This window comes from Pelodiscus sinensis, chromosome 1, assembly GCF_052426305.1.
Source record: "Pelodiscus sinensis isolate ZL-2025 chromosome 1, ASM5242630v1, whole genome shotgun sequence".
Classification (NCBI taxonomy): domain Eukaryota; kingdom Metazoa; phylum Chordata; order Testudines; family Trionychidae; genus Pelodiscus; species Pelodiscus sinensis.
This window is the reverse complement of record NC_143052.1, coordinates 327,124,644-327,253,424: the sequence shown is the minus strand read 5'-3', so window position 1 is coordinate 327,253,424 and position 128,781 is coordinate 327,124,644. Positions and strand designations below refer to the sequence as shown.

Here is a 128,781-nt window from a genome sequence, read left to right as displayed (position 1 = left end):
ATGAAGCGGGGGTATTTAAATCCTCGCTTCATTTGCAATTGCGATGTGTCTAATTTGCATCCCTTTTACAGAAAAAGGATGCAGTCTAGACACAGCCTGGAAGAAATTGCCCAGGGAGGTTGTGGAATCCCCATCTCTGGAGATATTTAAGAGTAGGTTAAATGAATGTCTATCAGGGATGGTCTAGACAGTATTTGGTCTTTCCATGAGGGTAGGGGCCTGGATTCGATGACCTCTTGCGGTCTCTTCCAGTCCTAGTATTCTACGATTCTATGATTCTTTTCATCCATAAACATTTTTACAGACAAAGGGAACGTGATGCAATTGACCTGGCCTTGGGATCCCCTCCTGGAGGCCCTATGGTCTGACCATACCCTAGAGACACAATAGAAAAGTCCTCCAGACAGACTGGAGTGGCTGTGGGAGAAGCAACCAATCAGAGCCAGGAAAGTCCTATAAAAGCAGCTGAAAGACCAGTATCAGTCAGTGTCTCTGGAGGCCACAAGGTATGCAGAACCAGGAGACAGGCTTCCTGAGAGAGTGGCAGCACTGCAGACAGCTCCTTGGCTATGTCTAGACTGCAGGCTTCTTTCGAAAGACGCTCTTTCGAAAGCATCTTTCGAAAGAGCCTCTTTTGAAAGAGCGCGTCTAGACTACAATACGCGGATCAAAAAATCGATCTGCTTTTTCGAAAAAGAGCATCCAGACTGCTGGACGCTTTTTCGAAATTGAAAGCCACCCGGAACTGCTTCTGCCAGGGCATGGGGGCAGCATTTCCTTCCGGGTGCTGCCTGCCTGCCCTTTGCAGAGACGCGTGGTGAGAGGGACACTCCTGAACACCCGTTGCTCTGCTCCTGCAGCTGCCTTTGCTGTCCCTCGAGGAAGTAAGCAAGGCATTGCAGTGCTGGTTTGGAGTGCTCAGCTTCCTGGGACACCCCAGCAGCTTTTTTCTTTTGAGGTTTTTCGCTTTGAGACCCTTTTTTTTGGCATGGAGCCAGAGCTGCCCCTGGGCAGGCGATGGCCCCACACCACCATACTGCAGCTGTTGCTGCATCTGCATGACACTGTCATGAGGCTACTTCCCGAGCTGGACCCAGACCAGAGGTACGAGGGGCTCCTCCGTCAAGCAGCCGCACTGCCCTTGCCTCCAAACTTTTTCGTGGACAGGCGTGTTTGGAGGTTTGACACCAGCTCTGACTGGTGGGACCGGCTCGTGATGGAGATCTGGGATGACCAAGACTGGCTACGCAACTTCCGGATGCGAAAGACCATTTTCCAGGAGCTGTGTACCTGGCTCACCCCTGCTCTGCAACGGCAAGACACCCACCTGCGGCCCGCCATCCCCCTGGAAAAGAGGATCGCCATTGCCCTCTGGAAGCTGGCAACCCCCGACAGCTACCGCTCCGTGGGACACCAATTTGGCGTGGGCAGGTCTACCGTAGGATCCATCCTGATGGAGGTAAGTCATTGTCTGGGGACAGTCACAGTTTGGGGTGGGGGGAAGGGAGACTGTCAGGAAGGGCCAAGTGGAGTGGGAGTGGGAGGGAGCTCCTCCACTCACCCTGAATTGTTGGGGGGGGGGTTCTGAGGAGGGGATTCCCAGGGTGTTTGAGAGGGAAGGTGGGCGGTGGGTTCTCCTCCTAAGAGATAAGGCACCCCTTCTAACATTTTGTTGTCTGTCTAGTTCTGCAGGTGGTGAGGGCCATCAATTCAGAGCTGCTCAACAGGCTCATCTGTCTACCAGATCTGGACAGCGTCATGGCCGGCTTTGCTGCCCTCGGCTTCCCGAATTGCGGAGGAGCGCTCGATGGGACACACATTGCAATCCGTGCACCGCCCCATCGAGCAGCCCAATTCATCAACAGAAAGGGCTACTTTTCTATGGTCCTCCAGGCCCTGGTCGACCATCGTGGCCAGTTTTCGGACATTTGTGTTGGGTGGTCAGGGCGGGCACACGATGCCCGGATCTTCAGGAACTCGTACCTCTACCGGAGGCTTCAGGCAGGAACATTTTTCCCGCATCGTGAGTTTGCGGTTGGGGATGTGCACATGCCGGTGTGCATAGTGGCTGATGCCGCCTATCCCCTGATGCCGTGGCTGATGAAGCCCTACACCGGCCACCTGGATGCGAGCAAGGAGCAGTTTAATGCTCACCTTAACCGGGTTCGCAACCAGGTGAAATGTGCGTTCAGACGTTTAAAAGGCAGATTCCGGTGCTTGCTCACACGCCTCGACATGGGGGAGAGCAACATCCCTGAGGTGGTGGCCGCGTGTTGCGTTCTCCATAACCTGGTGGAGAGGAAAGGGGATGCCTTCCTACCAGGGTGGGGTAGAGGTGCTGATGGCCAGGAGAGGCACTTTGCCCAGCCCCGGACAGCTGCCATCCGCCAGGCTCACCGGTCTGCTGTTGGCATCCAGGAGGCCCTCCGGGAGCAATTCTCCAGTGGAGGCCACTGACTCTACTGAGGGGCTTCTGCCTGGGGACTGGGCCCTGGCCCAATAGAAGCTTCCCTCCACAACCCATCTCCTGACCCTGTTTGGACACATCAGTAACACCAGGGTGTGTTGCAAAATAAAATGTTATGTTTAATTTTTGTACATATTCTCAAACAATAGTATAAATGTAGCAAACATAACAATTTTTTTTTTCATTTTTGTTGTTGAAAACACTATTTACAATAAAGAAACATTTTGTTGAACCCTTTGTTTGTGCTTTAACTGGGGTGATGGGGGTGCTTGAATCCTGGAGGGGGGAAGGGGACTGGAAACCTGGAGGGGGGAAGGGGACTGGAAACCTGGAGGGGGGAAGGGGATCAGGTTGCACGGTGCTTGCCAGATTTCCCTCTCCTGCCTGGGCCTCGTGTTTGGGGTGCTCCACGGCTACGGGATCGGGTGGTGCACCTGTCGGTTGGCTGGCTGGGGTGCTCTTGGGACGTGGAAGCCTGGGGGAGAGGAGGGCCAGGGGGAGAGAGGGGCTGGGGAACTGGGGGGGCTGGGGGAGAGGGAGGTCCAAGGAGGGAAAGGGATGCTGTTGTGGAAAGGGGGTTTGGTGGGGTGGGGTCATGGGGTGCTGGAGGAGCAGGACCAGGCACAGGAGCAGGCAAGCCGCAGACGTCCCTGAGCGTGGCACACAGGGACGTGCGCTGCAGGACCAGCTCGTCCATGAGCCGGTCACGCCAGCGATCCTCTGCCTCCGCCCTCTCTCTGAGGATGGAGTTCAGCTCCTGCACGGCCTCCACGTGCTGCCTGAGGATGTCCGCATAGACACGCCTGTGTCTGCGGCTCCCATGTCCCCGAGATGGAGATGGAGGTGGGGCTGGGGTGCTGCGGCCCTCTTCCACGGCTGGTCCGGCTGTGGAGGAAAAGAAGAACACACAATCAGTCCTAAAAACTGGGCTCTGTAGCACTTAAAATACTAACAGGATGGTTTATTAGGGGATGAGCTTTCCTGGGCCAGACCCACTTCCTCAGATCAGAGTAACACGGCTACATTTCTATCACAATCAGTCATGTGTGCAACAGCTGTCCAAAAGGGCATGCCCTCTCCCTTGAGACAGGGGAATCAGACATTCTGAAGGTTACACTGTGTGTGACCTGGGCATCAGCCTGAGCATGACAGGTTTCCCTTGTGCATCACCCACTGTGCACCCACCTACCTCCCCCCCCCCGGGTGTTACACAACCTCACTGCACTCACCTGCTGCTTCCTCTCCTGCGCCAGATGACACCTGGGAGGCCTCTGGGGTCTGGGTGACTGGCTCCAGGGTGAGGGTCGCCGTCTCCTCACTGTCCTCCTCCTCTGGGACCATGTCCCCATCTCCAGACTGCTCTGGGTCCTGCTCGGGAGCGTCCACCATGGGGTCTGCCAATCCAGACTGTACGAACCGCCGTGGTGTGCGTGCTTCTCCACTGCCACCCAGGATCTGGTTCAGCTCGGGGTAGTAGGGGCAGTAGTGGGGGGCTGCCCCAGAACGGGAGCTCTCCTCCCTGGCTTTGACGTACCCCTGGCGCAGCTCTTTTACTTTGGAGCGCACCTGGTCCTGGGTGCGGGGGTAGTGGCCCTTCTGGGCCAGGGCTTCAGCCATGTGGCCATAAATATCTGCGTTTCGCCGCCGGCTTTTGAGGGCCTGTAAGGCCTCCTCCTCTCCCCAGAGCTCCAGCAGGCTCTTGATCTTTGCGCCAGACCAGGATGGTGCCCGGCGTTTGGAGCCCTTGGCTGGGTCCCCAGAAGGCTCTCTGGAAGGGCCAGGAGGGTCTTGGGGCTGGGACATGCTGCAGCAAAGTAGCCATGTGCTCTGGCTCCTTCTCTGCAACAAGTGGCTGTGAGGGTGCCTGTCCCTTTAAGGAATGGCTGCAGCCAGGAACCACAGACATGCAACCCATGGCCCAGATTGTCCACCAGGGCTTCTTCCTGGAGGCCAATACTTTCGAAAAAAAGGGCTCCCCCCGTCCACACTCACTTACTTTCGACGGATCTCCCTCGAAAAAGGCGTTCTTCCTCGTAGAATTCGGTGTACCGCCGTCGAAAGAAAAGCCGCATTCTTTCGATTTACTTTCGAAAGAACGCGGCTTGAGTCTGGACGCAGGGGAAGTTCTTTCGAAAAAAGGCCACTTTTTTCGAAAAAACCCCTGAGTCTGGACACAGCTCTTGTGAAGAGCTATTGGCGAGTGCTGGACTGTGATGGGACTTTGAAATAAAGCCCTGAGGTAAGGGCAAAAATGCTGTATTTTGGTGGGGTAGCTCTGGGGACACCACTCTCTTTGAGTGGGGAACAAACTTGAAAGGACATAAGAGAGCTAACCAAGATAGGCGCCGATTAGATGTGTACCCTGGAAGGGGTTTTGATGAGCACACACAATGAGTGAGACTCGGCCAGAGACTGTGTCACCGAAGTCAGACAAGAGAGTGCAGGCACATGTGCTTAGCCAGAAGGGGTACTCAAGAGAGGTGAAAGCTGCTCTGTTACAGAGAGCAGTCCAGTATTGTCATTAATTCCTGTTCATGGCTTGTTCCTTCATTAAAACCAGTTGTGTCTCTGCATATGATGTCCTTTGTGGACCCCGGGTGAGGTGAAGGGACATGGCTTCGCACATAAGGGGTGTGGCACTTCCTCCCTCCGAGCTACCCAAAGTGTGTGGTGCTCCAGCAGCAATTTATAGGGTCTTGGGCTCTGGCTGCTGCTGCATTAGCAGCAGCCCTTATTGGAAAACTTGAGAGCCCCAAGCCCTCTCTATCCCTTCCCCCAAATCCCACTCCTGCTTCACCCCACTGGGTACTGAGACTAGGGCCAGGACACTCTGCTTCCCGGCCACCACCATAGTGAAGTAGAGCAACCCAGCTGGGAGATGGTGGAGCACAGTAGGCTGTTGGTTGTTCCAGGTCCCACCACTGTGGTGTGTGCTTGGGGGCATGACCCCCTCTGACTGCCCTGTGCTAGATTTTCCCAGATAATTACCTGGGCACCATGGGTCCCATCCATCTGATGGTTGAGGCATCCACTGTGGGGCCTGGACAGCTCGGAGAGGCCAATATAACCGTGTCTCTCATGGGCCAATACAAACTGCCTCCTGTGTTGCATCATTTAATGAAGCATCTCTTGTAAACAGGCAAGACTAGGAAGAGCTGACAATCAGGCTTACCATTTTTCCCAACTGGATGGACTGGACGCCATTTACAGCAATGGTGTCCCATCCCTCTGGTCAGGAAAGATGATAACCTTAAGCTGACTCAATGCAATGGTAGCCACGTCAGGTGACAGAACAGTAGCACAAAAGAGTGGCAGGGGAAACTCAAAACAATATTTTTTTAAAAAAAAGAGAAAATTGAAAGTTTCAGCAACAAGACAAAAAACAGGAGAAAATGACTCAAGTGGAGAATTAGGTGGGAGTGAGGGAGTGTCATGTCTTTCTTAGTATACCTGCGGGGCAGGAAACCCTATTCAGACCTAAAGGGCAGACACCAAGTCTAAGGGCCTTATGCCCAGAACCTCAGAGGTATTTAGGCTCTTAGGGTATGCCTACACTGCAGTGTTTTTCCAGAATAACTGCCGTTAGTCCAGAAAAAAATACTTGCGTCCATACTGCTATTGCATTCTTTTGACAAAAAGTTGAAAGAACGGAGGGGTTCTTTCACGAGGAAGACGTCTTTGTCTGAAAGAGCAGAAGAGGGAGTTCTTTTGAAAGAAGAGGCCTCCAGGAAATAGCACAGGTGCCCTGGTGGCCACTCCGTCCAAACTAATCAGCACTCTATAGTCCCTGTCTCCGGCCAGCTCTTAAAGCTGCAGGCACCTGGGACAACACTTGTGGCAGGGGGCTGGCCCAGAGAGCTGCACCTCACTGCGTGGCTGTGACTGCCACACTAATTGGGACCCATAGCCCAGCCACAAGCCTCCTGAGACCTCTCTGGCCCTCACAGGGAGCATGACCAGGGCTCCCAGGACTCAGCCAGAGGCCCGAAGAGGTTTGTGCCATCGTGGTCCGGGGCAGAGATCCTGGCCTTCCTGTAGGTGTGGGGTGACCAGGAGACCCTGCAGGATCTCGGCTCCCAGTGCACAACGCCGACATATACGGTCGAATGGCCAAGGCTCTGGCCACAAGAGGCCACCACTTCCAGAACCTCATACAAGTATGGAGCAAAGTGAAGGAGCTCTGCCAGGGCTATGCGAGGGCAAGGGAGCACAGCTCTCTCTCTGGGGCAGGACCCCACTCCTAGCCCTACTACGCTGAGCTCCACCACATCCTGGGGGGTGGTTCAGCCCCTTCCTCACCCTTGGTGGTGGACTTGGGGCTGGAGACGCTCATCTTTGCCAACCCAGGGCTCCCAGGCCAGAAGGAGGAAGAATCCGACGACGAGCTGGAGGAGGAGGAGGAGATGGCCAGCACAGTCACCCTCACCCTCAAGCCCGTACCCCAGGGCCTGGATGTCTTACACGCATTCTCTGAGGACGGGGAGGAATCATCAGGTGAGTGCTCTGTTTCTCACACACACAGGGCAGGGAAGGCGGGCGCAGAGAGGATGGGATGCAATCGTCGCTTGGTCATCTTGGCCTGGATATTGTGCTACACTCCGTGCACATGGAACTACATGCAGCGCCAGTCTGCAACATGCAGCCCCAGGAGGCAGCCCCAAAGCACCTCCAGGCAGGGCCAGCCCGAGCCCTTTGGCACCCTGGGCCCAGGCATGCGGCGCCACCCCCAGGCGCAGGGTGCATGCGTGGGCCTGCCCCCGAGGGCGCTCGGCGCATGCGCAAGCTGGTCAAGGCCACTGGCGCGCAGCCCGGGGCCGCCCCCAGGATGCACAGCACATGCGCTGCCCAGCCTGGTCCGGCCAGCGCTGCTGGCACGCACGCCGGGCCGTGCAGGGCCCCGCAGCCATTGGTGGAAGGGTGCCGTTGGCCAGCGCCGCGGGGCCGGCGCTGCGGGATCCGGGCACGTGGCTCCTGATGGCAGCTGTAAGGGACGCCATGCACCCCTTACAGCTGCCATCAGGCGCCCCTCATCGGCTGGCGCCTTGGGCAGCTGCCCGGCTCACCCATGCCTCCATCCGGCCCTGTCCCCAGGGTCCTGTTCACGGGCTCTGGGGAGGCCACACACACATCTGACCCCTGGGGGAGATGCCCTCCCACCACTAACCACTGCTGGAAGCAGGCTGGGGACAAGGGCACACACATGGCTGCACACAGACTTAGGAGTGCCGCACACGACACACGGGAATGCCTGCACACTTGAGGCACCATCCACTTCCACGGACAGCGCTGGCAGGTGTGCGTGCAGCCCCCATGGAAGAGCAGACTGCTCCAGGCCCCTCTCCTGCCCATGGCATCCCACTGTGGCCGACCACTTCCCTTGCCCTGCCTGTCTGTGGGATGAGGATGGGGGGGAGCAAGAAGCATGGTCCCCTGGGCACCTCAGGGCCTCTGTGAGGCAGGGCCGATGTCCAGGCCACACATAGCCTTGCTCCTGGAACATCCCTGCCCTCTAGCCTGAGGACTCTTGTTCTCAGCTCACAGAGGAGGGCACAGACTCAGGGACAGTGTCTGCATGGATGACTGACCGCCTCTTCCTCTTTATTCTCCACAGCCAGACTAGCATCACTAATGGGCGATCACCGCCAGCTGAGGCAGCCGCCTGACCCTGGGGGAGCTACAAGTGCAGGAGGGTCCAGGGGGACCTGATGAGACAGCACGTGGTCATCCTCCAAGGCATGCAACGGATCCTGGCCCAGAAGGACCAGGAGGACGCTCAGGGGCCGTGTCTACATTTGCGAGATTTTGCGCAAAAACTTGCCGCCTGTCTACACTGGCCGCGAGTTCTTGCGCAAGAACTATGATGCGCCCGCTCAGGAATAAGCCCTCTTGAAGAAGTGTTCTTGCGCAAGAGGCCAGTGTAGACAGGCAACATGAATTTCTTGTACAAGAAATCTCGATGGCTAAAATGGCCATCGGAGCTTTCTTGCGCAAGAGAGCGTCTACACCGGCACGGATGCTTTTGCGCAAAAGTACATCTCTTGCACAAAAGTACATGCCAGTGTAGACGCTCTCTTGCACAAATACTTTAATGCAGAAACTCTTGCGTTAAAAGTATTTGTGCAAAATCTTGCCAATGTAGATGTAGCCAGGGTGTGTCTAGACTACAGGGTTTTTTCCAAAAAAGTGGCCTTTTTTTGAAAAAACTTCCCCTGCATCTAAACTGCTGCCATGTTCTTTTGAAAGTAAATCGAAAGACCATGGCTGGTTTTTTAACTATGGAAAACCTCGTTTTACGAGGAATAACGCCTTTTTTCAAAAGTGCTCTTTCAAAAAAAGGAACTATGTATTGCAAACTGTGCTTTCTCGAAAGAGAGCATCCAGACTGTCTCGGTGCTCTCTTTTGAAAAAGTGGCTTGCTTTTTCAAAAGTACCGGTTGTAGTCTAGATGCTCTTTCGAAAGAGGCTTGCAGTCTAGATGGGACCCAAATATGGGCTCAGATGGTGCAGCAGAGCCAAAGCATGTGTGCTACCATATATGAAATGATGGCACACCCAGCTCCTGTCCCTGTCCCTGTCCCCGCTGCTCCCACTGCCCTCCCTGCTCCAGCTTCTCCTGTTGTCCCAGGCCCCACCCACCCCCCGAGGTTGCCGAGGTCCTGAGACCTGAGGTGGCACTTCCAGCTGCACCACGCACCACTCCCAGCCCTGAGTCCCCCTCCTCCTTGGCCCTATCCAGGGAAGAAAAGGAGGAGTTGCACTATATGTAAGAGAGCACTATGACTGCTCTGAACTCCAGTATAAAGAGGGAGAAAAACCTGTTGAGAGTCTATGGGTTAAGTTTAAAGGAGCAAACAACAGCAGTGATGTTGTGGTTGGTGTCTGCTACAAGCCACCGAATCAGGTGGATGAGGTAGATGAGGCTTTCTTCGGACACCTGAGAGAAGCTTCCAGATCTCAGGCCCTGGTTCTTGTGGGGGACTTTAATCACCCTGACATCTGTTGGGAAACCAATATGGCAGTACACAGGCAATTCAGGAAGTTTTTGGACAATATTGGGGATAACTTCTTGACACAAGTGCTGAAGGATCCAACCAGGGGCCATGCTCAGCTTGACCGTCTGCTCACAAACAGGGAGAAACTAATAGGGGAAGTAGAGGTGGGTGACAACCTTGGAGGCAGTGATAATGAGATGGTAGATTTCAGGATCCTGACCAAAGGAAGAAAAGAGAGTAGTAAAATACACACCTTGGACTTCAAAAAAGCAGATTTTGACTCCCTCAGAGACCTGATGGGCAAAATCCCCTGGGATGCTAACATGAAGGGGAAAGGAGTCCAGGACAGCTGGCAGTATTTTAAAGAAGCCTTATTGAAGGCACAGAAAGTAACCATCCCGACACGTAGCAAGAGAGGCAAACATGGTAGGAGACCGGATTGGCTTACAGGGGAAATCCTTGGTAAACTTAAGCACAAAAAGGAAGCTTACAAAAAGTGGAAACTTGGACAAATGACCAGGGAGAGCTATAAATGTATAGCTCAAGAATGCCGGGGGGTTATCAGGAAGGCGAAAGCGGAAATGGAATTGCGATTGGCTAAGGATGTGAAGGATAACAAGAAAGGTTTCTATAGGCATGTTAATAATAAGAAAGTGATCAGACAGGGTGTGCGGCCCCTATTGGATGAAGGAGGTAACCTAGTGACAGATGATGTGGGAAAAGCTGAAGTACTCAATGCTTTCTTTGCCTCTGTATTCACGGACAAGGTGGGCTCCCGGACTAATGCGCTAAATGACACAAGATGGGATGAAGATGGACAGCCCTTGGTGGGTAAAGAACAGGTTAGGAACTATTTAGAAAAGCTAAACGTACACAAATCCATGGGTCCAGACTTAATGCATCCGAGGGTACCGAAGGAGTTGCAAATGTCATTGAGGCGTCTTTGGCCATTATCTTTGAAAAGTCGTGGAGGTCGGGAGAAATCCCGGATGATTGGAAAAAGGCAAATGTAGTGCCCATCTTCAAAAAAGGGAAGAAGGACGATCCAGGGAACTATAGGCTGGTCAGTCTTACCTCGGTTCCTGGAAAAATCATGGAAGGGATCCTTAAGGAATCCATTTGGAGATACTTGGAAGAGAGGAAACTGATTAGGAATAGTCAGCATGGATTCACAAAGGGCAAGTCATGCCTGACCAATCTGATTAGCTTCTATGATGAGGTAACTGGCTCTGTGGACGTGGGAAAGTCAGTGGATGTGATATACTTGACTTTAGCAAGGCTTTTGATACCGTCTCCCACAATATTCTTGCCAGCAAGTTAAGGGAATGTGGATTGGATAAATGGACGGTAAGACGGATAGAAAGATGGCTAGAAGGCCGGGCCCAGCGGGTAGTGATCAATGGCTCAATGTCAGGATGGTGGTTGGTTTCTAGCGGAGTGCCCCAAGGTTTGGTTCTAGGACCGGTTTTGCTCAATATCTTTATTAATGACCTGGATGAGGGGATGGATTGCACCCTCAGCAAGTTTGCAGATGATACTAAACTAGGGGGAGAAGTAGATACGCTTGAGGGCAGAGAGAGGGTCCAGAGTGACTTAAACAAATTGGAGGATTGGGCCACAAGAAATCTGATGAGGTTCAACAAGACGGAAGAATCCAAAGCATAGTTACAAGCTGGGGACCAACCAGTTAAGTAGTAGTTCTGCAGAAAAGGACCTGGGGGTTACAGTGGATAAGAAGCTGGATATGAGTCAACAGTGTTCCCTTGTAGCCAAAAAGGCTAATGGCATATTAGGTTGCAATAAGAGGAGCATTGCCAGCAGATCCAGAGATGTCATTATTCCCCTTTATTCGGCTTTGGTGAGGCCACATGTGGAGTATTGTGTCCAATTCTGGGCCCCCCACTACAAAAAGGATGTGGACGCATTGGAGAGAGTCCAGCAGAGGGCAACCAAAATGATTAGGGGGCTGGAACATATGACTTATGAGGAGAGGATGAGGGAGTTGGGTCTGTTTAGTCTGCAGAAGATAGGAGTGAGGGGGGATTTGATAGCAGCCTTCAACTTCCTGAAGGGAGGTTCCAAAGAGGCTGGAGAGAGGCTGTTCTCAGTAGTGACAGATGGCAGAACAAGGAGCAATGGTCTCAAGCTGTGGTGGGAGAGGTCCAGGTTGGATATTAGGAAAAACTATTTCACTAGGAGGGCAGTGAAGCCTGGAAGGGTATGTCTACACTAGACGTTAATTCGAACTAACTTAGTTCGAATTAGTTAATTCGAACTAAGCTAATTCGAACTAACTGATCTAGACTAAAAAACTAGTTCGAATTAGCATTTTGCTAATTCGAACTAGCATGTCCACATTAAGTGGAGCCTGAACCGGGCTTAAGGATGGCCGGAAGCAGTGCTGGCAGGGCATCAGAGGAGGAATTAGAGTGTGGAGATGCTTTCTCAGGCTAGCCGAGGGCTGTGCTTAAAGGGTCCCTACCTCCACGCCGGACAGACAGTTCTCAGGAGTGCCCCGCTTGCAGAGCAGTCCTGGCTTGGATTGCGTGGACTACCCACACTGAGCACATCACAGCACTCGGCCATCAGACCAGCTGCACTTGCCGCAGGCTGCCATCTGGGGGGAGGGGGCAATTGGGGGGCTGCAGGAGAGCTTCCACCCCCAGAAGCCCGCAGAGCCAGCCCAGTCCTCCCCATCGGGGGCTCGTGCCCCATTCCTCCCTCACCTCCTTCCACTTACCCCTCCCTAGCCCCTCTTCTTGATGTACAAAATAAAGGACACGTGTCTTCCAAAATGGAATCTGTCTTTATTGAACAAAAGTGGGGGAGACCAGGAAAAGGAGGTGGGAGAGGGGAAGAGAGAGGGTGGGAGAGTGGAGGGCAACTACAATGATTAAGGGTTTGGAAAAGTCCCATATGAAGAGAGGCTAAAGAGACTGGAACTTTTCAGCTTAGAAAAGAGGAGAGGGAGGGGGGACAGGATAGAGGTCTCTAAAAGCAGGAGTGATGTGGAGAGGGTGCATACAGAAAAGTTCTTCATTAGTTCCCATACTAGAAGGACTAGAGGACACCAAAGGAAAGGAATGGGTAGCAGGCTTCAAACTAGTAACACAAAGTTGTTCTTCACAAAGCAGAGTCAACCTGTGGAACTCCTTGCTGCAGGAGGCTGTGAAGGCTAGAACTAGAATAGAGTTTAAAGAGAAGTGAGATAAAGTGATGGAGGTTGGGTCCATGGAGTGATATTAGCCAGGGGGTAGGAGTGGTGTCCCTGCCCCAAGTTTGTGGAAGGCTGGAGATGGATGGCAGGAGAAAAATGGCTTGGTCATTGTTTCGGTCCATCTCCTCCAGGGTCCCTAATGTTGGCCACTGTCGGCAGACAGGCTATTGGGCTAGATGGACCTTTGGTCTGACCTAGTACGGCCATTGTGGGCTCAGGGTCAGGGGTCTCAGTGGACCACCTTGATTTTCATGCACACCTGCTCCTGGGTGGCCAGGCTGGCAGCTCTCGTGCCCTAGACGGCCACTGTCCTGTGCCTGGTGCGGAGATCGTGGACGAGGTCCACGATGTCCGCACTAGCCTAGGCAGGTGCCCGCCTCTTGCGGTCCCGGGCAAGCTCCTTTGGAGCCGCCAGCCTGGTCCTGGGAAGAGGGGGAGGGCTGGGGGGCTCGATCCGTGCCAGGTGCAGGGTCTGCTAGCTGGGTGCTGGCAGGCTTGCACCTGGCACGGGCACCGTAGCCAGCCCGTACCCATTTAAAGAGTCCGGGGCCGGGAGGGGGGCAGACGAGTTTCCCTGGTGTTGGCCAGAGTGGCCACCAGGGAAAGCTGGGGAGGGCTAGCCTCCCACTAGTTCGAATTAAGGGGCTACACACCCCTTAATTCGAACTAGCTAGTTCGAGCTAGGCTTAATCCTCGTAAAATGAGGGTTTCCTAGTTCGAACTAAGCGCTCCGCTAGTTCGATTTAAATTCGAACTAACGGAGCGCTAGTGTAGCGCCTATGAAAGTTAGTTCAAACTAAAGTCCATTAGTTTGAACTAACTTTGTAGTGTAGACATACCCTTAGAGTTCTTTGAAGAGGTTAACAAACATGCGGACAAGGGGGATCCAGTAGATATAGTATACTTGGATTTTCAGAAAGCCTTTGACAAGGTCCCTCACCAAAGGCTCTTGGGTAAATTACATGGCCATGGGATAAGAGGGAAGGTCCTTTCTTGGATTGCGAACTAGTTAAAAGACAGGAAACAAAGGGTAGGTATAAATGGTAAATAAATGTTAGTTTGTGAGGTGCCACAAGATTCCTTGTTGTTTCTGCAGATACAGACTAACATAGTTACCCCTCTGAATCTTTATTTTGTAATTTATTTTTAATTACATTGGTGAAATTCCTAATGTGACTCTATAAAGACTAAGAAAATGCTTGCAACTATTAAAATATGCCAGTTACTTGCTGTTTGATGCACAAAGCTATTTTTAAAAAATTCCAGAATGTAATAGGTACTTTCCAGGCAGAAAAGAAAGAATCATCCCTGCTCCAAACAGCTAACAGTCTAAGCTTAGGTTATTGGACAAATAGACATTGAATTATAGATTCTTTACCATTCCTGCCAATCCTTTTTTGTATGACTATTCTTTCTGCTTCCAAATCAAATTTAATACAACAAAAATTGCTTTCCAGAAAAAAAAATCGTATATAACGCTGGTATGGGTCTGTCACCATGAAATAAAGAGATTAGATGTCTATGTAGATCAGGGTCTTGCCTTGATCTGGCCCCAAGACTCAGGGTTCCCATCTTCCTTTTTTTTTTTTTTTTTTTTTTTTTGCTTCTCTTTTGTGTGTAGTTCCCAGCTGGCTTTTCTGTGGGTCAATGGCCCCAACCCAACTGTAGATGATCAAGGAAGTACAAAATGAAATAGATAAAATATCAGATCTAGGTATAACGTAGGTAACATTTTCAGGAATGCACATCCTGTTGTGGTTTATTGCTTAATTTGATTATTGCAAAAAGATACTGCTGTATTTAGGCATTTTGTTTTATAGACAAAACTCACTTGCACTGCCATACCTCCATTAACAACAAATGACTGCAAATACGATAAGAAGATTGTGAATCCATAGGGTGAAAGACATTCTGCCCTATTGCTTAATTAGTGAGGGCTCAAGTGTTTCTCCAGTGTCATAGTAACAGGAGTGGTCTCAGAGAAGATTTTGGGGCCTTATTGCAATAGAATGTGCAGAAAGAGGATTTAGGGGAGGCTAGAGGATTTAGGGGAGAAGGTGGCCTCCTTACTAGCCCCCAAACTAGGCAAAGGACAAGCACACTGGCCCATATTCTCAAGATATTTAGGCACCTAATTCCCATTGAAATCCAAGGGGAGTTTGGCACTTAAATATCTTACACAAGCAGGGACAGTGCCTCCAAGCCTTCTTGAGGGAAGGTGACTACTAAACACCTTTCTAGAAGATGAGGCATGTAATGTAGTAAATAATGATGGTGAGAGACCAGCATTGCACAACATCTTGGCTGCATCTAGACTGGAAAGTTTTTCCACAAAACCATGTGCTTTTATGCAAAAACTTGCCAGCTGTCTACACTGGCCGCTTGATTTTGCGCAAAAGCACTGACGTCCTACAGTCCGAAATCAGTGCTTCTTGCACAAATGCTTTGATGTTCCCATTTGGGCAAAAGCCCTTTTCTGGAAATGTTTTTGCGCAAAAGGGCCAGTGTAGACAGCTAAAAACTGTTTTGAGCAATAAAGCCCCGATGGTAAAAATGGCGATCGGGGCTTTCTTGCACAAATCCGCATCTAGATTGGTATGGATGCTTTTCCTCAAAAAGTGCTTTTGTGGAAAAGCGTCCGTGCCAATCTAGACGCTCTTTTCCACAAATGCTTTTAACGGAAAAACTTTTCCGTTAAAAGCATTTGCGGAAAATCATGCCAGTCTAGACGTAGCCCTTCAGCAAAGGATTCAAATCAGTCTTGAGCTTAATTTAGTTAGAGCACAATGACACTCTCTGGTTCTGCTGGCAAAACAGACTATAAAGTTGACACCCTGTTACTTGTCACCTACAGAATCGAACAACAGTAGAACCTCAGAGTTACGAGCACAGTCTGGGAATGGAGATTATAACTGAAATATTCGTACTACTGAACAAAACAATATGGTTGTTCTTTCAAAAATGTACAACTGAGCACAGACAAGTATAACTTTGAAAATTTACTAGACAGAAGAAAAATGCTGCTTTTAATCATCTTAATGCACATGAACAAGCACAGAAACAATTTCCTTACCTTCTCATTTTCTTTAATTTCCCCCCTTTATTGTTTTAGTCCTAAACATTTTTCATGGTACTAGACTGTATTTTTTTGGGGGGGGGTGGTTTTTTGGGTGTTTTTTTTGTCCCTTCTGCTGCCTGATTGAACAGTTTCAGTTCCAAATGAGGTCTGGGGTTTGACTGGTAAGTTTGTAATTCTGGTGTTTGTAACTCTGAGGTTCTACTGTATTTCTAATTGTTAGATAGCTAGAAATGGGCATATCTGCTGAAAGAATGTGAGTTTGAGAAGACAGCTGTCCTTTCCCTCCCTGAGAATCCTTTGGTGTACAGTGAAAGTCAGTGTTAAGTTAATTTTTTTTCCCCAACATTACTATGAGGTGGTTTACACTAGAATATTAGACCAGTTTAACTACTTCAGACAGAGGTGTGAAGAATCCACACTTCTGAGTGGAGTGAGGTGACAGAACTAGCTACTGCCTCATGGGAGGGCGGATCACCTACTTTGGCACGGTAATCCCTTTGGTTGGCATAAGTAGTATCTACACTTACCTGCTACAACGGGTCTCCTGCAGTGGTGCCACTATAGTTTAAATGTAGACAAACTATTTAAAAGTGCCTCCACACTCATCTGTTCTGTCAATCTGTCCAGTCAAAGCAATATTCACTTCCTTACTTCCCAAAATACATTTTTACCATCTTTAACACCAGGTACCACTGCAAAACCAATACAGATATGGGAGAGTCTAATGTGGCTGCCCTGGTTCATCCACTTCTAATGGAGCAGTTAATTAAGTTTCCTGTGCATGTGCTTAGCTTTTCCTTCCCAGCTCCAATAAAGACAATGAGCTTCTGTGGGTGTAACTGAACACACATATTGAAAACAATGGTATTGAATAAGTGTAGCAGAGTTATCATCAGACCTGCAAAGTCTTTATTACTGGAGACAATGAGCAAACTAGAAAGAACATAACCTGAGTTCCTATTCCAGGATAGAATTTGTATGGATGGCAATTAGGAAATAATATATGTACTCATAATTGGCATAAAACCGACATGAAAAACTTTTATTATTAACAACAGCATCCCAGTAATGCCTAGAGACCCCAGATAAGATCAGAGACTCATTCAAATAGGAATTGTGCAAGTATGGAAACTACACCTCGCCTGAGGAACTTTCAATCTAAATAGATCAGCGGAAGTGAGGGAGAAAAGAAGCAATCTGATCCCTATTTTACAAATGAGGAACTGAGGCAGAGTCATTTAAGTAACTTAGTCTAGGTCACACAGGAACTTTGTAGCAAACCCAGGCATCAAACCCGGAAGGCCAGGAACAATGATTTAACCACATGCTCAGACTTCTTAGGTAGATTCACCATACTGAAAAAATTACCCCTCCCACGTCATTTATTTTAAACATAGATTTTGTTCAGTTCCATAAAATCTATGTGGGTTCTTGAAAGTCATGAGCTTCCAAAGGCTACTTCTACACTGTTCGTTTTTTGCAGAAAAGGAAATGCAAGTGAAGTGCTCATTAGCAAATCTTGCACTCTCATTTGCACATTCTCTTCCGATCCTTTTTGTGGAAGAGGTTTTTGAAAAAAAAACAAAAAACCCCACAGTGAATAGGAATAAGGGTTCTTGCGCAAAAGGTTTTTTTTTTTCCCAAAAAATGTCCCCATTTACACTGCATTTTTTCCATAAAAACCTCTTCCGCATATGCAAATGAGAGCGTAAGATTTGCTAATGCACACTTCATTTGCATTTCCATTTCTGCAAAAAACGAATAGTGTAGACGTAGCCAAAAGGAAGCTTAAAAACCTGTTAAAAAGGGAAGAATCCTACGCACTGGGGTTATAATAGTGGAGATGTTTGCAACAAAGGGAGACAGTTTACATAGAAGCTGAAGTTAACCTATGGAATTCACTCTTGCAAGAAATAAGTCTGATCACAGACTTCTCCCCACTTGCAGCAAGAAATGCAAACTCATTTATTTGACTGAGCTGCTTGTGACAGATGCAATAATCACAAACAACAAAAAACCCATAAGCCAACTAAACATTTTCTCCTAAAAAAAAGAAAGAAACATTTTGCATACCGTGATAAGGATTAGAAAAACAAACAGAGTAATGAATAAGTGGCACCCAGTGTGAAGTTAATGCATGGGAAATCTTGTGGGGGTTGCCTCTGCTGAAATAAACTTGGTTAAGAATAGTTAGAGAGCACAAAAGCAAAAGTGAGTAAAAAAATTAACAGAATAAGTTCTTCATTTCAGCCTATGGAGGAAGTTCTGAAAATGAAGTAGTGCAGCTTCATTTGGCACCTAGTGTGTATAAGACCTGCTCCAAAGCTTACTGAAGACAATGGAAGTTTTTCTGTTTACTTCAGTGAACTTTGGAGCAGGCCTATAAAATGGATGAGCCTCATTTCAGGAAAGATCATAAGCATTCAATGAGTCTACTCTACCATTACTTAATTGTACGGGGTCCTAACTTACCACTTACCAGGCCCAAATATGGAAGGAAGACCAAACTGAAGGACACAAAAATATTATTCATGTAGAACACTGAAAATGTTGTGAGATTACTGTAATCAGCTCTACATCTAATCTCCCTCTTATGACTCTGCATTTGTAATCTTCGTCATCTCCAGCAATAAAAGTGGAAGGACAGAAAATTTGCCATTTGATGGGTATAAAGGCGAGATTGGAAGGTGAATGACAATTTGGCTCCGTGTAAAACTTCCAGCAGGCTCAGAATGTAGGAGCAGACTCTGAATATAATCTTCATAAATGGTCAATTTTTCATAAATAAAAATGTGAACTGTAGCTTTTCCTGGTGAATTTAATAAATGCAGATATGAAAAATATATTTGTCAGACTGAATACTCAGACAGCATAGCAAAAAGGATTGAATGTCTTAGCTATCAAAAGTCTTGTAATAACAGATGTACAGTATAATAAAGTTCACAAGTGGGCTAACAGAAACGTTTCTCATGATTTCATGACTTTTTATGGTAATTCTTTCTTCTGAGCATCAGCCAATACACTTGAGTCACTCTTGAACTCTTCATTAAGGACAGGGTCAAGTGTTGCCTAAAATACATGTATTCAGAACTTGTCTCAGTTCTCTCATCCAACACAATGACCAGTGAATATTCAACAGTGAATCACTAGATTCTACTTCACTTTTTCACATAACTGAAGAAGATTAAAAACACTGAATGACAAAATATAGAATGTATTGTATCAGAAATTATACATAGTTCCTAGTTCAATGGGGAAATGCTGATAGGCACTTTTGCCTACAGCACTAAAATTCCCTGTTCAGTCAGTGGGACTATTCAACAAGCATTGTTTCTCATAGAATGATTACTTACCAGCATAAAGACCCTAGGTATGAAGCTTTAGATGGCAAGGTCATGAGCTTTTTTAATATAGTATTAAGATGCTTCATTGTGTGGAAAATAAATATTACAAAATAAATATCACAGAACAGCTTTTAGTCTAACATGCTATCGCTTTCAATAACTTTCATCTCCGAGGTTGAAATTTCCCAATTTGGGGCCAGACTTTCTACTGCCCTCAGTTTCCATTAAGTACAGCAGAGTGAGGGGTGCTAGTGAGCTGGTTGTGGCTCCCTGATTCTCTGGTTCAGCTTTGGCCCTTGCCCCTGTAAGAGAATCCTAGATGCTGCTCTAATTAGTGTGGGCTAGTCATGGGCTTCATTGACCTTGGAATTTTTCTGATTTGTATGAGGAACAAGATCATTTCCCTGAATGACATTTCCTCAGAATGACAGAGCACAAAGTGGCTTACATCTGTCTTTTAAGTATCACCCATTTTCAGCTGTGCCAAAGCACAGCTCAGCCACAGGCATCTTTGTATTAGCTTCAGTCAGAATACAATGGGGCCCTAGGGGCCCTCTTCTGCAGTTAAATACACGCTTAACTTTATGCATGTGAGTAGTTCCATGGTGAAATACAACAGATACCTCTTACGCAGTCACAGTGCCGGATACTGCTGGGAAGAGGGCTATTTCTCCTTGTGCTGCAGCTTAGCTCCATTGTCACTAAGCTGTGCACCCAAAATGCAACAGTACGCTGATATTCGGCTGAAGTACCCTATGAAAGAAATTCATCCATTGCTTGCTGTAGCATTCCATGGAGCGCAAATGAGGCCTGCTGCTCACTGAAATCCACCATAACTGAGTACGGCTCCTTACTCTTCCGTAGAAGCATCTGGGATTTTTTTCCACATAGGATAATTCTAGCTCCTTTATTTTATACTAAATAATCCTTTTTAAAGACTGATTCATCAGAGCTCATCAGATTTGAGGTCAAAAAACTTTAAGGGACTCCATAATCTTTCCACATATAGAAGTGGCCAGATTCAGAGCTTAGTTAAATCTGGACAAACCTTACTAGCATCACTAAATTTCCTCTGGATTTTCAGAATTTGTACTAGAATGCTTAAATAGAAACTTTCACACGGGCAGGTATTACAAAGCATGTAGTTTTAAGTGATTTCGCTCGCACGGCACTTACACTTATGTAGTCACGTCCTCTGCAGTCAATCAACACATGTAGACTAAATAGCAAGCCAGAAGTGTGTTGCAATGTGCATTAATGGCACCAAGGTAATGTTGGAAAGCTGAGATTGGTCAGCAAGCAAATGTGTTGCCTGAGGTTAAGAAAACTAACATCCCTCTGCCCCTGTGGTTTTTGCACCTGAATCATATGAAAGGGAGATAAAGAGAGTTGGCTGCCTGTTCTGTCAGTGTGACATCAGCTGTGCTGTCATCAAAAAGTTAATGTTTCTTCATTTACATTTTGGAATAAAGACACCTTAAAAGCATTACAGCAAATAACAAAACCACAGAGGAAGCCTAAAAATGACTCATGAAATCTGTTACCACACACACACCAGTCCAGGCCTATATAAGCTTTATAGCTGTGACCATCAGACACAGAAGACCTCAGATTTTCCTTTTTCAGCAGTGACCATCTGATAACACCATGAAATACATCCTTCTCTGCATTGCACCGTTCTTGCCTGGAATTCTTGGTCTCCCAGGTTCGCTTAAACCAGAGCCATGGAGCTCCAACAACCAGAAGCGTATAGAGGTATGTCATGAATGGGCTATCTGTCAGGCTGTTCAACTAACCCGCAAATATACTGCTTTTCCATTGTAAGTCTACATCTTAATAATTATATTTCTTTCCAGAGAGCAGGTGACATTGTATTTTATTTCAGTGGTATGTAGTTGTTACAAGTCAGTTGACAAAAAATAGAAGGTATAAAGTAAAATTTTGAAAGCCCCCTATGTGAAATTGCAAAAGTGAATTAGGACCAGGTATTAAAGATATAAAATTACCCAAAGATGAGAGAGAGAGCGAGAGAGAGAGAGAGATCATGGCTATTTTTAGTAAAAGTCAGGAAAAGCTTCCATCAATTTTTCTTTTTTGCCCATGTCCTCTCTGTGACTTTTACAAAAATGTCCATGACAAAATCTTATCCTTAATATTATTTATAAATGACAGGGTGGTATGATTCTCATGACCACTAAGGGTCTTTTATAATACCAGATGGGTAATATAAAGGGACATTACAATGAATGTAAATTTACACCCATTTTAAGATCCCTTTACACTACCAAAATGGTGTACAAAAGGCACTGGTGTAAATGAGAAGTAGGAGCCTAAGTTCTTAGGCCTGAAAAGGTCCAGGCATAAGCAATTACTCAAATCCAGAACGAACTAACCCTTGCACAACACTCTTTTGTGTATTTCATAAAAGACAGAATAGAGCACTGCAGCATTTTGATATGAAGTAAGATTAAGTACAGAGTTCTCAAAGGAGAAAGGTAGTGACAATTTTAACACAAATCCACATTGTTATTTTAGAATCATAGAATACTAGAACTGGAAGGGACCCCGAGAGGTCATTGAGTCCAGTCCCCTGCCCTCACGGCAGGGCCCAGTACCATCTAGACCATCCCTGAGAGATGTCTATCTAACCTGCTCTTAAATATCTCCAGAGATGGAGATTCCACAACCTCCCTAGGCAATTTATTCCAGGGTTTAACCACCCTGACAGTTAGGAAGTTTTCCTAATGTCTAACCTAAACTTTCCTTGCTGCAGTTTAAGCCCATTGTGTCTTCTCCTAGGCTACGTCTACCCTGGCCCCTTTTCCGAAAGGGGCATGGTAATTTCAGAGATCGTAATAGGGAAATCCGCGGGGGATTTAAATATCCCCCGCGGCATTTAAATCAAAATGTCTGCCGCTTTTTTCCGGCTTTTAGAAAAGCCGGAAAAGAGCGTCTACACTGGCCCCGATCCTCCGGAAAAAGCGCCCTTTTCCGGAGGATCTTATTCCTACTTCGAAGTAGGAATATTTAAATCCCCCGTGGATTTCCCTATTACGATCTCAAAAATTACCATGCCCCTACCGGAAAAGGGGCCAATGTAGACTAGCCCCTAGTGTTCATTTATATTGGAAAAGTGGTCTCATATCTGTCTGAACTGTTTCCCTTTTATGACAGAGTACTGTGATTTTCTAGGGATCTAGTAATTGAAGTATAGTCAAGGATCTGGATCTTATACTTGCCGACAAATTGATTCTTTAAGGTATAAGAGAACACAACTGGAGATGAACCCTGAATCTAAAGTTTCTTTTTATTTTCAGGATTATCTGCACAGGTTCTTTCCATCTATTAATAAAGTAGGTGGTTGGGACTTAGAAGAGAAAATTAAAGAGATGCAGAAATTTTTCCACCTGACTGTAACAGGAAAATTAAATTCACAAACAGAAGAAATGATGGCACGGCCAAGGTGTGGAGTCCCCGATGTATTAGATTACAGCACATTTCCAGGAACTCCAAGATGGAGGAAGAATGTATTGACTTACAGCTTGGTTATATGCCACTTTTGTGCATTTTGTTTTGTTTTAATGCTGGCATATTATTCCATGCCTTAAATGACAATAATTTCTTTTCTTTTGCTGCTGAAAGGATTCTGAATTATACACCTGATCTGCCTCGTTCTATGGTGGTGAAAGCGATCAAAAAGGCATTTCAGGTGTGGAGTGATGTGACTCCACTGAGATTTCAAAACGTTGCCAGGGGAGAAGCGGATATCCTAATTCGTTTTGCACATGGTGGTGAGGCTACTGCTATGTTTTTAAGAATCCATGAATTACATTTATTTAAAGTTGAAGCTATACTTTAAAAGCTTACATGTTTTCATACCCAAAGGCTGAAGAGAGAACAATTATTTTCATTCTGAGTTCATCCGATCTTTATCATGTCCTGCAGTTTTATATTTGTGTATCAGTTTAACTAATCAACCATCACAAAATCCCTTGGAAGTTCAAACTGTAAAATGAGGAAAATAGTGTCAACGTATATGTGATTGTAAAAGTACTCCTCTGCTAAGATCATTATTCCTATATATGAGCAAACAAGGAGTCTTCACACTTGTGAACGGTTTAAACACCTTGGTCATATGCCTCAAAACATTTTTTTTGCCTCATTAGAGACAAACACAAATACAACAGAGCTTCTTTCCACTGTAGTCCAACGCAAGGGGGACTATTTTGGATTACAGTTTTATTTTAGGCTTCTAAGAAGTCTGAAAGGGGGAGAATGTGTGTGTATACGCACACATGCACATACTTTAGTTCCTCTCTCACTACAACTACAGGGCACCCCTCTTTCACAAAAGCCTATGCAACTGAAGCACCGATTAGCATATTGTCATGCTTCATTTGCATAATTCATTAGTGGCCATTTTTGCGCAAGAGTCTTTGTGCAAAAAAGAGCCATCTACACAGCTCCTTTTTGCACAAAAACACCCTCTTGCGCAAGAGCTATTCTTTCTGAAAAAATTGAGAAGAATGGCTCTTGTGAAAGAGGGTGTTTTTGCCCAAAAAGGAGCTGTGTAGAGGGCTACTTTTTGTGCAAAAGCCTCTTGTGCAAAAATGTCCCCTGATTAATTATGCAAATGAAGCAGGGAAATATGCTAATCTGCACTTTGTTTGCATAGGCTTTTGTGCTAAAGAGATGCAGTGTAGACATACAAGTGTTAGTCCTCCTCTTAAGTGCTGTTTACACTAGATTTTTATTTTGATAAAGCTATGTCCCTCGGTCGGCCGTGTGAAAAATCCTGACCCTTGAGAGTCATCTCTACTAGCCAGTGTAGACTAGTGCTAGGTCAAGAGGAGACTTCTCCCATTGACCTAGCTACCCCTTCTTGGGGAGGTGATGTACCTCCACCAAGGAGAGAACTCCTATTACTGTGGGCGCTACTTATGCTGAAGTGCTACAGTGGTGCAGCTGTAGCATTCTGAGTGTAGCCAAACCCTTAAAGATTCATTCCCAAACATCCAATAGTACAATAATGTTGTAGGCAGAAGAGGAGAGTCAACCTTTTCCATCCAACCTCCACTCCAGCTGAAGATCCAGACACCTCAGCCACTCTTACGGGAGATTCTAACAGAAGACACATTAAATTAGTTTACCAAATGAGAGGCTCAGTTTTTCAAAGCAGTGGTTCCCTAAAATCATTCACTTGAAGTAGCACAGGTAGTGCAGGTAGCATAATCTATCCTTATTATTGCCCAATGCTGTCAATTCTAGGACCTTGCCTTCAGATGCTTATAACTTTGCAAAACTTAAGCCAGACATTTTCTCACTTGGTTTCAGCCTCAGGCTGAAATTTTGGAAAGTTTCAGAGAAGATGATTCAGCCATTACTGAGAAAATGCCCTCCATAAGACAGAAGTCCATGGGAAAAAATAGTTTGCAATCATGGAATTAAAAACCGTACCATAATGTGCACACACGTGGGAGCTGAGTTCATTGAACAGGCAATCTTAAGTGTGACATTTCCTACCTTTTGAATGTTTGACTTTGCAACCTTAACATTATTTTAGTCTCATTTTAATATATTATTATCTACAATGAATAAAAGCAAATTCTAAACTTCAAGATATGTAACTGTGTTTAAAATGAATCATTGTGTTAATTGATGACATATTAATTTCCTTTCCTATGCAGCACACGGCGACCAATCTCCCTTTGATGGAAGGGGAGGAGTACTGGCTCATGCCTTTGCACCAAGCCCAGGGATAGGAGGAGATGCTCATTTTGATGAAGCTGAGAAATGGTCACAAAATCATATAGGTAAAGTATTTCCTGTGCCCGTCGCAACAAATTCAGCTCCTTCTACACAAAGCCCTGGCATTTTCTTCCTATAACTGTTTGTCCCTCTCTCTTATATATAATGTAACATACTTACCTTTGCCTGCCAGAGCATATATATAAGGTCTGTATTCTGTGGAGCTCAAATCACTTTACAAAAGTGGGAGAGCAATATTATCCTGGTGTTTTTGTAAGTTAGACACAACTTTAAGTGATTGTCAAAAGTGATCTCCATTAACAAAAGGAGAGTCAGGAATAGATTGCAGGTTTCCTGACTTCCCATTCATGGCCTCTGAAAAATTCTTACTAAAACATGGGAGAGCAGATAAACTTAAATTAAACCTATAGGATTTCGTCACAATGAAAAGATGTGAATTCTTCTGCTTGTGATTCTCCGTTCCATTGTATGTTAACAATTCTTTTCCTCTTTTTATTATATGAAAAATTTAGGAACAAATTTGTTCCTTGTTGCTGCTCATGAATTTGGCCATTCTTTGGGACTGGGTCATTCAAATGTTCAAGGTGCTCTGACGTACCCTATTTATCGCTACTGGGATCCAAACACCTTCGTCCTTCCAGATGACGACAGACAAGGAATTCAGCGATTATATGGTAATTTCAGCGTCAGATGTTAATTTTGATATAAAAAAATACCAAAAAGGGACAGATTTTGTCATACTTTAAGTACCTTACTCAGACAGCCAAACTGATTTGAATGGTCTACTCTCTGAGCAAGGTACTACTCAGTGAGAGTACCTAAATTTAGATCAAGCCAACATGATATACTTTATCCCTTCCACCTATTCTTTCTGGAGTCTAAGAGCAAGCTGTCCATATCGCAAAACCACCTAATGGAGTTATAGACCGGGACTGACAAAGGGTCCCCTACACACCAGTGCTTTGCAGAAATCAATGATGGCATGCTGCTAACCTAACTGCCAGTGAGTAGTACCTTGCTCTACCAAAGAGGATATTGAAAGCAGTATGGCTGCTTGCTGAATGTGAGATTGTGCAATGTGGCTGTGTCTAGACTGGCCAGTTTTTCCGCAAAAACAGCTGCTTTTGCGGAAAAACTTGCTAGCTGTCTACACTGGCTGCTTGAATTTCTGCAAGAACACTGACGATCTCATGTAAGATTGTCATTGTTCTTGCGGAAATACTATGCTGCTCCAGTTTGGGCAAAAGCCCTCTTGCGCAAATCATTTGCGCAAGAGGGCCAGTGTAGACAGCACAGTACTGTTTTGCACAAAAAAGCCCTGATGGCTAAAATGGCGATCGGGGCTTTTTTGCGCAAAAGCGCGTCTAGATTGGCACAGATGCTTTTCCGCAAAAAGTGCTTTTGCGGAAAAGCGTCCACGCCAATCTAGATGCTCTTTTCTGAAAATGCTTTTAACAGAAAACTTTTCCATTAAAAGCATTTCCGGAAATCATGCCAGTCTAGACGTAGCCTGTAAGTATGGCAGAATCTGGCCCTCACATCACTGTTCTCGGAGTCAGGACCTACTCATTCTAAGTTACAGTGGCAAAACTATGCTCTAAAACTATGGCACTTGTGTGTGAACATTTGCTTCCATCAGACACTTCACAAAGGGACAGCAATCATGGTACATATTTCTCTGCATTTTGTCTCAAACAAATACCTTATTATTTCCGTATTTCTATTCCACAGGCAGAAAAAGAGAAAACTTCTAAAGAACCATGGTGTTTTTAAAGAGAATGAAGAAGTCAGCAAGTGTACTTTTCTTTCACACCAGAAATGTTTCATTTTATTTCTTTAAATGGCAAATGTTTGAAGATCAATTTCTGCTCCTATACATTTAGGCTACGTCTAGACAGCAGTTCTATTTTGGGATATCAAAAGTATCCACAAATAGCTATTTCGCATCTTTAAATGCACCCATTACTTCGGAATATATTCCGGTGTCCCTGTAGCCCTCGTTCCATGAAGGTTAAGGGACTTGCTGGAATAGCGCTTTATTCTGAAATTTCAAAATAATCTATTTCAAAATTAGATTGAAATAAGATATGCAATTTGCGTAGCTCAAATTGCGTAGCTTATTTTGACCTACGGGTGCAGTGGAGATGCACCTTTACTGAGATTTGAAAACCTCTTTAAATGTATTCAGTAGTTTCTATGAAAATAAAAATTCTCCCAGCACTATTCTGCCATCCTACATTCCTGTCTGTCAAACGCTGGTGGTTTGCATTTCACTGGGGGGCTCGGTGACTACTATATGGTCAATGCATGCAGGACAAAAATTGTCAGGTGGGTGCTTGAAGTGCATCTAACATCACGACTTAGGCTCTCTGTTCCCAGCCCATTCCCTTCTCCTCCTTACTGCATATACATACCCAGACTCTGAGTACCCTCCACAAGGCCCAGAGAAAGCATGTAAGGCAGTGAGTGGTTCACAAAGTGTGGTCTGCAACCATCTTGCAGGTAAGCTGCAGGCTCTGGGTTCACACACCCCTATACTGGGGAGCCTACACTGGTGCTCCAGCTCTGCAGCTCCCCTCTTGGGGGAGGATCCTCATGGGCCAGATCTAGCTCATGGGGACAGGAAGCAGCTCCATGCACTCCCACTCCTCCTCCTCTGAGCAGGGGGATTGGCAGTCCAAGAAACTGTTCACCTGAAAGCTTTCCCTGCTGCTTCCATTGGCCAGATTCATGGTGCCTGAGAGCGACAGGAGGTACAGAGCCAGGTAAGTGTCGTCCCCTCCGCCCCACCTTCATATCCAAACTTCACACTCCCATTCCCGTCAGGCACCATTACTTTTTACCCTGCAAGGTAAAGTAAGGGCTGGCAGAGCCTTGAGAAGATTGGATGGGTGGCTCACGGACTGGTGGTGTTATCGAGTTAACATCAAGTCAACTCAGGGATGGTCTAGACAGTATGTGGACTGAAAGTAGGAGAAGTAGCAATCAGCTTAATCTGCAGCAAGGGAGATTTAGGTTCAATATTAGGAGAAACTTTCTAAGTAACTATAAAAACAGTTAAGCTAGGGAGTAGGCTTCAAAGGGAGGTTCTGGAATCTCCATCACTGGAGGTTTTTAAGAACCAGTTAGACAAAAGTGTGTAGGAATACTTGGTCCTGCCTCAGCACAGGGAGCTGGACTAGGGGGTCTTTCTAGGTCACTTCCACCCTGCATTTCTATGATTCTCTGTAGAGCTTAACTGGTGATCATCACAGCAAAACTGACCCTCCAGCCTTCACCCAGCTCCCGTCCAACGTGAATTATTAACAAATGAGCTGGTCCCTGATATAGAGAAGTCATAAGACCAGTGAGCCTAGCAGCCCTGTCAGTGATATCTCAGGACAGCCATTCCCTCATAGAACAGTGGGGGAAGCTAGGGGATCCAATCGTTCCTCCCTGATAAAGGTCTGCAAAGCACAAACAGGGACTTAGCTTAAAAAAGCAGAGATGCCTTCCCTCAATCACTATTACAGGCACCTATCCTAAGTCTGTAAGTAAACACATGGGCGACGTCTACATTGGCCCCTTTTCTGGAAGGGGCATGTTAATTTCAGAGGTCGTAATAGGGAAATCCGTGGGGGATTTAAATAAAAATGTCCAACGCTTTTTTCCGGCTTTTAGAAAAGAGCGTCTACACTGGCCCCGATCCTCCGGAAAAAGCACCCTTTTTTGAATAAGTAGGAATAAGATCCTCCGGAAAAGGGCGCTTTTTCCGGAGGATCGGGGCCAGTGTAGACGCTCTTTTCCGGCTTTTCTAAAAGCCGGAAAAAAGCGGCGGACATTTTTATTTAAATGCCGCGGGGGATATTTAAATCCCCCGCGGATTTCCCTATTACGACCTCTGAAATTAACATGCCCCTTCCGGAAAAGGGGCCAATGTAGACGAGCCCATGCAGTTCTCAGATAGCCTTCTGACCCAGAAAGAGGCTAGACAAGAGGGAGGGTAACTCACCTGAACAGTCAATGCCACTTACAGCCCAGAATTCATCAGCAACACTGAATTCCCAGAAAGACAAAGTGAAGATGATAAAAAAAACCAGACCCCATATCACTAGCTATAGGGTTTAGATCTAGCTTGGTGTGTATCACAGAAGAGTGGTTAGAGACCCCCAAGAGGCACTGGACTGAGGGTCTTCTACCATCTTAGTGGAGAAAGGGCAAGGGAGAAACCCTGCATACTGGTTACTTACAGTGGATCTTCTGGAAACCTCAACTTCTCTGAGGGTATGTCTTCACAGCAAAGTTATTTTGAAAAAATAGCCATTATTTCAAAATAACTTCACTAGCATCTACACAGCCAAACTGCTATTTCGAAATTCATTTGAAATAGCGGAGCACTTATTCCAAATTTGGTAAACCTCATTCCATGAGGAATAAAGCCAAATTCAAAATAGCTATTTCATAATAAGTGCTGTGTAGACACATCGAAATAGGGGGCCTCCAGCCTTCCCAGGGTGCCCTGGTGGCCACTCCAGTCTCAACCAAGATCACTCCTCTCCTTCCTCCCTCCCCGGAGCCTTTAGGGGTTGACTCTGGCCACAGTGTCTGTGCCAGTTCCAAGCCTGCCAGGCCAGAGCCAGCAGTCACTACCCCTGACCCAGTGGCCCCAAAACATGAGCCAGCAAAGACTGGCAGCCAGCCCTCCACCACTCGCCAGGAGCAGTCTCCCAGCTCCCAGGAGCCTGACAGGGGCTGGAGAAGGCGGGCGCCTTCCTGGTCCAGGGTGGAGATCATGGACCTTATTCAGGTTTGGGGGGATTGCCCCCAATGTCCATGATCTCTGCACTAGAGAGAGGAATGCGGCCATCAATGGCAGGATAGCTGCCAGCCTGGCCCTAAAGGCCACATGTGAACCCAGGAGCAAGTTTGCATGAAAATCAAGTTGGTCTGGAGAGCACCCCAACCCTGAGCCTTGACCTTCTCCTCCCCTTTCTTCCTCCCCCCAAGTTTTCCCCCTTCCCTCTCCCCCCCTCTCTTCTCCCCTCTCCCGCCTCCTTTCCCCAGTCTCACCAGAGTTTCATTCTCCCCCCTCTCCCCCGGGGTTTTGTTAAATAAAGATAGTTTGTGTTCATGAAAATACGTGTATTTTATTTGACATCAGGAAGGGGGCAGAGGGAGAGGTAAGTGGAAGGACGTGAGGGAGGAATGAGGCACAAGCCCCCAGTGGGGCAGACCAGAGAGGCTCTGAGGGCTCCTCAGGATGGAAGCTCTCCCGCAGGGCCTCCTGGATACTGACAGCCCCCTGATGGACCTCTCAGATGGCAGCCTGCAGAAAGTTCAGACAGGTCCGCAGCAACGCGTCCACGAAAAGCACCAGAGTGCCCAGGGGCAGCTCTGGCTTCATGTCGCAGAGTGCTGTGATGTCCCGAGTGAAGGCAACCAGAGCACAGAGAGACAAAATGGTTTCCTGTCCCTCATGGAGGTAGGCAAGCAAGCAGGGAAACCTGAGAACTGGCTGTCCAGGGGGGTGCCTTTAAGCACAGGCCTCAGACAGCCTCAGGCAGCAGCCACACAAAGTAACTCCTGACCTGATGCCCTGCCGGACCTGGTTCTGTCCGGCCTTAAATGCGATTCACCGTCCACTCAGTGTGGACGCGCTATTTCGAAATAGCAAAACGCTATTTCAAAATGCATTTTGTGTGTAGACGCGCTATTTCGAAATAAGATAGTTTGAAATAATGCTGTAGTGTAGACATACTCTGAAAGAAGAAATCAGGCCCCTGAGTAATTGAAACAGATACTTCAAAGAGTTTAATTGGAAACATGTGCACAGTAAATACAAACACTATATTATTTACAGGGGAGGGTTATTTACAGGTGACTGTTTGTGAGACACAGCATGGCCAGCACCTGAGAAATAAACTTAAAGAGTCATCAGCATTTGTACAATGCCCCTTAATAAATATAATAACATGGGTTGGGATTAAGCTGCTGGATATGGAATGGAAAACAATCTCCAAAACAGGAAACACCACAAGATTAGGGGAACTCCTATTACCTAATATAGTGAATTATCAGAAAGTGTCAGTTCAACAGGGGGTCTCCATTGATCCCCTTCCCATATTCAGCCATCACAGGAAGAGTCTCTCCCCATTGAGAACCACAGACAATGATATCCCAGACCCCCTCAGCCTTTTACCCTCCTTTGCTAACTGTTGTCTGGTGACTCCTCATAGGCCCAGAACCCAGGAGGGCAAGAGTAAAGTGCTGAGAGAGACTAGAAACCTAACTATTCAGGAAACTTTTTCTATAAGGTGGAGGATCATAGCCTCTAAATTTGGAGGACGAATGATATGTGCACAGTAAATACAAACACTATATTATTTACAGGGGAGGGTTATTTACAGGTGACTGTTTGTGAGACACAGCATGGCCAGCACCTGAGAAATAAACTTAAAGAGTCATCAGCATTTGTACAATGCCCCTTAATAAATATAATAACATGGGTTGGGATTAAGCTGCTGGATATGGAATGGAAAACAATCTCCAAAACAGGAAACACCACAAGATATGGGGAACTCCTATTACCTAATATAGTGAATTATCAGAAAGTGTCAATTCAACAGGGGAAAACACTGATCCCCTTCCCATATTCAGCCATCACAGGAAGATTCTCTCCCCATTGAGAACCACAGACAATGATATCCCAGACCCCCTCAGCCTTTTACCCTCCTTTGCTAACTGTTGTCTGGTGACTCCTCATAGGCCCAGAACCCAGGAGGGCAAGAGTAAAGTGCTGAGAGAGACTAGAAACCTAACTATTCAGGAAACTTTTTCTATGAGGTGGAGGATCATAGCCTCTAAATTTGGAGGACGAATGATATCTGCTGAGTACCTTCTTTGAAGGGCAGAGTGTTCTGAACTCCCAATAACATCAGAGGGAGTTTGAGGACACTCAGCAACTTATGGGACTGGACAATACAAGCACAGTTAAAGGCCCTGGATATCTAAAGGAAATCACCAAAATCCACAGTTAGATGCTTAAATGCCAATTAAAGCCACCCTTAGTGAATTCCCCCGGCATGTGTAATCCCCTAAGTAGTATAAGGGCCCTACCATCAATCAAACGTTAGCCCTGCCCCCTGACCCCGGAAGTCCCGCCCCCTGACCGCCAGAATTCCCTTCTCCCCTGTCACCGGAAGGCCGGCCACTGGATGGTAGTACATCCGGGTCAAGAGGGACAGCTGACCGGGTGTCATGTGACCCCCGTTAGGCCCGTCCCCTGTCACCGGAATTCCCGCCCTTTGGGGTAATTCATCCGGGGTCAAGAGGGGCAGGTGACCGGAAGTAAGGAGTGTCATGTGACCCCTCTAAGGACTCGCCCCGCCTCCCTCAACCAATCAGGAAGGCTTTTTCCCCTGTAGGACCGCCCCGCGAACCGCTTTAACCAAGCGGGGGGGCAGTTCTGGGACCCGATGACCCGCCCAGCAGTGGGTCGTGTGACCCCTCTAAGAACTTGTCCCGCCTCCCTCTACCAATCAGGAGGGGGTTTTTCCCTGTAGGACCGCCCCGCGAACCCCTTTGACCAAACGGGGGGCAGTTTTGGGACCGGATGACCCGCCCAGCAGTGGGTTGTGTGACCCCTCTAAGAACTCGCCCCACCTCCCTCTACCAATCAGGAGGGGTTTTTTCCCTGTAGGACCGCCCCACGAATCGCTTTGACCAATCCGGGGAGTGCAGTTCCGGGACCCGTTGACCAGACCTGAGGCGGGTCGTGTGACCCCTCTAAGAGCTTCCCGTGACACCCTTTGCCAATCAGAGCATAGCACTTCCCCGTAAGTTCTAGCGCCACACAAAAGAGGCCATCTTGTTCCAAGAGCGCGTGTTTCAGAGAGCGTGCAAACGCTGAGCGGAAACATGGCTTCTTTCACCAACTTTGTTTTGGTGCCGAGAAGAAAGCGCTACATCAGCGACAGTTCCGAGGAGGAAGGAGAAGTTGAAGGGAGCCCTTTGGCCCAGCCGCTGATGGATACACCAATATCTGACGCCGAAACCCAACCGCTCACGATGCAGCCAGACAAGCTAGATGGCCTGGAGGAAGAAGGTGCCCATGGCTCTCAGGAGTTGGACAAGACGCTTGGAAAAGAAGCCAAATAGGTAAATGAAAGATCGAAGTTGGGGCATCATGGGGTTAGGAAACCGGGATTTTGTAAACTTTAAAAAAAAAATGACCAGAGCGTCTTACATTATTTCTTTCTGGCAATCTTTTGACAGCTTGACGATGCCTTTCTAGCTGACCGTCAGACCCGGGACAGCATTGCATCGGACGAGGAAGACGAACCGGGCCCACCTTGTTTTTGCTCAACACTGATACAAAGCATTGAAGAGAACGCCAAGGATGACGGCCATGAAGAATTCAGGAGGTGGCTGTGCATTGACCTCGTTGAGCCAGTGCCACATCATAAGCGTAAAAAAGTTATGCGCTCTATTGTACGCGTTGGTGTTTATACCATCCTTAGTCACTGTCTTAGGGAAAAGCTTTTTGAGGACTGTGAGGGTTGTGTCATAAATGCGCCAGCCCAGCGGTACCATGACTGTTTGACTTGGACTCCAGAGGGTATAAACTGCAAGCTCCGGGGCCTATGTGCTGAACTGTGTTTGGAAAGCTTATTAAATACTGTTATTGCCGTAGGTCCGTGGTCCCCAACACGGTGCCCGCGGGCGCCATGGCGCCCGCAGGGGCATTTGCATGCACCTGCCAGGTGCTTGGGGTTGACCTGGCCCTGGGTACATAGCGTGTGGCGCTTGCGCGGGGGGGGGGCGCGCTGGCCCCGGGCGCGCGGTGCTTGAGGGTGGGGGTGCCGGCCCCGGGCGCGCGGTGCTTGGTGGAGATGAGCATTATTATGGGGTTCTGGATGTGAAAAAGTTGTTCGGAGCGAAAAATTATTGTGAGTTTTGCTGCACAGTGTACAGTCATGACCACTCTTGCAGGTATTGTTGCCGCCTCTGCTTGAGCGGAACGTGCTCAGACAGCGTGGGCGTGCCGCTGTGGTGTCCTAGCTGTAGACTATTTTGTTGAGCCAAAGAGTGCTTAGTCAGACACATAGACTGCGCATCGAAAAAACAAGTTGAATGCCTGTCTAAAACTTTGTGTGATGTGTTTCAGTCTTACATGGACAAGCGGCACCGCTGTAAAGGGCGACGCTGTAAGCAGTGTAAGGGCTTGCTTGTTGGCAACATTGACAATCATTTCTGTTTTATGGACAGCCTTAGAAAGCCCGAAGCCTCAGAAAAGTATATTTTTTATGATTTCGAATGCACGCAGGAGACGGGGTTGCACACTCCCAATTACATTTTTGCTCTGGCCCTAAAGCCAGAAAAATCCTGGGAATTTAAGGGTAGCAAGTGTCTTTCTATGTTCGTTAAGACCTTTATTGGCAAAGAGTTCCGTGACTACACATTCATAGCGCACAATTCCAAAGGTTACGATGCGTACTTTGTCGTGAGACAGCTACTGAAGGAAATGATGTGCCTAGAGCTGATCACTCAGGGTAGTAAACTAATGTGTGTGAAAGTTAAGGCCCTGGACATTCGTTTTATAGACTCTTTAAACTTCTTGCCCATGAAGCTTAGCAAGCTACTGCAGGCGATGGGGTTTGAAGGGTGCAAAGGGTATTTTCCACATTTTTTTCACACCAAAATTACGTGGGGCCTATGCCTGGTGTGGGACACTATGGTGTAGACAGTATGATGCCCAGGGAAAAAGCAGAGTTTCTCGACTGGTATCGGGACCACAGCTATGAGACGTTTGACTTGCAGAAAGAGCTCGCGTATTACTGTCAACAGGATGTTAACATTTTGAGACAGGCTTGTATTCTATATAGAAAAGAGATTATGAACATGACAGAGATGGGGGATGTAGCAGAGAGAGGCCCTGGTAAATTCACTGAGATAAACCTGTATATCGATCCTTTCCAGTACATCACGCTGGCCTCCATCTGCATGGCGATGTACAGGTTTATGCTTTTGGAGCCTAACACGGTAGCTCTTCTCCCTCCAGACAATTACCACCGGCAGAAAAAGAGATATTCGACCCCATCTATTCAGTGGCTGCTGTATACCTCTTACAAAGAAAATATACAAATACGGCATGCTTTACAGGGTGGGGCACTACAGGTAGGCCCCTACTTTTTAGACGGTTATGCCAATGTTGACGGGGTACGCACGGCCTTTGAGTTTAACGGGTGTTTTTTCCATGGCTGTGTCACCTGTTATTGTGAAAAAGCACAAAACCCTATGACAGGGACAACTTTTGGGTTTCTTTATTACAAGACGCAGCTTAAGACTGACTATCTAAAACGACTTGGTTTTGTAGTGAGGACTCTCTGGGAGCACGAGTGGGAGGTGATGAAAGAAACAGACAGGGTGCTTGCAGGCTTTTTAAACCGAGCCCAGTTACCCCAGCCTCTCAGGCCTAGGGATGCTCTTTTCGGGGGGAGGACAAACGCTATCCGCCTATATTACAAGCCTAACCCCGGGGAAGAAATCCACTATTATGATTTTACCCTTTCGTAAACAAAACCAAAGAATACCCTATTGGACACCCCGATATAGTTTATGACAACTTTGGACCCCTTGCAAATTATTTTGGAATTGCAAAAGTTAAGGTGTACCCCCCGCGAGGCCTCTTTTTCCCATTGTTACCTGTCAGAGTGGGTGGCAAGCTTATGTTCCCGCTATGCCAAACATGTGCGGAAACCGAGCAGCGGGAGATGTGCACCCATACTGATGAGGAGAGAGCTATCCTGGGGACATGGTGCACGGTGGAATTGACTGTGGCCATAGCAAAGGGGTATACAGTGGCTAAAATCTGTGAAATCTGGCATTTCAGTGACAAATCTGACAAACTCTTGTCAGAGTATATCAAATTACACCTCCGTCAGGAACAAGAGGCTTCAGGGTATCCCGGCTGGTGCACAGACGAACAAAAACAAAATAAGTACGTTAACGATTTTTACCAAAAAGAAGGCGTGCGTTTACGCCAACACGAGATCAGGTCGAACCCAGCTAAACGCCAAATTGCTAAACTGTTTTTAAATTCTCTGTGGGGTAAATTCGGCCAAAGAACAAACCTACCCAACACCAGCATCGTAAGAGACCCTGATGAACTCTTTCGGTACCTGTTTTCCCCCAATTACGAGGTTTCATCCTGCGAGTTTATCGACAATGAAACAGCATGCGTGTCTTGGAAGCACGCAAAAGACCGGTACTCTGTCTCTGGCAATACCAATGTTTTCATAGCCTGTTTCACCACCGCTTATGCCCACTTAGAATTATACAGTCTCCTAGATGGGTTGCAAGAGCGGTGCCTATACCATGACACTGACTCAGTGATATTTGTGAAAAGGGAAGGTGACTGGAATCCCCCTCTGGGGGATTATTTAGGGGACCTCACGAGCGAGATCCCGTCAGATCAACACATCACTGAGTTTGTGTCGGCAGGCCCGAAAACCTACGGGTATAAGCTGTCGGGAGGAAAGGCCTGTATGAAAGTCAAAGGAATTACCCTAAACGTAGCAAACTGTGAAAAGATCAACTTTGACAGTTTGAAAGATCTAGTCCTGGACTATTGCACGGGTCTGCAAGAAAACACCTCAAAAAAGATAGAGGTGCAACAGCCCTCGATTGTAAGAAACAAAAATCAGTGGCAAATAGAGACAAAAACCCTTAAAAAACACAAAGGTGTTTATAACAAGAGGGTCCTAGGAGAAGGGTTTAAAACCCGGCCCTTCGGCTTTTGAAAAATGGATACGAGGTGGAAACACCCCTTTTCTGCAATTCTCGCAGGGCCTAGCAACTGTGGGAAAAGTTACTTTATAAAAAACGTATTGGATAATGCCAAACACACACTGTCTGTTATGCCTGAGAATATTTTGTGGTGTTACAGTTGTTGGCAACCTCTGTATAAAGAACTGCTCTGTAAATATCCCTTTACTAATTTTGTGGAGGGTCTGCCTAATGCTTTTGACGATGACCATTTGTTTCCTACTAATAAAGTGAATCTGATTATCGTGGATGATCTGATGAACTCTGCTTGTGAAAGCGATGAAATTGAGAAAGCCTTTACCAAGTACGTGCACCACAGGAAATTGAGCATTATGTATATCGTTCAGAACGTATTTTGTCAGGGGAAAAAGAGCCGTACGATTAACCTAAACACTAAGTACATGGTTCTGTTCAAAAACCCCAGGGATAAACTGCAAATCGCTACGCTTGCTCGGCAAATTTACCTCGGCAAGGCTCAATTCTTTCTAGAAGCTTTTGAGGATGCTACCAAAAGACCTTATGGCTACCTGGTGGTGGATTTAAATGCGTCCACGCCAGAAGCTTATAGACTAAGAACTGGTCTTTTCCCTCCAGACTGGCCGGTGGCTTCTACTTTGAAAAGAACAACCGCCGGGTATAAAAAGAGATGATTTATCGGCAGACCCTTTTTAACAGCTGGGGGTTGCCGACCGAAAACATGTCTAGCTGCGTGAAGAGAAACCTGGCTCTTTTAAAATTACTTAGCAAATCACCCCCGCAGCAAAGGAAGGCTATACTGTGTTCGGCCTCTGACGATTTAGTAGCGGCCATCTCAGAACTAGCACTCAATACCTTAAAAGGAAACGTGCCTTTGACGCAGAATCAAGTGAGCGTGCTGAAAAAGAAACGCACGCTTATAAAAACATTGTCTAATAAAAGGGTCTCGCTTAAAAGAAAGAAGCATCTGGTGAAGCAGTCTGGGGGGTTTATCGGCCCTTTGTTAAGTTTTGCTGTCCCTCTGATAACGGGGCTTTTGAATAACCGATAATGGAGTATGCAGAAAAAATGTACCTGGTGCCCAGTCATCAGCTGGAGCAATTAAGGGCTCCCCCTCCAGTGGAGGAAAATATCAGAACAACTGCAACTCGCTTACTGGATGCTGAAATGAAGTCTGTTCTTCAAAGGACTGACTTAGCCGAATACGAAAAGGCTAAACTCTACAGCGCTGTGCTTCAGAGATACCTAACGTACGTGAGGCAAAGTGATGCAGATAAAAGGAAAATAAGTCTGTTTCTACCAGAACAGAGTGACACCGCCAAACCTCCAGAAACAGAAAACACCTCAGACTCTGTGGTTCAGGAGCTGTTGGATAACGTGAATAAGCGTTATAAGAAAAACGCCTCAGTGTTGCTAAATAAGCTGGGCCAGGATAAAACTATCGCTTCCTGGAATGATAAAGGTGCATTTGTGTACAAAGGCTCGGTGGTGAATGGTTCTAACATGCTTGACTTAGTCACAGCCGTCACCCAGACGCGTTCTGTCCCTAGCAGACATGTACCTAAAGGATGGGATGTGTTTATCAATGCCATGGCAGAACTAAACGTTCCATCTTCCATCATGGGCAGTGCAGACAACAGAGTTCTTTTGGAACGCCTGAAGGCCTCAGCCACTGACGCTGGGATGGATCGAGAAACACCAACTCCTTTTTTGCCTTCTAAAAAACAAAAATTGGCTAAACTGTCTGACTGGCTCAGTGTGTGAAGTTTGTCATGTTCTAAAAATAATTTTTGAACTTGATCACATTTTGCTTTAAATAAAACACTTCTCTATATATAGAATATCTATTTAATATATATATATATTATGTCTAGGTATTTTTTCTGAATTGTTCATTGTTTTTAAGAAGAAAAATTAAGAAAAACAACCATCAGTTGCCTTTAAACCCCTCACCTGGGGTGCTTTACTGCGTGTCAATTTAATTTTCACATCCACCCCGTTCAACAAAAGTTTTTCTTGAAAAAACAGGTCGCTGTGTAGATGACCCAACAACTCCATTGTCCTGCTCTGGGACGTCAGCCTTGCACACCTCACAAATCCTAGATTCTCACCATCCAGCTGTTTTTTCGTGTTGTCCAGGAGTGTCTTTGTAAAACAGTCAGGCGGAAAATTGCTTACTAGGCGGTCTCCCAATGTAACGTCCAATTGACTGAAAATAGAGGCCACTGGGTAATTCACCAGGCCTACCGCGGCATCCCTGGGGAGTGCAGTCCCATCGCCTTTTACTATCTTGCAACAAAGGTAGAGTAGGATGTTGTTTAAATCCATATAATCTATGCCATTCCCTGCTATAAAAAAGTCGATGGGGGCAGTTTCTGTCACGGCTGACAGAGGCGGCACCTCGATGTAGATGCTTTTCTCAATGCTGGTCTGAGTAGGGGCTATCTGAAACAAGTCTAGTTCAGATTTGGTGCACTCTTCCGACCCGCAGTGAACGAAAGCCATGTTGACTAAAATATATCTCTTTTACCAGGTACAGAGCGTGTCCTCTTTCTCCCTGGCTTCCTCTTGGACTTTTGCTGATGGCCTGTCCTGCGTGTCAAGGCTCTTCTTTTAAAGGGTTTCGGGGGTCCTGTGCGTCGCGGATATGACGCATTTCTCTTTCTCTTCCTCCTTTTAATATACATCAGCCCTGACCCTTCCTGTTTAGCCGGATTCCCCACCTTCTCCAAGACAGCCTGGGAAATGTGGCCTACCACATCTCTGGCTATGTTTTGAGCGGCTGTTTTTATGTGGGGTTTAATAATCTCTAGCCCTCTTCGCAAAAGCGGTACAGCTTTTCGAAAAAGGCTACGGAATATACCGCCCACGCCGGCCCCGTACATCACAGGGGCTCCATGATATCCAGGAAGGGCATATCCAGCCTGGGCTTTGTAATAGTTGCTGTAGACTTTGGAGTCACCGTAATTTTTTACGATCGCCATAATAGTGTTTTGCTTTTTAGAAACCTCGCTCTTTCCGGGAACGCAGGTGCAGCTTCACAATCACCTTGCCAAAGCAAAATGAAACGCATCTGTTTTGATCCGTCTTTATTTCAATGGTGATGGTGTCGATGTGGTGTTGACTGATGGGTACGTAATGAGGCTTATCGTAGGTTATGGTAACAAACTCATTGTTATTTCCTCTGACAGGGACGCAGCGTAACAGGGGGACAGAAAAGTCCCCCACAAACTGGTGTTCTACAATATCCGTGTATAGATACAAGGAGTTGAAACCCCCTGTGATGTCTGCTGAGAAGGGACTCTTCTGGACACTGTGCCCGGGGGCCAAACCCAGAATGTTAGCTAGCTCCCCGAGGGTAGAAAACGTAGCAGTAGCATCGGTGGATTTAAGTCTACATTTTCTACTCACGGGGTCATAATTCATGATAACATCAGGCGGTCCAGAATGACGTGCCACAATGCTATTCATATGTTCCAATAATTCGGGTATAGTTGAGTAATAACCTCGCCGTAGGATATAACTCCATGGTTTATCTCCAAAGGTGATTTGGAAAGGGGTGTCCTCAGTAATGTTGTTCCAGCTGTGTGGATATTGTATTTCCGCTAACCCCACTTCCCAGGCCCCCGGGAGATCCAACGACTTTATTAGCTGTATTGTAAAGGCCGAGCTGGTGTTTTGGGGAAAAACCCCAGAGCTGGCGTTGCTGGGCAGAGTGATGTAGAAGCCCCCGTCCCCCATTTCTCTCCTTGCAGGTGGGATTGTTTTTATTCTCGCTTAAACGTTACAGAGTTGAGAAGCTTCTACCCAACTGTTAAATTTGTTGGGCCACCCCAGCCATTTCACCAATAGCTGCTTTTTTCTTCCTTTCCCTTTCTCTGCTAGAACTTTTTCAATCCTGTAAATCCTGTCTTGTTTGGGGTTCACCTTTTGTAATTCTTCAGGGTAAAACGACCCCGTCACTGTCTCACCCTCATAATCTTTTAATCGGTAGACAGGTCTCTCACCCCTGGTTAAGGCTTCATCCACTATGAATATCTCATCGGTAAATGTTTGTTCATAACCTTTTTTAAAGGCACCTTTGGTTTTAGAGAGTCTCACGTGGTCCCCTTTTCTAAAAGGAACAACAGCCTGTTTTATTTTAACATCATCTCCATAAACAGTTTTCCAGACCTTCAGAGAATTTGCGGGGTTCACATCAGCAGGTCTGGTCCGTATAGTTCTGTGAAAGCTCCAGCTGTAACTCTTTATAAACTCAGATAATATGTCAATGTAGCGAAAGGTATTGTGGGCTGTAAAATATCTCCACATCCTAGATTTTAAAGTTCTGTTAAATCGCTCCACAACCCCCGCTTTGACTTCATTGCTAGTAACAAAATGGTGGACACCATGCCGCTTTAACAATCCACTTAAAGGTTTGTTTAAAAATTCTTTTCCCCGATCCGTTTGTAATTTTTGAGGCACGCGACCTTCGCTGAAAATAGCTTTAAAGGCCTTGGCTACCTCCTTGCCCGTCTTGTCCTTTAGGCCTAAGGCCCAGGCATATTTTGATAAAATGTCTATCACTGTTAAAATATACTTAAAACCGCTGTTGCGTTTGGAGAACCGGTGCATATCCACCAAATCTGCTTGCCATTGTGCATCCACGTCTGAGACAATGGTCTTGTCTCTTTTAAAATGTATTCGAGCAGGCTTGTGCAAAGAGTAAGCGTCTTGGTCCGAAAGCCATGATGTTACCTGTCTTCTGTTCAAAGTTTTACTGTGCTTTTTGACTGCTTGAAACAGAGGGTTCACCCCACCAAAGCTGCCAACTTCCCTGGGGGTGTAATGTATTTTCTCTAACAGAGCAATCTGCGTAGACATGACTGTTATTTGTGTTAATAAAAGATGCTGTAAGTATGGAAGGAACACATTCACACCAACACATTTCATACAAGTTTTATTAAGCATCTGGATTAACACACCCTTTTACAGCCATCTGCAAATGGGCACCATGACACCCCCACCACTATCGCTATTAGGGAGTCCGAGTTAATTCATTCTTGCACGTTTGTTCTCGAGATCCATGTGTCAGATATGAGCAAAAAAAGCGGGCACAAGATAGATTTACTCCCACAGGATTACCGATGTGCAATTTCTCAAAGGTTTCTAGAAAGTCATCGTCGACCTGGCAAGAGATTGTCAAAAAAGAGAATAAGCTACAGCTGCTGGTTTTTAGATTCACAAAACACCCATGATGCCCCCCACCTCGATTTTTTCATTTACCTGTTTGACTTCTTTTCCGTTCACCTTGTCCGACTCCTGGGAGAGATGGGCAGCATCCTCCACAGGGACAGATAACGAGAGGCCGTCTAGCTCGTCAGGCTGCCGTGGGAGGAGTTGGGTTTCGGGATCAGATCCTGGTGTATCCAATAGCAGAGGGGGCAAAGGGCCCCTTTTTGCCTCTCCCTCGTCCTCGGAACTGTTGCTGATGTGGCACTTTCTTCTCATGTGGTGGAAGGCCCTCGTCACCAAAACAAACTCCAAACTTCTGGTGGGGGTGGTGAAAGAGTCCATGTTTCTGCTCAGCGTTTGCACGCTCTCTGAAACACGCGCTCTTGGAACAAGATGGCTTCTTTTGTGTGGCGCTAGAACTTATGGGGAAGTGCTATGCTCTGATTGACAGAGGGTGTCACGGGAAGCTCTTAGAGGGGTCACACGACCAGCTTCCGGTCTGGTCAACGGGTCCCAGAACTGCACCCCCCAAATGGTCAAAGCGATTTGTGGGGCGGTCCTACAGGGAAAAAAACCCTCCTGATTGGTAGAGGGAGGCAGGGTGAGTTCTTAGAGGGGTCACACAACCCACTACTGGGCGGGTCTTCCGGTCCCGGAACTGCCCCCTGATTGGTCAAAGCAGTTCACGAGGCAGTCCTACAGGGAAAAAACCCCTCCTGATTGGTGGAGGGAGGCGGGGCGAGTTCTTAGAGGGGTCACACGACCCACTTCTGGGCGGGTCATCCGGTCCCGGAACTGCCCCCCGATTGGTCAAAGCGGTTCGCGGGGCGGTCCTACGGGGAAAGCCCTTCCTGATTGGTAGAGGGAGGCGGGGCAAGTCCTTAGAGGGGTCACATGACACCCCTTACTTCCGGTCACCTGCCCCTCTTGACCCCGGATGTATTACCCCCAAGGGCGGGACTTCCGGTGACAGGGGACGGGCCTAACGGGGGTCACATGACATCCTTTTTTACTTCCGGTCACCTGTCCCTCTCGACCCGGATGTACTACCCTCCAGGGGCGGGACTGCCGGTGACAAGGGAGAAGGAACTTCCGGGGAGTCGGGGGGGGACTTCCAGGGTCAGGTGGCAGGGCTAATGTTTGATTGATGGTAGGGCCCTTATACTACTCTCCTACCCCATAGCAGAGCTGGCCGCATACCACCAAGGTCTAGCTTCCCACCGAAGTATATGAGGTGCAAGCTGGAAACAAGCTGGCACAGACAGAGCACATTGTCCTCCAGCAATCCCTCTCTTGTTCCCATTCAAGGTAGCAGGAGCTCTTTGATCTATTTGTCTGTGCTTCATTCCCCGAGCACTCATCCAGGTCAGATGTCTCTTAGGACCTGAGTTGCCACCAGCTGGACAATGGGACTTGGGTCATTCTGTAGGACCTGGAGAGCTGGAATTACAGAGAATATGACTCACTTTTCATATAGTCACCTATGCCTGCAGTAGCTGGAGATTTAGTACCAGTGAGTACCAAGCTACAGAAGCTCTCTGTACAAACAAAGCTTTAGGTTCCTCCATTGGGATCCTTCCAAGCTCCAAACTGAGATGGAGGAGGGGGGAGAGGGGAGACCCTGACCCTACCAGAAACTCATCCAATTGGAAGGTGCTCCATTGACTCAATAGCTTCTGCTTTTAAGTTATTTTACATCTCCTGACAGAAATAAATCTGATGGTGTGGAGTTTGGGGTAGCAAAAAGTGGCTTCCAGGGAGCCGATGGAGCCCAAAGAGTGGATCACACAGGTTGGGAAGAGGCATTGCCAGGATAGCCAGGAGATGCACTGACTTATATCACACTGGCTGCAGTTTCCTCCAGGTACGTCTACACCGCAAAGTTAATTCAAAATAACAGCTGTTATTTTGAATTAACTTTAATAGCATCTATACATGCAAACCGCTATTTCGATATTAATTCGAAATAGCAGAGCGCTTAATTCAAATTTGGTAAACCCCAGAGCTATTAAAGGGATAGACCCTGGCCCGTGCCAGATCCAAGCCTACCAGCCAAGAGCCAGCAGTGGCCACTGGGGCCCCTGAGCCAGTAGCCACAAAACGTGAGCCAGCAAGGCACTGGCAGCCAACCCTCCACTGCTCCTCAGGAGCAGTCTGCCAGCACCCAGGAGCCTGACAGGGGCTGGAGAAGGCGGGTGCCTTCCTGGTCCAGGGTGGAGATCATGGACCTTATTCAGGTTTGGGAGGGATGCCCCAGCATCCATGATCTCCGCACTAGACAGAGGAACACGGCCGTCAATGGCAGGATAGCTGCCAGCCTGGCCACCAAAGGCCACATGCGAACCCAGGAGCAGGTTTGCATGACATTCAAGTTGGTGCGGTGAGACCCCCAACCTTGGGCCCTGATCTTCCCTTCTCCTTTCTTCCCTTTGCTTCTCCCTTCCAACTTCCTCCTCCCAGGTTTCACCCTCCCCTCTCCCACCCACTCTATTCCTCTCTCCCACCTCCTTTTCCCAGTCTCCCCAGAGGTTCACCCTGTTGTTCAATAAACCCAGTTTCTATTTTTGAACATACATGTCTTTTATTTGACATCAGGAAGGGAGGCTAGGGAGGAGTAAGTAGATGGACGTGAGGGAGGAATGGGGCACGAGCCCCCGGTGGGGAGGACCGGGGTGGTTCTGAGGGCTCCTCGGGGTGGACACTCTCCTGCAGGGCCTCCTGGATCCTGACAGCCCCCCAATGGACTCCCCGGACGGTAGCCTGCAGCAAGTGCAGCTGGGCTGATGGCAACAACCCTACGAGACGCACCGGTGTGCCCAGGGGCAGCTCTGGCTCCATGTGGCCGAGTGCTGTGGTGTCCCGAGTGCAGGCACTCAGGGCACTCCAAGACAGGACTGCTTTGTTGTCCCTCATCGGGGTAGACAAGCGAGCGGGGAACCCGGGGTGGGGGTAGGGTCCCGTGAAGCACGGAGCTCAGTTAGCCTGAGGCAGCAGCCCCACACACTATGTCCTAACCTGATGCCCTGCCAGCACTGGTTCCGGCCAGCCTGAACTTCGGTTCAGGGTCCACTCAGTGTGGACGCGCTATTTCAAAATAACAAAATGCTATTTTGAAATAGGTTTTGTGTATAGATGCATAATTCGAATTAGCTTAATTCAAATTAACTATTTCGAATTAAGTTAACTTGAATTAACGCTGTAGTGTAGACGTACCTCTTTCAGAGCAGACTAAAGCTGAATCTGTCCTTTGATGTGTGGCTGATGCACTTCACACCTGTGGTATCAGTTACTGCTTGCTTGTCAGCTAAATTTCTTTATAACTCACTAATGAATAGGATTTCACCTGTATTTGTTACTTACAGGTCAACAGATGTTCCATGTCCAGCCATTTCATATTTTTGGTGTCCGTATGTTCCAGGATGATGCCTAAATAAGCAGTGTAAAATAAACATCAATAAAAAACCTTCTCTTGTTAAGTGCAAGGTGATAACATTGGCCCTTTGGCTTCTATTGTGGGTCTAAGGTGAGCTGTAGGCAAGAAAATACTAGAAAAGTTTAGCGTCCACACTGAAGAGAATAAGAGAAAAAAATTAAGAATGTTTACATAAAACCTCATTTGCTTTAAACAATCTATGTTCCTCTTGCCACTGCTGTCAGTTATTGGAGATATACTAGGATAGTGTATTAATCTAGTGGTGTGAACAAAGGGCTGGGGCCAGGAATAAGTGCGTACTAAGCAAGGATCTCACATGGATAAATTAATTAGGCCACAGTGCTTGCCTGGCTTGCATGGGTGTGCTAAGGAAAGGATGGCACAGGGCCAAAGGGGAGGAATCTAGTGCTTCCTGGGCAAGGCAATCAGGAACCTGCAACAGCAGGCACTGTGTGGCGGTGGCCTGCCTACCTCCCAGTGATGAAGCACCAGTAAGGAACAGTGAACAACACTGAGCTTAGGTCTATAGTTTGAGTCCACACTAACTCTGACTACTAAAAATAGAGTGCAGGTAAGATGACAGAAGCAGTCGGAGGAGCTAGCCACCTTGAGAACAGACTTTTGGGTTTGGATGGGATCATCCTTGGAATAGTTAACCCCTCCTGCTACTCCTGCCACAGCTACTCTATTTTTAGCACACTAGTTTGATCGGAGAATAAACATACCCTACGTGACAGTGTGCCAGCCTCTGCTACTAAATGACTGCGCCATCTCAAAGCATTCTATTGCAACTTACAAATTCCTCCTAACACCACACTGGAGAAGTAGGAGAACATTAACATCTCCATTTATGCATGAGAAGTCACAGCACGGAGAGATTAATAGTAGCTCAGTGCTGCACACAGGGACTTTTTCTGTCTACCTCAAAGGGAATACCAAAAGGGACACGGCACACTTTCTCTCACCAGCTAACTTGGCTGCAACTGCCCGGATCTCTTCCCAGCTGCTGCAGAAGTATGTGATGGTAGTTTTGTAAAAGTTCTCCAGTAGCTCAGCCTTCTCTTTGGCCTAGAGAAAATCAGGGACACATGAGCTCTCTCTGGCTAGAAATGCCCTTTGACTGCCAACACATGCCTTTACAAACCACAAGTAAACAGTCTGTGTTCCTCTTGCCACTGCTGTCAGTTATTGGACTCACTCAGACTTTTTTTTTAATTTAAACAAGTAAATAAAAGAAAGGACAGGAGGCTGTGTAGAAGTGGGGAAAGTGGGAATCTATGGCAGATTTACATTCCTCTCACCCTCAGTCCTGTATCCCACTCTAATAGGGTACGTCTACACTACAACGTTAATTCGAACTCACTTAGTTCGAATTACTTAATTCGAACTAAGCTAATTAAAACTAACGGATCTAGACTAAAAAACTAGTTCGAATTAGCGTTTTACTAATTCGAACTAGCATGTCAACATTAAGTGGACCCTGAACCGGGCTTAAGGATTGCCGGAAGCAGTGCCGGCAGGTCATCAGAGGAGGACTTAGAGCGTGGAGATGCTGTCTCAGGCTAGCCGAGGGCTGTGCTTAAAGGGTCCCAACCCCCACCCCGGACAGACAGTTCTCAGGGGTGCCCCGCTTGCAAAGCAGTCTTGGCTTGGAGTGCCCGGAGTACCCACACTGGGCACATCACAGCACTTGGCCATCAGACCGGCTGCACTTGCCGCAGCCTGCCATCTGGGGAGATGGGGCAATTGGGGGGCTGCAGGAGAGCTTCCACCACAAAAGCCCGCAGAGCCAGCCCAGTCCTCCCCATCGGGGGCGCGTACCCCATTCCTCCCTCAACTCCTTCCACTTACCCTTCCTAGCCCCTCTTCTTGATGTACAAAATAAAGGACAATTGTGTTCAAAAATGGAATCTGTCTTTATTGAACAAAACTGGGGGAGACTGGGAAAAGGGGGTGGGAGAGGGGAAGAGAGAGGGTGGCAGAGGGGAGGGCAACTAAAATGATCAGGGGTTGGGAACAGGTCTCATATGAAGAGAGGCTAAAGAGACTGGGACTTTTCAGCTTAGAAAAGAGGAGACGGAGGGGGGACACGATAGAGGTCTCTAAAACCAGGAGTTGGGTGGAGAGGGTGCATACAGAAAAGTTCTTCATTAGTTCCCATAAAGAAGGACTAGAGGACACCAAAGGAAAGGAATGGGTAGCAGGCTTCAAACTAGTAACAGAAAGTTGTTCTTCGCAAAGCACAGAGTCAACCTGTGGAACTCCTTGCTGCTGGAGGCTGTGAAGGCTACAACTAGAACAGAGTTTAAAGGGAAGTGAGATCAAGCCATGGAGGTTGGGTCCATGGAGTGGTATTAGCCAGGGGGTAGGAGTGGTGTCCCTGCCCAAAGTTTGTGGAAGGCTGAGGAGGGATGGCACGAGACAAATGGCTTGGTCACTGTCTTCGGTCCATCCCCTCCAGGGTCCCTAGGGTTGGCCGCTGTCGGCAGACAGGCTACTGGGATAGATGAACCTTTGTTCTGACCCAGGATGGCCATTGTAAGCTCAGTGCTCAGGGTCGGGGGTCTCAGTGGACCTCCTTGATTTTCATGCACACCTGCTCCTGGGTGGCCAGGCTGGCAGCTCTCCTGCCCTAGCCGGCCACCTTCCTGTGCCTAGTGCGGAGATCGTGGATGAGGTCCACGATATCCGCACTAGCCCAGGAGGGAGCCCGCCTTTTGCGGTCCCGGGCAAGCTCCCAGGACCTGCCAGCCTGGTCCCGGGAAGAGGGGGAGGGCTGGGGGGCATCGGGTGGGTGGCTCGATCCGCACCAGGTGCAGGGTCTGCTGGCTGGGTGCTGGCAGGCTTGCACCTGGCACGGGCACCGTAGCCAGCCCGTGCCCCTTTAAGGGGTCCGGGGCCGGGAGGGGGGCATAGAGTTTCCCTGGTGTTGGCCGGAGTGGCCACCAGGGAAAGCTGGGGAGGGCTAGCCTCCCACTAGTTCGCATTAAGGGGCTACACAGCCCTTAATTCGAACTAGTAAATTTGAACTAGGCTTAATCCTCGTGGAATGAGGATTACCTAGTTCGAACTAAGCGCTCCGTTAGTTCGAATTAAATTCAAACTAACGGAGCGCTAGTGTAGCACCTATGAAAGTTAGTTCGAACTAACGTCCGTTAGTTCAAACTAACTTTGTAGCATAGACATACCCATAGATACTTACATTGCCCATCACACATTCCCCCTGCTTCTACACCACAAGCCTATGTTGTCAATAATCTCATATAATTCTGTAGGTCACTCACAAGGTGTCTGCAGATATCCATCTGGAGCTCCTCAGGGTTCAGCTTGGTTCTCCAACTAAGATGCTCATTAAGTATAGTTTGGAGCCTCTTCAGTCCCAAAAATGGGGCACAGAGATGAAATGTAGCTCTGCACTCCTGAAAAAGAGGGTTGCACCATTGAATTGTTCCATAACACGTATTGTGCTCATTCAAATGGAACTCATGTCCTTGACTGCTCATCTACCCCAAGAATAAAAGGGATTCCCCTGAAGTAATAGACAGAAAATATGCCAGCATGACTTTAATAGGGGGAAAGGGATTCTACTTCTGGAGTATTGCATCCAATTCTGGGCACCCCATTACTTAAAAAATGTTGATACATTGGAGAAAGTCCAATGGAGGGCAACAAAGATGATTAGGAGGCTGGAACACATGATTTACAAGGAGAGGCTGAGGGATTTGGGATTATTTAGTCTTCAGAAGAGAAGAGTGAGGGGAGCTTTGATAGAAGGCTTTAACTACCTGAAGGGGGATTTCAAAGAGGATGGAGAGAGGCTGTTCTCAGTGGTACTAGATGACTGAATGAGGAGCAATGGTCTCAAGTTACAGTGGGGGAGGTCTAGGTTGGAGATTCGGAAAAACTATTTTCCTAGGAAGGTGGTGAAGCACTGGAATGGGTTACCTAGGGAGGCAAAGGAACCTCTAAATCTAGAGTTTTCAAATCCTAGCTTGACAAAGCCCTGGCTGGGATTGTTTAGTTGAGGCTGGTCCTGTTTTGGGCAGGAGGTTGGACTCAGTGACCTCCTGAGGTCTCCTCCAAACCTATGGTTCTATGATTTTATAATACTGAAAACTGGAGATAGCAGCAATGTTTTTTCAGAACAGATGTAGCTATGAAAGCTGCTTCACTAGGCATAGCTGTGGTCTTTCCTCTGTTGTGGGGAGGCAGGAACGTGGGGTGCAGAGATAGGCAGGAATGAACTCTTGGGATCAGACCCATGACCTATCCTGAACTCCAGTGAGACAACCCTGGCTGCTAAGGACCAGCCTGTCTGGGATTGACTCAAAAGGAGGGCAATGAACTGAGGGAAGAATTTAGGTCTCCACTGCGGGAAGGAATAGCAGAGCTCCCCTGGCATCAGGAGGAAGATTCTTTTTGCTTAGTAATTAAGTCACTGTCATTCTTACCATTGAAACCTCAGGGCTTGGATCTTGCAGGTGCAGCAGAAGCGTGACCCAGCTCTGTCTAACCTGCTTGGCAAAATAGTCCTTCCATTTTCTCTTTGCAGAGCCGGCCAGGATACCAAACAGGACAAAGGCCAATGCACGAAGAGTGTTGTCCTCCTATAGCCAAGAAAGCCACACAGGTTGGTAACGAAGAAATAACCACATCATGTATCTAGCACAGCTGTCTCTTCTACATTAGGGTAGAGTGATTCCAACTACAGAAGTTTAAAAGAACTGGAATTAATCAAGTTTGGGCCAAATGTGTTGATTCATCAAAATACTTTGAAGACAGTTCAATTTTGACAAAATTCTTCCAGAAGCCAAGTAGGGGTACTTGGTCAGCTTCTTGGTGACCCATCTAGCAGGCTAACTGGGATCTTGGGCTTCCTGGCCCTCACCTTCAGAACAGCCTGTCTGGCAGGCTGACAAGGAGCCAGGAAATGTGCACCCTGGCACCTCTAATTCCCAGTGTTTCCAGGTTCCCTGTCTCCAGCATAGTCTGCCAGTAGACTGCCCTCAGGCAAGGCTCCCAGTAGAGCTGGGTTGAGAATAGTATTACGGTTTCACAAAGAGTTTTGAAATTTGGGCTGGGGGGTGTGTCCCCCAAATAGGAACAAAACCAAAATTTGAAATCTCAAACTTCTCTGCAAAATGGAATAATTTCAACCATCTGACATAAAAATCGTATGGAGCAGGCCCAAAACAGTCTATTACACCCTGTATGCCCATTTTCCTTGTATGCAGCTACCTAATCTAGTATTCATACTTCCTTTGCCATTCTCATTGGAAATAAAGATGAACAGAAGGGTGAGACTGAAGGAGCAGGGATGGCATCCTCATTTTCTTAATTCTCTGCTCCTCCATAAAACACATCTCTTCCCTAAGGCCTAAAATCACTTCATTCTGACATGAACAATGCCCAGTGAGGACACATCATGCATTGTAAATGGAGCCTCATCAATGTCAGCTGAACTGGGGTTGAAGGCTTCTGTTCACGTACATTATCGAAGTACTTCCGGATCTGTGTGGTGAGGTCTCTGAAGGAAGAACCTATGTCCTTCCCTTTCAGCTCGTTCAGAACGTTGGCCAGTGCCTTCAGGCTTTCGGCAGTGACTTCAGAACTGAAAGTGTCTTCTAAAGTCCTGATCAGTGCCTCCAGAAGAAACTTCTTGTACTTTTTCACCTGTTCAGACGTATGACATTAAAAAACACTTTCCACTAACCACATTTCTAATATGTTTTTTTAGCAATTATGAAGCAGTGGGAATTTCATCTGCCCCCCTAGTGACCTATAGCTATATTTTACATCAGGTACTAGCTACAATAAGCCAAACTCTGTGCCATATTACACCTATGTAATCCTATTAGATTTCTAATTACTTAGATTTGAAGGCCAAAAGGGACCATTGTGATCATTCAGTCTGACCTCCTTCACAACACAGAACCTCCCCAAAATAATGTCTGTTTGACTAGAGCACCTCTTTTAGAAAAACAGCCCATCTTGTTTTTAAAGTTGCTACTGATAGAGACCCCACCACAACCCTTGGTAAATGGTTCCAATGATTAAAATTACCATTAAAATGTATGCCTTACTAGCAGTCTGAATTAGTTTAGCTTCATTCCCCCTCCCTCCCCCATTGAATCTAAAGGCACATTTTCTAGCCCTTTGAAAATTCTTGTGACTCTTCTCCAATTTATCAACATCCTTCTTGAATTGCAGGCATGATCCTGACATAGTATTCTAGCAGTTCTCACACCAGTGCCATAAGCAGAGGTAAAATAACTTCTTTATTCTTATTCAGAATCCCTCTGTCTATGCCTCCGAGGATCACCTCAGCTCTTTTGGTCACAGCTTTGTACTGGGTGCTTACGTTCAGCTGATTATCTATCATGATTTGAGTTTTTTAGTGTCTCTGTTTCCTGGAATAGAATCTCTCATCGTGGAAATAAAGCCTACACTCTTCATTCCTAGGAGTATACATTTACATATGATCATATTAAGTACATATTGTTTCCTTATGCCCAGCTTACCAAGAGAACAAACCTGCTGTGTATTGACTGCAAAGAGGTTACAGGGGTATGAGAGAGCAGACATTGGCCTAGTGCATTGTGCATGGCCTCTGTAAATCCTGAGCAATTGTTTCCTTTAGTTTCTCTAGTTATGCTGCATTGTATTCAGTATTCTATCTTACCTTCTCAGGTGCCCCATAGACTAAATTGCCTAGGCCTCTTACAGCCATTTGACGGACAATGCTGTTATTGTCCCGTGACCTTTCTTCTAAGCTATGTAAGATAGACTTAAGGATCTTCTTCTCCCTGAGTATGGGATCAGTCATTAGCTGAAATAAAATCAACATGTCCATTAGCTCTAATATGTTCATTAAGATAGCGAATATAATTTGAGGAGACACGTAATACACTGTAATTTATTATTCTATATGAATGAGTACTGTGTTAAAAACATGGATTTTTCCTTTTAGGCACTATAATGGGTGATTGCTCATCCCTTGAAAGCCTCTCAGTGACTGCATTTGATACCACAATCCTTTTCTCGCCCAGGTGCATCCTGCCAGTCGATCTTAGTGAGTCTTCCATGGCTCAGCCCTCTGGCCAAGTCCCAAAGTCCAAACAAATGCCTTTTAGGTCCTGTTGCCCTCACTAGGGTCTTCAGCCCCAACTCTGGACCCTTTATAGTCTGTTCTTTGTTCAACCTCTCCATAAGCCTTGTCCCCTTCATCGGGTTTATGCCACTGGGGAACCTGAGCCTGCCCACTACTCTTGGTTCCAACCTAGAAATAGCAGCGAGTCATTGCTTCATTTCAGTTTATTGCTACTTTTTCCTTGGGTTCTTCCTATGGGGCCACTTTCAGTTTCTCCCTCTAATTATATGTTTAAGGCTCGTAAGGACTCTCTCTCTGCAAATTCAGCTTCAGAAAATGCTGCCTGAAATAAACCCCTGTGAATTGGTTTGGCCAGAGAATAGCATCTTTTCTTGGCCCTCCACTTCCTGAAAGGAACTGACCTAATAAAGCCCTGTAGCTCCATATATCTGAGCCAGCTGGGCTCTGATTGGCAGCTTTCATGAGGCCTCTCTAGGCAGACCTTGAAAACCCACGTTTGTGACTCCTTTCCTAGGTGGGGTGTAGAAAGATTTTGGGGCACAAACAGATTCCTAGAACCACCAGATGAGCCTCTAAAATAGCGACTTAGCGTAAATGTGAAATATGACACAGACGTTATAGCAAGGCTGTGGAGAGGGAGGATGCTCCAGTAGTTAGCAGCCTAGGACTTAGGAGGTTCCAGTTCAATTTCCTGCACCCTCAAAGACTTCCTAGATGATGTTGGGCAAGTCACTTGGGCCTTCTGTGCATCAGTTTCCTGTTTGCAAAATGGGACTAATAGTGTTTCCCTGCCTCACAGGGGTATTGTAGGGATACATACTTTTAAAGAGTTTTGAGGCACTCAGATACTACATTATCATTTTGAAGTACTCAGATAATACAAGTTTCTAAAAGGATGTTTTAAGGAAGATGGAGAAAAATTGTTCTCCTTGGCCTCTAAGGATAGGATAAGAAGCAATGAGCTTAAATTACATCAAGGGAAGTTTAGGTTGGACAGCAGGAAAAACGTCCTGCCTGTCAGGGTGGTTAAACCCTGCAATAAATTGCCTCAGGAGATTGTGGAATCTGCATCACTAGAAATATTTAAGAGCAGGTTAGACAAACACCTGTCAGGGATGATCTAGACTGTGCTTGGTCCTGCCGTGATGGCTGGGGATTGGACTCGAAGACCTCTCAAGATCCCTTCCAGTTCGAATGTTCTATGAATCTATTATTCTAGATTAATGAGAATCTAAGATAGATGTTAATGTATTTGTATGTTGCTTATTTTATAGTATTAGGACACTAGATTCATTTAGAAGATTTGCTGAGCTAGACCAAAATCAGGAGCTGTTGGTCAGTATTAGCCCTAGGAATTGTCAGAAAAGGTCTAGTAATGCAAATTCTATGGCTACATCTACATTGGCATGATTTTGCGCAAAAGCAGCTGCCAGTCTACACTGGCGGGGAGTTCTTGCACAAGAACACTGACATTCTAATGTCTAAAATCAGTGCTTCTTGCGCAAAAACTATGATGCTCCCGCTCAGGAAAAAGCCCTCCTGTGCAACTGTTCTTGCGCAAGAGGCCAGTGTAGACAGGCCACATTAATTTCTTGTGCAAGAAAGCCCAATGGCTAAAATGGCCATCGGAGCTTTCTTGCGCAAGAGAGCGTCTACACTGGCACGGATGATTTTGCAGAAAAGCGCCTCTTAGCACAACAGCACATGCCAGTCTAGACGCTCTCTTGCGCAAATATTCTAACGCAAAAACTCTTGCGTTAAAAGTATGGGTATGTCTACACTACAAAGTTAATTCGAACTAACAGCCATTAGTTCGAATTAACTTTAATAGCGGCTATACATACAAACTGCTAGTTCGAATTTAAATCAAACTAGCGGAGCGCTTAATTCGAACTAGGTAAACCTCATTCTACGAGGAGTAACGCCTCGTTCGAATTAAGTAGTTCAAATTAAGGGCTGTGTAGCCACTTAATTCGAACTAGTTGGAGGCTAACCCTAATCAGGTTGCCCTGATGGCCACTCTGGGCCAAACCAGGGAAACTTTTCTGCCCCTCTCCCAGCCCCAGAGCCCTTAAAGGGGCATGGTCTGGCTACAGTGCCTGTGCCAGTGGCAAGCCTGCCAGCACCCAGCCAGTAGACCCTGCACCTGGCATGGCATGAGCCAGCCACCCGCTGCCACCCAGCCCTCCGCCTCTCCCCAAGACCAGGCTGGCGGCTCCTAGGAGCCTGCCCAGGGCCACAAGAGGCAGGCGCCCGCCTGGTCTAGTGCAGAGATCGTGGACATTATCGAGGTTTGGGGGGAGGCCTCCAGCGTCCACGACCTCCACACTAGGCACAGGAATGCAGCCGTCTAGGGCAGGATAGCTGCCAGCCTGGCCACCAAAGGCCACATCCAAACCCAGGAGCAGGTTTGCATGAAAATCAAGTTGTTCCAGTGAGACCCCCGACCCTGAGCCCTGCGCTTAGTACATAAGAACATAAGAATGGCCGTACTGGGTCAGACCAAAGGTCCATCTAGTCCAGTAGCCTGTCTGCCAACAGCGGCCAACACCAGGTACCCCAGAGGGGATGGACCGAAGACAATGACCAAGCAATTTGTCTCGTGCCATCCATCTTCAGCCTTCCACAAACAGAGGCCAGGGACACCATTCCTACCCCCTGGCTAATAGCACTCCACGGACCCAACCTCCATGAATTTATCTAACTTCTCTTTAAACTCTGTTATAGTTCTAGGCTTCAAAGCCTCCTGTGGCAAGGAGTTCCACAGGTTGACTATAAGAAGAACTTTGTGTGAAGAAGAACTTTCTTTTATTAGTTTTAAACCTGATGTCCATTCATTTCATTTGGTGACCTCTAGTCCTTATATTATGGGAACTAATGAAGAACTTTTCTTTATGCACCCTCTCCACACCACTCATGATTTTATAGACCTCTATCATATCCCCCCTCAGTCTCCTCTTTTCTAAGCTGAAAAGTCCCAGTCTCTTTAGCCTCTCTTCATATGGGACCTGTTCCAAACCCCTAATCATTGTACTTGCCCTTTTCTGAACCCTTTCTAAGGCCATATCTTTTTTGAGGTGAGAAGACCACATCTGTAGACAGTTCTGAAGATATGGCGTACCATAGTTTTATACTTCCCCTCCTCCTTCTTCCCCTGGCTTCCCCCTTCCAGCTCCCTCTTCCCAGGTTTCTACCTCCCCTCTCCCACCCTCTTTCTTCCCCTCTCCCACCTCCTTTTCCCAGTCCCCCAGAGGTTAATCCCCCCCGCCCCCAGTTTTGTTAAATAAAGAGAGTTTCTTTTTTTGAACACGTGTCCTTTATTTTTTACATCAGGAAGAGGGGGCTTGGGAAGGGTAAGTGGAAGGAGGTGAGGGAGGAATGGGGCACGAGCCCCCGATGGGGAGGACTGGGGTGGCTCTGCGGGCTCCTCGGGGTGGAAGCTTTCCTGTAGGGCCTCCTGGATCCTGATAGCCCCCTGATTGACCTCCCCCGGATGGCAGCCTGCGGCAAGTGCAGCCGGGCTGATGGTCGAGTGCTGAAATGTGCCGAGTGTGGGCATTCAGGGCACTCCAAGACAGGACTGCTTTGATGTCCCCATCGAGTTAGACATGCAAGCGGGGAATCCTGAGAACTGTCTGTCCGGGATGGGGGTCAGGTCTTTTTAAGCACAGCCCTCGGCTAGCCTGAGGAAGCAGCTCCACACCTTAAGTCCTAACCTGATGCCCTGACGGCACTGGTTCTGGCCAGCCTTAACTTCGGTTCAGGGTCCACTCAATGTGGACATGCTATTTCGAATTAGCAAAATGCTAATTTGAATTAGTTTTTAGGTCTAAATGCACTCATTCGAATTAGCTTATTTCAAATTAACTAATTTGAATTAAGTTAATTCGAATTAGTGCTGTAGTGTAGACATACCCTATTTGCGCAAAATCTTGCCAATGTAGACGTAGCCTATCTATATCTTGCTCACTCTCTCTTAACCAGCAACTAGAATAGGCAGCTAGGCTAGGCTAGTTTAGGCCCCAAAAATAACAAAGAGAAAATGATTAAGAAAGGTGTAATGAAGTTCCTTATGAGATTTCCTTATAAAGGACACATTCTACTATCTAAAATGAATTCCTGTGAACTGAACTGTACAATTCCCCAGAGAAAGGTAAACAACAGATAACAGCCTAATGGTGGAACTGCTCATACCTGAGCAAAGAAAGCTGTGCTGGTGACTCGCTGGTTTTCTGATGGGGAATTTACCCAGGGAAGGAGGCTCTGTATGATCTCCACTGTTATTAGTCCAGATCTTTGCAGAACCCTGGAAGACAAAAGGAACCACTTATGGGGCAGACTGTGCACTTCAAAAGCTTAGCTGCTATGACCATACAACTCTAAAACCTACGCATGGAAGCTCTGTGTTTCTCACCCAGGGCACCCCGCACAAAGCTATACCTGAAAGTTCCCTGTCAGTCACTCTATTTGTTGCCGATCCCTGAGGATGAAGTGCTGTCTCCTAGATCTCTTACCTCACCAGCAAACACACCCCCTCGTGGTGAGTCTGCGGATTTTCAAGAAGCATCCAAGTTTTCTGCATCCAGAGAGTTCTTATCAGTTTCCCATTCGTAGCCTTGAGAAGCACAGCCTCTAATGCTTCAATAGAAAGCCTGGGGGAAAAGAGGCACAGAACTGTAGTAACCAATAGAAAGGCACAGCCTAAGCAGTCAGGAAACCCCAGTTACTTGTCAGGTCTGTTGTTCATTGACAGTTCATCCATTGACAGTATCCTGAGGACCACTGTTTTTGGAAGGACTTAATTCCAGGAGGTATTTCAGTCTCATACCTCTCATATTACTAGTGTTGCTATGGACAACATTTTGCAGTCACTTTCTCCTATCTGCAAGGTGTATGGGCACTAGCACAGTACAGTAATATGGAAAAAATACACAACCAGACCCCAAAAGCTGGGACACAGAGAGATTAGTGATCACTAATGGTTATTTTGGGGCCCTATGTCCAGCGAGATGTGACAGGGTGCTGAGAGCTTGCACTTGGGGTCAGCACTCTGGTAACTACTAGTACTAATTAGCTTCCCCAGAGAAAGCCTAATTGGATAGAAATGTACCTGATTGCCTGGCTAGAGTGGGGCTATAGAATCAACAAACCTATTATCCCATTAATAAGGAATCTGCCTAAAGGGACACCCACAGGAGTGTTTGAGGGAAACAGAGAGCAAAAGAGACAAAATGCTAGAGGCATCTAGATAGACTTATGTGTAGTGCTGGGGAGGAGCCGGTGGTCGTGGTACATGTAGGTCTCAATGACATAGGGAAGGGTAGGAGAGATGTCCTGGAGGCCAAATTTAGGTTGCTAGGAAAGAGACTGAAATCCAGGACCTCCATGGTGGCATTCTTGGAAATGCTTCCAGTTCCACGCGCAGGACCAGGTAGGCAGGCAAAGCTTCAGAGTCTCAATGTGTGGATGAGACAATGGTGTAGGGAAGAGGGGTTTGGATTTATCAAGAACTGGGGACACTTTTGGGAGAGGGGGAGCCTATACAGGAAGGATGGGCTCCACCTAAACCAGGGTGGAACCAGACTACTGGCACTAAACATTTAAAAGGCTGTAGAGCAGTTTTTAAACTAAGAGATGGGGGAAAGCCGATTGGTGGGGAGATGCAGGGAGACTTCTCTTAGAGGAGAATCCGTTGATAGAGATTCTCTAAGCTGTAGTCAGAAAGAGAGGACAAAGAGACTGAGGCCTGAGGAGGCCTAGATAGTAGTGTTTGTGTTGCCAGAGGTTGGTGGTTTCAGGGAACTGACCTATAGCAAGCACAAACAAGACTTTCTCATATTAAAAGCAGGTGATGGTAAGGTGCCTCATAACCCTGAGAACTCCTGGGGAGTGTCACACAAATGTACTGGGATTCTCTTTGTTTTGCTCCCTTTCTTCTAATTACCTGCAAGGGTTGCCCTCACATAGTTGTTGTCCTTTTCTAAATAACCTCCTTCGGCTGCTCATCCTGGGCAAAGGCATCTTTTGTCCTAGGGTTTGGCTGATCTGCTGCAGAAGAACAGTGAACAACTCCGGGAACAGCTCCTGCACAGTTTTGCTCAACTGCAATGCTGACACCACTTCAAAGATGGCACATGTTGCCTGAAAGGAGAGCATGGTAAAAGAAGAGGTCTCTTCCTAACACTATCACACTCTCTCCCCTTCTGATACCTGCTGGACTAAATTCCCACTCCTGTCACTAACTTGATGAATGACCGAGAGCAATTCACTCCATGTGTGCCTTAGCGTCCCATATCTGTAAAAATGTGTACGACCTATCAAGGCATGTTATGAGTTGCACAAAACATTTGCAAAGCACTGTAAGAAATCTGATTCAAAGACTTTCTAATTGCCAGATATTATTAAGTGAATCAGCCACATACTCTAAATCTGCCATCTGTTGTTCCACAGAAAGCACAGCTGGAATCCAGGAAACAGTACTTCAGAAAAGAAGTGCCCATATGACAATATTATACCACTCATCTAGCTTTCCATCAGCATGTTTGTCACAAGGCAGAGAAATACATGTCTGTCGTCTAACTTACTGTGAGAGGTTCAGCAGCTGCTAAATGCAGGTCAGTTTCTGTCTCTGAGGTCGTGCTTCCTTCTTGGCTTGTTGGAGTCTTTATTCTTTCTATTAGGACCTTCAGGACTTGAGGGGCGAGCAAGGGATCTGTCCCCAGAGATCTCCACAGCTCAGTGGTGTCACTGCAATTTAACATAAGTTATATGTGACCCCTGGAGACTTTTGTGGCTCTGACTATATGCATCATATTCAAGTAAAGAACAAATTTTCTCCTTGACTATGATCAGGGCTCACCAACCGCGCTGTCCGGCGATCTGCGCATGCACAGATCGCCCGAACCTGGCTCTTCCAGGTTACAATCTACACGCCATGGGTGAGTAGATTGTATTATTTGTCAAGCCCTGCCTATGATGAGCAAGTTCAGAGTGCTGTCCTCCTTATATGGTCCTCATGTTTTACATATTGAGTTTCTAGTTACAGAACTAAGTTAAATTACATTTCAGGTTACATTTCTACAGTGCATGACTATTTGGGGATCCTGGAGGTATCCTGAAATAGCTACCCCACATTTACACAAGCAGCCCGTTATTTTGAAATATTTTTCAAAATAATGGGCACACTATTTTGCCATCCCAATAAACTTTGTTGCATGAGGGATAAGGGATGGCTTGAAATAGCACATTATTTCGACATTTGGTGCTGTGTAGAAGCGCCACATTTCAAAATAGGCTATGCAAAATATGATACGCAATTTGCAGAGTGCATATTGTGCATCTTATTTCAAGTTTAGGGTGCTGTATAGACACAACCCTAGTCTTACTGCACCATAACCATTAATGCTAGACTTCAGAAGGAAAGGACACAGAGCTCTAATCACAGTTCCTGTTTTCCTACTTCTCAGTAGATATGGAATCATGAGCATGTGATGCCCAAAGATCTACGGCCTGGGAGACAAGTTGAAGAAAGAAAAATGATCTTCCTACTAACTGGATGTACAACTATGAGAACAAATATTTGTGGCTAGCCCATGACCTCTTCACAAATGGCATTCCCTGGCCTCTATTTGCCAGAATGGGCATGTTCTGTTCACTCCCTATGGGGCACCTGGCATTGGCCACTGTCTGAAGACAGGATCCTGGGCTAGATGGACGTTTGGTCTGACCCACTACAGCCGTTCTCATGTTCTTAGATTCCTGCACTGATGACTGATAATTCAGCTAGGGATGTTTGAATGAAATGATAGATATGCTTACCACCCTGTCTTTAAGTACCAAGAATGACAATTCCATTCCAGCAGCCATACCCTTGCTGATACCAAAAGCCTGGTGCCCTATCCTTGCTAATCAGCCAGGAATTTGGATTTGAAGCTTTCATGCTACCAGAAAACGAACAGTCACTGGCAATTTCCAGGGTGATGTTAGTTCAGGGGTCTGGAGAGGCAAAAGTCCACTCCAGTGATGCCAGTAAAGGGAAGTCTTTAGGATGCCAAAGCAACTATTAATTAATGGAAACAGAATGACACTTAATTTCTCCCTGCACCCACCTTGACATGGTCTTGGACCTTTCTGCAGAAAGACCCAAGCTATTAACCTTTAGGAATTATCTCAAACTGTCTGTGGCTTAAATGAAGCCTTACATCTTCCAGTGAAGCCGTGGGATCCATGGTTACCAAAATGAACACTGTAAGGAGCACTATATACCTGTCCATCGGCAGACGTTTGAGGAGGAGGCTGAAGATCACTGCCTCTAGGTGATGGTGACCTAGAATGGACACTGCCTCCACCAGGAACTGCCTCAAGCTACCCTGCTTGATGGTAGGCATGTGAATGTATATTCTACTCAGGATAGCTGGCACCTGGACAGAATAAAACCAGAAAAAATGTCCCTTTTCCATTCTCTCCATTCATTCTGCAGAACCAAAACGTTTATTTAGTCGTTTAGCAATTTGCTGTTCTTGTAGAAAATCCTTCCTTCAAAAAACAAGTATTTAGACATGGCTGCATAGATTTAACCCACAAAAATTATACATATCTCTGCCCATACCTGGCTGCAACACCGGGTTAAGACATGCTGAGGCCCTAAGCTATGTCAAGTTAAAGAGGCCTCATTGCATTTCCAAAAAAACATGTATTATTCTAACAGAAAGGACAATGAAAATAGAAATAATCTATCTATCTATCTATCTATCTATTTATCTATCTATCTATCTATCTATCTATCTATCTATCTATCTGTACATAGGCAAAGAGGCAAGTAAAAACTAGTAATTTGGGGGTATTTTTAGAGACCCCTCATTATCTGAGGCCCTAAGACGTAGTTCACTTAGCTTGTCTCTTGGGGCCGGATATTCTCTTTTTGCATTTTACTCGGAGTCTAATTTTTCCAAGCCTTTCATGGCTGGAAACTGTGACAATAAGATAGACAACTAATCAAGCATCTTCCTTTTCCCTTGGGGTACGGCTACACTAGCTCGTTAGTTCGAGCTAGGTAGGGTAATGAGGGCAAGCAGAGTTGCAAATGAAGCCCAGGATTTAAATATCCCAGGCTTCATTTGCATGTTCCCGGGTGCTGCCATTTTAAAATCCTCCTTAATCCGAACTCCGTGCCCGCGGCTACACGCGGCACGGAGTAGGTAGTTCTAATTAAAGATCCTAATTCCATGAGGAGTAACGGTAGTTCGAATTAGGATCTTTAATTTGAACTACCTAGTCCAGGGGTGTCCAAACTTTTTTCAAAGAGGGCCAGATTTGATGAAGTGAACATGCGTGAGGGCCGACCATTTTGCCTGACATTCTTTGAACCATTAAAATTAAATGCAAATTAACTATTTTATGCAAAGTTTATTGCAAACGGCATACTTTTCATTTCGTCACATGGATGACAAATCTAAACAGGTGTTAAATCACTCTGCCTTTCATATCTGAAGGCCAGATGAAAAAAAAATCCAGGAAGCTGAAATATATGTCAGGAACATTGTAAATACATTACATATTATTGGTAATAAAGGTTGTCTGTCAACTTTTAAGTTCAAAAAATATGAACAGGAACATAACACCAAGTATACATGTTGTGTCCAAATATATTTATAACTGATTTAGACCAACTGACATTAACTGAGATTTTACAATGTATTCATCTCAATACATATGGATTCGTTGGGGGCCATAAAAGATAGATATTGCCAAATTACCTGTGGGGCCGTATTAAACTGGAACACGGGCCACAATTGGCCCGCGGACCGGACTTTGGACACGCCTGACCTAGTCCATGCCGCATGTAGCCGCGGGCACGGAGTTTGGAGTAAGGGGGATTTAAAAATGGTGGCGCCAGGGAACATGCAAATGAAGCCCGGGATATTTAAATCTCGGGCTTCATTTGCAACTCCGCTTGCCCTCATTACCCTACCGAGCTCGAACTAACGAGCTAGTGCAGATGTACCGTTAGATTATCTCTGTCTTCTGCTGTTGATTCCCCCATTGCCTGACTCAGGATAGGAACACAGATGGAATTAACTTCCAATCCCAGGGGAGAAACAGCAAGACTTGTGTTCACTGCAAATGATGGCAAAGACCTGAAAGCCTGCAGGTTAGCCAGAAAAACCTCTCCAGCTTCTATTTTACCTCATCCAGCATGGCACCTCCACACTCCTTCAGGATGATCTTCATCCACAGACCGGCTGCTGTGGCACAGGAGGGGCTAGCAGACAGCATACGATCCAGTATGGCCTCAATAAAATCTGTGGCTTGTTCAGAGGGAAAGTACTTACTAACCACCTGTGGACAGATCAAAAACAGGAAAGATTGCAATGATAGTCGGCTCCAGTACTTTTAAGAAAGGAGGCCTAAGAGCTGTATAGGAAAATAATGTATTCATCAGCAAATTGCTAATTGGGCTCATATCTGGCAAGGCAGTTGCAATTAAAATTTTCTCTGTAATCTTTCTAGCTACCACATCTCTATTCTACACTAATAATATCAGGTTAGATCTTAGGTTGTACAGTTAGCACAACATTGTATGGGACAAACAGGATGTAAATTTCCAGTTTATATTCTATTATGTACATGACATCTTTTCACAAAATATAAAAATATGCAAAGAGATGCATGCACACAAATATAGGTTCAGGTAAACACACAAGGTGCCAAGACTGGTTTCTCAGCTTGATGTCCCGCTCACATATTTTCCCCCTGGATGGATGGATGGATGGATGGATGGATGTGCGCGCGCACATGCATGGGCATGTTCATGCAACTGTCTGGAATCTGTTTGTTTTTTACATGGCATTCATAGCATATACCTATGAAAAGCATGTTACTGATTACCCATGAATGCCTCACTCCCATAGCTCGCTCCAAGTGTGGAAAGACATCACAAAAGCATAAAACAATCATAGAATCATAGAATACTAGGACTGGAAGGGACCTTGAGAGTTCATCGAGTCCAATCCCCTGCCCTCATGGCAGGATCAAATACTGTCTAAACCATCCCTGATAGACATTTATCTAACCTACTCTTAAATATCTCCAGAAATGGAGATTCCACAACCTCCCTGGGCAATTTATTCCAGTGTTTGACTACCCTGACAATTAGGAACTTTTTCCTAATGTCCAATCTAAATCTCCCTTGCTGCAGTTTAAGCCCATTGCTTCTTGTTCTATCCCCATAGGCCAAGATGAACAAGTTTTCTCCCTCCTCCTTATGGCACCCTTTTAGATATCTGAAAACTGCTATCATGTTCCCCCTCGATCTTCTCTTTTCTAAACTAAACAAACCTAATTCCTTCAGCCTTCCCTCATAGGTCATGTTCTCTAGACCTTTCATCATTCTCGTTGCTCTTCTCTGGACCCTCTCCAATTTCTCCACATCTTTCTTGAAATGCGGTGCTCAGAACTGAACACAATACTCCAATTGAGGCCTAACCAGCGCAAAGTAGAGCGGAAGAATGACTTCTCATGTCTTGTTCACAACACCCCTGTTAATGCATCTCAGAATTATGTTTGCTTTCTTTGCAACGGCATCACACTGCTGACTCATATTCAACTTGTGGTCCACTATAACCCCTAGATCCCTTTCTGCCGTACTCCTTCCCAGACAGTCGCTTCCCATTCTGTATGTATGAAACTGATTGTTCCTTCCTAAGTGGAGAACTTGGCATTTGTCTTAAACTTCATCCTATTTACCTCAGACCATTTCTCCAATTTGTCCAAGTCATTTTGAATTAGTGACCCTATCCTGCAGATTAGTCGCAACCCCTCCCAGCTTGGTATCATCTGCAAACTTAATAAGCGTACTTTCTATATCAATATCTAAATCGTTGATGAAGATATTGAACAAAGCCGGTCCCAAAACAGACCTCTGTGGAACCCCACTTGTTATGCCTTTCCAGCAGGATTGTGAACCATTAATAACTACTCTCTGAGTATGGTTATCCAGCCAGTTATGCACCCACCTTATAGTAGCCCCATCTAAGTTGTATTTACCTAGTTTATTGATAAGAATATCATGCGAGACTGTATCAAATGCCTTACTAAAGTCTAGGTATACCACATCCACCACTTCTCCCTTATCCACAAGACTCGTTATCCTATCAAAGAAAACTATCAGATTGGTTTGACATGATTTGTTCTTTACAAATCCAGGCTGGCTGTTCCCTATCACCTTGCCACTTTCCAAGTGTTTACAGACGATTTCCTTAATTACTTGCTCCATTATCTTCCCAGGCACAGAAGTTAAACTAACTGGTCTGTAGTTTCCTGGGTTGTTCTTATTTCCCTTTTTATAGATGGGCACTATATTTGCCCTTTTCCAGTCCTCTGGACAAGGGAAAATGAATGGTGCACAGCCACTAGGACAGTCACCTAGTGTTTGTTACCTTAGCCATTTTGGAAGATGCTTGAAACAGAGCCTCAGGGTCTGGAGTTGTTAGTGCCTCACGGAGACAACTCAGCTCCTCCTCTGCTGACCCCAGGTTAGTGCACTGACCTAGGATAGAGAAAAGGAGAAAAAGTATGGCAACATTTAATAAAACTGAACCTCTGATCCATAGATAATCATACAGGAGGATCTATGGGGTATGTTATTACCAGCTGTGTGTGAAATTTTGGCCCCACTAAAGCCAATGACGAAATTCTTGTTGACTTTAACGGAGTCAGAATTTTACCGTCAGGCTATGTCTAGACTACATCCCTTTTTCGGAAAAGGGATGTAAATTAGACGTATCGCAATTGCTAATGAAGCGGGGATTTAAATCTCCCCTGCTTCATTAGCATAAAAATGGCTGCAGCTTTTTTCGGCACGGAGCTTTGCCGGAGAAAAGCGCCAGTCTAGATGCTGATCTTGCGGAAAATTAAGCCTTTTCCGAAAGATCCCTTATCCCTCCGAAAAAGGGATGTAGTCTAGACGTAGCCCCTATGTCTGAAAGTTAACAGTAATGGCATGTGATTCATTGTGATTCGTACAGGATTAAACAGGCACTGTATTCTGTGTGGAGCATCTTTCTCTGTATATCTGGTTTCAGTAGCCACTCTGCTCTCAGTCTCTTTAAGGGAAAGCTGTCCTGCTCTGTCATCTCCCTCTCCCCACCCCACTCTGCAGAGCGGGGGCATATGGGCATATGGCGGGGGAGAGAGTGTGTGTGAGACAATGTGTGTGTGTGTGTGTGTGAGAGAGAGAGAGAGAGAGAGAGAGAGAGGGACATGCTGGCTGCCAGAGAAATCTTAGAAACAGTGCACTGCCTCTTTAGATAGGCACTCCGTTACTCACCATACTTCAGACTGGAGCAGCACTATTGTATGTGTCCCTCTCCCCAAACTCTGCTCTGCAGAGATGATGACAAGGGCAAAGGGGTCACCCTGACTTCTGCACGTCTCCCTGCTCACCTCCCCTCCACACACCACTAGCAGCAGATAGGATGGAGCAAGGTCGGAGAGGGGCAGCTGAACACATGCTGCTGGCATGCTTGCTAATCAGCTGAGCGCTCCAGACAGAAATTCTGGGGAGAAGGGCAGATCTGGCCTGTGTGCTATATTTTGTCCACCCTCTAATATTTGCAGATTATTTATTATTTGTGCAGTTCTCTTCCAGCAATGTACTTACAAGGCCCCAATCGTTCTGTTATATAAGTGTTGCTAACAAGACAGAAAGAATTACAGATGGAAAAAATGGTCATTACAACAATGAAAGAAAGTGAAGAGTTACTTACACCTGCTCATGGTCTCCTCACCTTGTATATTGAGAAGACAGTTGATACAGTCAACCACCCTCTGACGCGATGTCATAACTGAATCACAGGTGTATGGTGCTAACAGCCCAATCAGAGATCCAATCTGATGAAAAGTTTCCTGAGGCTAATTTTAAAAGAATGAAGAATGAAAGTTCTCCGGCTATACTGGACATTATTTGCCTTCTTTATTGTGAACTCCATTACTGTACCTGGGTACGGCACATTGGAAAACATAATCCTTGTTGTACATGCAAATTGATGGGGTCTAAATTAGCTGTAGCACTCAAGAAAAATCTCAGAGTCATTGTGGATAGTCCTCTAAAAACATCTGTTCAACATGCAGCTGCAGTTAAAAATGCTAATGGTATGTTAGGAACCACTAGGAAAAGGGATGAATAATAATATGATAAATATCATCATGCCACTGTTTCAAATCCATGGTACACTCACACCTTGAATATTGCAAGCAATTGTAGTCCTCCAACTTAAATAAAGTTAGGTTATAATTGGAAAAAGTTCAGAGAAAAGCAACAAAAATGATATGGGATATGGGACAACTCATACAAGGAGAAGTTAAAAGGACTGGGACCATTCATCTTAGAAAAGAGATGCTTACAGGGGGGTATGATAGAGCCATATAAGATGATCAGAGATGCATGATATGGGTGTCCCTATATCTCTGACTGCCTGGGGCTGGGACTGGACAACAAGGGAGAGATCACTCAACAATTGCCTTGTTCTGTTTGTTCCCTCTGATGCACATAACACCCACCACTGTCAGAAGACAGGCTACATGAACCATTTGTCTGGGGGATCCAGAATGGCCATTCATGTTTTATGTTCTTATCTGATTAAATAGAAATAGAAATTCAACTTTAACAGCGATAGAAATGTAGCTGTGTTAGTCTGGGGTAGCTGAAGCAAATGCAGGACAATGTAGCACTTTAAAGACTAACAAGATTTATTTATTTTTATTTTTTTTTAAGATGGTTTATTAGATGATGAGATTTCGTGGGCCAGACCCACTTCCTCAGATCAGGAAGTGGGTCTGGCCCACGAAAGCTCATCATCTAATAAACCATCTTGTTAGTCTTTAAAGTGCTACATTGACCTGCATTTTGCTTCAACTTTAACAGCCTGAGAGTATAGGAATGCATCTATGACACTGACACAGCCAACCTATGTGTGACCACAATAACTTAACAAGCGGCACTGCAATTGTATCAAGAGTCTATTTATAAAAAAGATGTGCTTCCTTATACAAGAGCATTTCACTGAAAGATTGTGTTGTCAGAATTTTCACTGACTTGCCCGAGGTCTAAGGAATGTAGGTCGCACTGTCAGATGTAAATATCCAGAATCAGATTCTGGTCTCTGTTACACTTGTGTAAATCCAAAATAATGCCACTGAAGTCAGGGGCATTACCCTGGCTTTACACGAATATCACTGATCAGATTCTAGCTCTAATCCTTCAGTCCAGCTGCATCCTTGAGCATCCAAAGCTCCCACTGAAGTCAAGGGGAACAATCAGCATGCCAGAATGGCAGAACTGAGTCCTAAGTGTTAAGAACTCTCCTTACCAGATTTCTGGTGGACACATCGAACTCTCTGAATACATAGGCGACCATATCCCCTGCTGCACAATTCTCCACACTTCCTGAACTGAGCAGCTTCAGGACAAAATGGAGAGCTGCCATCCTCACCTGCAAGGGTAGAGATTATGCACGAGTTATTATTATCTCTTCTGCATGCAATATGAGACAGGATATGAGAGTCCTTTTGCTTTTGCTTTTATCTCTTTGGAATAGTGGCTGAAGTACAAATGATTAACACATCTGTTATGTAAATTCCTTGCAACACTGGCTACAGAAGTACCATGCAAATGCCAGTTTTCACTTTCAGGTGACACTGTAATTAGGAAAAAGGCAGCATTTTCTCCTATAAATGTAAACAAACTTGTTTGTCTTAGTGTCTGGCTGAACAAGAAGTAGGTCTGAATGGACTTGTAGACTCTAAAGTTTTACATTGTTTCGTTACAGTTAACAAAAAATATCTACATTTGTAAGTTGCATTTTCACGCTAAAGAGATTGCTCTACATCACTTCTATGAGATGAATTGAAAAATATTATTTCTTTTGTCATTTTTACAATGCAAATGTTTGTTATAAAAATAATATAAAGTGCATAGTACACACTTGTCATTGTGTTGTAATTGAAATCAATATATTTGAAAATGTAAAAAACCACAAAAATATTTAATAAATTTCAATTTTTAATCGCATTAATTTTTAGTTAACTGTGATTAATTGAAACCCTATTAATAATCTCACCCTAAAAATGTGTCTCATTGCCAGACTCTCCACTGAGTGAAATACTTCCCAGATATTAACAGCAATACCACTATTCCACACACAATCTTACCTTAGCACTCTGATCACTGAGAGCAGATTGCACTGCCTTCACAATCAGAAACTTTCTAACTCTTGTCTCAGGCACTGAAAGATAAGGAGAAGTGTGCAATATAGTATATCTTTGTTCCAAACACTCATGCTCCACATTAGAATGTGTCCTGTGCCCTATTTAAGAGTACTACCAAGCTTCACTCATATACAGAATCAGCGGGGAAAATATAGGACCAGACTCTGATCTCAGTTACACCAGTCTAAGTCTGAAGTATTTCCACTTCTGTAAATAGCACCATCATACTATCCTGATGGAAATATTGTAAGAGAGTTAGACAAATGGAGGTTAGTGAAGTTAGTCTGTGTTTACCACCAGTATAGCAGAATTCGGAATCTATTCTAGAGTGTCTAATACTTATTCAGTCAGGAGTACTATTTTGTTTTTATCTCATTATTATTAACATGCATCCGCCACAAGATTACATTTGTATTTGTACCTTGAAAATATTTTAGGCTACATTCAGCACTTAATTAACCCTGTTGATTTCTGTGTGACCACATGGGAGTTACTTAGCGCAGCACTGGGTCCCTTTAGTGAATTTCCAACCCTCTGGTGAGCATGCATCTAAAAGGGTGTCGCAAGGAGAAGGGAGAAAAATTGTTCTCTTTGGCCTCTGATGATAGGACAAGAAGCAATGGGCTTAAATTGCAGCAAGGGAGGTTTAGGTTGGACATTAGGAAACACGTCCCAACTGTTAGGTTGGTTAAACACTGTGAAAAATTGCCCAGGGAAGTTGTGGAATCTCCACCACTGGAGATATTTAAGAGCAGATTGGATAGACACCTATCAGGGGTGATCTAGACAGTGCTTGGTCCTGCCATGAGGGCAGGGGACTGGACTTGATGACCTCTCAAGGTCCCTTCCAGTTCTAATAATCTATGACTATATGACTCTATGTGTTGCAGCAGGGGCAGATGACCGTTTTGCGGGGCCCCGGGCAGCATAATTCCGCGGGGCCCCCCCTTTGCCACGGCGCATGCACAGTGATGCCATGCTCATGCGCGGTGGCACCAAGGCGCGTGCGCGGGGCTTTTTGAAGCGCGGGACCCGGGGCGGCCACCCCACTCGCCCTGCCCTATATCCGCCCCTGTGTTACAGATCCTCTGTGCCCCATTTGCAGAGATCATGAGTATGTTATAGCCCTACCATGCCTGCAAAGCCTTGGTTCTTTAGATCAACCTATAGCAGCTCATGCTTTTAGCTCTGGATGTCCCCAACTCAACCCCCAGCACGATGGCGATGATCGCAGCAGTCACAGTTACTCCTGTGTTACTTACAGTCAGCACCAATAATAGCTGTGAGCAGATTCAGGGATGCCACACGAACAGTCTCATTCTCAATCTTCAGCTGCGAGTGCAGAAATGCTATGAGGTCATCAGGAGAAGAACGGGCTGCAAAGGAAGAAATCACATCCTCACTAACAACTGAAAGCTCATTCTTACCACACCTACAAAAGAAGGAAGTTACAAGGAAACTACTGTGTAATTTGGAGTCTCTTCCCCTACCTAGCAGTAGGATACAATAGCACAGCTCCATTTGATTTTCCATGATGAGCTGCTGAGTTGGAGAACAGATCTGTGGGAAGAAGAGAAGTGATCAAAGGAAAACTAATCAGAACAAGCAACTGAAAAGAAGATGCTCAATTAATTTCTAAGCACTCACTTCCTACCTTTCCAAATAGAGCTCTGAACCCAAAATAAATGGTACTGACTGCACAACAAGAATCAGAAACAATGACCGATACACTGGATAACAGAAGTTCATGCTTTCAAAGTGTTTTTAGCAGCAGAGCTAATTGAATCAAGACTTGACCCTTGGTAACTGGTTCAAATGGTTAATTATTCCACCATAAAAATGTAGGCCTTATTTGCAGTCTGAATTTGTCCAGCTTCATTTTCTAGTTATTGGCTCACGTTATGCCTTTCTCTGCTAGATTATTACATATGTTTCCCCACATAGATATTATAGACTGCAATTAAGTCACCCTGTCACAGGATAGGTCCTCCCCATTTGGATGGGATCAGTTTTTACTATATAACTCTAACTCCCTCTAAGAACTGGCTTATGCTAAAATTGCTTTACAAACTGAGCTGGATTTTAGCTAATAAAATGAGACCACTATCTGCTTATTCTTAAGCCAGCAGAAACCAATAAGGCATGAGAAGGTCTCCGGGCTCTTCACTAGCATTCAAAAGATGTTTATTCTTAATATGCTTCAGATCTGCTGTGCTTAAGCTCAAGTGATACAAGAACAAGTTCCCCTCACCTGGTCGTGCAGAGCACTGCAGATGGCTTGAAATTTCCCTTCAGGTAGAAGGATCTTATATTCACCGGAGACTTCCAAGAGCTGCCTCAGACTCTACAACAGAGGGTGAAAGTTAGAAGGTGGGCATACAAAGGAGCAATATGCAATGACTGAAGCAGGTTCATGGAATTCATAGATTCCAAGGCCAAAAGGGATGATTGTCATCAACTAGTCAGGCCTTCTGTATGACACAGGCCTTAGAAATTGCCAAAATAATTCCTAAAGCAGAACTTTCAGAAAAAAATCCAATCTTGATTTTAAAATGATCACCTTGACTCTTGGTAAATGGTTTGAATGGCTAATATCCCACCACTGAAAAGGTAGACCTTATTTCCCATCTGAATGTATCCTGTTTCAGCTTGTAGCCACTGGATCATATCATGCCTTTCTCTGCTAGGTCATTACATATATTTCCCCATGAAGATATTATAGACTGTAAGTAAGTCACCTGTCACAGGGTAGGTCCACCCTGTTTGGATGGTATCAGGTTGTGGAGGAGTTAAAGAACTAAGGCAGCCCAAGTGACCTAGTCTCCCCAACCACCATAGCAGGCCTGGTTCTTAGAGCAGCATTGCCTAATAGTCAGGGTCAGTGCAGCAGCCCTTTAATGAGGCTCTTCAGCTCAATGACCCAAGCCCTTCTAGGTACGACCGTGCAACCTAGTGCTCAACCACCCTTTGGGGCAAACCAGTGTTGCCTAGTGGCCAGCCCTTCTCCACCAGGCTCTACCTACTCCACAGGGTCCCAGCCCAGGGCCTTGTCTTGCAGCTCAATGGGGTTTCTTCCAAAACATGCAGAGTCAAAGCCTAATACCTCAACTCAATAATGCTTAGTTCACATAGATTACTTCCCACCATTCTTCTGCAGCAGGTCATCTCAGTAACTCCGTGGTCTCTCCTCCATCTGTGGCATTGGATGGTTGTGGGGGGGTCAACTGGAACCACAGGCTGGCTGGTTTCTGCATCCTAGGGCACTGGCAGTCCCTCCACAAAAGCCTGCAAAGCACCTCTGCTCCCTTCAGCTGTCAGCCTAGACAGAACTGAGCTGCTCCCTTTTATATCCTGATTCCAGTTGGAGCATTCCCAGCAAGTATGAAGGGGCATAGCCCACAGATCATGATTAGCCCCCGCTGAACCATGCATGGTGGGTATCCTCTGTCACAAACACTCCCCCTTAAGAGGGTGTCCATTGGTGGACCTTCCTCTTCATCGTCTCCTTCCACTTGGGAGAAGTCTGTGTTTGCATGAGCCTTCCCTGCCCCAGTGTAACATACAGAAGTCATAGGGTTGGAGCGGGAAGTACTACCTCATGATTCAGGCACTGGTGTCCTTCATGTTATTAATCCATCTGAGGGGTGCATGGTTGGTGACCAGTTGAAAGGGCTTCCCCAGTACAGAATATCCCAGGGTATGTCTACACTACAGCGCTAATTCGAACTAACTTAGTTCGAATTAGTTAATTCGAACTAAGCTAATTCGAACTAATGCATCCAGACTAAAAAAACTAGTTCGAATTAGCGTTTTGCTAATTCGAACTAGCATGTCCACATTAAGTGGACCCTGAACCGGGGTTAAGGATGGCCGGAAGCAGTGCCGGCAGGGCATCAGATGAGGACTTAGAGCGTGGAGCTGCTGCCTCAGGCTAGCCGAGGGCTGTGCTTAAAGGGACCCGACCCCCACCCCGGACAGACAGTTCTCAGGGGTGCCCCTCTTGCAAAGCAGTCCTGGCTTGGAGTGCTCTGAGTGCCCACACTGGGCACATCACAGCACTCGGCCATCAGACCGGCTGTACTTGCCGCAGGCTGCCATCTGGGGAGAGGGAGCAATTGGGGGGCTGCAGGAGAGCTTCCACCCCCAGAAGCCCGCAGAGCCAGCCCAGTCCTCCCCGTCGGGGGCTCGTACCCCATTCCTCCCTCACCTCCTTCCACTTACCCTTCCCTAGCCCCCCTTCCTGATGTACAAAATAAAGAAAACGTGTGGTCAAAAATAGAATCTGTCTTTATTGAACAAAACTGGGGGAGACTGGGAAAAGGAGGTGGGAGAGGGGAAGAGAGAGGGTGGGAGAGGGGAGGGCAACTACAATGATCAGAGGTTTGGAACAGGTCCCATATAAAGAGAGGCTAAAGAGACTGGGACTTCTCAGCTTAGAAAAGAGGAGACTGAGGGGGGATAGGATAGAAGTCCATAAAAGCATGAGTGGGGTGGAGAGGGTGCATTAAGAAAAGTTCTCCATTAGTCCCCATAATAGAAGGACTAGAGGACACCAAAGGAAAAGAATGGGTAGCAGGCTTCAAACTACTAACAGAAAGTTGCTCTTCACAAAGCAAAGATTCAACCTGTGGAGCTCCTTGCTGCAGGAGGTTGTGACGGCTAGAACTAGAACAGAGTTTAAAGAGAAGTGAGATAAAGTGATGGAGGTTGGGTCCATGGAGTGCTATTAGCCAGGGGGTAGGAGTGGTGTCCCTGCCCAAAGTTTGTGGAAGGCTGGAGAGGGATGGCACGAGACAAATGGCTTGATCACTGTCTTCGGTCCATCCCCTCCAGGGTCCCTAGGGTTGGCCACTGTCGGCAGACAGGCTACTGGGCTAGATGGACCTTTGGTCTGACCCAGGACGGCCATTGTAAGCTCAGGGCTCAGGGTCGGGGGTCTCAGTGGACCACCTTCATTTTCATGCACACCTGCTCCTAGGTGGCCAGGCTGGCAGCTCTCCTGCCCTAGACGGCCACTTTTCTGTGCCTAGTGCGGAGGTCGTGGACGAGGTCCATGATGTCCGCACTAAACCAGGCGGGTGCGGTCCTGGGCAGGCTCCCGAGAGCCGCCAGCCTGGTCCCGGGAAGAGGGGGATGGCTGGGTGGCAGCGGGTGGCTGGCTCGAGCCGTGCCAGGTGCAGGGTCTGCTAGCTGGGTGCTGGCCAGCCTGTGCCCCTTTAAGAGGTCCGGGGCCGGAAGGGGGGCAGACGAGTTTCCCTGGTGTTGGCCAGAGTGGCCACCAGGGAAAGCTGGGGAGGGCTAGCCTCCCACTAATTTGAATTAAGGGGCTACACACCCCTTAATTCGAACTAGTAAGTTCGAACTAGGCTTAGTCCTCGTTCAATGAGGTTTACCTAGTTCGAACTAAGCACACCGCTAGTTCGAATTAAGTTCGAACTAGCGGAGCGCTAGTGTAGCACCTATCAAAGTTAATTCGAACTAACATCCGTTAGTTCGAATTAACTTTGTAGTGTAGACATACCCCCAGGGTGTAGATCACCCACTTGATGGCCAGGGCCTCCCTTGCTATAGTAGGGCGGCAGGTCTCTCAGGAGAACAGCTTGCAGCTGAGATAAAGGATCTGGTGCTCCTTCCCACCTATTTCTTGAGATAGTACCACTCCTGGTCCTACCTCCGAGACCTCCATTTGAAGGATAGAAGGCTTTGTGAAGTTGGATGGGATAGGACCAGCTCTTGGTTCAGCTGTTTTCACAGGGCCTGGAAGGCTTCCTCACAGTCTTCTGATTACTGGACTTTCTGTGATTGGGTGTTCTTCATCAGGTCCAATAATAGGGTGCCCAGTGTGATGAAGTTGAGTACTAAGCAGCCACTGTGTCTGAAGTATTGTGGCACCTGTTTCTTTGTCATGGAGGTGGGGCAGTCACACAAGCCTTAGACCTTATTTATCAAGGAGCTATAGTTTTCCCCTTCCTACTGTGTTCACTAAGATGGCACTTGGCTGGATTCACAGTGAGTCCTGCATCTATTGGGGCTTACAATACCTTGCTAAGATGTCAGAGGTGTTTCCCCCAGCTGGTGCTGTGGATGACAATATTCTTAATGCACACGGCTGTATATTGCATATATGTTTGCAATATTTGGTTCATGAGCTGCTGAAAAGTGGCTGAGGCTCTGTGCAGCCCAAATGGCATCCTGCTGAATTGCTATAAGCCAAGCAGGGTGTGGAAGGCACTCTTCTCACAGGAAGCCGGTATCAGGGGTATCTACTAATAACTGTTGGTCAGTTCTAGTGTGGAAATGAACTTTGCATTTCCCACTATATTCCTCCTTGAGATTTCCCCATGTATGCATCCCAGTATCACTTCAGCTTTTTTGGCCACAGCATCGCATTTGTAGGTCATGTTCAGCTGAGTATTCACCAAGTTTCCCAAAATATTTTTCAGAGTTACTGTTTCTCAGGAAGCATCCCTCAACATGTATGTATCACCTACATTGTTTTGTTCCTAGATGCATCTATTTACATTCAGCCATATTTAAATGCACATTTATTGTTAGCACCCAGTTTACCAAATGATCTATATCACTCTGAATCAGTGAGTTGTCCTTTCCATTATTTACCACTCCCCAATTTTTATTTCATCTGCCAATTTTATCAATGATGATTTTATGTTCTCTTCCAGGCTATTGATAATGAGATGACAGTCTAACTCCTTCCGGTACCTACACACTTTTCTTCTTTGCTGCTTGAAGCTTCCAGGATATCTCTGATGAAATCTACATATTTTACTACATTTAGGCTCTTGTGTAGTCCTCTGATACTTTTAGTCAAGTCCATGAGACATTGATTCCCTCAAAATCATGGGCATTCCAATCCCAAAAGCAACCACATATTCTGGACCAGAAAGCCAACATAGATTGGGAGTAAACCATGGAGGAAGTGGGGAGGGGGGAAGGGCAGCAGGGTTGTGGCCCTGGATTTGCTGCTTGGCTTGTACTGAGCCAGCTCACATAGACTGAGCATGCTCAATCATACTACTGAAGCCAACTGCCCTCAATCCATCCTCTCACTATCAGCAGACAAGAGTTACCTTGGTCATGTGATACTGAGGGTAGATGAAATAAGAGAGACAAGGTGGGTGAAATAATATCTTTAATTATATTATCTCACCCACCTTGTCCCTCTAATATCCTTGAACCAACACAGCTACAACAGCCCTGTACACAACGGTAGATGAACTAGACGGTGATTTTATATCTATCTAGTTATATAATCTAAAGCAATGCACTTCAGGCCTTCTTAGTATTAATTTTCAGCTACTGGCAGTTTATTTAATACTGCCCAGAGACAACACACAGCAGCCCCTGCTCTGAGGAGTTTATTTATAATCTAAAAGAGAGACACAGAGTTGATAGGATGTACCAGTAAATCACAAGGAGGGAGTATCTTATGGGGGGGCGGGGGGAGGGAACAGGTGTTTTGTTTCTTACCTCCTTATCATCTCCAGAAACAGAAGATACTTTTCATGAGAGGCTTTTACCTACAAAACTTGTCACCTGGGTCACCATGTCTATAAAATCAAGACTTGCGTGTTTATCTATTATCTAACAAGTCACTATGTAGACCAGGAAACGCCACTGGTAGCAGCTAGTGCAGTTCACCTATGCGCACACATTGATAGTTATTTTAATAAGTATCTCACCTTGGTGACATGAAAAACATTAACATCCTCTTTATATTGCTCAAGGAGCCATGGGATCTGTTCGAACACCTTATCTTGATGATCTTCTTTATGCAGGAGGAGGCTCATCATAGTACCAAGGGCTTTGATAATGGCCTGCTTGACCTACATAGAGACACAGAATTTATGTTCCTACAAATTCATTCAATATCATGCAATGGGCCCATCTTTTCTACTTCTGACGAGTGCAATTTCCCTTTTCCACTGTTGAAACAGCCCTATCTCAATATTTCCTGGTAAAGAGTTAAGACTCATGGGCTTCGTCTACACTGGCATGATTTTCCGAAAATGCTTTTAACGGAAAAGTTTTCCGTTAAAAGCATTTTCGGAAAAGCACGTCTAGATTGGCAGGATGCTTTTCCGCAAAAGCACTTTTTGCGGAAAAGCGTCCGTGGCCAATCTAGACACGCTTTTCCGCAAAAAAGTCCCAATTGCCATTTTCGCGATCGGGGCTTTTTTGCAGAAAACACTACTGTGCTGTCTACACTGGCCCTTTTGCGCAAAAGTCTTTCGGAAAAGGACTTTTGCCTGAACGGGAGCAGCATAGTATTTCCGGAAAAGCATTGACGATCTTACATGAGATCGTCAGTGCTTTTCCGGAAATTCAAGCAGCCAGTGTAGACAGCTGGCAAGTTTTTCCAGTCTAGAGACAGCTATGGTGTTGGTTTCAGAATTATATTCTACTGCACCTCACAACTTTCCCAAGTGGGATATTTCCCCAGATTAGTATGCACACTAAACCAACTCATTCCTGCTGTAACTCTACTGGAACTGAATAGACATCTGCCAGGAATGAATTTAGCCCATTCTCCTATATTCATCTGCATGTCAGGTGACAAAACTGGAATCTATGTACACTATGTACAGACAGAATTTCCATGAGATTGTGACATTATAATCTTTTTTAAATGTTTTACATCATACTCCGTTCTATCCCAAAGAACCTGCCATTGAACTCCATCATCACAAAGAGTGCCATACACAGAGAATTTAACAATATAATTTCTCATCAAGGTTTAGAAAGCCTACAATTCTCACCTCCAAATCTTCACATGTGGTCCATTTGCTTGTCACATGACGATAGAGGGGAAGAATTTCATCACAGAATTGAGATTTACCCATTTTGGGAAATGGCCACCTTTCCCAGTTCCTAAAATATAGATTTACTGCCCTTGACCATTTTTCCAGAACTGCATGGAAGGAAAAAAGACAGGCAATATGAAAAGGATGCAATAGTAATAAGGATACGTTGTTTTATCAGTGAAGACACCCAGGCTTGTAGTTTATTACAATTCCATGCCCAATTCAGGAACAGCTGATGAAATCCAATAACAGTTTTGAATTATTTCTCTTCCCTCCTTTCCGTTTCTTGTTTCTCAAAAGGCTTTCTTCTCTTTTGTCTCTCTCCATCTCTTTTTAATTCCCATCATTTGAAAACATATTTTTTTCTCCCTTGTTACCTCTTAATTAGAGCTGATTGTAAAGGTAGTTTAAATTAAATTAAAAGTGTTTACTCTTGTTTTTTTCAAAATTTCAAATTACAAAGATCATTCACATGTTTCAAAAATCAACAAATTTCAGCCACCTTTTTAGCTGTACAAAAACACTGAACACATCCTGATTAAAACTGTCATTGACATTTTTTCAGTTTAATATTCCATCAACTTGGAAAAAAATATGAAAAATGTAATAAAAAAACAAAATATTTTGACCAGCTGTTTTCTGAATGATTCATGTCCTCTGCAGTTATTGCTTATTTAGCCCTAAAACTGTATGATTTCCTATTGGGTTACAGTTTGTCTGAAAGATGTTCAGTGCCCCTAACTCCTATTAGCTATACTGAGATTTGACAGCATTTTGCCCTAAAATTAGATGCACCCGCTGCCCTTGAAAGGAAAATTAAGGCTCAATCCTATGTTCTATGAAGCTGATGGCAAAATTCCCATTTATCTCAAAGGTGCAGGATTAATCCCTTAGGCCTGATCTACACTAAAGGGGAAAGTTGACTTAAGGTACGCAACTCCAGCTATGTTAATTATGCAGCTGGAGTTGACGTATCTTAAATCGTGTTTTCAGACTGTCCACACAGTGGAAGGTTGACAGGAGTGTTATTCCTCATGAGAAGCAGGACTACCGGTGCCAACGGGAGCACCCACTCAGTTCGAATTAGTGGGTCTTCACTAGACCTGCTAATTTGGACCCTGGTGATCAACTGCAGCAGCATTGATCTTCTGCATAGTGTAGACGTGGCCTTACTTGAGCATCAACGAAAAAGCAAAGGAAGAGAGAAGTGGAGAAGACCAGAGGACAGAGAAAGAGGGTGAAAGGAGATGATAATTAAGAAACTAAAGAGGAGGAATGGGTGGAGGGGTGGAAAACGGGACATTTTTAAATGTTATTCAGTCTGTTGCCTGCACATTCTCCCCCAGGAATTTCCTGGCACATGGGCAGCATCAGCTTTTGTTTATTTTTAAAATATCCACAAGTCATAAAGGGCCTGAACTTACAAATGCTCAGCACCTCCAGCAAAGTAAGGAGCACTCTCAACTCCACTGAGTGCCACAGGAGCATGAGGACTCAGCCCCTGGTACAATCCAGTTCAGAGCCTGTTTGTAAACGATCAGTCACTTAACTCTGTACCAAGGCCCCTAAATATCCATTTTGGACATCTACAATAAGTGCTGGCACTTACCACCACAAAATGGTTGCCTCAGCCTGCTCTCGCCGACTAACATCCGCATGGAGCTCATGCTGTACAGGGTCATTCCCTCAAAAGGAATGCACTTGAGTGCTGAAAAGAAGGACCAGAAGAAAAGGAAGACAGTCAATTGACTGTTATCTGCCTTCTTACTATCGCATTTAGAAACACCGCTGGGTCGGATGCTATGGGCTCCTAGGTCATTTTGTGCTGCGTACACAAATGATAAGGCAGAAGTAAAAAATCAGTGGGGGATTTACCCTGAGGAGGAGCATTCTCCACCAATGTGCAGCTGTGCCAGATGCCCAATCCTCTCCCAGAGTAGGAGAGAGAGCACTGGGGAGGGATGAGAAATGGAATGGAGAAGAGCTCCACTAGACCTGATTTTCCTCAATCCTGTCCTTTAAGAACTTCAAATGGGGCATAAGAGCTTGCACCTTGGTGTGGATAGCTCATGGTCTAGCAACTGGAACCAGCCACAGCAGTTCATCTCATGCCCCCCAAATAGCACTCTGTGTAGCTGTACAGAGCGTGAACCTCTCTCCTTAAATGGAAGACAATAACTTTGAAACAAAAGATGGAAGTTGACATACGATAGGCTGATGATAGGTTGTCCAGCGTAATCAAAGTGAACACGTCAGACAGCTTCAGTGGTTTCAGATGACATTGAAGCTCATACATCACCTCATTGAAATAGCAGCGTGCCAGAGCCACTAATGTGTTGCTCGCTGCCACTTTTAGTTCATTTGTTGCTTCCTTAAAAAATACAAAAAGAGAGAGACTGAAGTGATTAAAGCCAACTACACTAGCCAATGCTGCTCAAATGAATCAAGTTCTTATTTCTGTTTTCCACCCAACTTTCTGAGAACAGAATCATGAGTCATAAATAATCATTGAATCGTTTGGCTAAACACTTGTCAGCCTTTCAGTTGTTTGCAAGCTGCTTAGACTATTCGCTATTAGCTATTTGTGGTGGATGATTGGCTATCATAGTGACATGATATTTTTCCCTCAGAGGAGGTGGGCAGCTTCAAGATATTCAGAGAATTTTCCTGAATAAACTATCCCCTAAATCCAAATACTGCTTCTTTTGGAAACAGCTCAGATTCTGTTTAAAGGTTTCATCCTGCTGCTTAACACCATAGTATCAGAGCACCTTCCACACAAAATCAGTATCAATAATGAAATCCCTAGTAGACTTCACAAAATACTTGCTTGTTAAGAAACGGTAGGCCTCTCTGCATCTGATATATGTCACAATATCCTGACCTTACAAAGCACTTAAGCACATGTGTAACTTGAACAAGATGAAACTAGTCACATGCTGCTTAGGACCTGGGATTTCTGGAGGACGGTGTGGGGATCTGTGGGCCCCTAGCAGTCATTAATCCTGGAGTTTCAGTATATAGTTTACAAAAAATGTTTTAATTAGTGTTTTAATGCTTTCATTCCTGTCATTAGCATATAGGGAAAACTAACTTACCTGAGTATCAGAGGGGTAGCCGTGTTAGTCTGAATCTGCAAAAGCAGTGAAGTGGGTCTTTGACCACAAAAGCTTATGCTCCAACACTTCCGTTAATCTAACTTACCTGAGTCTCTCTCATGTGGTTTGAGGCAAGTGTTATTATTTTGCTCAGTAGCCTTCTCTCTAGGACCTGGGCATCCTGCTGTAATACTTTCTCCAGGATACAGTAAATGTCTACTCTGTTTTTCTGGGGACAAAACATAAAAGAACAATTGGGGAAAATGTTTCCTTGATGACAATATAGTAATGCTATAAGCTAATATAGTAACGCAATATAGTAACACTTACGCTAATAAGCTTCTGCCCAAAAGAGTTTACAATCTAAACATGAAACAACTAGCCCAGGCTAAAAGAGCAGATCAATAGCCAGGAAAATAATTCAGGTCTTCTGATTCACTATCTGGAGTCCTCTCCACTAGACCACACTGATTCCACAGCCTGCATACTCACTCAAGTAACCCCTAGTCTTCATTTGTATAAAACTTGCTATGCCCTCCACAATCACCCCAGCTAGCAGCATTTCAGAAGAAGCTGAGCAATTTACAAATTTTTTAATCAGAAGAAGGGCCCTGCACTGCCCCCTTATCTAATTTCGTTTATTATTATTATTATTGTTGTTGTTGTTGTTATTATTGTTGTTGTTATTGTTGTTCTTGTTATTATTAGCATCATGCCTTTTTTTATCCACTCCAGACAGAATTTGTAAATACAATTATAAAATACCCAACTCCTGCAGTAAATCTTCTGCAGCTTTTAGGGAAAATTAGCTCAGGAGTTACCTCTACATTGACAGTAGCACACTTGAAGGTCTCTTTTATGGGGTCCATCAAAGTTCAAATTCACAGATGATACTAAATATGGAGGAGTTGAAGGTATGAGTTGTGACAGAGAAATAATCAAGAGGGGCACAGAGAAATTAGAAACCTGAGCAGAACAAGACTGATTTCAGAGAACTGCAAACTAGCGCACCTAGAGAGGGGGTCAATATAACTGACATAATGAGAGGGAGAAAAGTGGGAAACAACAAGTGACCTGGAGTGACAGTGAAAAAAAAAGTCAGCCATCTGGGTTGGGTTTGTTACATACAGGAATCTTGTCATAAAGCAGGAAGACAACAGTTTCTCATTGTTCATCTGAGGTGTGACTGCTTCTGGCTTATTTCACTTTTTTGGCACCACATTCCCCAGAAAAGATCAACAGCTTGGAAGTAATTCAGGAGAAAATTTTAAAAAGTGCAGGGAGGCCAGCAGAACTGACTTTTAAATAGAGACCTGCAACCTCTATGGGATCTGACCTCATGCATCAGGGTGAGGTTGGGTGGGTGTAGGGGAGCCTGCCTTGACAATAAATGGCCACGTCTCCCTTTGACACGTGCGGATCTCTAACAAGCAAAACCCAGGCCTGTCTCAAGTCTGGTGCACATAAGCATGCAGGCAAGGTCATGGGAGAAGCTGTGAGAGGAAGGAATGTTTTGCATAACAATGCAGATGAAGCATGGTACGTGAGACTATGTCAAGAACACATGGCAAGCAATCTTGTACAGGTACTTCTGTTTCTGATAACCACAAATTACAGATGCAGCCATACAACTGTCAACTATGCACATAGCAGCAACATCCTGAGTGACAGGATGTACTCCAGATAGGGTATTGGGCATGTTACATATCCTACACAATATGTAATCAATTGGTAAATATTATTAGAACAACCAAGTCTCGCTTTGCTATAAAATGGGCTTAGTAAGAACAATCAGTGGGAGGGAATGAGCAGGATTGACCCACAGGTACTGCTCGATGTAACTAGAAGTAAATAGGCCCTACACACCGGTGATCCAGTGCATGGTGTTCCAATGCATGGGAAGAAAATGAACCCTGACCTCCTGCCTGCTACTGTAGGTAGCATACGGGTGAAGTGTAAGTGAACTAGTCTTTATTATTGTATTATAGTAGCTCTTTTATTAATTGCTTTTGCATTGCTTTGCACTATATTATTGCTTTAGAATGTATGGCATTTAAGGTTTAAATTGTGTAGTAATTGTTTTTAAGGCTTGTAAAACTTAAACAACTGTAATAACTGCTTAAAGCTTGCAATAAATAAGAAAGTGGTTAAGTATCCCTGGAGTGTCCTGGTTTCTCTTGGATCTAAAATAAATCGTATCACATCACAGTGGGAAAACAACTGGACTCCCCTGGGCTCAGATCAGGTCAGCTCTCCTCCACAGAGTCAGCACAACCGTGACTGCCTACTCCAGCCAGCCACCACCTCCTTGCTGCATAGCATGCACTGTGGAGTGAGGATGCTTAGGAGTCAGTGTTTCTTACCCTGCAGCACGTACATTGCACAGCAGGGGGCAGTATCAGAGACATAACATTTAGACTTTAACATCAGGAAAAATGCCCCAGCTATAAGACATCTATCAGGTTATTACATAGTCTTCATTGGAAAGTGGTGGAAACCCAGTCACTAGGAGCTGTTAAAATTGGTTTGGCCCAAAAAAATGAAAAAGGCACTGCTGGGAAATTGGATGATCCAACAAGCCTTTCGCATCTGTCTCCTGTGAGTCTATAACTCTGAATTCAGGCAGCTGAAGGTGTGAACTGCCTGCTAAGGTCATAAAGCACTTTGGAATGTTCAAAGCCAATGGTTGGCTACACATTCCAGTGGCTGTGCTTTTAAAGGATGCTGCTGCAAACTGCTATCACTGCTCTAGTGGGGAGAGGCTCTGCCTCTTTCCATTCATTTTTAAATGTAAGGAGGATTTTTAATTGAAAATCATAATTGATAACTTATGAATACAAGAACCCCACACTATTCAAGCGAGCCAGAAATGAACTGCTTGTCTTGGCTTCCTGGTACTTGAAACTAAAATGCCTTCTGTGTTGACCCTTAATAGAGAAATGGACTTTGCTGGATGCGAGTATTAATAAAGGAAAAAGGGGTTTGGATTATTTAAGAACCCTTCAAAGCTATATCCCAATCATATGTCATTATAATTAAGAAGGGTTGTCTTGGGTTTAGAGCAGAGAGTCAGTTCACATGGGTTTTATTCACCATTCTTCTACTAACTCACTATGTGGTGTTGAGCAAGTTATTTAATTCCCCATGACACAGCCCATCAGTAAATGGGGATGTTTATCACTCTCCCAAAGGTGCTGTAAAACCTAATTCATGAGTAAGTAGGTAAGTGCTTTGAGGTTTTTGGATGAAGATGCTAAAGGAGGACAAAATACTGCTATAAGAGATTATAGATACCCCTACAGTGCACTTTTATAATATACAGCCCATGTACTCCAGTGTGTACAAAAGGACAGTGCTCCTCTGAGTGTCTCTTTATTATATCATCCTGATCTGTAACAGAATTTTGCAGGATGAGTTTTGCATGAAGACAGAAGGGTAAATACTGATTACACTGAAGGTGGGCTGAGCCAAGTTCTGTATTGAATTACTTCCATGAAGTCAAACAGAATTTGGAGTGGAAACATGGAAAACAGATGTGATTTGATGAAACTGCCTTACCTCATCCTGCTGAAGTTTTTCTAGCAGAACAGTCACAACGACAGCCAGTTTGGTCTCAGCTATCTTGACAATCTCAAGGGCAATAGAGGCCTTATCTTGATCGTCCATATGGTCCAGGAGGAGAACAACCTTGCTGTAAACAGCTGAAATTAAAGGAAAGGATTCTGCTGGTTATCATTGATGTTGGGATTCAGTGCTTGTGTCTTTAATTCACTATCTAGTAAAGACTCTGTAGGAGACCAGACATGGTGATAAGTGGACCTGGGAATCATGCAAATCCTTTTCTTCCCTCATGGTGACCATGTCTGTTTGCAGAGCTATTGTGGGGGGACGGATTATAATAAGGAAAAGCTGCTCCTTTTAAATAAGATCCCCACATAAACTAATCTTTTCCACCTTTACTATTAATTTAGGCATTTTGATAGCACACAGAATAATTTATAGCCAAGATTTTTAAAACTGGGTGCCTAAACTAAAACTCCTAAATCCATATTAACACGCCTACATCCTGATTCAGCAACTTAATCACATGCCTAACTCTATGCCAACAAATAAATCTAAAGTTAAACACATGCATGCTGAAGTGTTTTGCTTAGTCAGGGTGTCATTTCCAAAAGTGCTGAGCACCCAGAATTACCTATGGATGGTGCAAAAATCTTCTAGGGGTTCAGTATCTCTAGAAAATCAAGCCACTTTTCAAAGACCCCACTGTATGAATTTAGAAGTCAAACTTTATGCACTCTGTTTTGAAAAAAGGCTTCAGTTTTATTTTATGATAATTTAAATACTTGCAGAGAAGACACACGGACTAGGTATTTGTCCAGTTGCCTCTAGAGACCCTAAAAGATTTTCCCCCAATGCACAACATAAGAACATAAGAACGGCCGTACTGGGTCAGACCAAAGGTCCATCTAGCCCAGTATCCTGTCTGCCGACAGTGGCCAGCACCAGGTGCCCCAGAGAGGGTGGACCGAAGACAATGATCAAGCGATTTATCTCCTGCCATCCCTCTCCAGCCTCTGACAAACAGAGGCCAGGGACACCATTTTATCCCCTGGCCAATAGCCTTTTATGGACCTAACCTCCATGAAATTATCTAGCTAGGTGTTTTCCATGGGTAGGGTGATTGCCCCATACCTTTATGTGAAGCCTCAGAGATTAAGTCTTGGTAAGTCTTGCTCACATAGTCAGGATCAGTGTTACCTGTAAACTGAGCACTTGGGTGGCAGACATGTGTTTCTAATGGTTGTACACATCCGTACATGCCTCAATGCACCTAAAATGTATTCTACACGTAGAATTGGAGAGAACATTGGTCAGGATGCAATTGATCTCCAGATTTGAGGGTGGGGAGGAATTTTCCCTGGGTCAGACTAGCAGGGATTATTGTTTGGGAGGTTGGGAATTTGTCTTCTTCAGGAGTATGGGGCACTGATCAACCACCAGGATCATCAGGGCTTTTCTGACCTAATCATTTCTCTACCATTGCAAAGGCCTCAGGCATTGGTAGCATTTCAGTTTCTCCTATCCTCTGTCTGCAGCACACAGCATCTTAGTCTCCTAGGCCTTGGGCACATCTACACAGCAGGGCTAAAGCAGAAATAAGCTACACAACTTGAGCTATCAATTGTGCAGTTTAAGTTGAAATAGTTTATTTCGGCTTTTGGCGCTGTCTACACAGCAGGAAGTCGGGGAAAGAGCACTCTTCCTCCTACTTCCCTTACTCCCCATAAAATGCGGGTTATAGGAGTCGGAGAAAGAAGTTCTCCAGCTTGACATTATTTGACATTATGTTGAAATAATGGCTTGCTGTGTAGATGCGGACTATGTTATTTTGCAATAACATCAGTTATTCCAAATTAACACTGCTGTGTTGACATACCCTTCAAGAGTGACAATTTTTAGTCCAAGACAAGTTTTGGTTTCAGCATAGGGTTGCTAGGTGAAACGTAATGGTTTGTGACATACAGAAGATTAAAGTACATGATCTAATGACCTACCAGCCTTAAACTCTATGAAACTGTGAAATAGTTGATGTATTAATAAAATCAGGATTTTATCTCCCATGTGTCTCTCAGCAAAAATTCTCCTGGAGACTTAATATTTAACAAGAAATCTGAAATGCCATATTTATCTGTCTCCATTGTAACAGCATTCCAAGGCATGGAGGAGGAATTGATCAGAATTTACCCTTCCCATGAAAGATTGCTCAAGATTAGGCGATTACCCATCCTTACCCTTCGATTCCAACACCCAGATGCAGATGGAATCAGAACTGTAACTTACATTGCCCATACAGTTGCAATAGTAATGGTGTAGGATTAAGAGCTAAGAAACGCTTTGTTATCCTCCATTTAATATGCTAGCTATCCACTTAATATCTTAAGTAGACAGCAGGTACATCTAGACTGCAGAGTTTTTCCAGGATACCAGAGATATCCCAGAAAAGCTCTGCCACGTCCAAGGAATGCGTCTGCTTTTCCAAAAAAATATTGGAAAAGCAGACATGTTTTTTCAGCATCTCTGTAAACCTTGTTCTACGAGGAAGAAGGGATGTTCTGAAAGAGGCTTTTTTTCTGACATTTGGCCCACTGTAGACGGGCCAACTGTCAGAAAAGCCTCTTTCAGAAGAAAAGTGATAGAACTTTGTAGTCTAGACACAGTCAGCTAGAAGAGAAGTCCTTCTGTGTTTTCTCTTCTAATTTCTCCCATCTCTGATGCTTTGCACCTCTAGATTTTGGCTCCAAGGATGCAGAAGTCATAAAATAAGGACCCATATTAAACATAAAACAACTGGAGAAAGGAAAGAAGACCTTCCCCATAACATCCAATAGTGACTCAGGTTGTCAGGAAAGTTTCCAGGTTCAGAGGCTGTAGGCCAGTCCTTCAACTCAAGTCAATTAAAAGGGAAGTCAGTAGAGGCTCACTGGATTTACAGCAGCTAATGATCTGGTCATATAAATGGAGAATATTACACGTTTCTATGCACCCATGCTCTTGAATGTGTATGTGTGGACACAGGTTGGATATAAAAAATACAATAGTGACCCTTACCTCTATCAATTACCTCCTGTTCACTCACAAATGTATTCATGGTTTAGTCTTTCCTCAACACCTTCTCTCAATCCTTTCTCCCTCCAACTAGCTCCAGTACTGAGAGATAGATGGCCTCTCAGTCTGTCAACCAGAACTTCCAGTTAAACTTACACAAGCACTATTGTGACATCCTTGTGACCAAAGCAAATTCCATAAACTGTTGATGACCAGGTAGGCACACAGGGACTCTGTCACTGTGCTGGAGAGAACTATGGTTAAGATGACCTGTCACCTGTCTATGACTTTTACTAAAAATGGCCCTAAATAAATTTTAGGTGCTGGGGAAAGGCAGCACTCCAGCAGACTCCACTGCTCTGAGAGCAGGCTAGGGTGCCACTACTACTTCCACTCCAGGTGGGTGAACTGCCTAGGGTACCCTGACTGCTCTCCAACCATTGCTCCAGCACAGCATCTGGCCCCAGGGATGCCCTGAGATGTACCACACCAACTACTGTGGAAGTCACAAAGGTCCCAGAAAGTCACAGAATCCATGATTTCTGTGATAGAAATGTAGCCGTGTTAGTCTCGTGTAGCTGAAACAAAAAACAGGACTATGTAGAACTTTAAAGACTAACAAGATGGTTTATTAGGTGATGAGCTTTCGTGGGCCAGACCCACTTCCTCAGATCAAATAGTGGAAGAAAATTGGCACAACCATATATACCAAAGGATACAATAAAAAAATGAACACATAAAATTTGATTTGTCCTTTTCATATGTGTACATTTTTTTGATTGTATCCTTTGGTATATATGGTTGTGTCAATTTTCTTCCACTATTTGATCTGAGGAAGTGGGTCTGGCCCACGGAAGCTCATCACCTAATAAACCATCTTGTTAGTCTTTAAAGTGCTACATAGTCCTGTTTTTGTTTCATGATTTCTGTGACCTCCATGAATGATTCACAGCCTTATTCATAATCACTTTCTCCCAAATAGGCCTCTACCTACAGGTTCACAACCATCTCCTCCCTGTTGGTCAGACTCAATTCTTAAATGCCTATGCCCTGGGTTACTTCCTTCAGTTTCTGAAACAAAGCATTGTCCCCATGACATTCCAAGAACTTATTGGATATTTTGTGTTTTATCATATTACTTTTCCCACTGATGTCTAGGTAGGTAAAGTTCCTCATTACTATAAGGGCCTGTGTTCTGGATATTTGTTTTATTTGTTCTAGAAATGCCTCATCTCCCTCCTCCTCCTGGTTTGGATGTGTTTTCCCCACTTCGTCTTTACCCAGAGACTTTCAACCGGTCTGCCTCTTGCCTCTTTCTGGAACTCAGAACAAGTGTACAATACAACACCACCTCCCTTTTATTCCTACATGCTCTTCCTGAACAAGATGTACCCCTCTATGCCAATACTGCAGTTATGAGATTTATCCCATCAAGTATCTGAGATGCCACTTAAGCTCAGTTATGACTTGTCTATTAGTACTCCCAATTCTAACTGCTTAGTCCTGTTATTCCTTGAATTTGTGAGTAGACGTCTAAAGCAGTGATACTCAAAATGGTCCATGAAACCACTTTGAGAAAACTGCTAACTGGCTACACTGGTGTGTTTATTTACTGGTGCCGCAGCCACAAAGCCTCGTGGCTCCCATTGGATCCGATTTGCTGTTTGCAGCCAAAGGGAGCCATGGGAAGCAGCAGCCACAGCTCCTTTTGCTATGACTGGCTAACCAGAGCCAAAGGGACCTGCAAGGCTCCGTGACCTCAGTGCTGGTAAATAAACACACCGGCGCAGCCAGTTAGCAACTTTCTCAAAGTGGTTTCACGGAGCACTTTGAGAAACACTGATCTAAGGTATTGATCAAATTCCCCCCAGGGATTTCCCTCTTGTTGCTCCTGTAATTCTACTCTAATTTTCCATATCTGATTCTCCCCAAAGAACTAGTCCTCTATTAAAGATACCTTTTGAACCTAGTTGCCTTTTGTCACCTGCCCCTACTCAACTTAGTTTAAAGCCCTTCTAATAAGATTGGTGAGTCACTGCATTAAGATGTCCTTCCCTTTTGTGGTCAGATCCACCCCATCTCTTCCCAGCAAACCACCTTCCTGCAACAGTATGCCATGACTGAGGAAGTCAAAACCTCCCATCCATCCATCTTCATCACACTATTATGTGGACATGCTTACCATTTAGAGCAGAAAAAACACTCAGTGCAGGAAACAAGGGGACTGAAACTGAAGCTGTCAAGTTCACCTGCTTCCATTTTCAGTAACTGATCCATCTGGATCTCTCAAGCTAGTGGGGATGTCCAAGGCAGAAAAATATTTCTGTAGATCAGCATGTGATTATTTGTATTGCGGTACTGCCTCGTAGTCCCAGTCATAGGCCAGAATCTCATTGCCTTAGAACCTGTACAAACTCAGAATAAGATGGTCCTTAACTGTCATTAAGTAATATTTATTCACAGCACAACAGAGAAGATAATTAAGCAAGAAGATAAGCCTACTTTGACCAGGTACCAACATGAAACTAGTGTAATAATACTACATATTTAGGAAACTTTATCCCTGATTCAGGGTCTGTCGTGGCTAAGCTTCAGTTCCATACCATTGTGCAAACTGGGGTCTTATACAACTGCGCTAGATAGAAAGTGTACAGCAGTACAGTTCAAGAGTACTCCATATTTAATACATGCACAGGAGGCCACTTCCACAAGAAGCTAAGGGCATGGTCAGCACAGAGAGACTTCCTGTCTCTGCTAGTTTTTCGCATCCCTCACTGTCTACACCTGCTCCATAAGTTCAGGCCTTTCAAAAACACAGCATCATGTACAGGTAACTGTAACAATGCTTGTTCGTTGTATCTGTTCACATGAGAGCAAGGCATCCAATATCAGTCCACTATGGGTGGATCAGCAATAGGAATAATGTTTGTGCATGTGACAAATAACCCCAGGACCACAGAACAGATTAAGGACACCAATGTGTGTGGCAAAGTCATCACAAACACCGTGCAGACGTCAGGGAGCTCATAAGTTAGCATATAACCTTAATTCAGATCTTGGTGCAATAGTATATCCTCAAAAGGAAACTTTACTTATTAATTGGTTGTATTTTACTTATCAGTTGGTAGTATTTTACAAGATAAAAAGCTGAATCGTTGGTTGAATGTTCGTTTATTTGCCCCAGGGCCAGATTTTTACAAAAACAAGTCATGTGCACATACACAACTAAGAGTTCTGCAGCAACGCACACTGTCCTGCAGCAATTAGTAGTGGGATCCTGCCCTTAGCAAGTCCTGGGCTTACAATTCACATGCTTATCTCACTAATAGGTATCAATTGATCAGCCTGTACTGAATATGGCTTGACAATTTGCCATCACTCAAAACACATTACAGTCAGAGAGGATGATAAATATACCATTTATTCACCATTATGTACAAAGTCCAACATGTCCAAGGAGGCAAGAAAACAAAACTGGTGAATACAGAAAAAACATTACAGCCTCTCTCTGAGTTACAGACCAAACACTTGGCTGTAACTCGATCAGTTTGTAACTTGGACCCCATTGAGTTACACGTGACCACGCTGTTTGTAAGCGCGGGTCACATTCGTAACACGGGGACCGCCTTTACGACTGCTCCATGGGAGCTTTGGTCGTAAGTGCGAACGGTCGTAACTCGACCATTTGCAACTCGGGGAGCAGCTGCACTGCAAAAAATAGACTGATAGCTAGAAGCTTTTGTACAATGTGCAGTAAGATGCACACCTTAATCCCGCTCAGTGTTTGACTGACTCTAATTCAACCTAAGATTTGTCAGAGTAGGGTATGAGGCCCAGATCTTCAAAGGTATTTAGACTAATTTCCATTGAAACCAATGGGAGCCAGGAATCTCAATACCTGGGAGGATCTGAGCAAGGACGGCAGAATTTGATGCAACAACAATATGCATTTCTAGAGAGATTTTCCTTTTTAAATAATTTTACTAACTCTCTGATTCAAATATAAGCCATTATTAGCAAATAATTATATTTTTTCTATCCCTATTAGAGCACAGAGAAATAGGAGAGTGGAAATAACATGATTTATTTAAAAGATTTTAACCAGGTTCTTTCATGGAAAAAAATTAAAGATCCAGCATTGTACAGATCACTCTGCTGAGATGTGAGCCAAATGACTTAAAGCAGAATTCCAATATTACTTCTCTTTTTTGAAAGTTTTCTCACAAACTCCTCAAAATATCTGCCTCCACCTAGTGGTGTGGGTTTGTTATTTATATTCCCTGTTGTAGAAATACATCAAATTATACTCCGCATGATTCTATGATTCTATCTGTAGGGACAGGGACAGGGACAGGGACAGGGATAATCCTGGGAAGAGGCTCTTTTTTCCTTCACTACTCTATAGAGGTTCTTATACTGCTTGTTGTCAGCAAGACATGAGAAGTCATTCTTCCACTCTACTCTGCGCTGGTTAGGCCTCAGTTGGAGTATTGTGTCCAGTTCTGGGCACCACATTTCAAGAAAGATGTGGAGAAACTGGAGAGGGTCCAGAGAAGAGCAACAAGAATGATTAAAGGTCTAGAGAACATGACCTATGAAGGAAAGCTGAAAGAATTGGGTTTGTTTAGTTTAGAAAAGAGAAGACTGAGGGGGAACATGATAGCCGTTTTCAGGTATCTAAAAGGGTGTCATAAGGAGGAGGGAGAAAACTTGTTCATCTTGGCCTCTGAGGATAGAACAAGAAGCAATGGGCTTAAACTGCAGCAAGGGAGATTTAGGTTGGACATTAGGAAAAAGTTCCTAACTATCAGGGTAGTCAAACACTAGGGCTGTGTCTAGAATGCATCCTTTTTCCGTAAAAGGGATGCAAATTAGACACAGCGCAATTGCAAATGAGGTGGGGATTTAAATCCCCCCTGCTTCATTTGCATAAACATGGCTGCTGCTTTTTTCCCGCTCGGAGCTTTGCCGGAAAAAAGCGCCAGTCTAGACGCGGATCTTTCGGAAAATAAAGCCTTTTCCAAAAGATCCCTTATACCTCTTAAAAAAAGGAATAAGGGATCTTTCGGAAAAGGCTTTATTTTCCGAAAGATCCCTGTCTAGACTGGCGCTTTTTCCGGCAAATCTCCGAGCCAGAAAAAAGCGGCAGCCATGTTTATGCAAATGAAGCGGGGGTATTTAAATCCTCGCTTCATTTGCAATTGCGATGTGTCTAATTTGCATCCCTTTTACAGAAAAAGGATGCAGTCTAGACACAGCCTGGAAGAAATTGCCCAGGGAGGTTGTGGAATCCCCATCTCTGAAGATATTTAAGAGTAGGTTAAATGAATGTCTATCAGGGATGGTCTAGACAGTATTTGGTCTTTCCATGAGGGTAGGGGCCTGGATTCGATGACCTCTCACGGTCTCTTCCAGTCCTAGAATTCTACGATTCTATGATTCTTTTCATCCATAAACATTTTTACAGACAAAGGGAACGTGATGCAATTGACCTGGCCTTGGGATCCCCTCCTGGAGGCCCTATGGTCTGACCATACCCTAGAGACACAATAGAAAAGTCCTCCAGACAGACTGGAGTGGCTGTGGGAGAAGCAACCAATCAGAGCCAGGAAAGTCCTATAAAAGCAGCTGAAAGACCAGTATCAGTCAGTGTCTCTGGAGGCCACAAGGTATGCAGAACCAGGAGACAGGCTTCCTGAGAGAGTGGCAGCACTGCAGACAGCTCCTTGGCTATGTCTAGACTGCAGGCTTCTTTCGAAAGACGCTCTTTCGAAAGCATCTTTCGAAAGAGCCTCTTTTGAAAGAGCGCGTCTAGACTACAATACGCGGATCAAAAAATCGATCTGCTTTTTCGAAAAAGAGCATCCAGACTGCTGGACGCTCTTTCGAAATTGAAAGCCACCCGGAACTGCTTCTGCCAGGGCATGGGGGCAGCATTTCCTTCCGGGTGCTGCCTGCCTGCCCTTTGCAGAGACGCGTGGTGAGAGGGACACTCCTGAACACCCGTTGCTCTGCTCCTGCAGCTGCCTTTGCTGTCCCTCGAGGAAGTAAGCAAGGCATTGCAGTGCTGGTTTGGAGTGCTCAGCTTCCTGGGACACCCCAGCAGCTTTTTTCTTTTGAGGTTTTTCGCTTTGAGACCCTTTTTTTTGGCATGGAGCCAGAGCTGCCCCTGGGCAGGCGATGGCCCCACACCACCATACTGCAGCTGTTGCTGCATCTGCATGACACTGTCATGAGGCTACTTCCCGAGCTGGACCCAGACCAGAGGTACGAGGGGCTCCTCCGTCAAGCAGCCGCACTGCCCTTTCCTCCAAACTTTTTCGTGGACAGGCGTGTTTGGAGGTTTGACACCAGCTCTGACTGGTGGGACCGGCTCGTGATGGAGATCTGGGATGACCAAGACTGGCTACGCAACTTCCGGATGCGAAAGACCATTTTCCAGGAGCTGTGTACCTGGCTCACCCCTGCTCTGCAACGGCAAGACACCCACCTGCGGCCCGCCATCCCCCTGGAAAAGAGGATCGCCATTGCCCTCTGGAAGCTGGCAACCCCCGACAGCTACCGCTCCGTGGGACACCAATTTGGCGTGGGCAGGTCTACCGTAGGATCCATCCTAATGGAGGTAAATCATTGTCTGGGGACAGTCACAGTTTGGGGTGGGGGGAAGGGAGACTGTCAGGAAGGGCCAAGTGGAGTGGGAGTGGGAGGGAGCTCCTCCACTCACCCTGAATTGTTGGGGGGGGGGGTTCTGAGGAGGGGATTCCCGGGGTGTTTGAGAGGGAAGGTGGGCGGTGGGTTCTCCTCCTAAGAGATAAGGCACCCCTTCTAACATTTTGTTGTCTGTCTAGTTCTGCAGGTGGTGAGGGCCATCAATTCAGAGCTGCTCAACAGGCTCATCTGTCTACCAGATCTGGACAGCGTCATGGCCGGCTTTGCTGCCCTCGGCTTCCCGAATTGCGGAGGAGCGCTCGATGGGACACACATTGCAATCCGTGCACCGCCCCATCGAGCAGCCCAATTCATCAACAGAAAGGGCTACTTTTCTATGGTCCTCCAGGCCCTGGTCGACCATCGTGGCCAGTTTTCGGACATTTGTGTTGGGTGGTCAGGGCGGGCACACGATGCCCGGATCTTCAGGAACTCGTACCTCTACCGGAGGCTTCAGGCAGGAACATTTTTCCCGCATCGTGAGTTTGCGGTTGGGGATGTGCACATGCCGGTGTGCATAGTGGCTGATGCCGCCTATCCCCTGATGCCGTGGCTGATGAAGCCCTACACCGGCCACCTGGATGCGAGCAAGGAGCAGTTTAATGCTCACCTTAACCGGGTTCGCAACCAGGTGAAATGTGCGTTCAGACGTTTAAAAGGCAGATTCCGGTGCTTGCTCACACGCCTCGACATGGGGGAGAGCAACATCCCTGAGGTGGTGGCCGCGTGTTGCGTTCTCCATAACCTGGTGGAGAGGAAAGGGGATGCCTTCCTACCAGGGTGGGGTAGAGGTGCTGATGGCCAGGAGAGGCACTTTGCCCAGCCCCGGACAGCTGCCATCCGCCAGGCTCACCGGTCTGCTGTTGGCATCCAGGAGGCCCTCCGGGAGCAATTCTCCAGTGGAGGCCACTGACTCTACTGAGGGGCTTCTGCCTGGGGACTGGGCCCTGGCCCAATAGAAGCTTCCCTCCACAACCCATCTCCTGACCCTGTTTGGACACATCAGTAACACCAGGGTGTGTTGCAAAATAAAATGTTATGTTTAATTTTTGTACATATTCTCAAACAATAGTATAAATGTAGCAAACATAACAAATTTTTTTTTCATTTTTGTTGTTGAAAACACTATTTACAATAAAGAAACATTTTGTTGAACCCTTTGTTTGTGCTTTAACTGGGGTGATGGGGGTGCTTGAAACCTGGAGGGGGGAAGGGGACTGGAAACCTGGAGGGGGGAAGGGGACTGGAAACCTGGAGGGGGGAAGGGGATCAGGTTGCACGGTGCTTGCCAGATTTCCCTCTCCTGCCTGGGCCTCGTGTTTGGGGTGCTCCACGGCTACGGGATCGGGTGGTGCACCTGTCGGTTGGCTGGCTGGGGTGCTCTTGGGACGTGGAAGCCTGGGGGAGAGGAGGGCCAGGGGGAGAGAGGGGCTGGGGAACTGGGGGGGCTGGGGGAGAGGGAGGTCCAAGGAGGGAAAGGGATGCTGTTGTGGAAGGGGGGTTTGGTGGGGTGGGGTCATGGGGTGCTGGAGGAGCAGGACCAGGCACAGGAGCAGGCAAGCCGCAGACCTCCCTGAGCGTGGCACACAGGGACGTGCGCTGCAGGACCAGCTCGTCCATGAGCCGGTCACGCCAGCGATCCTCTGCCTCCGCCCTCTCTCTGAGGATGGAGTTCAGCTCCTGCACGGCCTCCACGTGCTGCCTGAGGATGTCCGCATAGACACGCCTGTGTCTGCGGCTCCCATGTCCCCGAGATGGAGATGGAGGTGGGGCTGGGGTGCTGCGGCCCTCTTCCACGGCTGGTCCGGCTGTGGAGGAAAAAAAGAACACACAATCAGTCCTAAAAACTGGACTCTGTAGCACTTAAAATACTAACAGGATGGTTTATTAGGGGATGAGCTTTCCTGGGCCAGACCCACTTCCTCAGATCAGAGTAACACAGCTACATTTCTATCACAATCAGTCATGTGTGCAACAGCTGTCCAAAAGGGCATGCCCTCTCCCTTGAGACAGGGGAATCAGACATTCTGAAGGTTACACTGTGTGTGACCTGGGCATCAGCCTGAGCATGACAGGTTTCCCTTGTGCATCACCCACTGTGCACCCACCTACCTCCCCCCCTCCCCCCGGGTGTTACACAACCTCACTGCACTCACCTGCTGCTTCCTCTCCTGCGCCAGATGACGCCTGGGAGGCCTCTGGGGTCTGGGTGACTGGCTCCAGGGTGAGGGTCGCCGTCTCCTCACTGTCCTCCTCCTCTGGGACCATGTCCCCATCTCCAGACTGCTCTGGGTCCTGCTCGGGAGCGTCCACCATGGGGTCTGCCAATCCAGACTGTACGAACCGCCGTGGTGTGCGTGCTTCTCCACTGCCACCCAGGATCTGGTTCAGCTCGGGGTAGTAGGGGCAGTAGTGGGGGGCTGCCCCAGAACGGGAGCTCTCCTCCCTGGCTTTGATGTACCCCTGGCGCAGCTCTTTTACTTTGGAGCGCACCTGGTCCTGGGTGCGGGGGTAGTGGCCCTTCTGGGCCAGGGCTTCAGCCATGTGGCCATAAATATCTGCGTTTCGCCGCCGGCTTTTGAGGGCCTGTAAGGCCTCCTCCTCTCCCCAGAGCTCCAGCAGGCTCTTGATCTTTGCGCCAGACCAGGATGGTGCCCGGCGTTTGGAGCCCTTGGCTGGGTCCCCAGAAGGCTCTCTGGAAGGGCCAGGAGGGTCTTGGGGCTGGGACATGCTGCAGCAAAGTAGCCATGTGCTCTGGCTCCTTCTCTGCAACAAGTAGCTGTGAGGGTGCCTGTCCCTTTAAGGAATGGCTGCAGCCAGGAACCACAGACATGCAACCCATGGCCCAGATTGTCCACCAGGGCTTCTTCCTGGAGGCCAATACTTTCGAAAAAAAGGGCTCCCCCCGTCCACACTCACTTACTTTCGACGGCTCTCCCTCGAAAAAGGCGTTCTTCCTCGTAGAATTCGGTGTACCGCCGTCGAAAGAAAAGCCGCATTCTTTCGATTTACTTTCGAAAGAACGCGGCTTGAGTCTGGACGCAGGGGAAGTTCTTTCGAAAAAAGGCCACTTTTTTCGAAAAAACCCCTGAGTCTGGACACAGCTCTTGTGAAGAGCTATTGGCGAGTGCTGGACTGTGATGGGACTTTGAAATAAAGCCCTGAGGTAAGGGCAAAAATGCTGTATTTTGGTGGGGTAGCTCTGGGGACACCACTCTCTTTGAGTGGGGAACAAACTTGAAAGGACATAAGAGAGCTAACCAAGATAGGCGCCGATTAGATGTGTACCCTGGAAGGGGTTTTGATGAGCACACACAATGAGTGAGACTCGGCCAGAGACTGTGTCACCGAAGTCAGACAAGAGAGTGCAGGCACATGTGCTTAGCCAGAAGGGGTACTCAAGAGAGGTGAAAGCTGCTCTGTTACAGAGAGCAGTCCAGTATTGTCATTAATTCCTGTTCATGGCTTGTTCCTTCATTAAAACCAGTTGTGTCTCTGCATATGATGTCCTTTGTGGACCCCGGGTGAGGTGAAGGGACATGGCTTCGCACATAAGGGGTGTGGCACTTCCTCCCTCCGAGCTACCCAAAGTGTGTGGTGCTCCAGCAGCAATTTATAGGGTCTTGGGCTCTGGCTGCTGCTGCATTAGCAGCAGCCCTTATTGGAAAACTTGAGAGCCCCAAGCCCTCTCTATCCCTTCCCCCAAATCCCACTCCTGCTTCACCCCACTGGGTACTGAGACTAGGGCCAGGACACTCTGCTTCCCGGCCACCACCATAGTGAAGTAGAGCAACCCAGCTGGGAGATGGTGGAGCACAGTAGGCTGTTGGTTGTTCCAGGTCCCACCACTGTGGTGTGTGCTTGGGGGCATGACCCCCTCTGACTGCCCTGTGCTAGATTTTCCCAGATAATTACCTGGGCACCATGGGTCCCATCCATCTGATGGTTGAGGCATCCACTGTGGGGCCTGGACAGCTCGGAGAGGCCTATATAACCGTGTCTCTCATGGGCCAATACAAACTGCCTCCTGTGTTGCATCATTTAATGAAGCATCTCTTGTACACAGGCAAGACTAGGAAGAGCTGACAATTACGCTTACCATTTTTCCCAACTGGATGGACTGGACGCCATTTACAGCAATGGTGTCCCATCCCTCTGGTCAGGAAAGATGATAACCTTAAGCTGACTCAATGCAATGGTAGCCACGTCAGGTGACAGAACAGTAGCACAAAAGAGTGGCAGGGGAAACTCAAAACAATATTTTTTTTAAAAAAAGAGAAAATTGAAAGTTTCAGCAACAAGACAAAAAACAGGAGAAAATGACTCAAGTGGAGAATTAGGTGGGAGTGAGGGAGTGTCATGTCTTTCTTAGTATACCTGCGGGGCAGGAAACCCTATTCAGACCTAAAGGGCAGACACCAAGTCTAAGGGCCTTATGCCCAGAACCTCAGAGGTATTTAGGCTCTTAGGGTATGCCTACACTGCAGTGTTTTTCCAGAATAACTGCCGTTAGTCCAGAAAAAAATACTTGCGTCCATACTGCTATTGCATTCTTCTGACAAAAAGTTGAAAGAACGGAGGGGTTCTTTCACGAGGAAGACGTCTTTGTCTGAAAGAGCAGAAGAGGGAGTTCTTTTGAAAGAAGAGGCCTCCAGGAAATAGCACAGGTGCCCTGGTGGCCACTCCGTCCAAACTAATCAGAACTCTATAGTCCCTGTCTCCGGCCAGCTCTTAAAGCTGCAGGCACCTGGGACAACACTTGTGGCAGGGGGCTGGCCCAGAGAGCTGCACCTCACTGCGTGGCTGTGACTGCCACACTAATTGGGACCCATAGCCCAGCCACAAGCCTCCTGAGACCTCTCTGGCCCTCACAGGGAGCATGACCAGGGCTCCCAGGACTCAGCCAGAGGCCCGAAGAGGTTTGTGCCATCGTGGTCCGGGGCAGAGATCCTGGCCTTCCTGTAGGTGTGGGGTGACCAGGAGACCCTGCAGGATCTCGGCTCCCAGTGGCACAACGCCGACATATACGGTCGAATGGCCAAGGCTCTGGCCACAAGAGGCCACCACTTCCAGAACCTCATACAAGTATGGAGCAAAGTGAAGGAGCTCTGCCAGGGCTATGCGAGGGCAAGGGAGCACAGCTCTCTCTCTGGGGCAGGACCCCACTCCTAGCCCTACTACGCTGAGCTCCACCACATCCTGGGGGGTGGTTCAGCCCCTTCCTCACCCCTAGTGGTGGACTTGGGGCTGGAGATGCTCATCTTTGCCAACCCAGGGCTCCCAGGCCAGGAGGAGGAAGAATCCGACGACGAGCTGGAGGAGGAGGAGGAGACAGCCAGCACAGTCACCCTCACCCTCAAGCCCGTACCCCAGGGCCTGGATGTCTTACACGCATTCTCTGAGGATGGGGAGGAATCATCAGGTGAGTGCTCTGTTTTTCACACACACAGGGCAGGGAAGGCGGGCGCAGAGGGGATGGGATGCAATCGTCGCTTGGTCATCTTGGCCTGGATATTGTGCTACGCTCCGTGCACGTGGAACTACATGCAGTGCCAGTCTGCAACATGCAGCCCCAGGAGGCAGCCCCAAAGCACCTCCAGGCAGGGCCAGCCCGAGCCCTTTTGCACCCTGGGCCCAGGCATGCGGCGCCACCCCCAGGCGCAGGGTGCATGCGTGGGCCTGCCCCCCAGGGCGCTCGGCGCATGCACGAGCTGGTCACGGCCACTGGCGCGCAGCCCAGGGCCGCCCCCAGGGTGCACAGCACATGCGCTGCCCAGCCTGGTCCGGCCAGCGCTGCTGGCACGCACGCTGGGCCGTGCAGGGCCCCGCAGCCATGGGTGGAAGGGTGCTGTTGGCCAGCGCCGCGGGGCCGGCGCTGCGGGATCCGGGCACGTGGCTCCTGATGGCAGCTGTAAGGGACGCCATGCACTCCTTACAGCTGCCATTAGGCGCCCCTCATCGGCTGGCGCCTTGGGCAGCTACCCGGCTCACCCATGCCTCCATCCGGCCCTGTCCCCAGGGTCCTGTTCACGGGCTCTGGGGAGGCCACACACACATCTGACCCCTGGGGGAGATGCCCTCCCACCACTAACCACTGCTGGAAGCAGGCTGGGGACAAGGGCACACACATGGCTGCACACAGACTTAGGAGTGCCGCACACGACACACGGGAATGCCTGCACACTTGAGGCACCATCCACTTCCACGGACAGCGCTGGCAGGTGTGCGTGCAGCCCCCATGGAAGAGCAGACTGCTCCAGGCCCCTCTCCTGCCCATGGCATCCCACTGTGGCCGACCACTTCCCTTGCCCTGCCTGTCTGTGGGATGAGGATGGGGGGGAGCAAGAAGCATGGTCCCCTGGGCACCTCAGGGCCTCTGTGAGGCAGGGCCGATATCCAGGCCACACATAGCCTTGCTCCTGGAACATCCCTGCCCTCTAGCCTGAGGACTCTTGTTCTCAGCTCACAGAGGAGGGCACGGACTCAGGGACAGTGTCTGCATGGATGACTGACCGCCTCTTCCTCTTTATTCTCCACAGCTGGACTAGCGTCACTAATGGGCGATCACCGCCAGCTGAGGCAGCCGCCTGACCCTGGGGGAGCCACAAGTGCAGGAGGGTCCAGGGGGACCTGATGAGACAGCACGTGGTCATCCTCCAAGGCATGCAACGGATCCTGGCCCGGAAGGACCAGGAGGACGCTCAGGGGCCGTGTCTACATTTGCGAGATTTTGCGCAAAAACTTGCCGCCTGTCTACACTGGCCGCGAGTTCTTGCGCAAGAACTATGATGCGCCCGCTCAGGAATAAGCCCTCTTGAAGAAGTGTTCTTGCGCAAGAGGCCAGTGTAGACAGGCAACATGAATTTCTTGTGCAAGAAAGCTCGATGGCTAAAACGGCCATCGGAGCTATCTTGCGCAAGAGAGCGTCTACACCGGCACGGATGCTTTTGCGCAAAAGCACATCTCTTGCACAAAAGTACATGCCAGTGTAGACGCTCTCTTGCACAAATACTTTAACACAAAAACTCTTGCGTCAAAAGTATTTGTGCAAAATCTTGCCAATGTAGATGTAGCCAGGGTTTTTTGTAGACTACAGGGTTTTTTCAAAAAAAGTGGCCTTTTTTTGAAAAAACTTCCCCTGCATCTAAACTGCTGCCATGTTCTTTTGAAAGTAAATCAAAAGACCATGGCTGGTTTTTTAACTATGGAAAACCTCGTTTTACGAGGAATAACGCCTTTTTTCAAAAGTGCTCTTTCAGAAAAAGGCACTATGTATTGCAAACTGTGCTTTTTCGAAAGAGAGCATCCAGACTGTCTCGGTGCTCTCTTTTGAAAAAGTGGCTTGCTTTTTCAAAAGTACCGGTTGTAGTCTAGATGCTCTTTCGAAAGAGGCTTGCAGTCTAGATGGGACCCAAATATGGGCTCAGATGGTGCAGCAGAGCCAAAACATGTGTGCTACCATATATGAAATGATGGCACACCCAGCTCCTGTCCCTGTCCCTGTCCCCGCTGCTCCTGCTCCTGCTTCTCCTGTTGTCCCAGGCCCCACCCACCCCCCGAGGTTGCCGAGGTCCTGAGACCTGAGGTGGCACTTCCAGCTGCACCACGCACCACTCCCAGCCCTGAGTCCCCCTCCTCCTTGGCCCTATCCAGGGAAGAAAAGGAGGAGTTGCACTATATGTAAGAGAGCACTATGACTGCTCTGAACTCCAGTATAAAGAGGGAGAAAAACCTGTTGAGAGTCTATGGGTTAAGTTTAAAGGAGCAAACAACAGCAGTGATGTTGTGGTTGGTGTCTGCTACAAGCCACCGAATCAGGTGGATGAGGTAGATGAGGCTTTCTTCGGACACCTGAGAGAAGCTTCCAGATCTCAGGCCCTGGTTCTTGTGGGGGACTTTAATCACCCTGACATCTGTTGGGAAACCAATATGGCAGTACACAGGCAATTCAGGAAGTTTTTGGACAATATTGGGGATAACTTCTTGACACAAGTGCCAAAGGATCCAACCAGGGGCCATGCGCAGCTTGACCGTCTGCTCACAAACAGGGAGGAACTAATAGGGGAAGTAGAGGTGGGTGACAACCTTGGAGGTAGTGCTCATGAGATGGTAGATTTCAGGATCCTGACCAAAGGAAGAAAAGAGAGTAGTAAAATACACACCTTGGACTTCAAAAAAGCAGATTTTGACTCCCTCAGAGACCTGATGGGCAGAATCCCCTGGGATGCTAACATGAAGGGGAAAGGAGTCCAGGACAGCTGGCAGTATTTTAAAGAAGCCTTATTGAAGGCACAGAAAGTAACCATCCCGACACGTAGCAAGAGAGGCAAACATGGTAGGAGACCGGATTGGCTTTGGTGAGGCCACATCTGGAGTATTGTGTCCAATTCTGGGCCCCCCACTACAAAAAGGATGTGGACACCTTGGAGAGAGTCCAGCAGAGGGCAACCAAAATGATTAGGGGGCTGGAGCATATGACTTATGAGAAGAGCCTGAGGGAGTTGGGTCAGTTTAGTCTGCAGAAGATAGGAGTGAGGGGGGATTTGATAGTAGCCTTCAACTTCCTGAAGGGAGGTTCCAAAGAGGCTGGAGAGAGGCTGTTCTCAGTAGTGACAGATGGCAGAACAAGGAGCAATGGTCTCAAGTTGTGGTGGGAGAGGTCCACGTTGGATATTAGGAAAAACTATTTCACTAGGAGGGCAGTGAAGCACTGGAATGGGCAATCTAGGGAAGTAGTGGAGTCTCCATCCCTAGAGGTGTTTAAGTCTTGGCTTGACAAAGTCCTGGCCGGGTTGATTTAGTTGGGATTGGTCCTGCCTAGAGCAGGGGGCTGGACTTGATGACCTCCTGAGGTCTTTTCCAGCTCTATGGTTCTATGATTCTAGGTTCTGAATCCTGCTCCTCCCTAGTTACTTTTATTATGGACAAAATACAAAGTTCTTCGTTTTCAACACAAAACTGGTATCTGTATTGATACCAAGGAAGGGGGGAAGGGAAAGATTGTTGTGGGAAAGGCAGAGAGGGGCAAGGCACAGGCCTCTAGTGGGGGGGTCATGGGGAGAGTTGGTGGGGTCTTTCAAAGAAACTCTCCCTCAGAGCTTCCCAGATGTGCACCCTCATTTGATGGGCCTGGTGGATGGCAGCTGTGCACGGCGCATTCCACGTGGATACAGGCCCTGTTTAGGTGGGTATTAAATTGGTCCCTGCTGAAGTCCAGGTGGCAGGTGTATAGCTTCATCCGCCATGGCATGAGGAGTAGGCCACATCCCCCATGATGCACAGTGGCATCTGTGTTATACCAAATAAAAGCAAGCAGGATCTTATGAGGGGGATAAGGCAAAAAGCCACGTTTATTGTAAAGATAATAATAAAAAATAAAGAAAAGATAGAAGCAAACAACGTTGTTTAACTACTTAACCCTTATACATATAAACATTCGTTCATCCATTTATTCAGGTTCTGTGTATTTGTTATAGTTACCAGCCTGGAAGTTGCTTGTGACAGAAAAATGGCCAGGTATTCTGTACACAAGTGATGGTAGTGGGGAGCGAAGTCCTGATCAGATGTGCATCTGAAGCTCCTGGTAGGCTGGCAGCAGAACCTTGGACTCTGATTCCATAGTTTTTTAGTCCAGTTCTTATAGGAATTTTTTCCTATGCCAGTCTATGGAAATTGCTGCATCATGCTGATGTCTCCAGGGTGGCTGCCAGGTGCTTGTCGGTGATCTCATCGGGTGGACCTTCAGTACTTGGTTTTCTCCACTTGACACCTTTTGGTTGCACTGGCACCTGACGCCTTTTTCAGCCCTTTGTTGCTGTATTCTCAGGCTGGCACCTCTCAGAACCATTCACTCATCATCCAAGCACTCTCTCTCTTACATACATTCCTTAATTAATGTTTCCCATACAATATTTTTGTATAAGAATAACTTTACATATCTCAGAGTTGTAGTTACAAAAAGTTTCTGGGTGGTATTGCTTAAAACATTCTCTGAGTGCTGAATAAAGTTACAATGTTTTAAAGAGAACAGGCGTTAAGTAAGTAACAATGCCCTTAGTCAATTACAGGGCTTGGCTCCCATAGCAGAGTTAGTGGATTGACAGTGCATTGTTACAATGTATCTCTGCAATGTCAATTTCAAGCAGCCCCTTGCACAAGCTTGAGCATGCCCTGGAGCACAGAGGGGGGGCTGTTTCTGGCTACATAGGATTATATTCTTAACAGTTCTAAATTACATAACCTAATACATTATATTCTACAGGGGCAATAATAATGATAAATCTAAACATTTAACAATCTTAACAAATAATAATAATAATAATAATAAGAAGAAGAATTAATAATAAATCTAAACACTTTAAGTTGTGGGGAACAAATTATGGGGAGTCTCTTTCATTTGGGGGAATCATTTTCAATATATGAATATGTTATCCCTACATCTGCACATCCCCAACCTGACAGTCACGCTGGGGGAAGAATGTGCCAACCTCCAGCTAGTGGTAGAGGCTGGAATTCCTGAAAATGTGTGCATCGTGAGCTCTGCCCAACCACCCAACAAAAATGTCCATGAACTGTCCATGGTGGTAGACCAGGGCCTGCAGCACCATGCAGAAATAGCCCTTGCAGTTGATGTATTGGGCGGCTCGATGCTGTGGTGCATGCATGGGAATATGGGTTCCATCTATGGCCCCACCGCAGGTGGGGAAGCCCAGGGTGGCAAATCTGGCCATGATGGGGTCAAGGTCTCCCAAGCAGATGACCCTGTATAGCAGGATGGAGTTAGGCCTTCACCACCTGCAGAAGGAGACAAAGAAATACAGAAAACAGAGAATGAGAGGGGGTGCCTGAGCCCTTGGGAGGTTCCGGAGTCCCTCTTCCTCCTTTCCCCCTCAAACACCTCAGGAGCCACCCCCTATGAGTCGTCCCCCACCCCCTGCAGGACTGTGTGAGGGCGGGATGGCACATCCCCCCAGCGATGGGACTTTCCCTCCACTCCCAGCCCACCCCCCACAGCCTCGCACCCCTTTCCCTAGGGTCCCCCTTTTCCAAGACTTCCCCCCCCCCCGAGATTCTGAGAACACCTTACTTCCATGAGGAGGGCCCGGACAGTGGACTTTCCCATGCCAAACTACTTGCCCATAGACCACTAACTGTCTGGGGTGGCGAGCTTCCAGACAGCGACGGTGACCCACTTGTCCAGGGGGATGGCGGGTCGTATCTGGGTATCCCGTCAATGGAGGGCAGGGGCAAGCCAGGCACACAGCTCCATGAAGGTGGCCTTCTTCATACGAAAGTCATGGAGCCATTGCTGGTTGTCCCACCACTCCATGACCAGCTGGTCGCACCAGTCGGAACTGGTGTCCAGCCTCCAAAACCGTCTCTTCACTGTGGGATACAGTTGCCAGGGTCTTGCTCCGCACACAGGGAGAGGGTCTCAATGATGAGCTCGGTGTCGAGCTCGTGCAGGGCCAGGAAGCAGCCTGCACAAACAGAAGCTGCAGCAGTGTGGGGCCATCGCATGCCCACAGGCAGCTTCGGCTCCATGGCAAAGAGTATGCCGTGGTGTCCAAAAGCCGGGCAACCAGAGCACACACTGCAAAAGCTTTGCTGTCCCTCGGAGAGGTAGGCAAGCAAGCAGCGGGGTCCCTTTAAGCACATGTCTCAGCTAGCCTTAGGCAACAGCACCCAGAAGCAACTCCTGGTAAACCTCATTGCAGGAGGAATAACAGCTAATTCAATTTAGGGCTTTAATTTGGAATCCCGTTTCACTGCCGCGCATAGACGCGGGCAGTTACTTCGGCCTAGTCAATTTCTAAAATGGCGACTGGACGGGAACATGCTAATGAAACGCAGGATATTTAAATCCTGCGCTTCATTTGAAATTTCGGTCACCCTCATTAGCCTCCCTAGATCGAACTAGGGGGCTACTGTAGACATACCCTTCCAGAAAAGCTTATTCCAAAAGAAGCTTGCAATCTAGACGTAGCCCTAAAGTCCATTGCTTTCAATGGATGTTAGAAGACTAAATACCTTTATGGATCTGGGCCCTACTCCTACAAAATGATCCACACAGATAGATCTGTGTGTCTGCATTCATGTCAATGGTACTCTACACAGACACAATGAAAGATTAAGGAGTAAAGGATATTTATTTGTGATATATCTCTTCAGACACGCACATACATGCCTGCATACACAGTAGCCCAACAGTTAGTTTGTTCTTTTAAAGAAATGATGTGACACACATAAGGCTGACTCAAAGGCAGGGACTCATAAAAACGTGTAGTGATATATGCCTGTCAACTTGTACAACTATAATCATTAGGAAATACAACTTAAACCCGTTTTATTTCCTAACATGCAGAGCACATGTAGGCAGGGAATAGCAAGCACTTTGAAATGTATCCACACACTTGCTGAGCTGTATATGGAGAGCGACAGTCTCCATCCATAAACTCCAAGGCTGGCATGTCGGATCCAAAGCAATGAGCAAAAGTCTTAGGGTGTGTCTAGACTACATGCCTCCGTCGACGGAGGCATGTAGATTAGCCAGATCGGCAGAGGGAAATGAAGCCGTGATTAAAATAATCGCGGCTTCATTTAAATTTAAATGGCTGCCCCGCTCTGCCGATCAGCTGTTTGTCGGGAGATCGGGGCAGTCTGGACGCGACGCGCCGACAAAGAAGCCATTCTTGATGGGCACAGGTAAACCTGGTTTCACGAGGCATACCTGTGCCGATCAAGAAAGGCTTCTTTGTCGGCACGTCGCGTCCAGACTGCCCCGATCTGCCGACAAACAGCTGATCGGCAGAGCTGGGCATCCATTTAAATTTAAATGAAGCCGCGATTATTTTAATCACGGCTTCATTTCCCTCTGCCGATCTGGCTAATCTACATGCCTCCGTCGACGGAGGCATGTAGTTTAGACGTACCCTTAGTGTCATCAACTTCCACAGATGTCAGTGGGAGCTCCAGATACTGAGAGCTTCTCAGCACAATATGATTATCTATGTGTGTGGCCAACTTTAGCAGGATTTTGTTTGGTTAGTTTTGTTTTTCCTCCAAGCCCTAGCTCTTGGATTCATGATTATGTACAACTCAGTTTTTGCCTTCAAAAAGTAAGTTTCTATCCGTCATGATTACAGAGAAGTTTAAAATATGACATGAGTTCACCCAAATGACTCAGAATCCAGAAAACAGTCCAAAAATAATATATTTTTAAAAAACCCTCATGATTTTTAAGCCAAATGAATGACTTTTTTCAGGCCTGACCTGAGATATTTGTTATGCTTGGGTTTAGAAATATTAATAACATGTTAGAAGCAATTTATATGCTGGGCTCTTGCAGTGCATTAGAAAGCCTGATGAGTGCTATTCCACGAGAAGTACTGTTTTCCAACTGAACAGGGGAGAGGATCTGTGGGATCACGTGAGGGTTACTTGTATTCCCTCCCTCTGGGGTATCTGGTGTTGGCCACTGTTGGCAGACAAGATACTGGGTTAGATGCACCTTTGCTCTGACCCAGTCTGGCCATTCTTATGTTCGTATCAAGCTCCCATGCTGAGTGAGAATGTGAATGGAGCAGACAGGGTATGTCTACTAGGGATGTTAAAAGTTGATTAAATAGGTAACTATGTGACCACTGAAAATCTCATGGGCAACATGCTGCATGCTCTTAAATAAGCATTATATTGCTGAGCCCACAGCGATGCCTCCCTGAGAGCAGGCCTGTCAGCCCCTGCTGGCCTGGCTCCCAGGGAAGTGGTTTCCCTGCAACAGTGAAGCTACATCCCTGGGAACTGCCTAAGTTTAACCGACAAGCGTCAACTTATCCGTTAAACGGTTAGCTGGTTCCAATCTAACATCCCTAATGTCTTCACCAGTGGCCACCAACCTTTTTATGCACAAGAACATTTTTTAAGTATTAGGGCAACTCGGGATTTACCCACCCTACCCCTGAGGCTCCACAGACTTCATTCCCTGCTCTCTCCATCACTTGCTCTCCCCACACACACACTTTCATTAGGCTGGGACAGGGGGTGCAGGCTCCAGGCTGGAACCAAGAGTTCTGGGAGTAGGAGGGGGTAAGAGATGCAAGCTCTGGGAGGGAAACTGGGTGCAGGAAAGGGGCGCTAGGCTGGAGCACAGTGTTAGGGTGCAGGTGAGGTATAGGGTACTGAGCAAACACCCAGGCCAAGGAGAAAGTCTCGGAGGGTATGTCTACACTAAGCCTAGTTCGAACTTACTAGTTCGAATTAAGGGGTGTGTAGCTCCTTAATTCGAACTAGTGGGAGGTTAGCCCTTCCCAGGTTTCCCTGGTGGCCACTCTGGCCAACACCAGGGAAACTCGTCTGCCCCCCCTCCCGGCCCCGCATCCCTTAAAGGGGCACGGGCTGGCTACGGTGCCCGTGCCAGGTGCAAGCCTGCCAGCACCCAGCCAGCAGACCCTGCACCTGGCACGGCTCGAGCCACTCACCCGATGCCCCCAGCCCTCCGCCTCTTCCCGGGAACAGGCTGGCGGCTCCTGGGAGCTTGCCCGGGACCGCAAGAGGCGGGCACCCACCTGGGCTAGTGCGGACATCATGGACCTCATCCATGACCTCCACACTAGGCACAGGAAAGTGGCCGTCTAGGGCACGAGAGCTGCCAGCCTGGCCACCCGGGAGCAGGTGTGCATAAAAATCGAGGTGGTCCACAGAGACCCCCGACCCTGAGCCCTGAGCTTACAATGGCCGTACTGGCTCAGACCAAAGGTCCATCTAGCCCAGTAGCCTGTCTGCCGACAGTGGCCAACCCTAGGGACCCTGGAGGGGACGGACCGAAACAATGACCAAGCCATTTGTCTCGTGCCATCCCTCTCCAGCCATCCACAAACTTGGGGCAGGGACACCACTTCTACCCCCTGGCTAAAAGCACTCCATGGACCCAACCTCCATCACTTTATCTCACTTTTCTTTAAACTCTGTTCTAGTTCTAGCCTTCACAGCCTCCTGCAGCAAGGAGTTCCACAGGTTGACTCTTTGCTTTGTGAAGAACAACTTTCTGTTACTAGTTTGAAGCCTGCTACCCATTCCTTTCCTTTGGTGTCCTCTAGTCCTTCTAGTATGGGAACTAATGAAGTATGCACCCTCTCCACCCCACTCCTGTTTTTAGAGACCTCTATCCTGTCCCCTCTCCGTCTCCTCTTTTCTAAGCTGAAAAGTCCCAGTCTCTTTAGCCTCTCTTCATATGGGACCTGTTCCCAACCCCTGATCATTTTAGTTGCCCTCCCCTCTTCCACCCTCTCTCTTTCCCTCTCCCACCTCCTTTTCCCAGTCTCCCCCAGTTTTGTTCAATAAAGACAGATTCCATTTTGGAAGACACTTGTCCTTTATTTTGTACATCAAGAAGAGGGGCTAAGGAGGGATAAGTGGAAGGAGGTGAGGGAGGAATGGGGTACGAGCCCCCGATGGGGAGGACTGGGCTGACTCTGCGGGCTTCTGGGGGTGGAAGCTCTCCTGCAGCCCCCCAATTGCCCCCTCTCCCCAGATGGCAGCCTGCGGCAAGTGCAGCCGGGCTGATGGCCGAGTGGTGTGATGTGCCCAGTGTGGGTACTCCGGGCAATCCAAGCCAGGACTGCTCTGCAAGCGGGGAACCCCTGAGAACTGTCTGTCCGGGGTGGGGGTCGGGACCCTTTAAGCACAGCCCTCGGCTAGCCTGAGAAAGCGTCTCTACGCTCTAAGTTCTTCTCTGATGCCCTGCCGGCACTGCTTCCGGCCATCCTTAACCCCGGTTTAGGGTCCACTTAATGTGGACATGCTAGTTCGAATTAGCAAAATGCTAATTCGAACTAGTTTTTTTGTCTGGATGGGTTAGTTCGAATTAGCTTAGTTCGAATTAACTTTGTAGTGTAGACGTACCCTAAGAGTGTAAAATGGGACAGTTGTAATGGGTTGGATCACAGGGGTCCACTTGGGATTGTAACATGGTGAGCTGAACTAGCCACTGATGCCCACCTCTGGAGTCCCCACCACCTTGTCCCGCAGGATCATCAGCTCTGGTCTCCCCCAGCCATGCATAGACTTGGAGTTACTGTACCCCTGCAGAGCAACACAGATGCTGAACCAGTTTAGTTCTGAAAGGATTCAGCTATAACACTGTTGACAGCACCTAGGGACTCAACCCACAAGGGACCAAAACCCCAAATAAATCGATCTTACTCTGTAAAACATTTTCATAAAAAAAGGTCATAAAGATATTCCTCCCCTTAATCAATGAAAGAAAGATGAGCGTTGATTGCTCTGCCCAGTTAACAGTTATTTACAGTAGGCGTATTGAGAAACAAAAGTGCTTTTTGCTAAGTATTAAAAGTAGTTGCAAGTGAAAAAGAAAGGTCAAAGTAAGTTACTAAGGTAAGTTACTAAGGTAAAATAAATAAAACATGTCACCTAATTCTTATTCTAATTCAAATAGAATAAGAAACTTGTTCCATGCAAATTCTTACCCTATACAGCTGTTCTTATCTCAAGCCAAAGTTGATCTTTTTCTGACCTTGGCCTAGCAGCTTTGTTTTTACCCTTTTGCTACAGTTCTTTGTTTCCAGGTTTCTTCATGTGTATCCTCTTAGGATGGGGAGGCAGTTTTCAAGCCACTGAAGACAAATGCCTGATTGTTTTTCATTCCTTCCATAGACTTTTCCCTACGGCAGGGACCCTTTATTCAGTCTCCCCATCCCTATTAAAAAGTACCAAATTCAAAATGGATTCTAGTGCCAGGTCTTTCTAGGACCAATCACAGTTTGGGCTTCCATGACAAACATGACCATTCACAAGTCATTGGTTTGAGTTCCTACAGTATCGCTAATGGCGCTCATTAGCACATTTAGAATTAAAAACAGATCCACATACAATAATGATACATACACAAAAATAGGATATACAGACCCAGCAGGTTATGAATTTAAAAATGATATGTTACATGACCTGTTTCACATAAAACATCTGTGAATTATGCATATTCATGTTCATAAGTCCATTTTCATACACCATGGGGTGTGATAGGGGGAATACCAGGAGAGATACTCCTAGAAATAAGGTTCAGATAAATTGGGCAATGTATGCAGCTGCATAAAATTTCATGGCATTTTATTCATAGGACCACTAGGTGGCACAATATACATCATTCTAATCTAAGCAATCCTGAAGAAATCAAAAGAAGTCACTGAAATGGAGGTATGCAGTATTCTGCAAACTTGTAAAACAATTAGTGCTATACAATGCAATAGGTGATGGTGAACTCTTCAATGGGGAGTGGAATAACAAAGTTGACTCTGCAATAGAATACACTGTAGCAAAAATTAAATGTGATCCTTTAAATTCTAACGTGAGCTTTATTATAATAGGAATTTTCAAGAGAGGTGCTATTCATTCTTTCGCTTTTGGGCAGAGCCTCAGTTCACAAACTGCGATGTTTTTAGCATGTACTGACAGCTTTTTAAGATTATTCCATGATGTTTGACAATTCTGACATCACTCACCCATAACTTCCAAGTTTTCATGACAATCCTCCAGCTTTCATGACAACCCTATAGCTATTACACACTGGAGCCAGTAGATGCCAGCAACCACACGCTGAAAGAGGTTCCAAAGACAAGGTGATTAAATACAAGTGTTGATTGCAAGTATAGACAGGATAAGCAGTAAGCAGTTAGCAGATGAGTTAGATTTAATACGCAAAAAGTCATGTGGACTCATAAAAGAAAATTTCATACAAATGAAAGTCAAGAATTTATAGTGTGATTGTTTATCTTTTCTGAAAAATTTCACCAACATGATCCATTAACCCATGTAAGCTCTTTGGGTCAAGGACCATCTCTTTTGTTCTATGTTAGTAGAGTATCTAATACAAGACTGTCAAGTCCATGACTAGGGCTCCTTGTCTCTATGCCAATACAAATAATAAAAAAAAATAGATGGATGTTACCCTAAGAAAAGATAAAATACGAGTAAACGCCATTTAAAAGAAATTTAAAAGCTTGAAACCTTGCCTCTTTCCCTAGCAGGTAAATCCAGTAAAAGATATTACGTCCTTCAACTTGTCTCTCATTTAAAAGACATGTAATTTGACCAAATCTGACTCCCTATATTGCCAAACGTGTAAATAATTTTGTTTTTAAACAGGGCAAATAGCCACATACTCTCAGCCTAACATTCACAACAAACAATGTAGAGCTGGGACTGAGTCATAAATATTTTCATAGAATTATAGAATACTAGGACCGTAAGGGACCTCGACAGGTCATCGAGTCTAGTCCCCTGCCCTCATGGCAGGACCAAATACTGTCTAGACCATCCCTGATAGACGTTTATCTAACCTACTCTTAAATATCTCCACAGATGGGAATTCCACAATCTCCCTGGGCAATTTATTCCAGTGTTTGACTACCCTGACATTTTGCTACATTTACATTGAAGTGTTATGGCAAATTAAAAAAAAAAATAGTACTAAGAATATGCAATGTCATACAGGGCATCCCCGTTATACATCCATGATATGTTAAAAAAAAAGCGGGCATATAGTGAAAGGACATAACGTAGGGAATTTTTTTCCTATATCTGACTTCTAATTCCTTAAATTGGTCTTTTTTTTTGCAATGGAAGAGCGGGAAATGGGGAGACTTAAAACAGAACAGTTCCCACAAGCGTCTACGACACTAGTGCAGAACCAACATACACCAGGGCAATTTGTAGTAGGGGTGCTCTGTACCACTGTTATTATTGTGGAATATTCATATTGGTGTTTCACATCTTTTTATGAGTTTATCTATGCAAACTTGCTGCTGTATGGAAAGATTTTTTAATATAAATATCTTAGTTTAGCAAACAAAATAAGTTGTCCATGCTTAATAATGCTGACATTAGTATGGTACAAAAAGTTTATGGCTTATTGTGGTGATTTGGGTGGGGAAAAATTGAGTTCTCACCAACTCAGGCTATTGTTTGGCTGAAATAAATATATGGTGAGACTGGATAAACAGGGTAGCAGTACACAGATTTACAAAGTGAAGCTGTATCTTTTAAATGGAAAAAGAAAGGAGGATAAGAGCTAATTCTCCTCTCATTCCTGTTTTAAACTGGTGTCACTCTAGGGAATATACACAAGAATCAGCGAGAAAAAAAATCGAGCCCATTATTTTTACTAAATGAAATTTTTTAACTTGAAGATAAATACAAATAGAATGTAGCAAAAATTAATAAAGACCCTAAATTAAAAATTTTTATTTCCACATGTGAAATTTTGTGAAGGTTTTGCTTTATGTGTGAATGTGAATCTCCTTGTGAATTCTGGCACAAGCAGTGTGTATACCTGCCAGGCTAGGCCTCGACAATGCACAGTGTTGTCACAAAAAGGGTGGGATTCATTCGGTTAACATAAGAGCAACTATACTGGGTGAGAAGAAAAGCCCATGTCGCCCAATAGCCTAATTTCTGACTAGCCTCAGAACCAATGAACAGAGCAAGTAATCAAGTGATCCGTCCCATTGTCTAATCCCAGCTTCTGGCAAACAGATGCTAGGTTTGATCAGTTATGGAAAGTTTTATTCTAAATACTAAGGATCACCACCAGACTAATGTCGCACTTAAGTGATAAATTAATCTGCTAATAAATTAATCTGACAAATTAACTTTATGATAATGACAAATAAAATGAGTCCCTTCTTTAAAAGTAATGTTTGCTTTTAAACTCTTGACCTTTTTCTCGGTGAACAGTACAGCCCCACGCAGTCATTCCAACTTTATTACTCCTATGATGTAGCAAATTACACATCCAGTCTTAGTCATGCAGACCTCTATAAAGCAGTAAAGATGGGGTTAAAAGCATTGAGTAATGAAGCCCCATTAAAATTCATCAGAACAAGCACAGGGGAAACAGATCTGATCTGAAAGTGGAGATAAATATTCAAATCAGAACCACCATAAATAAGATCAAATATGTCTCTGTAATATTGTTAAAGGATAACACCTCTTACACCTTGAGATAAAATGGGCAAAACTGTGAAAATTAGTTGTTTGCTCAGAAAGTACAAAATATTTTATTTTGCACTAGACCCATAACGTAATCCTATTTTCTGACACCGTTTTAGCTCTTATACTGTGTAGTCTAGGTGAACCTGTAGCTATGCATAGTATTGCATTGAAGGGGGGTTGAGAAATGTTCCTAGTCTGGATGAGTTCATTCTCCTACCTGCATGCAGCTAATTCATCCCCATGGACCCACATCACTCCAAGCCTAATCCGGGTCAACATATTTTAAGGACAATGAAGCCATCAAAAGCAGATGGAAGGAGAGATTTGAAGAGTCTCAGAGGGATAGCCATGTTAGTCTGTAACTTTAAAAACAATGAGTAGTCCTGTGGCACCGTAGGCTAAGACTACACTGCAGCACTATTTCGGGATACCTCTGATATCCCAAAATAGCTATTCCACATCTTTTGACCGTGCCTGTTATTTCAAAATATTCTGACAATGCACAGTTACAATGCACAAAACCTCATTCCACAAGGAGTAAGGGATGTGATTTATTTTGAAATAAGCGCTGCCTGGACAGCACTAAATTTGAAAATAAGCTATTTCAAAATTGACTTGAAATAAGCTACTCAAAAATAGTAGCATCCTGAGCTTTTGTGGGCAAAACCCACTTCTTCAGATGAGTTTGAGTGGAGGAAAAAAGGGGGACCCTCAGACCGAACCTTGAGTCAACTTTTTCTGGTGCCACTATTGAATTGATACTTCAACTATGTGAAAGAATCTCTTGCTGACATCCCCCTGCTTAAAGAAGTAACAAGTCATTATGAAACGAGAGCCACAAGGCATCAGGCCAGATAGCACACCAGCTGAAGTCTGCAAGAATTGGTTAGGAAGTTCCACGCACTTTTTCCTTCATGTCTGGATAATGAGATGATTACAGAAGACCTGAGTAATGTTAACATTGTTATAGTCTTTAAGAAAGAAGATAAGTCTGAGTGCAAAAACTATCAAAGCATTTCTGTGCTATCTATAGCAGAAAATTTTTTGCCTATATCCTCTTAAATTGATTATTTTCCCTGCCAGAGGAAATATTGCCAGAAGCCTGTACATGGCCTTCATCGATTTGAGAAAAGCCTTTGATTCTGTCAATAGTGAAGCCCTGTGGAAGGTGCTGGCCAGATTTGTCTACCCTCCAACATTTATTAAGGTCTTAAGTCTTTTCCATGATCATATAACTGCCACACTTCTCTGCAATGGCCTTGAAACAGAACTTTTCAACATCAGAAATTGGGTTAAGCAAAGATGAGTTATTGCCCCAACCCCGTTCTCCTTTTATCACTCTATTTAGTAGTCTTTTTGGTCCTTGTTAATGCTGCTGATCTCTGACATTCAATTCAGAATGGATGGGTCACTCTTTAATCTTCAACATTTTTGCTCAACATCTAAAGTCTTAAGGTTGTCCATTATTGATCTCCAGTATGCCGATGACTGTGTCCTCAGGCACAATAAGCACGACATCCATACTGGATTTTCTTGCACAAGCTTACCAAAGACTAGGACTCTTTCTCAATATTGATAAGACTAAAGTGCACTATTATTGTGCTTCAGGACTTGGACATGACTCATCAAAGAAGCACCTTTGAGGGTCAGACTTGGAGACAATTGAGACTTTTTGCTACCTCAATAGCCAGCTTTCTCAAAATGCAAAAATGGACAGATCACAGTACACAAGTGCTTCCTTTGTGGTGGTCAGAAGAATTGCTACAAAGACACACTTAAGAATACTGACATGGACATCACAAACTGGAAAGAACAAGCTACCAACTGACCCCAATGGCACCACATCCTCCAGCTTCAAGGAGAAGCACCTTGCCCTGAAGCTGAAAAAAGAGAGAAGGAAGAGGTACTTTCTCCCAGAAGGCAGCTGGCCCACCATAAATGTCTGTGCCTACAGCAGGCAGATTTGTGGTTCAAGGTTTGGACTCCCGAGTCATCTCAAATCCATGCTAGAGATCATCCTCTAATAAAGGGATCACCAATTAATGAATTTGTCCCCATTCAAAGATGTCTTTTAGTCCTTGTTCATACATGTACTTGTACAAAGGGACATTCTGTCCTTGAAATGGCCCTTTAGTAGATATAAGATGGGAGATTTGTTTTGAGTTTTCATTTCCCGAGGAAAGGTACCAGCTTACAGTGATTTTCTTTCCTTGTGTGCAATTTTTTTCATTTGGGCAATGGTTATGAGATTTACATGGACATAGGACTGGGAGGGATCTTCTTCATCACTGAATCCAGTTCCTTGCTATCACAAACAATCCCATCACATAACCCTGTTCATAAATGGATCAACACACACACACACACACACACACACACACACACACACACACACACACACACACACACTATTTATTTTGGAAGGTTGTTCCACAATATCAGTCCTCTGATAGCTAGAATTCTTCATCCAAAAACCACCTTTAATTTCTTTGTGTCCAGTTTATATCCATTGTTTTTGTGCTGACATTGCCCTTCAGTGTAAGGAACTCTTCTCCTTCCTTGGTGTTTACCCCTCAGGGCTGTGTCTACACTAGCATGAATTTCCGGAAATGCTTAAAACGGAATACTATTCTGTTTTCAGTTTTTCTGGAAAAGGAGCGTCTACATTGGCAGGCTGCAGAATAGCGGGAGCAGAATAGTTTTTCCGGAATAGCGGCTGATTTTGTACAGTAGAGCATCGTTGCTTTTCCGGAAATTCAAGGGCCAGCGTAGACAGCTCGCAGCTAATTCCGGAAAAGCAGCTGATTTTCCGGAATAAGTGGCCCAGTGTAGACACAGCCGAAGTGTTTAGAGACAGTGATTATACACCCTTTTGGCCTTAATTCTGATAGGCTAAAGAAACCAAGCTCGTTAATTAGTTTGTCTTCTAGTTTCATCTCCTAAGATTTGATCGCCATTCCTCTGTGATTTTCCAAGACTGGATTGGCTGGCTCCACAGTTGATTTATGCAAAGCCTGTGGAAGTTGGGACGAATACATACTTTTCCTGGCTGAGTTTGAACCTGTTTTGATCACTGAGACTCTGGTGGCATGAGGGGAGCTTTGGGCTCCAAATGTTATCTGAATCCATTCCAAATTTACTATGAGACTGGTAAAATTCAGGTTGATAGAACCCTAACTTTTCCCAGAAGCTCTGAGTTTTATTGTTCTGGGCATCTTGGCTGTGCAAGCTCAGGGCCTGAGTAATTATGCCTGGGACTTACATCCTCCACACCTCTTCTGTGTTGCTCTTAACCCAGACCACTTTGCTTTTCATTTCTTCTTTTCCTAGAATAACTTGCGAAATGCCCAACCTGACACAAAGCCATTTCTATTTTCAATTACTGTAAATAGCTTGCGAGTCATATGCCTTTTCTGTACCAGGAGATGTTTGAAACATGCCTCACAACTCCTAAGGCTATGTCTACACTACTGAGGGTTTTTTTTTTTTGGAAAAATGGCTATTTTTCCAAAAAAACTTCATTTATGTCATCACTGCAATCACATTCTTTTGGGGAAAAAATCAAAAGAACAGAGGGGTTAAAATTGTTAAACCTCTTTCTACAAGGAAGAAGCCTATTCCTGAAAGAGCTCTTTCAGAAAAAGGCATGTGTGGGTGGGGAAGAGGGAGTTCTTTCGAAAGAAAAGGAAAGAGGAAAAAGTACAGGTGCCCTGGTGGTCACTCTGTCCATAGTAATCGTAGTTTCAATGTGAGATAGTATCCATTCAGTGTGGACACTATCTTTCAAAAAAGCAGATCACCTTTTCGATGCATTTTGGCAGTGTGGACGCTCCCTTTCGAAAAATGTTTTTTGAAAGATCTCTTCTGGAAAAGCATCTTCCGAAGGAAGCCTGCAGTCCTGACATAGCCTAACAAACATCTGCTTGCAGCAAAAAAGAGGGGAAATGTCATGCTCAGGGAAAGCCTAACAATATGTTTTGGGGAGAGCTGTGTTCATGTGACACTCCTAGGGTATGTCTACACTACAGCACTAGTTCGAACTAACTTAATTCGAATTAGTGAACTCGAACTAAGCTAATTCAAACTAGTGCATGTAGACCTAAAAACTAGTTTGAACTGGCATTTTGCTAATTCAAACTAGCATGTCCACATTGAGTGGACCCTGAACCGAGGTTAAGGATGGCCGGAAGCAGTGCCGGCAGGGCATCAGATTAGGACTTAGAGCATGGAGCTGCTGTCTCTGGCTAGCTGAGGGCTGTGCTTAAAGGGACCCGACCCCCACCCCAGACAGACAGTTCTCAGGGGTTCCCCGCTCGCTTGTCCTACTCGATGAGGGACAGCAAAGCAGTCCTGGCTCGGAGTGCCCTGAATGCCCACACTTGGCACATCACAGCACTCGGCCATCAGCCCGGCTGCACTTGCTGCAGGCTGCCATCCCGGGGGGAGGTCAATCGGGGGGCTGCAGGAGAGCTTGCACCCCGAGGAGCCTGCAGAGCCACCCCAGTCCTCCCCATCGTCGGCTTGTACCCCATTCCTCCCTCACCTCCTTCCACTTACCCTTCCCTAGCCCCCCTTCCTGATGTACAAAATCAAGGACACGTGTGTTCAAAAGTAGAAACTCTCTTTATTGAACAAATCTCGGGGAGATTGGGAAAAGGAGGTGGGAGAGGGGAAGAGAGAGAGTGGGAGAGGGGAGGGCAACTAAAATGATCAGGGGTTTGGAACAGGCCCCATATGAAGAGAGGCTAAAGAGACTGGGACTTTTCAGCTTAGAAAAGAGGAGACTGAGGGGGGATATGATAGAGGTCTATAAAAGCATGAGTGGTGTGGAGAGGGTGCATAAAGAAAAGTTCTTCATTAGTTCCCATAATAGAAGGACTAGAGGACACCAAATGAAATGAATAGGTAGCAGTCTTCAAACTAACAACAGAAAGTTCTTCTTCACAAAGCAAATAGTCAACCTGTAGAACTCCTTGCTGCAGGAGGCGGTGAAGGCTAGAACAATAACAGAGTTTAAAGAGAAGTTAGATAAATTCATGGTGGTTGGGTCCATGGAGTGCTATTAGCCAGGGGGTAGAAATAGTGTCCCTGGCCTCTGTTTGTGGAAGGCTGGAGATGGGTGGCACGAGACAAATGGCTTGGTCATTGTCTTCGGTCCATCCCCTCTGGGGTAGCTGGTGTTGGCCGCTGTCGGTAGACAGGCTACTGGGCTAGATGGACCTTTGGTCTGACCCAGTACGGCCGTTCTTATGTTCTTATGTTCTAAGCTCAGGGCTCAGGGTCGGGGGTCTCACTGGACCACCCTGATTTTCATGCAAACCTGCTTCTGGATGGCCAGGCTGGCAGCTATCCTGCCCTAGACGGCCACTTTCCTGTGCCTAGTGCGGAGGTCGTGGATGAGGTCCACGATCTCCGCACTACACCAGGCAGGCGCCCGCCTCTTGCGGTCCCGGGCAAGCTCCCGGGAGCCGCCAGCCTGGTTCCGGGAAGAGGCGGAGGGCTGGGTGGCAGCGGGTGGCTGGTTCGTGCCGTGCCAGGTGCAGGGTCTGCTGGCTGGGTGCTGGCAGGCTTGCACCTGGCACGGGCACTGTAGCCAGCCCGTGCCCCTTTAAGGGCTCCGGGGCCGGGAGGGGGGCAGAAGAATTTCCCTGGGGGTGCCCAGAGTGGCCACCAGGGAAAGCTGGGGAGGGCTAGCCTCCCTCTAGTTCAAATTAAGTGGCTACACAGCCCTTAATTCGAACTACTTAATTCAAACTAGGCGTTAGTCCTCGTAGAATGAGGTTTACCTAGTTCGAATTAAGCGCTCCGCTAGTTCGAACTAAGTTTGAACTAGCAGTTTACCTGTGTAGCACCTATTAAAGTTAATTCGAACTAACGTCTGTTAGTTCAAATTAACTTTGTAGTGTAGACATACCCCTATAGAGGCAAAATCGTCTCTTGACGTCATACCAGACCAAAACCTTACAATAGTATCTGGCTGTTCTGCTGAGGCCCATTGGATTGGGCAGTATTTTTTGCAACCATACAGACTAGGAGAATTAAGCACCCAAATATCAGAATTTGGTGCCTGAGTCTCTTGGGCTCCTTTGCAATCCCTTCCACAAGCATGGGTAGGATAGCATCCTGTTGGAGTGCAGAGGCAGACCACTTTCTCCCCCTTCCTGCCTATCTTCTTCTTTTTAATTCCTTCCTTTGGTTTCATTACCTGCCTTCTTTGGAGGATTTAAGATTTCAAGGAAAAATTGGAACTCCTCTGACAAGGAGGCAAGGAAGGAGCTAGTTTACAAGAAGCCATAAAACTACCAGGAAGAAAAGAGGAACTTAAAATGAAGAAAATCACTTGAATCATAGAATACTAGAACTGGAAGGGACCTCGAGAGCTCATCGAGTCCAGTCCCCGCCCTCATGGCAGGACCAAATACTGTCTAGACCATCCCTGATAGACATTTATCTGACCTACTCTTAAATATCTCCACAGATGGAGATTCCACAACCTCCCTGGGCAATTTATTCCAGTGTTTGGCTACCCTGACAGTTAGGAACTTTTTCCTAATGTCTAACCTAAACCTCTCTTGCTGCAGTTTTAAGCCCATTGCTTCTTGTTCTACCCTCAGAGGCCAAGATGAACAAGTTTTCTTCCTCCTCCTTATGACACCCTTTTAGATACCTGAAAACTGCTATCATGTTCCCCCTCAGTCTTCTCTTTTCTAAACTAAACAAACCTAATTCCTTCAGCCTTTCCTCATAGGTCATGTTCTCTAAACCTTTAATCATTCTTGTTGCTCTTCTCTGGACCCTCTCCAATTTCTCCACAGCTTTCTTGAAATGCGGTGCCCAGAACTGAACACAATACTCCAATTGAGGCCTAACCAGCACAGAGTAGAGCAGATGAATGACTTCTCGTGTCTTGCTCACAACACGTCTGTTAATGCATCCCAGAATCATGGTTACTTTTTTTGCAACAGCATCACACTGTAGTTGAGCGTGGCGGTTGCCCATTTGAGAAACATATACAAGACTTAGCTTAGGACTGGGACACCTTTAGCTCTCCCTGACAAAAGAGGTTGATTCAAGCAGCAGTGAGATACACACACACACACACACACCCCTCTAATTTCTTATTAAAGATAAAACTTTCATAAGAATAATCCCTACTCATTAGATACATTGCTTCCTCTTCCTATTCTCCCCAGTGTTGCCTGTGGGTGAGGCTAAGACAGAGACTAAAGGATAGAGAATTGGTTGTAGTGAATACAAAGAAGATTTTCCGTTGAAGCCACTGGCCACACACGCAACCTGCAGTTTTCCCTGGCTTTCTATCTGAGAGACTCATGCTGGATCCATCAAAGCACTTCAGTAAGTCCCAATAAAGACACTTGCATGCCTAAAGTTAACCATGAGCTCAAGAAATTTGCTGTATCATGGCCTAACTAAATGCAGCCTGTGATGTCCCCAGTCACCATGCAGGGTTTCCCAAAGTCTTAGCCTGAACATGAAGAGCAGAATCTGTAGCATGGACAGGACACTGGCATGCTCCATTCCCGCTCACAGCATGTTTATATGGGGCTGTGTAAATAATATAAAGAGTCCATATTTTCAACATCTACAAGTCAAACATTTCACTGTGGTATCTGGATATAAGATGATCCTTTTAAGACCTTGAAATACATTTGAGGAGGTGACCCAGGAGAAAGCTGGAACAAGATTTAATTTCTAAGATATATATGATTGTGATTGGAACAGATGTTGACAGGGACACCAACAGGGAGGAGCAAAGGGGGAAGTTGCACCAGGGCCTGGTAATTTCAAAGGGCCCAGGGATTTGAGCTACTACTGCAGCAGCAACAGCAGCCATAGCCCTGGGCCCTTTAAATCACCACCAGAGCCCTATGTATTGAGATTCAGGTGGCACTGAGGCCTGGCCAAAAAAGGCTAGCCCCAAGTGCCACCCCTTTCACAAAGCCCCACCAGGGCCTGGAGTTGAGCCCCACCCGCATTGCCCAGATCTGGGCAAAGTCTGTGGCCAGTCCTGGATGCAGAAAAGAAAACACAGATGGAAAGATGAGAGGAATTTGTACAAAATGATTGATTTGAATGATGGGTCTTTATTTGGGAGAAGAATCTATGTATTTGATTTGTAGAGCTCAAAGAATATTTTTAAAATGTCTGTATCAAAGGTAATCAACTCCAGTTAGGGTCCATTATATATTTGCTGTGAGGAAGATGCTGTATTGGAGGGCTTGCACGAAAAGGAGAACATACTTGCAGAGGCGATGGTTTTGTCCGGGAAATATTTGTGTCCTGGGGATTCCCAACCTTCTTACTTAATGTTGCAGTAATGAAGCTGCATTTTAAACAGAACAAATTAATTTCTTAGCATCAGGAACTGATATTTCATGTTACAGGAAATATGCAACTTCTCCTATGTTTTTTTGGTACTCTCTAGTCCAGAACTCTTGGGACCTGACCAATTCTGAATGAGAGAATTTTTTGGACCACAGGATGTCAATATTGTCTAGCAGCATTACCAACACTTCTACAGCTTACTGTGCTGCTAGAGGGCACTTAGGGGTAAATTAGAACTAAATAATAACACAGAACACTAAGAGATAGGACAGGTGGATGTAAACAAACTTTATGGGACCACAGGAAACTTGGCCACACACATGAAATGATGGATGAGAGAGTTCTGGATTAGAGAGGTTCAACCTGTATAGTAAATTATGTGCTGCCCTTGTAATGGAAAAACTTTCACATCAAGTAGGTACAAAGAGAGGTGCCTAAAATAACAAGTATCTACTAATTTGCTCACCTGTTTTAGCATACTCAGAGGTGGGCTCCCCAGCCAGCAAGCCAGTCTTTAGTCAGGTTCTTTGCATATTAGCCTGATCCTCAATAAGTAATGTAGGATGTAGCGTTGTGACTTGTCTCAGTAAAATGTTTTTAAAAACCCACAGTGACTTGCATGGTGACAAATGTCAGAAGGGTAGCCATTTTTGTCTGTCTATACAAAAGCAATGAGAAGTCCTGCGGTACCTTAAAAACTAACAGATTTATTTGGGCATAAGCTTTTGTAGTTGAAAAGCTCCTCGTTGTTTAATAAAAAAAATAGTGCCCCATCAGTGGTAGAGTAGGAGCAGGTTTCTTGACAATTGACAGAACTTTAGAAGCCAGAGCTGGAGAGCGAGCAACCTGTTTATAACAGTCCTGGAAGACCAGACTGAGACAGCAGCCACAACATTTAGGAGAGGGGCTCAATTTTGTTTGAAAATGTTTGTTTCTTAAACTTCTGGAGGATCTTTTCTTCCACGAGAAATTATGAAAATTCTACTTGTCATTCCAAAAATGGATTATTTTTCAGAATTTTGGAATTTTTTATAGACTGGAAACTTCTAATCTCTAATCAACCCTCATATTCACCAGAACAGAGTTTTAGATTTTGCAGAGCACCATACACTGTACAAGTCCTGTCTTTGGCACCAAACAAGGCCCAAAAGAAAAATCTATAGGCAAGAAAACCCTTGACTGCAAAATTCCCAGGTCAGATAATATAAAGGAAGACACTCAAACTTTATTTAAAGACTTCAAATGTTGGAAAAGTTTCCACGCACACTGATGACGTGTTTTAGTCATTAATTAGCCTCATTTAAAAATGTTAACAGCAAACTAAAAATTATTAATGAGAGCACAGTTTTGTCCCCCTTATTTTTTAGATTTAAATTATGATAAAGGAAGACATGCCAACAGCTCTAGGCACCCTGACACAGCATTATAAATATATACTACCCCATTATTAAAATGAGCATTTCAACAGGCACTCAGCCAGACACATTACCCTAAGCCCAATTAAACAGGTTTCTATTGAAGCTTGGCTGGAAGATCACCATGTTTGGACTGTCTTGGACCATGGAGGTAAGTTTGTCAACCCTCCAAGAATTAAAGATCAATCTTTAATAAAGATGATGTCATAAGAGCTCCAGGAACAAGTCCAACTGAAATTAGCAACCCAACAAGGAGGGGAGCAAGTTCTGAGTTGTCGAGCCCTTTTACACAGAAAAGAGCAGTTCTGGTCCCAGGCCTCTCGGGGCTTTTTTTTGTATTAAGCCAGACTTAATACCCCATCTGGAGACCAAAGTGTAGTGAATGCAAAAGCTGGAGTGCTGGTGTCATATGCTCCCAGCAAGACACCCCGCTCAGTGAGTCACTGCATTGTGCACTGGCTTCAGCCTGACTCATGCTGAGAGATCGCCCTGGGATTGTTTCAGACAGTTAGGATGGAAGAACTGGGCCCCCAGTTAGTTTCAGAGAAACCAACAACCCCTGTATAGCATATGTCATGTTTCACAGGGCCACGTTAGAGGGCAACCTGAGGGTTTCAACTGCAGCATCAACTGCAGGGGCTTTTGTGAAAACATGCAGCACACTGATGCAGCTCTTAAAACAAACTCTTCTTTACGGGAGATGAATGTTACAGGTGCATTCATTACTGCCTTTCTTTTTAGGAAATCTTTCCCTAGCTACAATGTTTTATTCTGTAGAATGAAAAAGGAGGTTGCTAAGTAGATTGCGAAGTCTGGGGTAAAGGGAATTCCACTCCCATAGGTTAAAGCCTGGGGAGGATAGCTAAGCAGTATCTGATACTTGAACACAGATACAAATCAGGAAAAGGCCTTTAATACACCTCAGGCCAACATTGCTACTGGTTTGAAAAATCACTAGTTTACAGTTAAAATTAGAACTGGTCAAAAATGTTTTGTCAAAAAAGTGACATCTTTCCATTTTCTCAATTAAAAATGATAACTAAAAAATTGATTTTCAGTCTCTCAGTGTTCCCCTTCCCCTCCTTTCTATATGCATCTTTTCTCATTTGCCACTGAAAAATCATGGGGGAATTAAAAAAAGATTAAGAGTTATTTTTTCCCCTCAAAAATGAATCCGATTTTTTTTAAATCTATGCACATTTTAATTTTCTAAATAAAAAAGGCATTTTGTCAGAATGATTGTTTACCAGATTTCAATCAGACCTACTTTAAAAATAGCAGTCTACACTTGACAAGCATTCTGTAAACTACGATACCCACATGAGGAAATGAGGAGACAGATTAACAGGGCCAAGCGTGTACCCAGAAGCCTCCTGCTACAGGACAAGCCCAAGAAAGAAACCAACAGACCACCACTGGCCATCACCTACAGTCCTCAGCTAAAACCTCTTCAACATATCATTAGTGATCTACAACCCATCCTGGACAATGATCCCTCACTTTCACAGGCCTTGGGAGTCAGGCCAGTCCTCGCCCACAGACAACCCGCCAACCTGAAGCATATTCTCACCAGCAACTATACACCGCACCATAATAACTCTAACTCAGGAACCAATCCATGCAACAAACCTCAGTGCCAACTCTGCCCACATATATACGCCAGCAACACCATCACAGGACCTAACCAGATCAGCCATACTGTCACTGGTTCATTCTCCTGCACATCTACTAACGCAATAAACGTCATCATGTGCCAACAATGCCCCTCTGCTATATACATTGGCCAAACTGGACAGTCCCTACGTAAAAGAATAAATGGACACAAATCAAATATTAGGAATGGCAATATACGAAACCCTGTAGGGTTTTTTCAATCTCCCTGAACACACAATTGCAGATCTAAAGGTAGCCATCCTGCAGCAAAAATAATTCAAGACCAGACTTCAAAGAGAAACTTCTGAGCTACAGTTCATCTTCAAGTTTGACACAATCATCTCAGGATTAAACAAAGACTGTGAATGGCTAGCTAACTACAAAAGCAGCTTCTCCTCTCTTGGTATTCACACCTCCAGATAAGCTACTAGAAGTGGGCCTCATACTCCCTGATTGGATCCACCTCGTCATGTCTAGCCTGATTCTGGCCTGCATATTTATACCTCCCTCTGGAAATTTCCACAACATGCATCTGACGAAGTGGGTCTTTGCCCATGAAAGCTTATGCTCCGACACTTCAGTTAGTCTATAAGGTGCCACAGGATTCCTCACCACTTTTGCAGATTCAGACTAACACGGCTACCCCTCTGATACTCATGCACTTTACTAGCAGACAATATTGGAAGGTGGCAAGATGATAGGGAACAGCCAGCGTGGATTTGTAAAGAACAACTCATGTCAAACCAATTTGAAAGCTTTCTTTGATAGGATGAGTCTTGTGGATAAGAGAGAAGTGGTAGATGTGGTATACCTAGACTTTAGTAAGGCATTTGATACGGTCTCGCATGATATTCTTATCAATAAATTAGGCAAATACAACTTAGATGGGGCTACTATAAGGTGGGTACATAACTGGCTGGATAACCGTACTCAGAGAGTAGTTATTAATGGTTCACAATCCTGCTGGAAAGGCATAACAAGTGGGGTTCCACAGGGATCTGTATTGGTGCCGGCTCTCTTCAATACCTTCATCAACGATTTAGATATTGGCATAGAAAGTACGCTTATTAAGTTTGCAGATGATTCCAAGCTGGGAGGGGTTGCGACTGCTCTAGAGGATAGGGTCATAATTCAAAATGATCTGGACAAATTGGAGAAATGGTCTGAGGTAAACAGGATGAAGTTTAATAAAGACAAATGCAAAGTGCTCCACTTAGGAAGGAACAATCAGTTTCACGCATACAGAATGGGAAGCGACTGTCTAGGAAGGAGTACGGCAGAAGGGTATCTAGGGGTTATAGTGGACCACAAGCTGAACATGAGCCAGCAGTGTGATGCTGTTGCAAAGAAAGGAAACATGATTCTGGGATGCATGAACAGATGTGTTGTGAGCAATACACGAGAAGTCATTCTTCCACTCTACTCTGCACTGTTTAGGCCTCAGTTGGAGTATTGTGTCCAGTTCTCGGCACCGCATTTCAAAAAGGATGTGGAGAAACTAGAGAGGGTCCAGAGAAGAGCAACAAGAATGATGAAAGGTCTAGAGAACATGACCTATGAGGGAAGGCTGAAAGAATTGGGTTTGTTTAGTTTGGAAAAGAGAAGATTGAGGGGGGACATGATAGCAGTTTTCAGGTATCTAAAAGGGTGTCATAAGGAGGAGGAAGAAAACTTGTTCATCTTGGCCTCTGAGGATAAAACAAGAAGCAATGGGCTTAAACTGCAGCAAGGGAGGTTTAGATTGGACATTAGGAAAAAGTTCCTAACTGTCAGGGTAGTCAAACACTGGAATAAATTGCCCAGGGAGGTTGTAGAATCTCCATCTGTGGAGATATTTAAGAGTAGGTTAGATAAATGTGTATCAGGGATGGTCTAGATAGTATTTGGTCCTGCCATGAGGGCAGGGGACTGGACTCGATGACCTCTCGAGGTCCCTTCCAGTCCTAGTAATCTATGATTCTATATAAAGTATGCTGAATGGATGTAATATTTTTACAGTTGCTCAAACCAGTGAGCAAACACATTGCTTCATTCTGAACAAACTGCATGTACCAAAGCTGTTCATCTGAAAGCCACGTGAAGATATTAGACTGTGCAGCCAGAAGTACGTGTCTATTTTGCAAGGTCATGAACCATAGATTAAATAAATGCTGCATTGGAAAATCATGCAAGTGAAAAGCAATGACATATAACTGGTGTTTTGGTTGCCATGGTTGAGAATGGTCAAAATTGACACCAAAAACTTCTAGCCTAACTACCCCTCATTGCTGTGAGACTAAAGTATGGATCTGAAGGATACTGATAGTTGTTCCTGACATATTTTTTCCACCAATCCTAATCAATTTTCAGTTGACCTCAAACACACCTGCTAGCTCAGCAGCAAGGCTGTGTTCCCCTGAATATTTGTTGTCCTTCTCAATTTGTTCTTACTAGAAAGCTTGAGCTAAAGGAAGGTGTAAATTTGACTCTGACCCATAGGAGAAAATGTGGTATTAATCAGTTCCTCCTGAGGAGGTCCTTTTACAGGCCTTCTCAGCCCCTTTTGGTCAAGTAGTTTCTTAGCCCTACTTATTATTTTTTCTAGTGTGCCTTTGTTCAAATGTTTCATATGTATAATTATTCTTCACAGTCCATCTCACAGCACTATATGGAACGTTTTACTGCAATCTACATACTGTGATACATTAGCAGCATTCCAGTTCACCACTCAGGGCAAGATTGTACCTACTCCAACACAGCTGCATAGGGGAAAGGTAAAGATTTCTGCACGCTCACTAAGTGTTAGAACAGGAATGGGCAACCAGGAATGAGGGATGGGTCACAGGAGTGGCCCTCCTTCACCTCAGTGGTCTGCAGCAGCCTATGGCCCACTGGGGCTCCACCTCTGGCCCTGTGGACCCCCTGTATTTGTCCATCGCCCCCCCATGCACCTCTCTCAAACACTGGGGTACCAGAGCCCTGCACTTACCTGCTCCTCACCATCCCTCCCAGCACTTTTGGCCTGTGTCTAGACTGGCATGATTTTGCACAAAATCTTGCCGCCTCTCTACACTGGCCACGAGTATTTGCGCAAGAACACTGACTTTGTAATGTACAAAATCAGTGGTTCTTGTGCAAATACTCTGATGCTCCCACTCAGGGATAAGCCCTCTTGTGGAAGTATTCTTGCACGGGAGGGCCAGTGTAGACAGGTAACATCCATTTCTTGCATAAGAAAGCCCGATGGCTAAAATGGCCATCTGAGCTTTCTTGTGCAAGAGAGCGTCTACACTGGCATAGATGCTTTTGCACAAAAGCAAATCTTTTGCGCAAAGGCACATGCCAGTATAGATGTTTTCTTGCACAAATACTTTTAATGGAAAAACTTTTCTGTTGAAAGTATTGTGCAAAATCATACCAGTCTAGACGCAGCCTTGGAGTATGCAAACTGCCTGATTCGTGCTTCATCCC

At 45.9% G+C, this 128,781-nt stretch overlaps 4 protein-coding genes across 4 annotated transcripts; all 4 read right to left on the bottom strand.

The window, feature by feature from the left end:
- Positions 1–32,694: 32,694 nt before the first annotated feature.
- On the bottom strand, positions 32,695–42,964 carry LOC149525965 (SCAN domain-containing protein 3-like). The gene is made up of 2 exons (XM_089775748.1): positions 41,915–42,964; positions 32,695–41,816 (listed from the first exon to the last, which is right to left on the bottom strand). The coding sequence occupies exon 2, from the start codon at positions 41,597–41,599 to the stop codon at positions 40,427–40,429; it is 1,173 nt and encodes a 390-aa protein (XP_089631874.1). The 5' UTR covers positions 41,600–41,816; positions 41,915–42,964; the 3' UTR covers positions 32,695–40,426.
- Positions 42,965–42,973: 9 nt separating this feature from the next.
- LOC142825341 (protein maestro-like) lies at positions 42,974–52,795 on the bottom strand. The gene is made up of 7 exons (XM_075917298.2): positions 51,979–52,795; positions 50,787–50,969; positions 49,748–49,903; positions 48,581–48,715; positions 46,262–46,364; positions 45,224–45,289; positions 42,974–43,303 (listed from the first exon to the last, which is right to left on the bottom strand). The coding sequence occupies exons 1-7, from the start codon at positions 52,165–52,167 to the stop codon at positions 43,230–43,232; spliced, it is 906 nt and encodes a 301-aa protein (XP_075773413.2). The 5' UTR covers positions 52,168–52,795; the 3' UTR covers positions 42,974–43,229.
- Positions 52,796–58,332: 5,537 nt separating this feature from the next.
- On the bottom strand, positions 58,333–64,957 carry LOC142825343 (maestro heat-like repeat-containing protein family member 2B). Its single transcript, XM_089776537.1, has 5 exons — positions 64,845–64,957; positions 62,593–62,745; positions 60,673–60,827; positions 58,992–59,154; positions 58,333–58,548 (listed from the first exon to the last, which is right to left on the bottom strand). Exons 1-5 carry the CDS (start codon positions 64,851–64,853, stop codon positions 58,348–58,350), a joined length of 681 nt encoding a protein of 226 aa, XP_089632663.1. The 5' UTR covers positions 64,854–64,957; the 3' UTR covers positions 58,333–58,347.
- A 10,759-nt stretch (positions 64,958–75,716) lies between these two features.
- On the bottom strand, positions 75,717–87,342 carry LOC149525964 (maestro heat-like repeat-containing protein family member 2A). Its single transcript, XM_089776522.1, has 7 exons — positions 87,206–87,342; positions 84,152–84,294; positions 80,700–80,822; positions 79,704–79,866; positions 79,105–79,203; positions 77,451–77,602; positions 75,717–76,517 (listed from the first exon to the last, which is right to left on the bottom strand). Exons 1-7 carry the CDS (start codon positions 87,243–87,245, stop codon positions 76,353–76,355), a joined length of 885 nt encoding a protein of 294 aa, XP_089632648.1. The 5' UTR covers positions 87,246–87,342; the 3' UTR covers positions 75,717–76,352.
- Positions 87,343–128,781: the final 41,439 nt, after the last annotated feature.

Bases quoted from the DNA above. Each gene is read 5' to 3' on its own strand.
- LOC149525965 (XM_089775748.1), bottom strand. From the start codon at position 41,599: ATGCTTAATAAAACTTGTATGAAATGTGTTGGTGTGAATGTGTTCCTT.
- LOC142825341 (XM_075917298.2), bottom strand. From the start codon at position 52,167: ATGAACATATTAGAGCTAATGGACATGTTGATTTTATTTCAGCTAATG. The intron at 50,970-51,978 runs GTAAGATAGAAT...ACGTCTGAACAG, and splicing joins TCTATGGGGCACCTGAGAAG to GTGAAAAAGTACAAGAAGTT. The intron at 49,904-50,786 runs GTACGTGAACAG...TCTTGGCTATAG, and splicing joins TCCGGAAGTACTTCGATAAT to GAGGACAACACTCTTCGTGC.
- LOC142825343 (XM_089776537.1), bottom strand. The intron at 59,155-60,672 runs GTATATAGTGCT...GTTAAATTGCAG, and splicing joins AAACGTCTGCCGATGGACAG to TGACACCACTGAGCTGTGGA. The intron at 58,549-58,991 runs GTAAGTTAGACG...CTCTCCTTTCAG, and splicing joins CAGCTGCTGAACCTCTCACA to GCAACATGTGCCATCTTTGA.
- LOC149525964 (XM_089776522.1), bottom strand. From the start codon at position 87,245: ATGAATACATTTGTGAGTGAACAGGAGGTAATTGATAGAG. The intron at 79,204-79,703 runs GTATGTCAACTT...CCTTCTTTTCAG, and splicing joins CAACCTATCATCAGCCTATC to CACTCAAGTGCATTCCTTTT. The intron at 77,603-79,104 runs GTAAGTGCCAGC...CCTTCCATGCAG, and splicing joins GAGGCAACCATTTTGTGGTG to TTCTGGAAAAATGGTCAAGG.